We start from the raw sequence: 144179 nt of genomic DNA on the forward strand, positions 1-144179 counted from the left end.
CAAGGTTCTAGTTTAGGCTCCTTCCCCCCCCCTCTCTCTCTCTCTCCTGTTTTCGTTTTTAGTTTTAGGCTTTTCTTAAACACTTTTTCGTTTTTCAATTCCAGTTTTGACTTTTCGTTTTAGCAAGAAAATTTCATTCTTCAATCTATTTCGTTCTCTATTGATTAATGGAAGGCTAAATCTCCAGTGTTGCTTTCTCTTGAGGATCAAGCACAGTTCTCTTTAAGGTTCTATTATTACTGTTAAATTCTGTTTAGTTTTTCCTCTTCACTAATTACTCTGAATTTGTTGCTATTAATTCATGCATGCTTAGTGCTTGATTAATTGTCTCTGCGCTTAATTACGTTTATGCTTAATAGTAGTTTATGATTAATTGGTGTATGTGTTGCTTAATAACATAATGAATGCCTTATGTTAAATTTCGCCTAGTAATTTAATTTAGGGTTGGATTAAGTGGTTGAACTGATAAAGGATAAACTCTCGTAACCTAGGATAAGAGACTTGCTTGTGAGTCAAGGGGAAGCAACGTGTTTTAATTCTGATATTTTCTAATTCGCATCTATTCGTTGTTTAATTTACAAAAGCAACCCCCCCTCAATTCGTTACTATTTTCCTACTATCTGTTATGAACATTTGGTTTATCATTACTCGTTGGGAAACGACCTAGGATCACTTCCTAGTTACTGCATTTTAATGTTTATTTGATTCGGGTACGACCTTGATCAAATTTGGCTCCGTTGCTAGGGAGCAGTGTCCAAAGGTTCATAATAGCTAGTGATTTGTGTTTTATGCTTATTTGTTTTATGCTTTCGTGTGGTGTGTTAATGTTGTTTAGTGTTGCGTTAGTGTCGTTTAGTGTCTTGTTATTTTGTTTGGTGTGGTGTTTTGTTTTAGTTTTTCTGTTTAGTGCTTTCCCTGTTTCAATTTTTGTGTTTTGCTATGAATAGTGCTTTGCGACGGATTTAGTGACCACTTTTGCTGATCTGGAAAACAGGGTTGTAGTGGAAATCCCTTAGTGACAAATTTTAGAGACCACACTTGCTAAATTAATTGGGATTTTTTGTTTTGGTAGCTAGAGTTGTTATTTTTGGCTGAATTTTTTGTAGTCACTTCGTTTGATCCATATTTTGTGGGAAAAATAGCTGGAGCCCTTAGTTTGGTCAGATTTGAAAGTTCCAAAAAAGTAGCAAATTTGATTTTTGTCAAAACTTCAAACGGCCATAACTTTTGCTCCGGGTATCAGAATGACTATTATTATATATGTATTTGGGGTAGAAAAAAAATTTCCCATGCCGTGGCAGCTTTCCAAAGGCTGGCTGAGGTCTCCTTCTTCCAAAAATTGTGATTCTGTCAAAAGTTTTTTATTTTCCAAGTATTATTCTCTTATTTTTCTTAACTTATCATTTTTAGCTTCTATAGTTAGACTTTGAATTTTCGTTTGAAATTTTTTGTGCTATCTGCTCATCATTTTATAAGGTTGCTCAAAAATATTCAAGTCATTTGGATATCACTTAATGGTAGCTGTAGTTCAAACCTACACTGTTACTTGCATAAGAAGGCAACTAGTTGTGCATGCTGAATATAGTGTATGACTAGAGGCAATCCATCTGACTTACAACCCTTTGATCCTAAGATAGATAGGACATTTCATAGATTAGTTAGACATCATTTAGTACCTTTTGAGCATCCCGAGCATTCTGTTATTGGCGATTTTGAGCATTATAGTTTTGAACATTTTGATTTTGAACATTCTGAGAACATGGCACAACCTCCACCCCGTGAGAGGACTCTAAGGGAAATGGCTGCACCTGATTTCACCTACAAAAGCTTGTGCATCCAATAACCTGATGAGGATGTCCCATATGTTCTTAAAACTAGACTGATCCATTTGCTTCCAAAGTTTCATGGCCTTGCAGGTGAAGACCCACACAAGCATCTTAAAGAATTTCATATTTTCTGCTCCACCATGAAACCACCAGATGTCTAGGAGGATCACATATTTCTGAAGACCTTTCCTCATTCTTTAGAGGGAGTGGCAAAGGACTGGCTATATTACCTTGCTCCACGGTCCATCATGAGCTGGGATGACCTCAAGAGAGTATTCTTAGAAAATAATTTCCCTGCTTCCAGGACCACGACCATCAGAAAAGATATTTCAGGCATTAGACAACTCAGGGGAGAGAGCTTATATGAATACTGGGAGAGATTTAAGAAATTATGTGCCAGTTGCCCTCACCACCAGATTTCTGAGCAGCTTCTCCTCCAACATTTTTATGAAGGACTCAGTAACATGGAGAGAAGTATAATAGATGCTGCCCGTGGTTGAGCCCTTGGAGACATGACCCCTGCTGAAGCCAGAAATTTAATTGAGAAGATGGCTTCAAACTCCCAGCAATTTAGTGCCAGAAGTGATGCTATTGTCATTAGAGGAGTGCATCAAGTAGCCACGAATTCATCTTCATCAGCCGAGACTAAGAAGCTTGAAGGTAAACTAGATGCCTTGGTTAACCTGGTAACCCAACTGGCCATGAATAAAAAATCTGCACCTGTCGCCAGACTCTGTGGTTTATGCTCCTCTGCCGACCACCACACAGACCTTTGCCCTTCTGTGCAACAATCTGAAGCAATTGAACAATCTAAAGCTTATGCTACAAACATCTACAACAGACCTCCTCAACCTCAGCAGCAAAATCAGCCACAACAGAACAATTATGACCTCTCCAGCAGTAGGTACAATCCCGGGTGGAGGAATCATCCCAACCTTAGATGGTCGAATCCTTCACAACAGCAGCAACAACAACAACAACCTTATTTTCAGAATGCTGCTGGCCCAAGCAGACCATACGTTCCTCCACCAATCCAACAACAACAGCAACAACCCTAGAAACAACAAACAGTTGAGTCTCCTATGCAACCTTCTCTTGAAGAACTTGTGAGGCAAATGACTATGCAAAACATGCAGTTTCAACAAAAGACCAGAGCCTCCATTTAGAGCTTAACTAATCAGATGGGACAATTGGCTACATAGTTAAATCAACAACAGTCCCAGAATTCTGACAGATTACCTTCTCAATCTGTCCAGAATCCCAAAAATGTGAGTGCCATTACATTGAGGTTGGGAAAGCAGTGTCAAGGACCTCAACCAGTAGCATCTTCCTCATCCGCAAATGAACATGCCCAACCTCACTCTACTCCAGAAAAAGATGATGACAAAAATTTAAAGAGTAAGTTACCTAACAATTTCTATGCAGGTGAATCTTCCATTGGTAATTCTGATTTACAGAAGCAGCATATTCCTCTTCCATTCCCTCCAAGAGCAATTTCCAACAAAAAACTGAAAGAGGCAGAGAAGGAGATATTGGAAACATTTAGAAAAGTAGAGGTAAATATACCTCTGTTGGATGCAATAAAGCAAATTTCAAGATATGCTAAATTCTTGAAGGAGCTGTGCACTCATAAGCGGAAGCTTAAAGGAAGTGAAAGAATTAGTATGGGCAGAAATGTCTCCGTATTGATTGGTAAATCTATTCCCCAAATCCCTGAAAAATGTAAAGATCCAGGTACATTCAGCATACCTTGTATTATAGGGAACAATAAGTTTGACAATGCCATGCTAGATTTAGGAGCTTCTGTTAGTGTTATGCCTCTGTCTATTTTTAATTCTCTATCTCTAGGTCCTTTGTAGTCAACTGATGTGGTAATTCATTCAGCTAATAGAAGTGTTGCCTATCCTGCTGGTTTCATAGAGGATGTCTTAGTTAGAGTTGGTGAACTGATTTTCCCTGTTGATTTTTATATTTTGAATATGGAGGAGGGATTTTCTAAAGGATCAGTTCCCATCATTCTAGGCAGACCTTTTATGAAAACTGCTAGAACTAAGATAGATGTATATGCAGGCACACTATCTATGGAGTTTGGTGATATAACTGTTCATTTTAATATTCTTGATGCTATGAAGCACCCATCTGAAGATTTTTCTGTATTTTGTGTTGAAATAATTGACCATATTGTTGATGAATTCACGACTGATCTTCATTCTAATATGCATGCCTATCACTCTTCATGCATTGAATCTGAATTTGTACTTGATCATAGGTCTGAATTTGATGCTGAGAGTGAATTTGAATTTGATATTGATTACATGTCTGGTGATGTTTTACCTCTTGAGAATGATTTTATAGAGTCAGATAGAACTAATCATGTTTTAGGAAGTACACATACCTCTAACTTTCTTTATGAGGTACAGGCTGAGAAACCATCTCTTTCTACCACTATCCAGCCGCCCACACCAGAATTGAAGCCTCTGCCATCAAATTTAAAATATGCTTACTTGGATGATAGCAAAAGTATTCCTGTAATTATATCTGCCTCCCTTGCTGATGAGCAAGATGAGAAGCTGTTATTTGTTCTTAAGAAGCATAAGAAGGCTATAGGCTGGACCCTGGCGGACATTCCTGGTATTAGCCCATCCACATGTATGCATCGAATAAATTTAGAAGATGGGGCTAAACCAATAAGACAGCCACAGAGAAGACTCAACCCGCTGATTCTTGATGTAGTGAAGAAGGAGGTAACCAAGCTTTTGCAAATTGAAATCATTTATCCTATCTCTAACAACCAATGGGTGAGTCCCATCCAGGTAGTTCCGAAGAAAACTAGCCTCACCGTGATAAAAAATGAGAAGGAAGAGCTGATTCCTACTCGAGTGCAGAACAGTTGGAGAGTCTGCATTGACTATAGGAGGCTGAACCAGGTTACCAAAAAGGACCATTTTCCACTGCCATTCATTGACCAGATGCTTGAACGCCTGGCAGGTAAATCTCACTATTGTTTCCTTGATGGTTTTTCTGGTTATATGCAAATCACTATTGCTCCTGAGGATCAGAAAAAAACCACATTCACCTGCTGCCCCTTCGACACTTTTGCCTATAGGAGGATGCCTTTCGGCCTGTGCAATGCCCCTGGTACCTTCCAGCGGTGCATGATTAGTATTTTTAGTGATTTTTTAGTAAATTACATAGAGGTGTTTATGGATGATTTCACTGTATATGGATCCTCTTTTGATATTTGTTTGGATAGTCTGGAAAAGGTTTTGAATAGATGCACTGAAACTAACCTTGTTCTAAATTTTGAAAAAAATGTCATTTTATGGTTGAGCAAGGTATAGTTTTAGGCCACATTATTTCCAATAAGGGCATTGGAGTAGATCCTGCAAAAATTTCTATTATTTCACAATTGCCTTACCCCTCTTGCGTGCGAGAGGTGCGATCTTTTCTTGGTCATGCAGGATTCTACAGGCGCTTTATAAGATATTTTAGCAAGGTAGCCCTTCCACTATCCAACTAGTTGCAAAAGGAGACACTTGATTGGACAACCCCATTTGAGCTAATGTGTGATGCATCAAATTATGCATTGGGGGTTGTCCTTGCTCAAAAGATCTCCTTACTTCAGCTTACTTCTTTTCCACCATGACTTAGGGAGTTTTTCTTTTCCTATCTCCTCATTTACTTTTATTACATTTGTTCGATTCTATTTGATGGTTTAATTGCTTTTAATCTTTTAATTATGCTACATTAAGGACAATGTGTTGTTTAAGTATGGGGGGGGGGAGTGTTCTTTGGTTTTGGTTTTGCTAGTTTTGTTAATTTTGTTAGTTGTGTTAAATTTGTTAATTTTGTTAGTTTTGTTGGGTTTCTAGTTTAATATTTCAGGTGAATTCTGTTTGCATGTACAACTTTGCATGTTTTTCTTTGAATTATAGGTTATGTTCAAGTAATGGGTAATTGTTCTGAAAATAAAAGTCTCTTGACATTTTGTGATTTGAAATCCTTGTTTTTCCTCTACATGTCATGATAGTTTTGAAAGCTCAATTTGGAAGTGATAAGTTTACCTTTGTGAGAATTTGAGCCATCCATCATCATAATCTTTTGGTGTGTTTTGCCCCATTGATTGCTTGCACAATAGCCTTGGCTTGATTCTTGTTGATGCTTCCTAATTCACATGCATATTTGGAAATGATTTAGGCAATTTTGTTCTTATAAGCTTCTAGCCAAATGGACTTACCTTGAATTAATTCCTTTGATAGCCCATTTGAGCCTATGTTCCCCTTTCTTTGTTTTGAAGCTCATTACAAGCCTTAAGTGAAAAACCATGATAACACCTTACCCTAAAGGAATTTTGGAGCTTTGGAATTGTTTTGGGAATAAGTGTGGGGGGGGGGGGGGTATGCTTCATTGGAAGATATGATTTTTGACCATGCTTAATGTTTTATTTTGGCCATGCTTGATGTATATATATATATTACCTAGTTCTTGCTTTAATCTTCAAATTCGTACTGTTTTAAAAAAATGAAAAACAAAATTTTCAATTGCTGCAAATTCTGCAAATTCGTACTGTTCAAAAAAAAAAAAAGAAGAAGAAAAGAAGTGAAGTTGAATAAATGAGGTCTTGATTTGGGAGCCTTGGTTGATTTTGTTGATATTAGAGGGTTTGGGTTTACTACTTGTGCTTAATTTCCACTTATTCCCCATTGCTCCTCTATTCCTTTGGGATTTAGCTACTTATTCCATATTTTTTTCCCTATCTTGTCCTTGGCCCCATTACAACCTTTAAAGACCTTTTGATCCTCATGTGCATGTGTTTGTCAAGTTGTTTGCCAATTTTAGAATTTTGCCAAGTTTATGTGGTGTTGGTTTTCATGGGTGCTTTGAGGGTAAATAGTAGCCTAGACACTTAAGAGATAGAGTGTATATCTTGTGAGGCTTTATCACTTTTCATTCTTGAGCTGATTAACTATTTTGCCATGATTAGGTTGCTTGGATGATTTTCACAAATGTCTTGACTCTTTGGATCTCTTCATGTTAGATGTTACCCATTCCTTTATGTTTGTCTCTCTTTGATATCCTTGGATTTTGTTCTTTGTTTCATTTTGCCCAGGAGTGCAAAAGGCTAAGTATGGGGGGTTTTGATGGGCCATTATTTTCTCCTATTTCTTAACCCTTTTTGCACCATTTTAATTACTAATTTGTCTTAATTGTCAAATTAATTAGGCAGTTTTATTATTTGGGCCCATTCAGCTAATTTGATGTTTTTAATCTAATTTCAGGAATTAATAAAGCATTGGGCTTGAATCCAGAATTGGGCTTGGACTTGAAGAGGGCAGATTATTTTATTCTACAAAATTTTATCTTATCTAGATATTATTTAGATTTGATCTCATCTAGATATTATTTCATCTAGAGCTTATCTTATCTTATCTTATCTAGATTTGATTTGATTTTATTTATGGGCTTGGATTTAAAACAGATTTGTAAGCTTTGGGGCTAGAAAAAACTATATAACAGCACCAAGGTTCTAGTTTAGGCCTTTTTCTCTTCTCTCTCTTCTCTTCTCTCTCTCCTATTTTCATTTTTAGTTTTAGGCTTTTCTTCTTTAGACACTTTTTCGTTTTGCAATTCCAGTTTTGACATTTCGTTTTAGCAATAAAATTCTGTTGTTCAATCTATAATTTCGTTCTCTATTGATTAATGGAAGGCTAAGTCTCCAGCGTTACTTTCTCTTGAGGATCAAGCACAGTTCTCTTTGAGGTTCTATTATTACTGTTAAATTTTGTTCAGTTTTTCCTTTTCACTAATTACTCTGAGTTTGTTGCTATTAATTCATGCATGCTTAGTGCTTGATTAATTGTCTCTGCACTTAATTACGTTCATGCTTAATGATCGTTTATGATTAATTGGTGTATGTGTTGCTTAATCACATAATGAATGCCTTATGTTAAATTTCGCTTAGTAATTTAATTTAGGGTTGGATTAAGTGAGAGATCAGCTCGCTAAGCGAGTCGTCTGTCGCTTTCCAGGCTCAGCGCGAGATTGGTGCTAAGCTCAAATCCACTTACTCGTGCTAAGCATGAGAATGGCGCTAAGCGCGACGGCGGATTTTGTGAAAGGGTGTTTCCCTCGCTCCTACATATCCTCGGGTGTGAGGAAATCAGACCTACGTAGTTCTTTGAGAACTAAATGTTGGTTAAGTTGTTTTTATCTTTTTTTGCAAGATATATTTTAACCGAACAAAAGTCGTTTAAGGCATTAGACCTTTAAACGATCTTTTGATTTTTGAAAAGGAGAGAAATGTTAAGGCGTTGGACAATTAACGATCTCTTGGGGTGGTCGACAAAAGCGGGGCTTTTGCTCCTACATATCCTTGATTGCGATGAGGAACTCAGACCTACATAGTTCTTCATGATTTTGGAAAAAAGAGAAACGTTAAGGCGTTGGACCTTTAACGATCTCTTGGGATGGTCGACAAAAGCGAGACTTTTGCTCCTACGTATCCTCAATTAGCGATGAGGAACTCAGACTTATGTAGTTCTTCGCGACCGTTTAAGGTGTTGGACCTTAAAATGACTTCAACTGAATTTTGTGGACAAAACTTGGTTTGTGAGTCTATTTTAGCCTTAGTTTCATTGGGTTATTATCCACTCATTTAAAGGAAACTTTCAAAGTAAAATGTCCGATTATTTTTTTGATTATTTTATTATTATTTTTTTCAGAGATATTTTGATTATTTTATTATTTTCTTCAAAGATATTTTGATTATTTTATTATTATTTTGCCCCTTTTTTATTTAACCGAGGTTACAACACGAACAACCAGTTGGATTTTTTTAAACAGTGATTAAACGAGATTACAACACAAATGATCGGTTGAAATTCATTTTATCAATTATTAAACGAGATAACGGCTTAAATAAACGGTTGAAAGCTCGTAAAAGCAGAAGAAAATAATACCGAAGGTAAACGAGATGAAGAATGAAAGCGAACAAAACAAGAATGAATTGAAAGCTTCGGATTAAAAAACTTACCGGTTGAAGACCGAAGAACGAATGAAGAACGATGAAGAATGGTGAAGAACTTCCACAGAATCGCTCATGGAAACGTCTCTGAAGCGTTACAGAAGCACCTCGACTTGGATTTTTTCCTTCTTTCTCTTCTCCTCACTAATTTCAAGTGAAAGCTTAGTGCAAAAATTGTTGGATCCTTAAACTTAGCCCCCTTCCCCTATTTATAGGAGAAAAGGGGAGGTGGTTGCCACCCAGAGGCTTCTTGAGGAAGATTTATGAGCGCATCCCACAATTGATAAGTTCACCCCCGTCTCTAGAGCCTTCCTGAGCACACCCACAATTGATAAGTTCACCCCCCTTCTTGAATGTTCTGGATGAAGTTTCCTAAGCGCACCTCCAATTTGATGAGTACACCCCCCTTCTAGGTTGCTTAGTGATGAAGTTTCCTGAGTGCACCCCCCAATTTGATGAGTGCACCCCTCTCCAGGTTGCTTAGTGATTAAGTTTCCTGAGCATACCCCCCAATTTGATGAGTGCACCCCCCTCCAGAATATGCTAGATGGTCCCAATGCTAGTCACACCCCAAGTTTGATAAGTGCAGCCCCATTTTTTTGTTTTTGGCCGATTTCTTTTTGAAACATCGCGGAACTTTACGGATTACGCGACAATGGGTGTTAAGCGTCTCAAAGTGATCAACCAAGGTCCACACGTCGATAACAATTGTCCCTGGACGAAATTAGGGTATGATAGTTGCCCGTCTTTACTCATCTTTTATATCACAGCTCATGACTATCTATGAACCGCTCTTCAAGCTTTTGCGCAAGGATTAGTCTGTTCATTGGAACGATGACTGTCAAGAGCCATTTGGAAGGATCAAGCAGTGCCTCATGAACCCCTCGGTACTTATGCCACTGGTGGCTGGGAGACCTCTCTTCCTCTACATGACAATTTGGGATGAGTCAATTGGGTGCATGCTGGGGCAACACGATGACTCTGAAAAGAGAGAACGGGCCGTCTATTACTTGAGTAAGAAATTTACGGCCTGTGAGATGAAATACTCCCTTTTGGAAAGAACATGTTGCGCCTTGGTGTGGGCATCCCATTGTTTGAGACAGTACATGCTGAGCCATACCACTTGGCTGGTATCCAAGATGGACCTAGTCAAGTACGTCTTCGAAAATCCCGTGTTGCTATCTGAGTTCGACATAGTCTATGTCACCCAAAAGGCGATAAAGGGAAGTGCCTCGGCAGACTATTTGGCTCAGCAACTCCTCAATGATTACCAGCCCATGCATCCTGAGTTCCCAGATGAGAAAATCATTGCCTTATTCAAGGAAAAGCTAGAAGATGAGGATAAGGACAAGTGGGCTGTATGGTTCGGCGGAGCGTCTAACGCCCTAGGCCACGGGGTTGGAGCAGCCTTGGTCTCTCTTGACAATTAATGCATACCCTTCACGACCAGATTGGGTTTCGACCGCACCAACAATATGACCGAATATGAGGCATGTGCCCTTGGGATCCAAGCAGCCATTGACTTTAACGTCAAGCTGCTCAAGGTCTACGGAGACTCAGCTTTGGTAATTCACCAACTGAGAGGGGAATGGGAGACTAGGTATCATAAGTTGATACCCTACCAGGCTTACATCATGAAATTGGCAGAATTCTTCGATGATGTCTCCTTCCACCATGTTCCCCGAGAGGAAAACCAAATGGCCAATGCACTTGCCACTTTGGCATCCATGTTCCAGCTAACTCTGCACAAAGACTTGCCATACCTTGAGTTCAGGTGTCGTGGCAAGCCCATGCATTGTTTTCTGATAGAAGAGGAGCAAGATGGTAAACTGTGGTATTTTGATCTCAAGCGATATATCAAAAATAAGGAATACCCACCAGAGGCATCCGACAATGACAAGAGAACGTTAAGAAAATTGGTAGCTGGTTTCTTTTTGAGTGGGAACATGCTGTACAAAAGAAACCATGACATGGTTTTACTCCGACTCGTGGATGCTAAGGAGGCTAAGCGAATGATAGTGGAAGTCCACGAAGGTTCCTTCGGAACACATGCCAACGGGCACGCCATGGCTAGGAAGATCCTGAGGGCGGGCTATTATTGGCTCACCATGGAGAACGATTGTTGCCTCCACGTGAGAAAGTGTCATAAGTGTCAAACGTTCACGGACAACGTCAACGCTCCTCCCATACCTTTGAATGTCATGGTGGCGCCATGGCCCTTCTCCATATGGGGAATAGATGTCATCGGGGCCATCGAGCCTAGAGCTTTAAACGACCATCACTTCATCTTGGTGGCGATCGAATACTTTACCAAATGGGTCGAAGCTGCCTCATACTCCAGCGTCATGAGGAACATGGTCATCAGATTCATCAAAAAGGAGATAATCTGTCGGTATAGATTGCCAAGGAAGATTATCACGGACAACGCCACCAATCTGAATAACAAAATGATGAAGGAAATGTGCGAGGACTTTAAAATCCAACACCACAATTCCACACCTTACAGACAGAAGATGAATGGGGCAGTGGAGGCAACCAACAAAAACATCAAGAAGATTATTCAAAAGATGACTATGACATATAAGGATTGGCATGAATGCTCCCCTTCGCGCTACATGGCTATGAGACTGTTAGTCGTCTTATACGACTAATTTTTGTATAGAAAACATTTTCTAAAACTTGTATAGTTCCCCAATTTATAGTTATTTTGTAGGAATTTGTATATAAATCTTGTTTTGCTTGAATAAGTTGTCTTTAAAGTACATCCCATGTGATTTAATGATAAAATTTGCTTAATTTCAGGTCTAAATGAGGCTAAGTCTTGAAGTGCAAAAAGAGTAGTTGTGCTTAGCAGACCATTTGGGCTCAACGTGCATCTGACGCTAAGCACAACTTCAGTGCGCTTAGCGTGACAAAGGAATCTGGCAAAGCTCAAGAGTCAAGGCCTCGCGCTAAACGCGTTGTCAGCTCGCTAAGCACGACGGTTATCCTTAGCCAAGCTCAGTGCATACTGGCGCTTAGCCCAAATCCACTTACTCGCGCTAAGCGCGACAGTGGTGTTAAGCACTGCATCAAGAATTTAGAGCCTATTTAAAGCCTGTTTTGCTCATAATTAGGGTGAACAACTGATGATTTGCATAGCACAGAGTACAAAATTGACACCACAAGTGTAGTACCTGGCTTAGAGGCAGTAAAGAGGAGCAGCTTTGTAGAGAAGCCTAGGCTTCTTCAATTAGAGAGAGATTAGTGAGCTGCAGAGTGATTGTGAGGTGCTGAGAAGAAGAGGAGGGATCCCCCTTCTTGTGTAAGGAACAATTATTTTGTACTCTCAATCTCAGTTGTGTTAGGATTTTTCTGTATGGCTGGCTAAGCACCCTTGTTGGTTATTTCTAAGGAATAGTTGATGTAATTAGCCTTAATATCTAATTAATTGTGTTTTATGTGTTCAATGCTTCTTTCAATGCTTAATTTCTGCATGCTCTTGGTCTGATCACCCATTTGTGTGTACAGTTAGGTGACTTTAGCATTGGGAAATGTACTGTTGCCTTAGAACTTGATAGAAGTAGGACTGAATAACCACATTACCAGGGATGGATTGTTGGGGTTTTGGTTTTCTGAATATGCTATTACGATAATGTTGTTTAAGTTAAGCCTAGTCTTACAAGAGGGATTTGCGGACGAAGCTTAGGTTAAATTGGTCTAAATTTACGAGGGATCGAGGTTTAGTATTTTAGGCTACAACATAGAACACAAAAGCATGATTGATTAGAGAAATATCTTCATATGCATCAACTTGTTTGTTAGAAAGACCCAACACTTTTACCTACTGTTGTCAACTTTAATTGCAATTTTACTATTTTTAACATAGACTTTAGTTAAATTCTACTTTTAACCATCAACCACACTGTTTGTTTCAACAATGCCTTATTTCTGAATATAACTCTGCCTAATACTAGTTCCATGAGTTCGATACTCGGATTAATCCGTTTTAATTTTAAATACTTGACGATCTGATGTGCTTCCCGGTATTTCATTTCCCTTGACTATTTGATTTAAAAATTGGAGAAAAAGGAACCATATGGGAAAAAGAACAAAGTATTTAGGGCACCATTGTCGGCGATCGAGATTCATTAGAAGAGTTTAGTTCAATTTTGTGGCATTGCTTTATATTTTTCTCTTTGATTCATTGATTCTTTTTGTTCATATTTCAGTTATTGCACATTTTATTGTTCTTTTGAACTGGATAATTGTTGTTTTGTTTCTTTTATGCAAAGAAGATCTACTGCAGGTGATTTGATCTCCATTGATTTGGAGTTTAATGCCACTTGTAGGAGGCGTAACGTTGAGAGAATAAGAAATTTTTTGCAGGACTTATAAGCAGCGACAACTCCAGAAGAAGAACCTCGATCTTCCGAGGCATCTTCTAGTTTTCCTATTGCAGGGCATTCTTATACTAAAATTGTTGAAGAATCGATCATGGCTGAAGAGCGAAGAAGAGTAACCCTGGAGGATTATTCAAGTTCGACTGTGCCACAATTCTTTACCAGTATCACATAGCCAGAGGTTCAAGCCCAATCAATTACTTATCCTCCCTCTTTGATATAGCTGATTCAAAACAATCTTTTTCATGGTCTCCCAAATGAAGACCCGTATGCTCACCTGGCCGCTTACATAGAGATATGCAATACCATTAGGCTGGCAGGTGTGCCTGTAGATGCAATCAGGTTGACTTTGTTTTCATTCTCTTTGGCTAGAGAAGTGTTAGTCGTCTTATACGACTAACTTTTGTATAGAAAACATTTTCCAATACTTGTATAGTTCCCAAATTTATGGTTATTTTGTAGCGATTTTGTAAATAAATCTTGTTTTATGGTTAAAGCTGTCTCTAGAATATGTCTATTGAATTTAATGATGAAATATGTGCTCTTTTAGGTGAAAAAGAGGCTAAGTCATGAAGTTCCAAAAGTGACAGTTGAGCATAGCTCATCAGTGGGCTAAGCGCGCATCCACCGCTAAGCACAGCTTCAGCGCACTTTGCGCGACAGAAGAATCTGGCTGAGCATCAATATCAAGGCCGCGCGAGATCAATGTGCTAAGCACAACAATTGTCTTCAGCCAGGCTCAACGCTAAGATCGAGGGTGGCACTAAGCGCAACGTCACGAATTTAAAGCCTATTTAAAACCTGTTTGGTGCAGAATTTGATATGAACCTTCATTGCACAAGGGCTGACTTAGGATTGTCTAGGATTAAACCTTGATGGAAAATTCAAAAATTGATTAAGAAAAGGATGGGAAATTGGCAAGATTCAAGGGTTGGGCAGTGGCTAATTTCCTGGGTCTTAATAAGGTGGATCTTGGCATAAAATGGCTGAATGAGATGGTAAAAACGTAGGTTAAGTGGTGGCTGAACAGAAATATAGAAATGGTTATAACTCAAGCTACAAAGCTCCTAATGAGGTGATTCCAAAACGAGTTGAAAGGTCTCGTTTTGAATTTCAATTTAGGCTCAAGAATAACTTAATTTGAATGAGTAAAACGAGAGTTATGGTCACGAGATAATTTTGGGCAGAATTAGATTTTCTGGAAATTGTGGATTGAAAGAACAAGGTTGAAGATGAAATGGTGGAAGGAAATAATCACTCTTTCCAGTAAGGGCAACACACAAAGGATGTGAAAGACCTTTGATATAGCGAGGGTGTTCTTGAATCACTCAAAAACTTAGGAGAATCACTCTCACTAAGATAAAAGAGATAAACTCTAATTTTTCTGAATAAAACTCAATATGTGTTTATTGATAAAATGGTTCAGCTTATAAAGAAGCTTTACCATTAGATTTTACATATGCTTCATTAAAGGAAATTACAATCCACTTAACTTTAGTAATGAGCCATTAACCTAGGGAATTTAAAGAACTTAAGTGGCTGAGGGTAACTGAAATTGTGGCAACCAAAAGTCACCCTAAGGCTCATGCCTAAGCTGCCAATTGGGCCCTTATTACAACTTGAACTAAACCAAACTAAAGCCCTTTTAGTTGAGTAACCCAAAATATATTTTTGGTCAGCCAACTTTACATGGATTGGGCCATTATTTAGACAAACTAAACACTCTAAAATTGAGATGAAGTGGCGCCATTTAGTCCTCCTCCATTTGGGCCATGATACAACTCACAACCTTAGACTTTTCTCCTTGAAACTTGGGCTTGTATTCAAATAGTATGGACAACACTTGTTGAAGATCTTCCTTTGCTTTCCTTGCTCTAGCCCTTGTCGTAGGTCCTCCAAGTCCTTCAAGTGGATCCTTGCCCTTGCTCTTGGTCATGTCCTCATTATTCTCTCCCTCTTCAGAAGGATTTGTCCTCAAATTGGATTCTCCATCTGCATCAAAAAGAGATAAGTCAAATGCAATGAAGGTGGAACTAACATCATACTCACCGGGTAGCTCAACTTTGTAAGCATTGTCATTGATTCTTTCAAGCACTTGAAATGGTCCATCTCCCCTTGGTTGAAGGTTTGATTTCCTTTGTTCCGGAAACCTTTCTTTTCTCATGTGCACCCAAACCCAATCTCCGACTTCGAAGACAACCTTCTTTCTCCCTTTGTTGGCTTGTTTAGCATAGCTTTTATTTTTCCTCTCAATTTGATCTTTGACTTTCTCATGAAGCTTCTTCACATAGTCCGCCTTTGCTTGACCTTCTTTATGCTTAAAAACAGAAACATTAGGCATAGGCAAAAGATCAAGAGGAGTTAGTGGGTTAAAACCATAAACAACTTCAAAAGGAGAACAATTAGTAGTGCTATGAACAACTCTATTATAAGCAAACTCAACATGGGGTAAACAAGCCTCCCAAGTTTTTAAGTTCTTCCTCAAAACTTTCATAAGCAAAGTTCCCAATGTCCTAATAACAGCTTCCATTTTCCCATCGGTTTGTGGGTGACAAGTGGTTGAAAATAACAATTTAGTGCCTAACTTGCCCCACAAAGTCCTCCAAAAATGGCTTAGGAACTTAGAGTCCCTATCACTAACAATGCTCCTTGGCAAACCATGGAGTCTCACAATCTCCTTGAAAAACAAATCAGTCACATGGGAAGCATCATCAAATTTTTTACATGGAATAAAATGAGCCATTTTAGAAAACCTATCAACAACCACAAAAATGGAGTCTCTACCACTGCTTGTTTTTGGCAGCCCCAAAACAAAATCCATGGATAAATCAATCCAAGGATACTCCGAAATTGGCAATGGAGTATACAATCCATGAGGCTTTACCTTTGACTTTTCCTTTTTACATACAATGCAATGTTCACAAAATTTCTGCACATCCTTTTTCATATGAGGCCAATAAAAATGTTCTTGTAATGTTTCTAGAGTCTTTTGGACCCCAAAATGCCCCATTAAACCTCCTTCATGTGCTTCACAAACAAGAAAATTTCTTGTAGAACATTGAGGTACACACAATTTGTTTTCTTTGAAAAGAAAGCCTTCATGTCTAAAGAAACCATTTTCTGAAATTTTTTCACAATTTTTAAAAATTTCACCAAAAGTTTCATCACTTTCATACATTCTTTCCAAACATTCAAGACCAATCAATTTTGTTTCAAGCATAGAAAGTAGTGCACGACGCCGAGAAAGAGCATCGGCTACAATATTACCTTTTCCCTTTTTATGTTTGATAACATAAGGGAATTGCTCTAGGAATTCCACCCACTTGGCATGCCTTTGGTTAAGCTTACCTTGTCCCTTGATATATTTGAGGGACTCATGGTCACTATGAATGACAAATTCCTTGGGATAAAGGTAGTGTTGCCATGTTTCAAAGCCCGCACTAAGGCATACAACTCCTTATCATAAGTTGAATAGTTAAGGGTAGGACCACTTAACTTTTCACTAAAATAAGCAATTGGATGGCCTTCTTGCAACAACACAACCCCAATCCCAACATTTGAAGCATCACACTCAATTTCAAAAGATTTTTGAAAGTTTGGCAACGCAAGTATAGGGGCATTAGTTAGCTTTTGCTTAAGAACATTGAAAGCTTCTTCTTGTTTCTCTCCCCATTTGAAACCAACATTTTTCTTGAGCACTTCATTGAGAGGTGTTGCCAATGTGCTAAAATCTTTCACAAATCGCCTATAAAAACTTGCTAAGCCATGAAAACTCCTCACCTCGGTCACGGACTTAAGTGTAGGCCATCCTTGAATAGCCCTAACCTTCTCCTCATCAACTTGCACTCCTTTTGAACTTACAACAAATCCAAGAAACACAACATGGTTAGTACAAAAGATGCATTTTTCAAGATTGGCATACAATTGTTCTTCTCTTAGCACACACAAGACAGATTTTAAATGATCAATATGCAAATGAAGTGAAGTGCTATAGATAAGAATATCATCAAAGTACACCACAACGAGCTTTCCTATGAACTCTCTCAAGATATGGTTCATTAATCTCATGAAAGTGCTAGGAGCGTTAGTTAGGCCAAAAGGCATAACCAACCGTTCATACAAACCATATTTTGTTTTAAAAGCGGTTTTCCATTCATCCCCTTCTCTAATCCTAATTGGATTGTATCCACTTTTAATATCGATTTTAGAGAAGTAACATGCACCATGCAATTCATCAAGCAAATCGTCAAGCCTAGGTATAGGATGCTTATATTTAATGGTGATGTTATTAAGGGCTCTACAATCGGAACACATGCGCCACGTCCTATCCTTTTTAGGGACCAAAATCACTGGGACAGCGCAAGGACTCATACTATCTCTTACCCAACCTTTGCTAATGAGTTCATCCACTTGTCTTTGAATCTCTTTGGTTTCTTGTGGATCACTTCTATAAGCTGGCCTATTGGGCAAAGAAGCTCCCAGAATGAGATCAATTTGATGCTTAATTCCCCTCAAAGGTGGTAGTCCACTTGGCACACTTGATGGAAACATGTCTTGAAAATCTTGCAAAAGGGATTTAACACTAGAAGGCACTTCAAAATCATCAAAAGTGTTAGTGGTCAAAATCTGATTTTTGCAAAGCAAGATGTATAGTGACTATTTAGCACGAAACAACCTCTTGACCTCACTTTTTGTGGCTAAATAGCTCTCCCTCACTTCAAGTGTTTCACTCTTCTTTTGTTCACTCTTTTTCCTCTCAAGTGTTTCCCTTTTTTTTCACTCTCAAGTGTTTTGCTCACTTTTTCTTTTTCTCTCTTCTCTTGCAGAAGTTTTTCTCTCATTTTCTTTTGATCCTCACACACTTCTTGTGGACTCAACGGTTTGAGAACAATCTTTTTGTCTTGGTGCATGAAAGAGATCTCGTTGGTGTAACCGTCATGATTGGCTCTTTTATCAAATTGCCATGGTCTCCCCAAAAGTATGTGGCTGGCCTCCATAGGAACAACATCACAAAGTACCTTATCATTGTATTTCCCAATGGAAATGTCCACTTCAACTTGCTGCCTCACTTGCACCTCCCCATCCTTGCTAAGCCATTGAAGTTTGTATGGCCTAGAATGTGGTTTAGTAGCTAAATTTAGCTTTGACACTAATCTAGCACTAGCCACATTGGTGCAACTACCTCCTTCAATGATCACCATGCACACCTTGCCATTGATTAAACATCTAGTGTGAAAGATGTTTTCTCTTTGGCTCTCCTCCACATGCTTCAATTGACCACCAAGTAACTGCCTAATCATCAACAAATCTCCCTCCGGAGTCTCCTCTTCCTCTTCAACATCGGATTCACTTATATATTCTCCATCTCTAAGAACCATGGACCTTTTGTTAGGGCACTCATAAGCATAGTGTCCTAGGCCTTGGCACTTGAAACACTTCACATCTCTACTCCTTTTAGAGGGTTCCTCTTGGGACTTTGAACGAGTTTTTAATGGGGTAGGTGTGGAACTACTAGAAGTAGCAGCCCCATCTTTCTTGCCTTTGTCTTTCCAACTAGAAGAACCAAAGTTGGTAGAACTCCTCTTAGCCACTCCTTTCCTTTTTAATTGTTGCTCTACTTGGATTGCTTTGCGAAGCAAATCATCCATTTCAACAAACTCCTGCAACTCAACAGTATCATGAATATCATTAGTCATACCATTAAGAAATCGAGCCATAGTTACCTCCTCATCTTCTTCAATCTTTGCTTGAATCATGAGCACATCCATTTCCTTGAAATACTCTTCAACCCCTTTGTTGCCTTGGGTTAGTTTTTGGAGCTTGAATTTCAAGTCCCTTGAGTAACTAGTGGGCACATACCACCTCCTCATGATCTTTTTCATCTTCGTCCATGTATCAACCATTGGCTCTTCATTTCTTGCTCTCTCCTTTTGTAGCCTTTTCCACCACACAAGAGCATAGTCGGAAAACTTCGTGGCGGCAAGCTTCACCTTTTGGTCCTCTTCATAGTTGTTGCATGAGAAAACATGCTCTATTTTCATCTCCCACTCCAAGTAGGCCTCCAGATCATTCTTTCCTTTAATGGGAGGAATGTTGAGTTTAATACCATCAATTCAGTTTTGTCTAGGAACACCATCATTCCCTCTTCTCCTTGTTTCTTCTTCATTATGATCTCTATTCTCCATTTGATCCAACCTCTCATGGAGCGCATCATCTCATTGTTTCATTAACCTCTCCAAATGTTACATCAAAGCTTGCATTTGGAATTGCGAAAGCCCCACTCCATCATTAGGATTAGTACCTGCCATCTCAAACAAACAAATCAAATGTAACAAGACAATTATAGTTGCTGTTTGAATACCTCACCCACTCAAGTGTATCACACAATTATGGCTTTTCTCTAATGAAAACACTCTTGCCTTATACCACTCTAATTACCCTTGAGTTCTTAGGCAATTCAAGAGATTATGGCCACAACAAAGAACAATTCACCAATATGTGTAAGGTAAGGCTAGAGAGACAAGGAAAATGTTAACCAAGAAAAGGCTAACAATGTTTTTAGGCACAATGGAAGGAAATAAAATTCAGAATTTAGGAATTCAAGTAACAATCCTTCATAAAACCAATATATTACCTTAAAGAGATTTTTTTTAAAGTTCTTCAAGCATGAACCATTCAGCCCAATTTTTTTTTATTTTTTTTTGCTTATACAAATTTCTGTTATTTTTATATAACAAAGAGATCAAAAGGCTTAACTTTTGCAATGGTTCAGCCTAAAAGAAAAAAAGAACATGAACAAGAAGGTAATATAAATGGCAAAGAAAAAATAAAGAAGAATGTTACCCAATATTTCCAGCAAAGGAAGTGATGATCCTAGAACTCGACTCTGATACCAAATGATATGAACCTTCATTTAAGGGTTGACTTAGGATCGTCTAGGATTAAACCTTGATGGAAAATTCAGAAATTCATTAAGAAAAGGATGGGAAATTGGAAAGATTCAAGGGTTGGGCAGTGGCTAATTTCCTGGGTCTTAATAAGGTGGATCTTGGCATAAAATGGATGAATGAGATGGTAAAAACGTAGGTTAAGTGGTGGCTGAACATAAATATAGAAATGGTTATAACTCAAGCTACAGGGCTTCGAATGAGGTGATTCCAAAACGAGGTGAAAGGTCTCATTTTGAATTTCAATTTAGGCTTAAGAATCACTTAATTTGAATGAGTAAAATGAGAGTTATGGTCACGAGATAATTCGGGGCAGAATTGGATTTTTTGGAAATTGTGGTTTGAAAGAACAAGGTTGAAGATGAAATGGTGGAAGGAAAGAATCACTCTTTCCAACGAGGGCAACACATAAAGGATGTGAAAAACCTTTGATATAGTCAGGGTGTACTTGAATCACTCAAGAACTTAGGAGAATCACTCTCACTAAGATAAAAGAGATAAACTCTAATTTTTCTGAATAAAACTCAATTTGTGTTTATTGATAAAATGGTTCAGCTTATAAAGAAGCTTTACCATCAGATTTTACATATGCTTCATTAAAGGAAAATACAATCAACTTAAATTTAGTAATGAGCCATTAACCTAGGGAATTAGAAGAACTTAAATGGCTGAGGGCAACTGAAATTGTGGCAACCAAAAGTCACCCTAAGGCTCATGCCTAACCTGCCAATTGGGCCCTTAGTATAACTTGAACTAAACCAAACTAAAGCCCTTTTAGTTGAATAACCCAAAACATATTTTTGGTCAGCCAACTTTACATGGATTGCGCCATTATTTAGACAAACTAAACACTCTAAAATTAAGATGGAGTGGCGCCATTTAGTCCTCCTCCATTTGGGCCATGATACAACTCACAACCTTGGACTTTTCTCCTTGAAACTTGGGCTTGTATTCAAATAGTATGGACAACACTTTTCGAAGAGATTCCTTTGCTTTCCTTGCTCTAGCCCTTGTCATAAGTCCTCCAAGTCCTTCAAGTGGATCCTTGCCCTTGTTCTTGGTCATGTCTTCATCAGAATTAGGGTACAAGGCCTTGAGTGCAGAATTCTAGAGCACACCACAGCGCCTATTTCGGGAAAAGAGCTCTGGAGGCAGCAAAAGGAGTAGCTTTTGCAGAGATACCTAGGTTTTGTAATCTCATTAATGTTAGGGTTTCTTCTGTAATGGCTGGCTAAACACCCTTGTAGGGGATTTCTAAAGAATAGCTGATGTAATTACTTTAATATCTAATTGATTGTGTTTCTTGTGTTCAATGCTTCTTTCAGTGCTTAAATTTTGTATGCTCTTGGTCTGATCAACCATTTGTGTGACTAGTTAGGTGATTTTAGCATTGGGAAATGTTTTGTTGCCTTAGAACTTGAGTGAAGCAGAATTGAAACTCAGTCTTACAAGAGAAATCTGCGGATTAAGTTCTGGTTTTAAATATGCTATTACAATAATGTTGTTTGGTCTAAGTCTAGTCCAACAAGAGGGATTTGAGGATAAAGCTTAGGCTAAATTAGTCTAAACTTCCATAAGCTATTTAAGCTAAGTCTAGTCCAACAAGAGGGATCTAAGGATGAAGCTAAGTTTAAGTTAGTCTAAACCTAGGAGGGCTGTCTAAATTGAGCCTAGCCCTACAAGAGGGATCTGAGGATCAAGATTGGCTTGATTTAGTCTAGCTAGGGATCAAGGTTTAGTAATTTAGGCTACAACATAGACCACAAAAGCATGATTGATTAGAGAAATATCTTTATATACATCAGCTAGTCTATTAGAAAGACCCAACATCTTTACCTACTGCGGTCAATTTTACTTAGTTGCATTTTTATTGTTTTTAGCCTAGACTTAGTTTAATTCTGTTCCAAATCATGAATTATCAATATTTCTTTCAACAATGCCTTATTTCTGAATTTAACCCTGTCTAGGACTAGTTCCCTAAGTTCGATACTTGAATTCATCCATTTTTATTTTAAATACTTGACGATCCAGTGCGCTTTCCGACAAACCGGATTTCCCTTGAACATTTTTGTATAAAGAAAAAGTGGACCAAAAAGTAACTGTAGGGGAAATCCAACAAAGTATTTATGGCACCATTTCCGGGGAACTAGATTTAAGAAGAGTTTAGTTCAGTTTTCCGACATTACTTTATATTTTTCTCTTTGATTCATTGATTCTTTTTGTTCATATTTTAGTTACCGTATATTCAATGTTCTTTTGAACTGGATAATAGTTGCTCTGTTTTCTTGTATGCAAAGAAGATCTACAGAAGGTTATTTGATTCCCATCGATTTGGAGATGAATGCCACCTGTAGAAGGCGTAATTCAGAGAGAATCAAATTATTTTTTGCAAGATTTAGAAGTAGCAGCAACTCCATAAGAATAACCTTGATCTTCTGAGGCATCTTCTAGTTTTCCTATTGCAGGGCATTCTCATATAGAATCTGTTGAAGATACAATCATGGTTGAAGAGCCAAGAAGAGTAACCCTGGAGGATTATTCAAGTTCTACTGTGCCACAATTTTTCACTAGTATTGCACAACCAGAAGTTCAATCTCAATCTGTTGAAGATACAATCATGGCTTCCACTTCGAACTCGCGTCTCTGCAGATCTTCACACAGCAAAATCTCTCAGAACTCTCTGGAACTTGGACCTTTCTCTCTCTAGAACCTTCATGCATGCAGAGCTTCTCAAGAAAGGTGCCAAACTCCCTTCACAAAATCTGATTTCAGGCTTAAATAGGTGGCCATGTCCGTGCTCGTGCGCTTAGCGCACGTATGGGTCGCTTAGCACGCATAAGTAGATTTTAGTTTAGCATGCTTGTTTCGCTTAGCGGATGAGCTGAAGCGGTGCGCTTGATGACCTGGAACAGTGCACTTAGTGAACTTGACAACTCATCTTCTTCTGGATTCTTCCTCGCGCTTAACCACTGAAGGTTGCACTTAGTGAATTCTCTCTAAGCCAACAGCTTGGCTTAGCGAAAGAGTGAAAACAACACTTTGCCAAAGTTGCCTATTTAACCTGAAATTGAGAGAAATTGATTATTAAACACACAAAACAAAAGTATAAATTATCTATTACCTATATTTAAGAAAAAGTACTTATTGTATAACAAAACAACCATAAATTGGGAAAGTTTGATACAATATACACAGGTTTTATACACAAAAGTTAGTCGTATTCATTGACTTACAACTCCCCCAAATTTAAAGTTTTGCTTGTCCTCAAGCAAAAGTGAACAACTCACTTGTCCTCAAGTGGTAAAACATGTAGTGATTATGTACAGGGGAATATGCATCAAAATTTATTGATTGTATGATGAGAAAGATGAAGCAATGTGTACCTATCCCTTGTTTTCACAGAATATGCAGCTAAACAAATAGGAGAACAAAATGTGAACAATACAATTAGATGAGGTTAATCATAAGACAAATATCAAGGAAAGTAGCTCAAACCACAGTCTCACGGCTACTGTTTCACTCAAGCACAAGTGTTTAAGCTATTCGTTGATAACAACTAACATGAGGTCCAATCTTTGCATTTCATCTCATTCCATCAAGTCAGAAATGTATAAACAGAATCAGAAGGACTTTCTCAGGCTTGTAGTGAGGTTGTGGCTACAAAAATTCATTGGTTTTTCTAGGATTCAAAGGTTTAGATTCTAAGACAGCATAAGTCCTAGATTATCCAAATGATCTTGTGTCATACAAGTAGCTTTCTCACTATCTTTTTTTTAAGTTGCTTTTGACCTTATTGTAACAACACAACTTATTTTCTCTTTTTTTTTTTAACATACAACTTATTTGTTGTGTGTGTTGATGCTTAACCTTTTTCTTTTCATTCGAATTGACTTCCCTCCCCCAAATTTAGAGTAAATTTTCCTTGAACCATATGCTCTCCTAGAATCTAAACAAGGTATTAGGAGATAATCATTTAAAGTTCAGGGTTCAATTCATGACAAATCAATAAGCTTTATACAAGGGAGCAAAAGATACAAGTATCATTCAGGGTAAGCTATTTGGTCAAAAGAGCTTGTGTCTATACAATTCATGGCCTTCATCATGTTCTGAGTTATACAAATCATTCTAGAATTTAGAGATTTATGCAAAGATCATTATTCACAGTTAGTCGTTAACTCACAGAGCAAGGTCACACTTTCACCGGTTTTTGGTTCAAGCTTTTCTTTCACAATCAGTCTGTCTAGTGACATACCATTCTATTATAAGTTCACACTCTTGTTCTTTCTTTGTTCAACATGCACATTTGCTCAAATTCATGAAAGGAAACACACATCTCATCTTAAGCATGCATTCAATTTAAAACAAGATATACAACCATTTTCATAAAATAAACAACAAGTTTCACTGCCATACCATCAAGAGTTAAGTTAAACTGTTCACGATGCTTCAAGATGAGCAACTATACTACTCATGCACAAAACTAACAAAAAGTAACTAATGTACTAACATCAAAGTTATAATAATAATTTAAAAACACAAAAAGAAGCATAAAATCTCTAGAAATATCCACATTCTTGTCAAGATGGACCACAACTTCCTCACTAGTCCATCCAGTTAGAAAAGTCTGAACCATCCTCTAGGTAGTAGGCTGGTGAGTCAAGAGGAGCTGCAACTTCGTTATCTGAGTCATCGGGAATGAGTATCAAAGGTGGTACCGGTGGAGCTGGTGGAGGTGGTAGAATCTCAACCTCCGGGGAAGCCGGTGGGTCTACTACTGGTGGTTGCGACTCAGCTGGTGCAGGCTCTGTCCTTGTTGGTATGGGACTGGGGGCACAACCTCGGGAGATCCTCCTAACGGCAACTGAGCTTCAGGCCAGGCCACTTTATCTAAAAATTGCTCCATGGATACTATTGGTCTGTTATGAGCTAACTGCTGCTGGTTGTAGACAATAATCAGTTGCCCCCGGAATAGGCTCTGCAACATAGGAACTATAGGTTGTGCTTGTAGGCTATCTGGTTCCATGGTTACTATTGGAGGAGGTGGGTTGGATGATGAAGGGATGCCTTCAGCTCTTGCTCTCTTTCTTAAGGCCATCTGTAAGAAAGGAATGTGAACATTGGAAAGAAAATTAATTTAGAAGAAAGATAAAGGTCACTTAGCGAAACAGAATTCGCTTAGCGGTCCTTATAAAACAATATAGACTGCTTAGCGAAACAGGGTTCTCGTAGCGAGTCTTCACAGAAAACACTATACCTGCTTGGCGCCTATAGTTCCCGCTAAGCCTAAAACTTTCCGCAATGATGTGTGCTTAGCTCTCCCTGAGCCACGCTTAGCAGTATTGCACAATAAAATTTTCACAAATTCTACTAAGTTATGGGAGCTTAGCGAAATGGGTCGCTCAGCTCAGTCACTATCGTAAAGAACTTCACTTGGCGCAAGGATACTGGCTCAGCGCGCGGCTATCATGACAAAAAAAATTCTAAATTACTTGGGCTTGGCGAATCATCCTCGCTTAGCCACAAGTACTTATCCAGAGGATGAGTATTCTTCCTTTACAGATCCAATCGCTTAGCACGACAAATATGCTCAGCAAATTCTATCGGAAATGCATGTATGTAATGAGTATAGATGAACTTGCTGAGCACTGAAGGCTCGCTGAGCGAGTTCATTGCAAATTTCCAGAAGAATAACAGAAAATGCAGTTCATATTCTTCTAAAATTGAAACCTCTAACAGGTAGATTATGCATGCAAAGTTTCCAACATACCTATCAACAGACACCGTATAAAGACATATAAACTTAAGCTACTCCTACACATACTACAATCCTATAATTCCTAAAGCTAGTTTTAAAAGTTGTCTATCCTAAGGTTGAGCAAAATAACAAAGATAAGGGTCATGAGGAACTTACTTGAATCGCTGATACAGTTGACCTAATGTAGATGCTGGATTAGATGAGAGAGGGAGAAAGAGATGATATGGTTTATGCAAAATTCTCCAGCTGTCCCTACACTCAGCACTTGTCATTGTGCTGAAGTTACACTTAACCAATGCTTTTTTTGAAGCTCCCGCTTAGTGAACGCTTCGCTAAGTGGGAGAGTCGTTTAGGTTTTTTTTTCTAGCACATATACTTAGCTTAGCAAGTTAAATCTACCACTTAGCGAGATCTGTAGATCAAAAAACCTGCAACTCTCGCTAAACCGAGATCTGAGCTCGCTTAGCAGAATTCATGTATTTTATGTGCAATGAAGCTAGTGCTGAGCGATTAAGAGATCCGCTTAATGCACAAGCTGCCACAAGCAATTAAGCTTAGCGGATATGAATGGAGCTAAGCTAAATCAAATCCAGTTTAAACCACAAGAATATCCGCTTAGCCAGCAGATTACGCGCTCAGCCCCATAGCCCTCAATTCTGATCGCAATGAATCACGCTTAACGACATTGGGTCTCGCTTAGCCAAGATGAAGCCATAGCTCAGTGATCAGTCTTTCGCTTAGCGGAATTCAAATCGAATTGATTTTTGCTTAACCAAACCTTGGCTAGCTTAGCAGAAATAATCAACCTCAGGTGCCAGGGTAGTGTGCTAAGCACTTGAACTCGTGGCTTAGCGCATGTGTGATTATGCGCTTAGCGAGAAGCAAGCACTTAGCAAAAGAACTAATTTTCAAAAAGATTTTTCTAAGTTATAAATTAATCCTTTCCCAAGAAATTAAAACCCTTAATTTCACATACAAAGAGAGGTTGATATGCTCCATGTAAAGATTATTAAGCAAGTTCCTAATGATCAAATGCATGTAAAAATAAACACAACAAAGATTAAAATTGGGTTGCCTCCCAGGAAGCGCTTCTTTAACGTCATTAGCTTGATGCTTTTACCTCACTTGGCAATCAAATGAACAGTGTCCTGTGTCCTGCTAAATTCTTTTCCATGATACAGTTTTAGCCTTTGGCCATTGACAACCCATGTCCTTTTAGGATCTTGACATTGTGGGTCATACAACTCTATTGCATCGTAAGATCGAACTTCTTAATAACAAAGGGTCTAGACCATTTAGATTTCAGCTTACCGGGAAATAATTTGAATCTTGAATTAAACAGTAGTACTTCTTGTCCCGGTTTGAATTCTCTCTTCAACAACTTCTTATCGTGATACGTCTTCACCTTTTCTTTGTAAAGTCGCAAAGATTCATAAGCTGCTAATCGTATTTCTTCTAGTTCTAGCAACTGGATCTTTCTATGCTCTCTGGATGCCTTCTCATCAAAGTTCGGAAATTTTAGAGCCCAATATGCCTTATGTTCCATTTCAACTGGTAAATGACATGATTTTCCATATACCAATTGAAACGGAGACAGCCCAATTGGATTTTTGTATGCAGTTCTATAGGCCCACGATGCATCTTCCAATTTGGATGACCAGTCTTTTCTAGTTGATGCCACTATTTTTTCTAGTATTTTCTTTAATTCTCGGTTAGAGACTTCGACTTGCCCATTAGTTTGTGGACGGTAAGGGGACGCCACTCTATGATTCACATGGTATTGTCCCAATACCTTTTGGAGTTGAGTATTACAGAAGTGCGAACCACCATCACTGATTAGTATTCAAGGTACTCCAAATCGAGAAAAAATGTTTTTCTTGATAAATTCCACCACAGTTTTAGCATCATTCCTTGCAGTGGCCATAGCTTCCACCCATTTAGATACGTAATCAACAGCCACTAGAATATACTCATTCCTTGCTAATGAAGGAAAAGGGCCCACGAAATCAATACCCCAGCAATCAAAAACTTCAACTTCCATAATGTTTTGCAGAGGCATCTCATTTCTTTGAGAAATTCCCCCTATTCTCTGACATTGGTCACATTTTAAGACATGATGATGGGCATCTTTGAAAATTCTTGGCCAAAAAAATCCTGATTGTAAGACCTTGGCTACTGTTTTGCTTCCGCCATAGTGCCCACCACACGGTGAATTGTGACAGTGCCACAATATGCCTTTGGCTTCCTCACTCATCACACATCTCCTAAGAAGGTTATCTGTGCCCATTTTGAACAAGTGGGGGTCATCCTAAACATAATGTCGCACATCAAAGAAGAACCTTTTTCTCTGTTGCCAATTGAGGTCTTTAGGAATGACCCCGGCTGCCTTAAAATTAGCCATGTCAGCAAACTGAGGTCTCCCTTCAATCAAAAACAAGGATTCGTCTGGGAACTTATCTCTTATTTCAGCTTCCTTTGAGGTGACATCCTCATTCACCAATTCGGATAGGTGATCAGCTACCACATTTTCAAATCCTTTTTTGTCCTTGATGACCAAATCAAATTCTTGAAGCAAAAGTATCCATCTGATCAATCGTGGCTTTGAATCAGCTTTGCGCAACAAATATTTGATTGCAGCATGATCAGTGTAGATCACTATCCTTGATCCTACCAGATAAGATCGGAATTTCTCAAGTGCGAACAAAATTTCCAGTTATTCCTTCTCAGTGGTGGCATAGTTAATATGCGCATCACTCAATACTTTGCTAGCATAGTTGATGGTATGAAATACTCTGCATTTCCTCTTCCCGAGCACAGCACCTACTGCATAGTCACTTGCATCACACATTAATTCAAATTCTTGTCCCCAGTCTGGTGATATGATCACAGGAGCAGAAACAAATTTAGCTTTGAGGGTGTTAAAGGCTTCTAAACATTTGTCATCAAACACAAACACAGCCTCCTTGTTCAACAGGTTGTTGAGAGGTTTCGTAATTTTGGAGAAGTCTTTAATGAATCGTCGATAAAATCATGCATGACCCAAAAAAATGTGGATGCCTTTCACATTGACCGAAGGTGGAAGTTTATCAATAACATCTAGTTTTTCTTTGTCCACCTCGATTCCTTTTTTTGAAATATTTTGTCCCAACACGATGCCTTCTTGAACCATAAAATGACATTTCTCCTAGTTAAGTACCAGATTGGATTCTTCACACCGCTATAACACCTTGTCTAGATTTGCTAAACAATTCTCAAAAGATGCACCAAAGACTGAAAAATCATCCATAAAGACTTCAATGCATTTCTCTACCATGTCAGCAAAGATAGCCATCATACATCTTTGGAACGTAGCAGGAGCATTACATAACCCGGATGGCATGCGGCGATAAGCAAAAACACCAAAGGGACATGTGAAAGCTTTCTTTTCTTGGTCTTAGGGGTCTACAACAATTTGATTATAACCTGAATATCCATCCAAAAAACAATAGAAAGATTGGCCTGCAAGTTTTTCGAGCACTTGATCCATGAAGGGAAGCGGGTAGTGATCTTTTCTTGTGGCTTCATTAAGCTTTCTATAGTCGATGCACATACGCCATCCTGTGATTGTTCTAGTAGGAATTAGTTCATTTTGATAATTCATTACTACTATATTTCCTCCCTTTTTTGGAACAATTTGAACAGGACTAACCCATGAGCTATCTGAAATTGGATAAATGAGACCAGCCTCTAGTAATTTGAGCACCTCTTTTCTTACCTATTCCTTCATTATAGGATTCAACCTTCTCAGAGGCTGTCGCACCAGTTTAAAATTGGTTTCTAGATTGATTTTATGCATACAATATGATGGGCTAATTCCCTTCAGATCTGAAATGTGCCAACCAATAGCCACGTTATGACGTTTTAGAATCTGCACCAGTTGATCCTCTTCTTCCTTCTTTAAAGAGTTACTAATTATGACCGGTTTAGTCTCATCATCTTCCAAGAATATATACTTTAGATGTGTTGGAAGGGTTTTTAATTCTGCTTTGGGCTTTTCTGGTGGTCTCATTTTCTCCAATTTTTTGAAAACCACATGATCAACACAATTATCTTTTGGATCATCACACTCTTCATTATCGACTAAGCTGTCTATCTCATCACCCAATTCTTTTTCCAAAGGAAAATGTTGTATCATGGTTGAAGTTGTTAATACCATTTCCTATTCCATCTCTTCCTCCTCAGAACAAGCATCACCCATATCTGAATGTTTCATGGCCTCAAGGAGGTCAAAAGAGACTTTTTGATCCTCTACAGTGACTTCCAATCTACCTTTCTCTGTTCCTCTAACATAGCCAGCAGCGGCCGAGCAGGAGTATTCTGGAGTATTGGAGACTTCAGACGTTTCCTCTTCAGTGATCATCTGATGATGGATGGAGGTAACTTGAAAAATACTTTCTTGATACGTTTCAATCTCTACACGCTTTTCCTCTTGTCTGGCCATAGTGTTAGCCATGTCATCCACCAACTTACTAATCTGAGTTGCAGTTCTTCTAAAAGCTTGTTGCATTGACTCTACTGTATCTTTAAATTGCATTAGCAGGTCATCCAGATTAATAACTCCTTCTGCTTTATCATCATAATCTGGTTGCCAGCATGACTCCCAATGATAGCCTGCAAAAGACTGGTTCCTTTGAAATTGAGTTCCCTGCTGTTGCATTCCATAACAAGATCCTTTAGAGCTGGCTTGGTATGTCATAAAGTCTGCCAAAATACTCTCAAGATCAGGGACTTTTTCCTCTTCAAGGTATTCATACATGACTGGTTCCTGTCTCCAGTCATGGTTATTTATAGAATAAAAATAACAATTGTCTTTTTGCTGCTCTCCTCTAGCTAAATCACAGTTCATTAATGGGATTGAGATAATAATCTTCATGATATAGCAGTGAAGGAGTTGCCTTAGTGAGGAGTACTAAATCACTTGTACGAGAGTCTATACACGTAGAATACTAACAGGAAGCAGTTATCCAATTCAATAAGAGAAGATAAATATAAATTGAGGAACAAATATTCACAGAAACAATCAAAGAATAACAAATAAAGAATAGACACCTAAAAACGAGCTAACTTCCTAAATAAAAAGAAGTTCCCCGGCAACGATGCCAAAAACTTGCTCGCGGCCGGCAAGTGTACTGGATCGCACAAGTAGTATAAAACGGTAAGAACCGAGTATCAAACTCTCGGGGAACTTGTGTTATCTGGCAAGCTATTTTGATAAATAGGTGTCTAGTATTAAAATATGACTGTGGTTATGAACAGGTATTTAAACTATCTAGGCAAAAAGAAAGAAAATCACACAAGAGAAATACTGTGTAAAACAAATAGAGAATGCGTTGGTCTTCCTCATAGATTCCTAATGCTAAAAATGATGTTCTCTATCTAACAATGCTCATGCGTTCCTATGTTTTCTCCTGGACTGCTAGACCCCAATTCTTCATGACAGCCTAGCCTTGTCCTAATCAAGCCTCGTCTGCAGATTCCTCTTGTAAGACTACACTCAACCAAGACCGCATTAAGACACACATACATAACTAAGTTCTTGTACCCCGATTCCTCGTGATAGCACAACAACTTAGTCCCGTACTATCAAGGACTTTAGAATCATACCAGTTTCCACTGTTGAATGACCCTAACAAAGCATGCATCTATGTGATCAAGGTAAAAGCACACTGGAATTAAAAGCAGATAGCACAGAGAACACACAAAACATCATTACATAGATAGAAATATATTTACATCAGGTACCTACAGGGAAGATCCAACAGAGTATTTAACTTTCCATAGTCTGGAAACCTCCTTTACAACAAAGAGAAGAACAAGATGAAAGACTGCAAAAACACAAGTGGTGTGGATGTCTCCTTCACCTCTAATCACTCACAAACTCATCTCAAGCTCTCAGAACAACTTCTACTTCGAACGTGCATCTCTGTAGATCTTCACACAGCAAAATCTCTCAGAACTCTCTGGAACTTGGACCTTTCTCTCTCTAGAACCTTCATGCATGCAGAGCTTCTCAAGAAAGGTGCCAAACTCCCTTAACAAAATCTGATTTCAAGCTTAAATAGGTGGCCTTGTTCGTGCTCGTGCGCTTAGCGCACGTATGGGTCGCTTAGCGCGCATAAGTAGATTTTAGCTTAACGTGCTTGTTTCGCTTAGCGGATGAGCTGAAGTGGTGCGCTTGATGACCTGGAGCGGTGCGCATAGCGAACTTGACAGCTCTTCTTCTTCTGGATTCTTCCTCGCGCTTAGCCACTGAAGGTTGGGCTTAGCGAATTCTCACTAAGCCAACAACTTGGCTTAGCGAAAGAGTGAAAAACAACACTTTGCCAAAGTTGTCTATTTAACCTAAAATTGAGAGAAATTGATTATTAAACACACAAAACAAAAGTATAAATTATCTATTACCTATATTAACAAAAAGCACTTATATTATTACAAAACAACCATAAATTGGGAAAGTTTGATACAATATACACAGGTTTTATACACAAAAGTTAGTTGTATTCATCGACTAACACTACTCTCTGTAAGTTCAAGCTTGATGGTACGCTAAGCCTCACATCTCAAGCTAAGCACATATTGCAGAAAATTTTTTGTGTTGCAGAAAGTGTTAAGCGCAGCCTGCCGCGCTAAGCCCTAGATGCTTTTGGGATTTTACAACTTCAAGTTGGGCTTAGCGCGAGGTTAGGCTAAGCGTTTGGGTTTTAAACTCAAACGCCACGTTGGCACGCTAAGTGTATCTGTGCGCTAAGCGCACCATACAAATTTCAGTTTTTAAAATCAAAGGAAAAGGCACTTTGGGTATTACCTTTGCACCCAAACCTCTGCACCTTCTTACCCTTAAGCAATTGTGTACTTTCTGCTTCGTGTGTACTGTTTCTCTGCATCTTCATTGCTTCATTTCATGAAAATCCAAGTAAGTTAGCACATTCCTATTTTTATTTTTCATTCTTCAAACCTTAGGATAGATGACTTCTTGTTTTCTTAGTTATATGTTGTTAGGTTAAGGTTATTAATTTTTGGGTTAGTCAATGTAGGATTTTAGGTAACTTAGAAGCTCATTGGGGGCAATATGGTTGAAAATGGTGAAGACCCCTGTGGTTCTGTTTGGAAATCGCAATGAAAGTGCTAAGCACATCTGTACACTTAGCATGTTCATCGCAACCGTTAAAATTTTGGATTTCCAGATGAACGCGCAAAGCGGACCATGTCGCGCTAAGCACGTTCATCCCTACTGATGAACGTAAGTGATGAGCCCGCTAAGTGTGTTTGTGCACTAAGTAGGACAAGTGTTCAGACATGAAGATTTTGAGAATTTTTGTTCAGTGCTAAGCCTAACCTGTACGGCTAAGCACCACTTTGCTTCTGTAAGTTTTCCTTTGAATAAGGCTAAGCATGTCTGTGCACTAAGCCTGTGTGTTATTCGGTTGAGGCTAAGCTAAGCGCGCCATGCTGCGCTAAGCTCCAACTGTCTTCGGTTTTGAAAATTGTAGACTTAGGCTAAGCTCAGCTATGCACTAAGCCTATTCTGTAGAAAAAAATATTTTATGTGTCTTCGAGCTAAGCGCCAGCCTGTTGTGCTTAGCGCCTGAGTAAAATTTCATAAGGCGCGCTAAGCTCAGTCTGCTGCGCTAAGCGCCCAGTCAAAATTTCAGTTTTATTTTTTTATTTTTGTGAAAATAACCTGTACTAATCTTTTGTGTTTTGTCTTATATTTTGCAGATGGCATCTAAGAAGAGGAAAGCACTTTCTACACCTACCCAGGCCAGATTTGATAGATCCAGATTCACATCCCTAGAGGCTTAAGAGAGATACACTGACATTGTGGTGCCTCGAAAGCTACTACCAGAGAGGAATGTGGTAGTTTATTACACAGAGTTTGACAAGTTCAAGGAGGAACTCGAGAGAAGACACTGGGACGAGAAGTTGACTGATTTTTCTGACAGTAGCATAGACATTGCTATTGTAAAGGAGTTTTACGCCAACCTCTATGACCCTGAGGATAAATCACCTAAGCAGGTGAGGGTGAGAGGTCACTTAGTGAAGTTTGATGAGGATACTTTAAACACATTTCTGAAGACCCCAGTAATTTTGGAGGAGGGGGAGAATTTATGTACTTATTCCAGATTTGCACTCCTGAGGCCTGATCCTCAGGAGTTGGTTGCTAAGCTTTGTATCCCAGGGAGGGGATTCGAGCTTAATGTTGATAGGCAGCCTTTGAAGATACTGAGGAAGAACATGACCACTCTAGCTCAGACATGAAGCGTTCTTTCCTTTTCTAACCTCATTCCTACCTCCCACACATCTGATGTCACCTTGGACAAAGCCAAATTGATTTATGGTATCATTATGAAGATGGATATGAACTTGGGGTACCTCATCTCTCACCAGATCTCTTTGATTGCACAACATGATACATCTAGACTTGGATTCCCTGCCTTGATCACAACTCTATGCAAGGCCAGAGGAGTCTAGTCAGATTCTAGATCCCTGGAGAACTTGAGCTCTGCCATTAACTTGGCATATATTAAGAAGAACTATTGGAATCTTGATGATCCAATAGTAACATTTAGAGAGCCAAGGAAGGCCAGGGGTAAGAGATTAGAGGTCCCCACTACTTCAGCACCACCAGAGACACCAGCTCCAATACCTCCCACTCAGACTCTAGTTATTCCTCCTACATCCATTCAGATAGCACTTCCAGCTCCTTTATCTGTAGGACCATCAGACTTTATATTTACACCTGAGATGCTTCATTCCATGCTCTAGAGCATACACAGGGGGCAGTCCATCATCATGCAGAGCCTGCAGGGCTTGGGCTTACCATCCATTATGAGCATGGATGAGTTTGATGTGTAGGTGGCCTGGCTAGGAGCCCAGCCTTCTCCTTCTGGAGGGGGTGGGGCCTCCGCAACCCAAGAGCCTATTCTGGAGGAGCCAGCAGCAACAGCAGTAGAGGGGGAGCTCACCCCTCCTGAGCCTTTTTATTTTGACGCAGGTGTACACATGGCTCAAGAGGAGGGGACTTCCATAGATCAGATACCTGAGCCATCTCCTGCACCTGTTCCTGAGGAGACCCAGCCATCTACACCAGTCATGAAGCCAGAGCAGCCTATCTAGGATTCATCAACAGCTCCAACACTGGATCTTAATGAAGATCAGCCACAGGATAAGCAGGATGTTTAAATTGTGTTTAGTTTAATTTATGCAAAGCATGAACATTTTAGTTTATCAGTATTTAGTTTGCTTTTTAGTTTTCTTTACGTTTCAGTTATTTAAATTTCAGCACTTTGAGTTGTTTGCTTGTACCAAAAAGCGTGTTTGAACAGTGAAAGTAATGCATTAACCGTATCCCAGTGAGAGTGTGATCCTTAAATTTTGAGAGAAACAACTATCATTTAGTACTGATTTTTGCATGAATCTCTGAAGTATGTACTAAATGCATGAAATTGAGGATGATGAAGGCCATGTTTGATTGTGATAGCCTCTTAGCCAAAAAGTTGACCATGTGCTTGAATGAATTATCCCTTATACCAAGTTTGAGCTGAATGAATTATTGACTGATTGAACCCTGAGCCTATACAGTGTTATCTCTTGCTACCTTGACTTAGGTTGTAGGAGAGCATCATCTACAGGAAGCGTGGTTCAAAGCAAATTTGTCCCAAATCTGGGGGAGCAATTATCAAGGTAAATTTGTTCCAAATTTGGGGGAGGCACTGGGTAAGAATTGAAATGGTCAAAGTAAATAGCATACACACATTATTTCAGTATATACACATAATGTCTCTGTATATATTATGTTAAAAAACTGTAAATAGAAATGAAATTAATAAGTGTGTATGCTGCAAAATAATGAAATGAAGATGAGTTCCTAAATAAAAGGCAAGTATGGGGTGTGAATGAATGAGAAAATGAAGGTTTATCTATGGATGAATGCTCTCCTAGAACCTAAGCTTTTGAATCCTAGAAAAACCATGATTTGTTTGAAGCCTAACCCCATTACAAGCCTAGAAAGTCCTTCGGATTCATTTTATGTGTTCATTGTTGTATGATATGAGATGAAATGCAAAGGCTGGGACTTGTGTTAGTTGTTTATGATGGAATGGGCCTAAACACTTGAGCTTGAGTGAAACAATGACTGTGAGGTTGTGGTTGATGATCCTTCCTTGATTTCTGCCATCCTTACTGGCTTATTTCAATTGTGACTCTAATGTGTATGTTCCTATCTTTGAAAAGCTGCATGTTTGTGAAAATCAATTGATTGAAGCAATCCATGATATTCGGTTCATATGGTTGAATTTCTCTGTGAAGCAAACACCATCTTTGAGTGATGACTATAGCTTGTCACTTAAGGACAAGTGAACTGTTCTTTCTTTGCTTGAGGACAAGAAAAACTGTAAATTTGGGGAAGTTTGTTAGTCGTCTTACACGACTAAATTTTGTAGAGAAAACATTTTCCAAAACTTGTATAGTTCCCCAATTTATGGTTATTTTGTAGTGATTTTGTAAATAAATATTGTTTTATGGTTAAAGTTGTCTCTAGAATATGTCCATTGAATTTAATGATGAAATATGTGCAATTTCAGGTGAAAAAAAGGCTAAGTCATGAAGTGCCAAAAGTGACAGTTGAGCTTAGCTCATCAGTGCGCTAAGCGTGCATTCACTGCTAAGCGCAGCTTCAGCGCACTTAGCGCGACAGAAGAATCTGGCAGATCATTAATATCAAGGTCGAGCGCTAAGCGCAAGATCAGTGCGCTAAGCGCAGCTGCTGTCTTCAGCCAGGCTCAGCGCACGACTGGAGCTAAGCTCAAATCCACTTACTCGTGCAAAGCGCAAGGATGGCGCTAAGTGCAACGTCTTGAATGCAGAGCCTATCTAAAGCCTGTTTTGTGCAAAATTAAGGTACAAGTCCCTGAGTACAGAATTCCAGAGCACACCACAGTGCCTATTTCGAGAAAAGAGCTCTAGAGGCAACAAGAGGAGCAGTTTTTGCAGAGATACCTAGGTTTTGTAATCTCATTATTGTTAGGGTTTCTTCTGTAATGGCTGGCTAAACACCCTTGTTGGGGATTTCTAAAGAACAGCTGATGTAATTACCTTAATATCTAATTGATTGTGTTTCTTGTGTTCAATGCTTCTTTCAGTGCTTAAATTTTGTATGCTCTTGGTCTTATCAACCATTTGTGTGCCTAGTTAGGTGATTTTAACGTTGGGAAATGTATTGTTGCCTTAGAACTTGAAAAGAGGAAAAAATAAAAAAAGTTGAAAATGAAAAACAAAAGAGAAGGTTGTTGAGACTTAAAAGAAGAAGGGAAAGAGTGAGGCTAACTTAGAAAAGAAGAAAGAGGTTACTCCTATTGAATGCAAGGAGGTACCTTATCCCTTGGTACCCTCCCGGAAAGATAAAGAGCGACATTTGGCCACATTTCTTGATATCTTCAAGAAACTTGAAATTACTTTGCCATTTGGAGAAGCACTTCAGCAAATGCCCCTCTATGCCAAATTTTTGAAGGATATGTTAACCAAGAAGAATCGGTACATCCATAGTGACAGAATTGTTGTGGAAGGTAATTGTAGTGCTGTGATTCAATGCATTCTTTCACCCAAGCACAAAGATCCCGGAGTTGTGGACATGGGAAAGAAAATATTGAAAATGGGCATAAAAGATCAGAAGATCAGCTTTGATTTGTTCCAGGAGGACAAAGATCCACCTAGCCAAAATGTCTGTCTTAAAGTGCATGTGATGGAGGAAAAGAGACCTGAGAAGAAGGTCCTTGAAGTAGAAACTTTGTTGGATCCTGGATAACAGGACGATGCGTCAAGCTAGTGACGTTAAAAGAGCTCTTACTAGGAGGAAACCCAGCTTTTCTTTCCCTTTTCTATTTTTCATTCTTATCTCTTGCATGTAGTTAGGATTTGCTTGTGATTGTGATTAATTTCAGCATGTTTAGTAATGAACAAGGGGTTTTGAGCTAGTGTGAAGAGATAGACAGAAAAAGACTTAAATTTTTTTTGCAATTGTCTATCCGCTAAGCGCTCAATCTTCATGCACTAATCCCAAGCTTTCTTGCGCTAAGCCCGAGCTTGCTCGCGCTAAGCGCATAGACCCCTGATTGGTTGGCTAAATAGTTCAACTAAGCATACATGACTGCGCTAAGCCCCACATCTTCACTGTAATTGAACTTTAACTAGTGGGCTTAGCGTGGATGATGCGCTAAGCGCCACTTCTTCTCTGGAAAAAAATTATTGTAGCAGCGCTAAGCCCTAGATCCATTCTGTAACTTGAGTTTTTAAGCTGGGCTTAGCGGACCAGGAAGTGCTAAGCGCCAATCTCTTACAGGTTTTGAATTCTTGGAAGTGCGCTTAGCACGCCTATTTCGCTAAGCCTGAACTACTCTCTGTAAGTTAAAGCTTGATGGTACACTAAGCCTCACATCTCAGGCTAAGCGCATATTGTAGAAAATTTTGTGTTGTAGAAAGCGCTAAGCATAGCCTGCTGCGCTAAGCCCCAGATGCTTTTGGGATTTTACAACTTCAAGTTGGGCTTAGCACGAGGTTAGGCTAAGTGCTAGGATTTTAAACTCAAATGTCACGTTGGCACGCTAGGCACAACTATGTGCTAAGCGCGCCATACGAATTTCAGTTTTTAAAAATCAAAGGCAAAGGCACTTTGGGTACTACCTTTGCACCTAAACCTCTGAACCTTCTTACCCTTGAGCAATAGTGTACTTTCTACTTCAAGTGTACTGTTTCTCTGCATCTTCATTGCTTCATTTCAAGAAAATCCAAGTAAGTTAGCACATTTCTATTTTTATTTGTCATTCTTCCAACCTTAGGATAGATGACTTCTTGGTTTCTTAGTTATATGTTGTTAGGTTAAGGTTATTAGTTTTCGGGTTAGTCAATGTAGGATTTTAGGTAACTTAGAAGCCCATTAGGGGCAATGTGGCTAAAAGGGGTGAAGACCCCTGTGGTTCTGTTTGGAAATCGCAATGAATGCGCTAAGTACGCCTGTACGCTTAGCCTATTGATCGCAACTGTTAAAATTTTGGATTTTCATATGAACGCACTAAGCGGACCATGTCACGCTAAGGACGTTCAACCCTGCTGATGAACGTAAGTGATGAGCCCACTAAGCGTGTCTGTGCGCTAAGCGGGACAATTGTTCAGACATTAAGATTTTGAGAATTTTTGTTCAGCGCTAAGCCTGACCTGTACGGCTAAGCACCACTTTGCTTCTGTAAGTTTTCCTTTGAATAAGGCTAAGCGCGTCTGTGTGCTAAGCCATTGTTGTATGTTGATAGAAAATGATAGATCATCAGGATTCCAACAGTTTTTCCTGATATAGGCCAAGTTGATGACCAGGCTCAGGCCCTTGAAAACCAAGCTGTCAGAACCAACCCCTCTGGCCTTACACAGGGCGGTGATCAGAGCAGGGAACCCAAGTCTAGAAGAGTTAGACTGGGCTATAGATGTGATATGGCCAGAGATAAGGGCTCCCACATTCATGTCCATCTGAGAGACTAGGCCAAAGATCAGCCTAGCTCTATCTACTGTCAGGTCTGAGGTGTGTGAAGTAGGAGCCCAGTTGGAATATGAGAGAACAGTCCACACCTGAGCAAGAGTCGTCAAATCTTTCCTGAGAATCTTCCGAGGATGGCCCTCAGAATTCAAAACAAACCTTCGGCCTGTTATACATAAGGCAGCCTCAATCTCTCTATAATCTATGGGCAACCTGCAGTATCTGGAATATGCTAATAAAGTCTTGCCCTCAACTAATATCACAGGCATCTCGAAGAATATGTTGAGGCTGTCTGCATCAATCCTTACAGGTGGCCTCTGACCCTGACTTGCTTTGGTGAAGGGCCTTCAGAGTTGTAAAGGTTGGCATAAAACTCCTTCACCAAAGCTAAGTCTATGTTGCTGTCAACTAAATTGGTGAGGCATTTATGGAAGTTACGCCTCTCCAATTCAGCCTTAAACTCGTCCAGCTCAGTGTGGTATATTTCCACCTTCCTCTCAAGAAGATGTGTCTTCCTAAAATGTTATCCATGTATCAATTCCAGGCCTTAAAGGAGTGAAATCTCCTTGTATCATACTGTGTTGTGGACCTTGTACCAATACTCTTTCTTTTCCTAGAAGCCATCTACAGATAAAGGTATCAAACAGTTAATCAGGACACAATTTATTAAAAATCAAAATTGAAAAATACATTGGTTGCTTAGCGAGACATGGCTCGCTTAGCGGGTCTTCACAAAAAAAACACTCCGGCTTAGCGACCTAGGGAGCCGCTGAGCGGAAGTTGCAGAAATTCAGCTTCTGCAAAATTGGCTTAGCTGGAAAGAGCCCGTTAGGCCTAAACTCAGCCGCAAGGTTATGGGAGCTTAGCGAACAGGGTCGCGCAGCTCAGAAAATGCGGCAACGAATTGGGCTTGGCCTATGGAAGCTCGGCTTAGCACGCGGCTATCAACAAAAATTTTGACTAAGTTACCTGGGCTTAGCAAATCAGCCTCACTTAGCCACAGGTACTTCATCAGGAGGATGAATATTCATCCTCAAAAGATAAACTCGCTTAGCGCGATAGGCGCGCTCAGCGAGTTCTTCCGGAAAACGCATATATTCAATGAATATTGATGAACTCACTGAGTGCAACAAGCGCACTGAGCAAATTCATCGTGTTTTCGAGAAAAAATGCAGAAAATGCAGTGTGTTTTCTTCCTTTTTTCAGGCCTCTAACAGGTATATCAAACATGCACAACCCTCAGTACAATTTACATAATGCAAAACATGTGTAAAGTCCTAAAATTTTAACTACTTCTAAAACAGTAAAACCCTAAAAATCTAAAGCTTAATATAAGGTTCTCTATCCTAAAGTTCAATGAAATAACAAAGAAAAGAGCAAGGAACTTACTTGTGATGTTAAAGCTTAGTGATCTGGAGTAGATACAACACAGATGCAAGAAGGAGAAGTTTTAGGAGAGAGAGAGCAGGTGATGCAATCCTATCTCGCAAGGGCATTGGGTAGAAGACTCCAAGTAGATTGGGCTAGAGATCCAAGGGATGGCCCTAGGGTTCTCTTGAGCCTTAGGGTAGATTTCGAGCCCATGGGCTAAGTATAAGCCCGCTTATCTTTGTAAATATTAGAATAGGTTTTTCCTTCGTTTGGGCCTTGTATTTTGGCCATTCTAGTAGTATAGGGTTTTAGCCTTGTATTTCGGGGCATTTTGAGTAGTCTTTGTAGTAAGGACTTTTTTTTTCTTTCTATTTTCATGTTTTTTGTCATGGGGGTGAGCTTAGTTATTATAGGGGGTGTGTAGCTAAGTTCTAGCTTCTCATCTCAAGGAGGTGAGCTTAGCTATTAGAGAGGTATGTATAGCTAAGCTCTAGCTTCTTTAGGAATCTTCTTAAGGAAGCTTCTCAAGGAGGTGAGCTTAGTTATGAGAGGGGTGTGTGTAGCTAAGCTCTAGCTTCTCAAGGAAGTTTTCTCAAAGAAGCTTCTCAAGGAAGTTTTTCTCAAGAAAGCTTCTCAAGGAAGCTACCTAGTCTATAAATAGAAGCATGTGTAACACTTGTTGTAACTTTGATGAATGAGAGTCTTGTGAGACACACTCAAAGTTCAACTTCTCTCCCTTTTTTCTTCCTTCAATTTCGTGCTCCCCCTCCCTCTTTCTCTCCCTCTTTCTTTTCCTCCATTGAAGCATCCTCTCCAAGCTTCTTATCCAAGGCTCATCTTGGTGGTGAAGCTCCTTCTTCCATGGCTTATTCCTTAATGGATGGCGCCTCCTCTCACCTCCTTTCCTTTGTCTTCCGCTGCATCTCCATCGTGGAAAATCACCATTAAAGGACCCCATTGAAGCTCAAAGATCCAGCCTCCATAGAAGTCCCACAAGCAAGCTTCCATCAAGTGGTAATCAGAGCACAAGAGCTTCAAGTAGGTGCACCTTAAACCTCCATTATTTTTTTTTCTTTACCTTCTCTTCCATTGTTGTTTCTTCATTTTTCTCCATGTATCTCCTCACATGTCTTGTTCTAAATGTTATTAACATGATTCTTTAGAGTTTCCACCGATTAAACTTGCTATAGAAGTTAGATTTGATTTTTTATGGTTCAAATTTCTTGTTCTTGTTCTTGAACCATGAATTGTGTTGAGTTTAGGTTCCTTTGAGTTTTGTCTTGTTATTTTTTGTGGCTGAAACCTAAACCATAAAATTCTTACAAAAATATTAAAGTAGAAGAAAACCTCAAAAATCTAGAGTGACTTGTTCACCTATTGTAGTTTTGTCATAGAAGTCATGTCTAGTCATGAAACTTGTCACATAAGATTTCTTATGTTGTGCTGAATTTTATTTTCTTGTTTCTTTGTCTAACTCATTTGTTCATGAGTGTATGAAATTCTTTTAGCCTATTATTTGATTTGAGTCAAATCTTTCATGTTAATTAGTCCTTAACATGTTCATGCAAAATTCTTAGAGAGTCTTTGATTGTGAACCTTTTCTTGAACTTTTAGGTTTCTTTATGATTGTGTCTATTGTGAATTTGAGTTTTGGTGATTGAATTGCTGGCTGAAATGTTGATCCTAAGTGAATATTGAACTCTGAAAACTGTGGTAAACAATCCTAGTGAGTTCAACATACATAGGAAGGTTGAAAGTAAGCCCAAGGCAATCAATATACCATGCTTAAAGAAACAAATCGCTGGTGCTGGCTGCTTGGACGTACAAACTTGTAAAAATTACTGAGAATTGGTTACTTCGAATTTTGAGTTGAAATTTTTACTGAATTTTCTAGACATCTGGAAAAAAGTTATAAAAAAAGAAACAAGTGATTTGGATAAAAGGAAAAAATACGAAAAATCGCACAAGTTGGCAGGAAAATCAGTATCCAGAAAAAAAAGGTGAAAGGGAAGGGTGCTTGTTGTTTTGGCTCAAAATTTATTCTATAATTGGAAATTTCAATTCAAAATTAGTGTGAAGACAAGTGCCAAAGCTAGAGTTTTGTTGAGTCTTTTTTTCAGTTTTTTTACTCTACTCTAGAGCCATTCTAAGTTTCTCTTTGAGTCCTAGCTTGCTTCTATGTCCTTTTCATTGCTTTAATTGTTGAATAATCCTTGAAAAATTGTCTTGTTAAAACTCCATTGGTTTAACTTTCATTTCATTTTTTTTTGTCTTTGGTTATTGCTTGTCTCTTTGTTTCCTTGTTTGTGGGTTGCCATATAGGGAATTGGAAGGAGGATTGGTGCCATCCCTTGAAGAATTTGAGTCCAGAAGAGGGGCCAACCACCTTAAGAGCTATTGGACTAAGAAGCACTCCAAATTGAGTGAATCACCAAAGAGAGAACAACCACCAAAATTGAGGACCGTTTTGTAATTTTGTAATTTGCAATTTACTTACCTTCATTGCTTTCAAGTTTTGTAACAAAAAGGCCTTTCATTGGAAGTGTGTTGGGAGCCTTAGGTTACCAAACTTTCATTTGTGTGTAATAATTTTAGGCAATTTTTCCTTAGGATAGTGAGTGTTTTGTTGGGAACCTTGAATGTGGTCATCCAAACACTCTTAGGATTCGCCTAGTTTACATTTCTTGCTTACTTTCATAGCTTATTTCCTTTACCTTCCATTGTCAAATCACGTAGATAGCTTTCCTTTTACCAATTAGTTTTTTTACCTTATCTTTCACACCTCTTTTAGTGTTTATTTGGCTAGTTTCAACCATAGTTTCTTTTACCTTTTGTTTTCAAACCTCCAACAAGAAAGAACCACAACTTAGGAACCAACATGAGTCATCATTCATCTAGTGTTAATGGCAAGGGTACCAGTCATAAAGACCCTTTATCTAGAATCTTAGATGAGTTGAGTTCCCTCAAGTCATGGAAAGAAAAACAAGAGAGAAAAGAAAAAGGAAAAAAAAAAGTGGAAGAAATAAGTCAAGATGAAGGAAAGAAAATAAGAGAGGAAGAAAGAAGAAAAATAATGAAAGAAATGAAAAGAGAAAAACATGCCTCCTATAGTAGTCATAACTCTTGCAAAAGCCTAAGTGAAGAACTTCGTGACTATTACGAAGGAAGGCATAGGTCACATCTTAGACCTCACTCCCATAGAAGAGAAAAGGAAAGAAAGCCTCAAGAGGCTAACATTAAACTCTCATACTTCCATGGGAAGGACAATGTAGAGGCTAACTTAGATTGGGAAATAAGGGTAGAGCAACAACTTAAAAAGAAGTCTACTTCAAAATCTTATGGCTCTCACTCTTATCCAAAGAAAGACCAAGGTCAAGGCATCTTAGGGGTGACACCTTCTAAGCCCAAAGATGATAAGGGGAAGACAATAGAAAAGCAAGCCCCTAAGGCTAGTATGCAAGAGAAAACTAGCTCTATAAAGTGCTTTAAATGTCTTGGAAGAGGACACATTACTTCTCAATGCCCCACCACAAAAACCATGATTATGAGAGGCCAAGACATTTATAGTAGCCAAGATGAGGCTACTACTTCACCTTCCTCTAGTGAAAGTGAAAAAGCAAAAGGGGAAGAATCTAGTGAAGAAATCTACCCCCAAGAAGAAGGACAACCATTAGTGGTTAAAGAGAAGTGTAAGGAGGTAAGTGTCTCCTCCAAGAGTTTAGCTAAGAAGGAAACTCATTTTACAATAAAGACAAACATTAAAGAAACTTTCCCTCTTAGACAACCTCCACATTTTCTTTTTTGTAAAAAGGCACTTGCTAGCATTGCCACACCTCTTGGGCTTGAGTTTATTCCTCAAGTAAAGAAGTTGTTGGATGAGGGTTTGGTTCGCAAGAGCTTAAATCCTTGTGCTTTGTTGGTGCCCAAAATAGGTATTATTAGGCACCAAGTCCCTAAAATAGGTGGTATGATGAATGTTTTGAGTGGTGCAACCCTCTTTTGTAAAATCACTCGTACACCTAACATCTTCATGGTGTATGTACATAGGGACCCATTAGGTAGGTTTATTCTTATTTTTAGTTTCAATACAAACTTAGGTACTCCTATGGGACACCTTAGGTTTGTCATACTTTTTGGTAGGAATAATCAATATGAAAATATAGAAAAAGGTATGTTTTATTGCGTTACTTTTCTTAATTTTTCAAATAGTGATCAAGGGGTTCCCATGAATCCTAAGAGAATAAAGGTCATTCCTGAGTGGCCCACTCCACCAAGTACAAGAAAAATTTGGGGCTTCCATGACTTAACAAACTTTTACAAAAGGTTTGTCCCATATTTTTCTATACTTGTAGCACCACTCATTGAGTTGGTGAGAAACCATGTTCCTTCATGGGAAGATGCCCAGGAAATGGGTTTTCAGACCTTACCTTACTTCAACATTCCAAACACCACTAATACATATGCTTTTGTTCTTTTTCCAGGTGTTGAGGGAAGGAGCCCAGAGTATGAAGAACCTCGGGATTTGAGGTCAAATCCTTTTCAAGGTGGAGGGAATGATGCAATCCTATCTCGCAAGGGCATTGGGTAGAAGACTCCAAGTAGATTGGGCTAGAGATCCAAGGGATGGCCCTAGGGTTCTCTTGAGCCTTAGGGTAGATTTCGAGCCCATGGGCTAAGTATAAGCCCGCTTATCTTTGTAAATATTAGAATAGGTTTTTCCTTCGTTTGGGCCTTGTATTTTGGCCATTCTAGTAGTATAGGGTTTTAGCCTTGTATTTCGGGGCATTTTGAGTAGTCTTTGTAGTAAGGACTTTTTTTTTTCTATTTTCATGTTTTTTGTCATGGGGGTGAGCTTAGTTATTATAGGGGGTGTGTAGCTAAGTTCTAGCTTCTCATCTCAAGGAGGTGAGCTTAGCTATTAGAGAGGTATGTATAGCTAAGCTCTAGCTTCTTTAGGAATCTTCTTAAGGAAGCTTCTCAAGGAGGTGAGCTTAGTTATGAGAGGGGTGTGTGTAGCTAAGCTCTAGCTTCTCAAGGAAGTTTTCTCAAAGAAGCTTCTCAAGGAAGTTTTTCTCAAGAAAGCTTCTCAAGGAAGCTACCTAGTCTATAAATAGAAGCATGTGTAACACTTGTTGTAACTTTGATGAATGAGAGTCTTGTGAGACACAACTCAAAGTTCAACTTCTCTCCCTTTTTCTTCCTTCAATTTCGTGCTCCCCCTCCCTCTTTCTCTCCCTCTTTCTTTTCCTCCATTGAAGCATCCTCTCCAAGCTTCTTATCCAAGGCTCATCTTGGTGGTGAAGCTCCTTCTTCCATGGCTTATTCCTTAATGGATGGCGCCTCCTCTCACCTCCTTTCCTTTGTCTTCCGCTGCATCTCCATCGTGGAAAATCACCATTAAAGGACCCCATTGAAGCTCAAAGATCCAGCCTCCATAGAAGTCCCACAAGCAAGCTTCCATCAGCAGGGGAAGCAAAATTCTTGCGAATGGGAGTGTAACTGACGTTACCCCCACTAAGCAAGTTTCGACTCTCTCGCTTAGCGGCATGGTTCGCTAAGCGAGCGAGTGAGACGTTTGGTTTCTCAGCTCTGTCGCTTAGCAGAGCCTTGTGCTTAGCCAAACTTCAAATTAAATTTTTTTTTTCACACAGGGTTTGGCTTAGTGCATGGACATTGCCGCTTAGCGAGATCTGCAGATCAGAAAACCTGCAACTCTCGCTAAGCCGGGCTCTTAGTCAGCTTAGCAAAAATCATGCATCTTAAGTGCAGAGGAGTAGGCGCTAAGCGGACAATGAACTCACTTAGCCCTTATGCTGCTTAGCTACCATGAATGGCGCTTAGCTCAATCAAATTGAGTTTAGTATGCAAGACAATCAGCTTAGCCACCATGATTGGTGCTCAGCTCCATGAACCTCAGTTCTGGCCGTAAGGAATTTAGCTTGGCAACAATGGGTCGCGCTTAGCCAAAGATAAGTTGTCACTTAGCGGCTAGGCTGTCGCTTAGCTGAATTCAGATTGAACTGGATTTTGCTCAGCTCAGCCTTGGCTAGCTTAGCAGAATGAATCAGCCTAAGATGCAAGGGTTGAGCGCTAAGCGCTTGAGACTCGCAGCTTAGCGCATGAACAATTATGCGCTTAGCGTGAGGCCTGCACTTAGCGAAAGGACTGTTTTTTCCAAATAAGTTTCTAAGTCATTTTTCAGTCCTTTTTCCAAGAAATTGAAACCCCTATATCTACATTCAAAGATAGGCTGATAAACTCCAATGTACAGATTATACAGCAAGTTCCAAATGATCAAATGCATGCAAAAACAAAGATAACAGAGATTAAAACTGGGTTGCCTCTAAGGAATCGCTTCTTTAACGAGCTTAACGCTTTTACCTCACTGGGCGATCTTATGTTTTGGTTCTTACCTTCAGAACCTCTTGACCCCCTTCCATTACCTATAAGTAAACATTTTGTTCTGGAGCAGGCTTGTCTTCAACAAACAAATCAAAATCAATTTTCTGATCTTCAAAACCCAGCTCCAGCTTCTTCCTACCCATATCAACTATGCAGCTTGTGGTCAACATGAATAGCCTTCCCAATATTACAGGAATGCAAGTATCTTCACAGATATCCATTACCACAAAATCTGCCGGGAAGATAAAATGTTTCACTCTGACCAACACATCTTCAATTACTCCATATGGCCTGGTAATGGAGCGATCAGCTAGCTGTAAAGTCATTCTAGTGGGCATTATCTCCAACTCTCCCAATCTTCTGCACATAGAGAGTGGCATTAAATTAATACTGGCTCCCAGGTCAATAAGAGTTTTTCCCACAGTGACTTCTCCAATTGAACAAGGAATAGTTACACTCCCAGGATCGTTATGCTTGGGTGGAAGGATCTTTTGAATCACTGCACTGCAATTTCCTTCCACTATGATGTTTTCCTGGTGAATATACTTATGTTTCCTTGTTAACATATCCTTCAAGAAATTGGAGTAGAGTGGCATCTGCTGCAAAGCTTCTCCGAAGCACATGGTTATTTCCAGTTTCCTGAAAATATCTAAAAATCTCGCCAGATAACGATCTTTTTCCTTCTTGGAAGGTACCACAGGATATGGTACTTCCACACCTTCGTCCACAGCTTTTTCACTTCTACTCTTCTATGCATTCTTATTTTTTTCTTCTTTTCCATTTTTTTCATTTTCTATTTCTTTTTCTACTTCTTTTTCTTTTTCTTGGTCCTTCAATTCTTTATTCTGGACCATTATTTGTTTCCCTTTTTCCTGATTGCCTTCACCTCTCACATCATTTTTCTTAACTTTAGTACCTTTCTTTTCAACCGCTTTCTCCTTGTTCACTACACTCTCCTCATCCTCAGCTTCCACAAACCTCTACCTCCTTGTCATCACAGCTTTGCATTCCTCCTTGGTATTCTGTTTTGTATTTGCCACAAAACTGTTGGATGACTTGTCAGCTATCTGCTTGGCCAGTTGTCCCACCTGGACCTCAAGGTTCTTTAGTGCTGACTCAGTGCTTTTATGACTTCACATTGTTACCTGCATAAACTAAGTCAAGGTCTCCTCCAGCTTAGTAGTCCTCTGGAATATGTTAGGACCTTGTTAGATTGGCATGTTTGAAGGTCCACTCTGGTCTTTGTTGAACTGGTTGCCAGGGTGTCTCCTCCATTGTCCTTGTTGATTATAGGGACCCTGCTGGAAGCCTGAACATCCTCCTTGAGTATACCCTTGTCATTGTTGATTTCCCATATAATGAATTTCTTTAGTGTTTTCTTTAATGGGACTACATTGGCCCGTTTCATGAGCCTCACCACAGATGGTACAACCTGTAACCTGCAAAACAAAAGAGTGTGTAGGTTGACCAATAGACAATTTAGTTGGCAGCTTATCGAGTGTTTCTGTTAAAATCTCAAGTTTCTTAGAAAGCAACTTGTTCTGTGCCAATAAAGCGTCATGTGATGATAGTTCTAACAAGCTTTTCTTTGTGGGTTGATGGGTTCTGTCTCGCACAATGGCATGATCACTAGCTGACATATTCTCAATTAATTCAGTTGCTTCTTCCAGGGTCTTCAGCTTTATCTTTCCCCCTGCAGAAGCATCAAGCAGTTTCTTGGTTTGTGGTCTCAGCCCATCTATAAATGGTCTCAGCCCATCTATAAACATATTCATTTGAATTGGCTCAGAAAACCCATAGGTGGGAGTTCTTCTCAATAAGCCTCTGAACCTCTCCAAAGCTTCACTCAAGGATTCATCAGGGAACTGATGAAATGAAGATATTGCAACTTTCCCTTCAACAATTTTAGACTCTGGGAAGCATTTCTTTAGGAACTTTTCAAAAACTTCTTCTCAGGTGTCGCAACCTACCCTTCGGGGGGAGGGAGACACGAGGGCTCACGGATGCGTCTTCCAAGGGAGGAAAATACGTGGAGTCGTCATCCACGTTTATTCAAGGAAAACGTCGGAAAAACCGGAAAGGTGTGGTCTACAAACTTTAATCATGAAAGGTTCGGGAGTTGTTTTTACGCATGGGGAAGGTATTAGTACCCCACGCGTCTGTCCTAAGGGACGACAACCTTTAATCGAGTGTGCAAGACATGACTTCAAAATTATGTATTTTCCCTTTTTTTATGTTTTTATGTATTTTCCCTTTTTATGTTTTTTTTTTTTGCTTTTTGTGGGCCTTTTTGTATTTTTTATCTTTTTGTGGTCGACAATGGTGTTTCCCTCGCTCCTACGTATCCTCAATTGCGATGAGGAAATCAGACCTATGTAGTTCTTTTAGCACTAAACATTGGTTAAGTTGTTTTTATCTTTTTTTCGCAAGATATATTTTAACCAAACAAAAGTCGTTTAAGGCGTTGGACCATTAAACGATCTTTTGATTTTTGGAAAGGAGAGAAACGTTAAGGCGTTGGACCGTTAACGATCTCTTTTTTTTGAAACGAGAGAAACGTTAAGGCATTGGACCATTAACAATCTCTTGGTTTTTGAAAGGAGAGAAATGTTAAGGCGTAGGACCATTAATGATCTCTTGGTTTTTGAAAGGAGAGAAACGTTAAGGCATTGGACCATTAACGATCTCTTGGGCTGGTCGACAAAAGTGGGGCTTTTGCTCCTACGTATCCTCAATTGCGATGAGGAAATCAAACCTACGTAGTTCTTGCAAAAGTGGTAAAGTTACATGTTAAGTTTATGCTTTTGAACGGTCCATGTTCACTGATAAAAGCAAAGAGGACAGTTTAAGGCATTGGACCTTAAAACGATTTTTAGTGATTTTTGCAGACAAAGCTTGATTTGTGAGTTGATTTTAGCCTTGGTTTCACTTTGATTATTAGTAAATTAATTCAAGGAAACTTTCAGAGAAAAAACGTCCGATTGATTTTTCTTGATTATTTTTTTTTTCAAGATATTATGATTATTTTATTATTATTTTGCTTTTTTTGGTTTAACCGAGGTTACAACGTGAACGATCGGTTAGATTTTGTTTTAACAGTGATTAAACGAGATTACAACACAAATGATCGATTGAAATTCATTTTATCATTTATTAGGTGAGAAAACGGCTTACATAAACGGTTAAAAGCTCGTTTAAGCGGAAGAAAAGAAAACTGAAAGTAAGCAAAATTAAAGTGAAAGTACACAAAACAAGTAGGGACCACTAAGGGTGCATAGAATGAATTGAAAGATTCGATTTCGGGAACTTACCAGTTGAAGACTGAAGAACGAAGAAGAACGATGAAGAATTTTCACAGAATCGCTTACGGAAGCGTTGCGAAAGCACCTCGGCTTGGATTTTCTTCACGAAACACATTTTTTCACCCATAACAGCAGAAACGCATAGCCAAGGGGTCATGAACACATTTTGAAACAGTCCCCCCCCTATTTATAGGGAAAAAGGGAGGTGCTTGCCGCCAAGAGGCTTCTTGAGGAAGATTTCTAAGCGCACCCCAATTACTAAGTTCACCCCCCTTTTCGAACTTTACAGAAAAGTTATAGAAGCCTTACGGAAGTGTTTCGGATTTGATTTTCATCTTTTTTTCTCTTCCCTTTCACCAATGTTAAGTGAAATATGCTTACCCAAGGTTTTCGAAAATTTTACGGAAGCATTACGGAAACCCCGAAAACCATTTTTCAACAATGTGGAGGAGCTTGCCGCCCAGTTGCTTCCTCCTTAAGCAACCCAACTTCCAAAATGTTTCGGAAGGGCCTAGATTCCAATTTCTATTTACACCCATATCTTAATAAGTTCACCCCCCCATTTTTGTGTGTTTGGCCGTTTTCTTTCCGAAATCTCACAAAACTTTATGGATTCCACTGCGATGAGTGTTAAGCCTTTCGAATTGATCAACAATGGTCCTTCGATGAAATTAGAGTGTAACATTTTATTTACACACACCCCACTTTGCAAAATATACTCTCGTTTTCGTGTTTTTTGACCGATTTCTTCTCGAAACATCTTGGAACTTTACGGATTTCACAACGATGGCTGTTAAACATTTTAAGGTGGTCAAACGAAGGTCGCATGCCGACAAACAATGGTCCCCGGACGAAATTAGGGTATGATAGTTGCCCCTCTTTACTTATCTTTTATTGGAGATAAAAGGGAAGTAAAGATAAGACACTAATTTCGTTCGAGCTGAATCTTTACCCGACCGGCCACTAGCGCAAATCCAAGCACTAAAACCCATGAAGGCATGAAGATATTGAAATTCCTTTTTATTTTTTTTATTTTTAATTTAAAAAAACGTACAAACAATGGACGTCGAGTCCTACGAAGCACATGGGAAAAGGATATTGAAGTTTTTGAGGTGAAGACATTGTCGTCTTCGAAATGTGTGCGGATTACCGTATAGGGCATCTCCGCATGCTACCTGACTTCTCACAGGTCGGGGTAGCAGAACTATGTGTGTATAGATAACCACTTAGGGTATTTCCGCCCGCCACCTGACTTCACAGGTCAGGATTAACAGAAGTGTGTTTGTACGGATAACCACTTGGGGTATTTCCGACTGCCACCTGACTTCATGGGTCAGGATTAACAGAAGTGCGTTTGTACGGATAACCACTTGGGGTATTTCCGCCTGCCACCTGACTTCACGGGTCGAGATTAACAGAAGTTGGTTTATACGGATAACCACTTGGGTATCTCTGCATGTCATCGGACTCGTCGTCTCTGGATGACAAAAGTGCAGAAGACGACGTTAGTCTCTGCGTGTCAACGGGCTCGCTTGCCCCTGGTTGGTGCGGATGACCATAAGGTATCTCTGCCTATCACCTGACTTCTCGGGTCAGGATTAACAGAAATTGTTTTGTACGGATAACCACTTGGGTATCTCCGCCTGCCACCTGACTTCTCGGGTCAAGATTAACAGAAATTGTTTGTATGGATAACCACTTGGGTATCTCCGCCTGCCACCTGACTTCTCGGGTCAGGATTAACAGAAATCCTTTGTACGGATAACCACTTGGGTATCTCCACCTGCCACCTGACTTCTCGGGTCAGGATTAACAGAAATCATTTGTACGGATAACCACTTGGGTATCTCCGCATGTCATTGGACTCACCGTCTCAAGATGACAAAGGTGCAAAAGACGACTTTAGTCTCTGCGCGCCAACAGACTCGCTTGCTACTGGTTGACAAAAGGTGTGGATGACCATAAGGTATCTCTGCCTGCCACCTGACTTCTCGGGTCAGGATTAACAGAAACCGTTTGTACAGATAACCACTTCGGTATCTCTGCCTGCCACCTAACTTCCCGGGTCAGGATTAACAGAAATCATTTCTATGGATAACCACTTGGATGTCTCCGCCTGCCACCTAACTTCTCGGATCAGGATTAACAGAAATTGTTTGTACAGACAACCACTTGGGTATCTCCGCATGTCGTCGGACTCGCTGTTTCTGGATGACAAAGGTGCTGAAGACGATGTTAGTCTCTGGATGCCAACGGGCGCCCTTGCCCCTGGTTGACAAAGGGTGCAGATGACGACGTTAGTCTCTGCATGCTACCGGACTCTGAGTCTAACGGATAGCAAAAGAGTGTTTATACGGATAACCACTTGATTATCTCCGCTTGCCACCTGACTTCTCGGGTCAAGATTAACAGAAATCATTTTGTACGGATAACCACTTGGGTATCTCCACCTGCCACCTGACTTCTCGGGTCAAGATTAAAAGAAATTGTTTGTACGGATAACCACTTGGGTATCTCCGCATGTGATTGGACTCACCGTCTCTAGATGACCAAGGTGCAGAAGACGACGTTAGTCTCTGCGTGTCAACGGGCTCACTTGCCCCTGGTTGACAAAGGGTGCAGATGACGATGTTAGTCTCTGCATGCTACCAGACTCTGAGTCCGACGGATATCAAAAGAGTGTTTATACGGATAACCACTTGAGTATCTCCGCCTGCCACTGGACTCTTGGGTCAGATGCTGACATCTCTGGAAAGGGTGCAGATGAACACATTGGTCTCTACATGTCAATCGGACTTGGGGTCTCCGAATGATGAGGTGCGGATAATCGTAAGGTTTCTTTGCATGCTAATGGACTCTCGGGTCGCTGGATAGCAAAGGGTGTTTGCGGGTTACCGTCAGGTGTCTCCGCATGCCACCGGACTCTTGGGTCACGGTAACAAAAGGTGGGGTGGTCGACAAAAGCAGGGCTTTTGCTCCTACGTATCCTCAATTTGTGATGAGGAACTCAGACCTACGTAGTTCTTGATAATTGTGAGACTAAAATAGTTTCAGTGTTCTTTCACTAAAATGCGAACATGCTTTAGTAAAGAAACAAAACCTCCAATCGATCAGAGCAACACATAATTTTTGGAGAAAAACAATGTGTCTATTAGGGAATGAGAGTATGCTGATAAAATCTTCTCATAACCACAAATGAGATTTCAGATAATAGTGTTTCATTTCTAAACAACCATTTAGAGGAAACACTGAGTCAACCAAAATAGAAGAAAATCACTCAAAGTATATGAATCTCACACAGGTAAGTGTTTTATCCTAATTCTGAACCATAGATATGTCATGACTTGATTTTGCAAATCATTTCCTTTCAAATCAAAGATTACATGCGTGATCACGGATCAATAGGACTTTTTTCGGGAATGGTGTTTTTTTGGTGGGAAATTTGGCTTTGAGTGTTTTGGTCTTTTCCTTTTTGTTTTTGTTTAGTGCGGGGCGAAAAAGTCACCGACGCACAGGATTTTGGTTGGCAATCAAAGGGAGAGGACCATTTCAAGTCGTGGTTTCCTTTCTTTTCTTATTTGCTTGTGACAATTCTTCAAATATTGTCTGGTCTGAAGACCTTTCTGTATATTTCTTTTGTTTTCTTCCGATCTTCGATCGGGAACTTTTCTTTTTCTTTTGTTTTCTTCCGATCTTTGATCAGGAATTTCTCTTTTTCTTTTTTTTCTTCCGATCTTTAATCGAGAACTTTCTTTGTTCTGGAAGCGTGTTGCAACTCAATAGTGAATGACTTTTTTTTCTTGGGAGACCCCATTGTTCCTTCTTCCGAGGACAGGGATGGAAATTTTCATCCTAGGTCAAGGTTTATGGTGGTTTGAGGTCTTGGGTCAAAAGGCTTACAGAACGGCCAGACATGATGTATGTCAGGGTGTTGGTTTGGCCAGCGGTTCAGGGATAAAGGGGATGTCCCACATTTATTTCCATAACACACATACAACAATGATGATTTGGAAATTTTATGCAAAACTGGTCATGCATGCACCCATGTGGACACTCAAGCAACAAGTTTTTATGGTCATGTGACACTAGGGCTCAGGATTCATTTTTCCTATTTAAGTCAACCCAGTGTTTCCAAAACATGTTCTTTCATCAATTCTTGCATTCATTAGAGTCCATTTTGGGCATTTGGGAAAATTTTCGCAACATTCACCCTTCAGGTGCATACACATTTTTCTTCAAAAACCTTGTGTTCTGAATAGCAAGTTCATTTCCTTTCAAAAGCATGTTGGCTTTTTAGCTAACCAATTTTATTTTTATTTTACCTTTTTTTTTCATGAGGTATTTTGCTACCTAAACATATGTATATTTTTGTGAGGTATTTTTGCTATATACATGTGTATCCAAGGTATCTTGCTACCTAAACATACATACATACATACATACAAACATATATATATATATATATATATATATATATATATATTGTGAGGTATTTTTTATTTTGCTACCTAAATTACATACATGCATATCTAAGGTATTTTCGCTACCTAAACACACATACATATATTTTGTGAGGTATGACTACCTTCCGAGCTTGTGCTCGTTTTATTTAAATTCCTAGGATCATGAGCAACTAGGTGTGTCCTACTATGACTTGAGAAACAAAGGTGATCAAATAACAAGCAGAAATTTAAAAGATACTAGGTTGCCTCCTAGTAACGCTTCTTTAACGTCTTGAGCTAGATGCGTGATGACTTGTCGGTCACGGACCTAGTACTTTTGCTTACCTTTGGCTTTGGACTTGGTCGCCTGCTGGTCGACCAAGGGTCGTAGGCAACGCTCCAACTTTTGTAGATGAGCTGAGGGGCTTTGGAGGTGGCGGCGGTGCGTCTGTTGCCCACTGCCGGCCATCCCCAGGCTACTGTGGTGTCTCGCTCTGTGCCTGCCTGGGGGCGCAGTACTTCTTGAAGAAAACTCGGTTAGTAGAGGGCCTGATGACCTTGCTGGGGGCGACAGGCACTCCGTAGAACTAACAGAGGCCCGTAATCAGAGCTGGAAACCCCAAGACCCTATTGGACTTCTCCAAGTCCACTGGGTGTCTTGAGGGTGCGATCCCTACAAACAATAGATGACATCAGAAATCAGTTGAGCGATGTGCATACTTACCTATGTCACGATGGCATGACCTTGTTGGGGGGGACGGGCACCCTGTAGGACTGACAGAGGCCCATAACCAGAGGGCCCTGCTGGACTTCTCCGGGTCCACTAGGTGTCTTGTGAGCACGATCCCTACAGATAGTGGATGGCATCAAAAATTAGTTAAGCCACGTGCATACTTACCTATGTCATGACGACACAGACCAACTGATACTTTCGCAGGGGGAGATCGGCATTGTGGTCGCTGGGCAGAATGTTGCAAAGTAGCAATGTCATCCATATATTTGTAAGAGTGGTCATGTTGGTGCGCATGTGCGGGTGAAATCTTGCCTCGGTATGCATAGTAGCTGCGCGATAGCCTCCTCCTCTGGTTGTGCTCGCACAGTTGGCCCTCCTCCAGGGTCAGGGGGTGGCCCAGGAACTAATAAAAGCAAACAACTAGCCCCTCACCGGGAGCGCAAGCCTCGATTAAGCATTAAGGGCGAAGGAGCTTGAGTTCTCTAAAGGCGCAGATGTGGAGCCCTCTGAAAGCGAGGACGTGCAGCCCTCTGAAGGCGAGGACGTGTAGTCCTCTGAAGGCGAGGGCATGCAGCCCTCTAAAGGCGAGGGCATGCAGCCCTCTAAAGGCGAGGACATGCAGCCATCTGAAGGCGAGGATGTGCAATCCTTTCAAGGTGAGGATTTGTAGTCCTCTGAAGGTAAGGATGTGCAGTCCTTTCAAGGTGAGGATTTGTAGTCCTCTGAAGGTGAGGACGCGTAATCCTCAGAAGGCGAGGACGTGTAGCCCTTTGCAGGCGAGGGCGTGTAGCCCTTTGAAGGCGAGGACGTGTAGTCCTCTGAAGGCGAGGGCGTGTAGCCCTCAGAAGGCGAGCATATGTAGTCCTCTGAAGGCAAGGGCGTGTAGCCCTCTGAAGGCGAGGATGTGTAGTCCTCTAAAGGTGAGGACGTGTAGTCCTCTGAAGGTAAGGATGTGCAGTCCTTTCAAGGTGAGGATTTGTAGTCCTCTGAAGGTGAGGACGCGTAATCCTCAGAAGGCGAGGACGTGTAGCCCTTTGCAGGCGAGGGCGTGTATCCCTCTGAAGGCGAGCACATGTAGTCCTCTGAAGGCAAGGGCGTGTAGCCCTCTAAAGGCGAGGATGTGTAGTCCTCTAAAGGTGAGGACGTGTAGTCCTCTGAAGGCGAGGGCGTGCAGCCATCTGAAGGCGAGGACGTGTAGTGCTCTGAAGGCGAGGGCGTGTAGCCCTCTGAAGGCGAGGACGTGTAGTCCTCTGAAGGTGAGGGCGTGTAGCCCTCTAAAGGCAAGGACGTGTAGTCCTCTGAAGGTGAGGGCGTGTAGTCCTCTGAAGGTGAGGGCGTGTAGCCCTCTGAAGGCAAGGACGTGTAGTCCTCTGAAGGTGAGGGCATGTAGCCCTCTGAAGGCGAGGGTGTGTAGCCCTCTGAAGGTGAGGACGTGTAGTCCTTAAGGGTCCACCCTTATGAGAAAGCAAGAGATTGACTCATTGAGAGGGCCGGTCATTCCGAATTCAAAAAGATTGGACAATAGATGTAGGAAATCTATGTAGTTAACATGATTTTTAGGGATCTAGATGCATGCAACCTTTGTCTTGAAATGCGGTAAATGCGGACTTCGTATGCAACAATGCAATGTAATGGAAAGTTGTACAATATTCATGACATTCTTTCCCTATTTTGTGATTTTCATTTTGATTTGATTTTTTTCGGAAAACACAGATTGACTGTCCTTTTGAAAGAGGTGATAATTCATGCAACCTCATCCTATCTTTTGCAAATCTCTCCAGGAACTCCCTCAGAGTGTATGTTCGGTTTGATTTAAACACTTGACCATTTCGGAGTGATGGCAATGGAGTCATTTGACATTTAATCAATCCATTGAAAACCCAGGGTTTGTCCCCCTCTTTTCATTTAAAAACATCGACGGGTGAGAACTTTTGTTCTTCCCCTTGGTTCGCTCGAGGCTTATACACAGTGCCCCTCAATACCCCATGTAGGGTTTTGAGGTATCAACCTTGTCTTTTGTCATGACCTTGTAGCAAGGAAGAAACTGTGCAGGTTCAAAAATGAATTTTCAAGGACAAGAAACATTTGAAGGATTTTTTTTTCAATTGACAGATTAAGTCAAATGATTCCTATTTTTGATAACTCACATTCTCTCTCAAAAAAGACAAACTTTCAGGAATGATAAAATGAGGTCACATAAATGTCTGTACTTTATTTGAGACACAACCAATCAAATGTTTTTTTTCTTTTATTTTGAAACTTATTGTTTTGAACTTTACTCGTCATTTTATGGTACCCCCACCAACGTGCAGGACGAGTAGTCTTTGATTGAACGGTCATGGAAGTCAAAAAACTTAGGAGCACAAGTCGCTTGAGCAAACAAACCAATGGCTTGCACCCACATTCCAGTGGAAGTAAAGATGTAATTACGAGAGGATGAGGGACAAAGATGTCAAATTTATCCATTTTATTTAGCATTGTAACTGTGGTTTACAATAATGACATAAACTTGAAAATCATGATGAGTCATTAGAGACATCTAACAGCTTTCAAAATTGCCCCATGTGTGGTGTTGCTTGTCAATGTTAGGATTCACAAGCAATTCTCCTCAAATTTCAGCCAGCCTGCATTAATTAGACTTTGCACCTTACACTTCAAGGTCATACAGTGCTCAATGGAATGTCTTGGAACTCCTCCATGATATGCATATGTTGCGTTCGAGTCGTATCCTCAGAAAAATGGAGGTTGAGGAACCTTGGCTGGGGTTATAGCAACCATTGAATTATCGAGTATATATGGGAGCAAGTTAGCATATAACACCGGAATTTAGGGTGAATCCTACAAGCTTTTTGCTGCAAAATTCCTTTTTGGTTGGTGTTTTGGTTTGTGCTAAAGGTGGTGTTCGTCATTGGAAGTGCGGTAGACAGACTTTGTGGTTGATTTAGGGATGGCCTTTGTGGATGATTGGGTGAGAGGGACTGCTATTGGCTGAGTAATGACATTGTTGGGCTGATGGGAAATTTGACCGTGTAGGAATGGCAGTCATAGCAAGGGTTTCTCCCCCATTCTCATCCTCTTCATTTGCCCCAAGTTTCTCGCTCATCAAAGTAGGATGATCAAATTTGCCTCTTTTCAGACCCGCTTCGATCCTTTTGCCAGCGAAGACCAAATCCGCAAAGCTTGAAGGTGCGTACCCCACCATTTTTTCATAGTAAAACATTGGTAATGTGTCTACTATTATTGTGATAATCTATTTCTCCGTCATTGAAGGTGCCACTTGAGCTGCCAGGTCTCTCCACCTTTGGGCGTATTCTTTGAAAGATTCATGTCCCTTTTTGCACATGTTCTATAGTTGCATCCTATCCGGAGCCATATCAGAATTTTACTGATACTACCTAACGAAGGCAACCATTAGGTCCTTCCAAGAATGGACTCGGGAAGGTTCCAAGTTAATGTACCAGGTAACAACTACCCCAGTAAGACTTTCTTGGAAGAAATGTATAAGCAGTTCCTCATCTTTTGCATATGCCCCCATCTTCCGACAATACATCTTTAGATGGTTCTTAGGGCAAGTAGTCCCCTTGTACTTGTCAAAGTCCGGCACCTTGAACTTGGGAGGGGTGATGATATTGGGTACTAGAAACAACTCTTCTAGGTTAACAAAGGCATAATCTTCGCCTCCTTCAACGGCCCTAAGCCTTTCCTCTAGATGATCCAACTTTCCCATTTCTGCCATAGCATGAGGGTTTTTAACCATTGTGGAATGTGAGGGGTGTGGTTGTGGGTGATACTGAGGGCCCTCCAAAGTGTTTTGCAGGGGTATACCACCAACTGCTTACCCTTCAGTGGCATATCCGAGGCAAGGCTCAAAGTCCACTAGATTGTGGTGGGGCATTTCATGTGTCTCCCCCATGGGTTGAGAGACATGTGCATGATCAGTTTGAGGTTGTCGGCTTTCAATGAGTATGGGAGCAGAATTATTGACATCCTCACTAGGAGTGTATGCCACATTGGGTGGTGTATAGTTGGAAGGAAAGCCATATGGTGGGAAGGCATGCTTGTTTTGAATTTGCACATAATAGGGGCCACTCATACTTCCCAAATCTTTGCCTACCATAGCTGAGGTTAGATGATTCATTTGGTCGAGGCCAGATGGGGCATCAGGTTCACCTTAGCAACAGCGCTGGTAGCGTCAATTGCAACCGCATTGGCTTCCATTATCTTCTTCATGCTCATCATGGCCTCCATCATTGTAGCCATTTGCTCTTTCATGGCCTCCATGTCGGTCTTCATCTGCTTTTGCACCTCCTCTACTTCACCCATTACTCTAGCTCTAGCACGGGTTCGGTAAGGGCGCCGTAAAGCGTGTTCTTTCCTTTTGATAACAATGATTAAGTTCATTTTTTTCAAGGAAAGAATGCCATGAGCAATGCAACCAATAAAGAGCATGGATGTATGCGAATGATGCACAGTTGAAGTATTGCGAATTTTTACGCAGGACATAGGGTTGAATCAATTTAGATTTTCAACATGGTCCATGACATCTTTGTCAAGGTGAAACTGGAAGTAACAAGGACATCAACAATCCTAAATGTGTTTGGCAATAAATAAAGTAGCGATGTAACTCGATTCATCTTTTGCCCCAATTTTTTGCAAGGTGGTTACTTCCATACTTCAACTTGACTTGATGAACCTTTTCATAAAAGCATGAGCTTGGTTCAACCCTATAATCCAAGGAATGGCAATTCTGATCGCCAATACTTCGACAACATTTCATAGAGATGAAAGACTCGGGAATACGTATGCTGTGCATGGAAAATGTAATTATGAAATTGAGATGCCCAAAGAAACATCTTTTCTTAGTTAGCCATGCATTAGGTACCATGTTCAATCATTTTTGTTTTTTAAGAGAAACAGGTTTATGATCCCAACATGGTTAGCTCATGGTACCTAACACATGCAACTAAGAATGCAGTGTAAACTTTCATGCTTCCTTTTTTTTGTTTTTTTTTTTTGCAGAGGAAAATGCAAGGATCATGCATCAGTAAACATGAAAACAAATGGTATGCAAAAAACATGTTAGATGCAGATGCATGGTGATGAAATGACTTATGCAAAATGCAATGCATGAAATGATAAGTGATAAATGCAGGAACAATATGTCCATTACGATGCCATGAAGAGATGCTTATGCGGTGCATGATATGAATGCATTTACGAACACGAGAGCCCAGAAAATCATCTCTTCTTACTTGCGCATTCGGGGGCACAATGCCCCATGTGTGCAGTTAAGAAGGTGATATGGACCTTTCGACTTCCTGTGACAAAAGACGAGACCAACATACAACACGTGTGTGACGACATGATGTAGACGCGCAAAAGCACAACACGGGGATGTACACAGCATGGCAATATCCGAAAATAATCATACAGCAAAGGCGTACATGACATTTAGGTTATATGCATGGCAGTGTTTAAAAGAAAACAAAACACGTTGCGTGTTTGCTTCGTGCCCCTAGTTTGGGAACCTAAATAGGAGGAGCTAAAGGCCTTTAGTAACATTTCCCGAGGTGGTCATATCTCTCTTGATGGTTTCTAAAGGTATCATCCCCTTCAAAAAACATATTGTGGCAGTAGGGACTACCGGCAACAATATTTTATCAAAGAGAAAAACTCTAGATGAGGGTTCACTGTTATCAAGCAAGTCGGAGGCCCAGCATGACCACAGATTCACCTCCACTCTTTATGTTACCATGGACCCGGGTGTAGGGCCCCTTTTCAACTCACCGTGTGTACAAATAGTGTTGGTGTTTGTGTGCACCAAATGAATAAATATCTATCTCATGCATACATTTCAAAAACACACAAAAAGCATCAAAGAGTTATATACAAGAATGTAAGAGAAATAAAAGGAAACCGACAAAAGAGGAAGTCATCATATTGCACAAGATTAGAAGGTCTAACTCTCTAAAAATAGTCCACAGTGGAGTCGCCAACTGTCGCAACCTACCCTCGGCGGGAGGGCGACACGAGGGCTCACGGGTGCGTCTTCCAAGGGATAAAAATGCGCGGAGTCGCCACCAACGTTTATTCGAGGAAAACGTCAGAAAAACCGGAAATGTGTGGTCTACGAACTTTAATCGTGAAAGGTTCAGGAGTTGTTTTTACTCATGGGGAAGGTATTAGCACCCCACGCATCCATCCCAAGGGACGGCAACCTTTAATCGAGTGTGCAAGACATGACTTCAAAATTATGTATTTTCCCTTTTTTTATGTTTTTATGTATTTTCCTTTTTTATGTTTTTTTTGCTTTTTGTGTGCCTTTTTGTATTTTTTATCTTTTTGTGTTCAACAAGGGTGTTTCTCTCGCTCCTACGTATCCTCAATTGCGATGAGGAAATCAGACCTACGTAGTTCTTTTAGAACTAAACGTTGGTTAAGTTGTTTTAATCTTTTTTTTGCAAGATATATTTTAACCGAACAAAAGTCGTTTAAGGCGTTGGACCATTAAACGATCTTTTGATTTTTGGAAAGGAGAGAAACATTAAGGCGTTGGACCGTTAACGATCTCTTGTTTTTGAAAGGAAAGAAACGTTAAGGCGTTGGACCATTAACGATCTCTTGATTTTTGAAAGGAGAGAAACGTTAAGGCATTAGACCATTAACGATCTCTTGGATTTTGAAAGGAGAGAAACGTTAAGGCGTTGGACCATTAACGATCTCTTGGGGTGGTCGACAAAAGCGGGGCTTTTGCTCCTACATATCCTCAATTGCGATGAGGAAATCAGACCTACGTAGTTCTTGCAAAAGTGGTAAAGTTACATGTTGATTTTATGCTTTTGAACGGTCCATGTTAACCGATAAAAGCAAAGAGGACCGTTTAAGGCGTTGGACCTTAAAACGGCTTTAAGTGACTTTTGCGGACAAAGCTTGATTTGTGAGTTGATTTTAGCCTTAGTTTCACTTTGGTTATTAGTCAATTCATTCAAGGAAACTTCCAAAGAAAAACGTCCGATTGATTTTTTTTTATTATTTTATTCAAAGATATTTTGATTATTTTATTATTTTTTTTTCAAGATATTTTGATTATTTTATTATTATTTTGCTTTTTTGGTTTAACCGAGGTTATAGCGTGAATGATCAGTTAGATTTTGTTTTAACAGTGATTAAATGAGATTACAACACAAATGATCGGTTGAAATTCATTTTATCATTTATTAGGTGAAAATATGGCTTAAATAAACGGTTAAAAGCTCACTAAAGCGGAATAAAACAAAACTGAAAGTAAGCGAAATTAAAGTTAAAGTACACAAAACAAGTAGGGACCACTAAAGGTGCATAGAATGAATTAAAAGATTCGATTTCGAGAACTTACCGGTTGAAGACTGAAGAACAACGAAGAACGAACGAAGAACGATGAAGAATTTCCATAGAATCGCTTACGAAAGCGTTACGGAAGCACCTCGGCTTTGATTTTCTTCACGAAACACATTTTTTCACCCAAAACAGCCGAAATGCATAGCCAAGGGGTCATGAACATTTTAAAACACCCCCCCCTCCCCTATTTATAGGGGAAAAGGTAGGTGCTTGCTGCCCAGAGGCTTCTTGAGGAAGATTTCTAAGTGCACCCCAATTACTAAGTTCACCCCCCTTTTCATACTTTATATAAAAGTTACGGAAGCCTTATGGAAGTGTTTCGGATTTGATTTTCATCTTTTTTTCTCTTCCCTTTCACCAATGTTAAGTGAAATATGCTTACCCAAGGTTTTCAGAAATTTTACGAAAGCCCCGGAAACCATTTTTCAACAACATGGAGGAGCTTGCCACCTAGTTGCTTCCTCCTTAAGTAACCCAACTTCCAAAATGTTCCAGAAGGGCCTAGATTCAAATTTTTATTTACACCTCTATATTGATAAGTTCACCCCCCCCATTTTTGTGTTTTTGGCAGTTTTCTTTCTGAAATCTCACAAAACTTTACGGATTCCACTGTGATGAGTGTTAAGCCTTCCGAAGCGATTAACAATGGTCCTCGGATGAAATTAGAGTGCAACAGTTTATTTACACACACCCCACTTTTCTAAATACACTCTTGTTTTCGTGTTTTTGACTGGTTTCTTCTCAAAACATCTCGGAACTTTATGGATTCCACAAAGATGGGTGTTAAACATTTTGAGGTGGTCAAACAAAGGTCGCATGCCGATAAACAATGGTCCCCGGATGAAATTAGGGTATGACACCAGGTTTTCAAACTGTTACCCTTGAACGAGTGAAGCCACCTCTTGGCCTCTCCTGCCAATGAAAATGAGAAAAGGCTGAGTCAAATAGCTTCATCTGGTACACCGGAAATCTTAACAATGTTGCATATCTCAATAAATGTTGCCAAGTGTGCATAGGGATCTTCATTAGGTAATCCTTAAAATAAATTCCCCTGTATTAAATGGATTAAGGAATGTAGGTAGTTGATGTTGTGAGCTTGCACTTCAGGACGTGCAATGCTAGTGAAAAATTGTGGTACCGAGCTACTTGAGTAATCCTCAAGGGTGATCCTCTGGTGTTGTTCTTCTGCCATGATAGTGGCTTCAGGCAATTGAGTGGTGAATTCCCTTGATGATGGTGAATCAGGTGATAATGAATCAGAAAAATGAGTCTATTCCTCAAGAATGGATGCAACAGTTTTGTCTTGCAAAAGTTTCCTTCTCCTCTCAGCCCTGTTCCTTCTCAATGTAGCTTTAATTTCTAAGTCCAAAGGAACTAAAGTGCCTGTGGGAGATCTATGCATAAAAAATACTAGTAGAAACAGCGGTTATCCAATTCAATAAGAGAAGACAAATATGAATTGAGAACAAATATACACAAATAATCAAAGAATAACTAATAAAGAATAGGCACCTAAAAATGAACTAACTTCCCAAATAAAAAGAAGTTCCCCGGCAACGGCGCCAAAAACTTGTTCGCTTCCGGCAAGTGCACCGGATTGCACAAGTAGTATAAAACGGCAAGAATCGAGTATCGAACTCTCAGGGAACTTGTGTTACTTGGTAAGCTATTTCAGTGATTAGGTGTCTGGTGTAAAAATCTAAGTGTGAATATGAACAGGTATATAAACTATCTATGCAAAAAGGAAAATCACGCGAGAGAAATGATATGTAAAAACAAGTAGAAAATGCGTTGGCCTTCCTAATAGGTGCTTGATGCTAAAAGGATATTCTCTATCTAACAATGCTCATGTGTTCCTATGGTGTCTCCTAAGATGCTAAACCCTGATTACTCATGATAGTTTAGCCTAATCCTGATCAAGCATCTTCCTCAGATTCCTCTTGTTGGACTAAACTCAACCAGGACCACATTAAGACAAACATACAACAACTAAATTATCACACCCCGATCCCTCATGATAGTACGACAACTTAGCCATGTCCTATCAAGGTCATCAGAATCAAACCAGTTTCCACTGTTGAATGACCCTAACAAAGCATGCATCTACATGATCAAGGTAAAGGCATACTAGAATGAAAAGCTGATAGCACAGAGAATACACAAAACATCATTAAATAGATAGAAAGATATTTACATCAAGTACCTACAAGGAAGATCCAATAGAGGATTTTAGCTTTCCATAACCAGGAAGCCTCCTTTACAACAAAGAGAAGAACAAGATGAAAGATTGCAAAAATACAAGTGGTGAGGATGTCTCCTCCACCTCTAGGATCTCACAATCACTCACAAACTCATCTCAAGCTCTCAGAACGGCTTCCGCTTCAAGCTCTGGTCTCTCCAGATCTTCACACAGCAAAATCTCTCAAAACTCTTTGGAACTTGGACCTTTCTCTCTCTAGAATCACTAGACATGCAAAGCTTCAGCTCTCAGCCCAAACTCCCTTCACAAAATCTGATTTCAGACTTAAATAGGTGGCCTTGTTCGTGCTTATGCGCTTAGCGCAATTCTAAACCGCTTAGCGCACATTAGTGAATTTCGGCTTAGCGCGTGCTTTTCTCGCTCAGCGGATGGACTGAAGCGGTGCGCTCAGCGAACCTGTACAGCTCATCTTCTTCCAGATTCTTCCTCGAGCTTAGCCAATGAGGGTTGCGCTTAGCGGACGCTCGCTAAGCCAACAGATTGGCTTAGCGAGAAGGTGAAAAACAACACTCTTCAAAGTCGCCTAATTAACCAGAAATTGAGAGAAAATGATTATTAAACACACAAAATGGAAGTACTAAGTATTTATTACCTATACTTAACAGAAAGTACTTATAACACTGCAAAATAACCATAAACTGGGGAAGTTTTATACAATTTACACAGGTTTTATACACAAAAGTTAGTCGTATTCATCGACTAATAAGGACCTAATGGTTGCCTTCGTTAGGCAATATCAGTACAATTCTTATATGGTTCTGGATAGGATGCAACTACAGAACATGGGTATAAAGGGGCATGAATTCTTCAAAGAATACGCCCAAAGGTGGAGGGATCTGGCAGCCCAAGTGGCACCCCCAATGGCGGAAAGGGAGATGATAACAGTGATAGTAGACACATTACCAGTATTCTACTATGAAAAGATGGTGGGCTACACACCTTCAAGATTTGTTGATTTTGTTTTCACCGGGGAAAGGATCGAAGTGGGTCTAAAAAGAGGAAAATTTGATCATCCTGCTTTCAGGAATGAGAAAATTGGGGCAAATGAAGAGGGTGGGAATGAGGGAGAAACCCATGTTGTGACTGCCATTCCTATACGACCAAGTTTCCCACCAACCCAACAATGTCATTACTCAGCCAATAACAACCCTTCTCCTTCTCCACCACCCAATTATCCACAAAGGTCATCCCCAGATCATCCACAAGGCCTACCTGCTTACCACACACCTAATGCAAAACATCACCTTTAGCACAAACCAAAACACCAACCAAGGAAGGAATTTTGCAGCAAAAAAAAAGCCTGTAGAATTCACCCCAATTCCGGTGTCCTATGCTAACTTGCTCCCATATCGACTCCATAATTCAATGGTAGTCATAACCCCAGCTAAGGTTCCTCAACCTCCGTTTTTTTTAGGATACGACTCGAATGCAACGTGTGCTTATCATGGAGGAGTCCCGAGGCATTCCATTGAGCATTGCAGGGCCCTGAAGCATAAGGTGCAAGGTCTAATTGATGCGGGCTGGCTGAAATTTGAGGAGAATCACTTGTGAATCCTGACATTGACAAGCTATGCCACACATGGGGCAATTTGAAAGTTTTTGTTAGATGTCTCTAATGACTCATTAGGATTTTCAAGTTTATGTCATTATTGTAAACCACAGTTACATTGCTAATAATATGGATAAATTTGACATCCTTGTCTCTCTCATCCTCTCATAATTACATCGTTGCTTATTCAACTTCCACCAGAATGTGAGTGTAAGCTGTTGGTTTGTTTGCTCAAGTGACCTGCGCTACTTAGTATGGACTTCTAAGACCATTCAATCAGAAATTACTCGTGCTACACATTTGGTGAGGGTGCCGTAAACAACGAGTAAAGCAGAAAAGTTAAAAAAGAAAAAGAAAAAAAGCATTTGATTGACTGTGTTTTCAAGTAAAAATATAGACATTCATGTGACCTCATCCCTGAAAGTTTGTCTTTTTGAGAGAAGTGAGTTATCAAGAATAGGAGTCATTTGACTTAATCCGTCAAACCAAAAAAATCCTTCAAATTTTTCTCAAGAATCAACCGCTTCTTTCATTCATCCTTGCTGCAAGGTTATGAAAACAAGACAATGATGGATAGCTCAGAACCCTACACTGGGGAAATGAAAGGCACCATGCATAAACCTCAAGTGAACCTAGGGGCAGATCAGAAATTCTCACCCAATAGGTTCCTTGCTACAAGGTCATGACAAAAGACACCGATTGATACCTCAAAGCCCTACACTGGGGCAGTGAGGGGCACCGTGCATGAGCCTCAACCAACCTAGGGGCAGATCAAAAGTTCTCACCCGTCGATGTTTTTAAATGAAAAAGAGGGAGACAAACCCTGGGATTTCAATGAATTGATTAAACGGCTCCATTGCCGCCACTCCAAAATTTTCAAGTGACTAAATCAAACAGAACATACGCTCTGAGGGAGTTCCCGAAGAAATTTGCAAAGATAGGATGAGGTTGTAGGAATTATCACCTCTTTCAAAAGGACAGTTAATCTGTGTCTTCCAAAAAATCAAATCAAAATCAAAATCATAAAATAGGGAAATAATGTCATGAACATTGTACAACTTTCCATTACATTGCATTGTTGCATACGAAGTCTGCATTTACCGCATTTCAAGACAAAAGTTGCATGCATTTGCATCCCTAAATATCATGTTAAGTGCATAGATTTCCTACATCTAATGTCCAATCTTTTGGATTTGGGATGATCGGCCCTCTTGATGAGTTAATCTCTTGCTTTCTTATAAGGGTGGACCCTTGGGTACTAGTACCTATTGCCTTTAAAGGGCTACACGCCCTCGCCTTCAGAGGACTACATGTCCTCGACTTCAGAGGGCTGCACGTCCTCGCCTTTAAAGGACTGCACGTCCTCACCTTTAAAGGGCATGCACATCCTCGCCTACAGAGGACAACACGTCCTCGCCTTCAGAGGGCTTCACGTCCTCACCTTTGGAGGGCTACAGGTCCTCGCCTTTAGAGGGCTACAGGTCCTCGATTTTAGAGGGCTACACGTCCTCGACTTCAGAGGACTGCACGTCCTCGCCTTCAGAGGACTGCACGTCCTCGCCTTCAGAGGGCTACACACCCTCGCCTTCAGAGGGTTGCATGCCCTCAACTTCAGAGGACTACACATCCTCGACTTTAGAGGGCTGCACGTCCTCGCCTTCAAAGGGATACACGCCCTCGGCTTCAACAGACTGCACGTCCTTGCCTTCAGAGGATTGCACGTCCTCGCCTTCAGAGGGCTTTACATCCTCACTTTTAGAGGGCTACACGTCCTCACCTTCAGAGGACTACATGTCCTTACCTTGATAGGGCTCTAGGTCCTCGCCCTCAGAGGGCTACACGTCCTCGCTTTTAGAGGGCTCCACATCTGTTCCTTTAGATAACTTAAGGTCCTCTGCCCTTAATGTTTAATCGAGACTTGTGCTCCCGGGTGAGAGGCCGGTAGTTTCCTTTTATCAGTTCCTAGGACACCCTCCTAATCTCGAAGGAGGGCCAACTGTGCGAGCACAACTAGAGGAGGAGGCAGGTCTCCAGCTTCAATGAGAAGGCTATTGTAGAAGCAAAGCTTCATGATGACAAAAAGCTCAAAGGTCAATCAAAGAATGAGTTCAAGATGTTCAAGAAAGAATGAATTCAAGATGTTCAAGATAGAATCAAGAACACTTCAAGATTCAAGGATCAAGCTTCCAAGAATCAAGATCAAGATTCAAGACTCCAGATTCAAGAATCAACAGAAGACTTAATCAAGATAAGTATGAAAAGGTTTTTTCAAAAACTGAGTAGCACATGGATTTTTCTCAAAACATGTTTACCAAAGAGTTTTTACTCTCTGGTAATCGATTACCAGATTATTGTAATCGATTACCAGTAGCAAAATGAATTTGAAAAAATTTTCAAATGAATTTACAACGTTCCAATTGATTTCAAAAAAGCTGTAATTGATTGCAATGTTTTGGTAATCGATTACCAATGCCTTTGAATGTTGAAATTTAAATTCAAATGTGAAGAGTCACATCCTTTCACATAAAAGCTTTGTGTAATCGATTACACTGATTTGGTAATCGATTACCAGTGATTGTTTCTGAATAAATCAAAAGATGTAACTCTTCAAATGGTTTTTGACATTTTCAAATTGGTTTTATGTTTTTCTAAAAGTCATAACTCTTCTAAATGGTCCTCTTGACCAGACATGAAGAGTCTATAAAAGCAAGGCTTTTGTTTTGCATATCAATCAATCAATCTATACATCTATCTTTTCCAATTCATTCTTTACACAAGAAATTTTTCCACATTGATTTCTGAATCTCTTTGAACTTCTTCTTCTTCTTTGTGCCAAAATTTTTCCAAAGTTTTCTGGTTTTCTAAACCTTGAAAACTTGTGCTATTCATTCTTTTCATCTCTTCTCCCTTTGCCAAAAAAAAATTCGCCAAGGACTAACCATCTGAATTCTTTTTGTGTCTCTCTTCTCCCTTTTCCAAAAGAACAAAGGACTAACCGCCTGAATTCTTTTGTGTCTCCCTTCTCCCTTGTCAAAGAATTCAAAATGACACAGTCTGATAATTCTTTTGATTCTTCCCTTTCCCTTATACAAAAGTTTTCAAAGGACTAACCGCCTGAGAATTCTTTTGTATCCCCATTCACAAAGTATCAAAGGTTTAACCACCTGAGATCTTTGTCTTAACACATTGGAGGGTACATCCTTTGTGGTACAAGTAGAGGGTACATCTACCTGGGTTGTTGACTGAGAACAAGAGAGGGTACATCTCTTGTGGATCAGTTCTAGTGGAGGGTACATCCACTAGGTTCAAAGAGAACAAGGGAGGGTACATCCCTTGTGGATCTTTGCTTGTAAAAGGATTTTTATAAGGTTGAAAGAAATCTCAAGGACCGCAGGTCGCTTAGGGACTGGATGTAGGCACGGGTTGTTGTCGAACCAGTATAAAAACTCTTGTGTGTTTGTCTCCTTCTTCCCTACTCTTTTACTTTCCGCTGTGCATTTTAATTTCCGCTTTTACTTTTGGTTAAGTTTCTCTTCTACTCCTTATTCTCTTAACAACATAGTAAAAGTCTTAGAAGAGTAAATTTTTAATTAGTAAAGGTTTAGGAATAATTAATTCAACCCCCCCTTCTTAATTATTCTGAGGCCACTTGATCCAACAGCTATCACACAGCTACTATGCATATCGAGGCAAGATTTCACATAGACCGCTATAGGGAGACGAGTGCGGATCATGCGCACCACCATAACTTTGATCTCCCTTTGCCGAAGTGTCAGCTGGTTTATGCCATCATGACATAGGTAAGTATGCATGTGGCTCAAGACACTCAGTGGACCCAGAGAAGCCCAATACGGTCCTGGGGTTTCCAGCTCTGATTATGAGCCTCTGTCAGTTCTACAGAGTGCTCGTCACCCTTAGCAAGGTCATCAGGCCCCCTGTTAACAGGACTTTCATCGAGAAGTACTGCGCCCCTAGGCAGGTGCAGGGCGAGGCACCACAGCAGCCTAGGGACATTCAACAGCGGGCAACAAACGCGCTGCCACCACTTCCAGAGTCCACCTTAGCTCATCTACAAAGGCTGAAGCGTTGCCTACGACCCATGGCCGACTAGCGGGCGACCAAGTCCAAAGCCAATGGTAAGAAAAAGTACTAGGCCCGTGACTGACAAGTCATCACGCGTCCAGCTCAAGACGTTAAAGAAGCGCCACTAGGAGGTAGCCTAGTACCTTTTAAATTTCTGCTTGTTATTTGATCACCTTTGTTTCTCAAGTCATAGTTGGAAACACCTAGTTGCTCATAATCCTAGGAATTTAAATAAACAAGCACAAATTGGGAAGGTAGCAAAAATACCTCACAAAAAATATATATATATATGTTTAGGTAGCAAAAATACTTTGAATATGTATGTATATGTTTAGGTAGCAAAATGCCTCACAAAAATATATATGTGTTTAGGTAGTAGAATACCTCATGGGAAAAAAAAACAAAAACAAAAAAAATAAAATAAAAATAAAAAAAAAAAAAAAAAAAAAAAAAAAAAAAAAAAAAAAAAAAAAAAAAAAAAAAAAAAAAAAAAAAAAAAAAAAAAAAAAAAAAAAAAAAAAAAAAAAAAAAATCAAAAACAAAAAAAATAAAATAAAAATAAAATTGGTTAGCTAAAAGGCCAACGTGCTTTTGAAAGGAAATGAACTGGCCATTCAGGACACAAGGTTTTTGAAAAAAAATGTGTATGCACCTGAAGGGTGAATGCTGTGAAGAAAGTTCCGGATCAAAGATCGGAAGAAAACAAAAGAAGATATACAGCAAGGTCTTTGGACCAGACAATATCTGAACAATACAGAATTATCACAAGAAAATAAGAAAAGAAAGGAAATCACGGCTTGAAGTGGTCCACTCCCTTTGATTACCAACAAAAATCTTGTGCGCCAGCGACTTTTCGCCCCGCACTAAACAAAAACAGAAAAGGAAAAGGCCAAAACACTTAGAGCCAAATTTCCCAACAAAAAAACTATTCCCAAAAAGTCCTATTGATCCATGATCACTCATGTAATCTTTGATTTGATAGGAAATGATTTGCAAAATCAAGTCATGACATATCTATGGTTTAGAATTAGAATAAAACACTTGCCTGTGTGAGATTGATACACTTTTAGTGGGTTTTTTTTTTCTATTTCAATTGGACCCAGTGTTTCCTCTAAATGGTCATTTAGAAACGAAATGCTAACATTCAAAATCTCATTTGTAGTTATGAGAAAATTTTATCAACATACTTTCCTTCTCCAATAGACTCATTGTTTTTCTTCAAAAAAAAATTATATGTTGCCTTGATCGGTTGGAGGTTTGCTTCTTTGCTAAAGCATATTTGCATTTTAGTGAAAGAACACCGAGACTATTTTAGTCTCACAAATTCAAGAACTACGTAGGTGATGTGCCATCATTTTCTTCTATTTTCTAAACCCTTTTTGCACCATTTTAATTACTGATTGGTCTTAATTGTCAATTAATCAGACAGTTTTATTATTTGGGCTCATTTAGCTAATTTGATGTTTTTAATCTAATTTCAGGAATTAATGAAACATTGGGCTTAATCCGGATTTTGGTTATGGACTTGAAGAGGGCAAATAAAGCAGCGCTTACCTTAGTTAATTTCTAATTAGGAAATTTCGCAATTTTATTTTATGTTGTTTAGTCTTTATTTCGTTTTGGGCCAGAGTATTGTAATAGGGCCCAGTGACTTTGAGTGAGTCTTATTAAATAGCAGCCTTGGGATTCGTGCAAGGCTATTCTGTTATGCTATTTTATTATTCAGAGCTTTCGTTTTAGGTTTTCACGTTCTTCTGTTCTAAGGCTACTGTTTTCGTTCTTAATGCAATTTTCCGTTTTCTGCTTCTAATTACAATTTCGTTCTTGCTTCTTCTTCTACTTTCATTTACATTTCTGTTTCATTTACATTTCTGTTCATTTACGTTTCTGCTTCATGTTTCATTTGCGTTTTCTGTTTGAATCTATGGAAGGCTAGTTTTTTTGGTGTTGTTTCCTTTTGAGGACGAAGCCCAACTCTCTTTGAGGTTTCGTTTGTAATGTGGTTTCCTGGCAGTTTTCCCTTCACCAGTTATCCCAAATTTGTGAACATTAATCAGTGCACGCTTCGTGTTCGATTAATTGCCTCTGAGCCTAACTTGCGTTCATGCTTAATGGACGAAGGGGTAATTGGTGTATGTGGTGCCTAATCACGTACTGACAACCCTAAGTTGATTTTTGCTTAGTAAATTGAAATAGGGTTGGATTAAGTGGTTGACTGTTAGGGACGAATTCTCCATAACCCAGGATAAGAGAATGGCTTCTGAATCAGAGGAAACAACCCGTTTTTAATATTAGTAGTCTCATATTCCAGTTTACTTGTTCTACTCTTTAATCACGAAACAAACAAACCCCCCCCCAATCATTTCTGTTACTGCGCAAGTATATTATGAACATTTGGTTTGTCATTGCTCGTTGGGAAACGACCTAGGATCACTTCCTAGTTACTGCATTTTCATGTTTATTTGATTCGGGTACAACCTCGATCAAATTTGGCGCTGTTGCCGGGGAGCAGTGTCCAAAGGTTCATAATAGCTAGCTAGTGTTGTGTGTTTAATCCTTTCGTGTTTTATGTTTAATTGTTAGTATTGTGTTAGTATGTGTGTTAGTGTTGTTTAGTGTCCTGGTATTTTGTTTAGTGTGTGTTCTGTTTCAGTTTTCCCATTAAGCATTTCCCCTGTTTTAGTCTTGGGTGTTTTGCTGTGAATAGTGTTTTGCGACGGACTTAGCGACCACTTTTGCTTGCGGCAAAACAGAGTAGTAGTAGAAATCAAGTAGAGACGGATTTTAGCGACCACCCATGCTGAATTATTTGAGATTTTTTGTTTTAGTAGCTAGGGTTGTTATTTTTGGCTGAATTTTTTTGTGGTAACTTCTTTTAACCTATATTTTGTGGGAAAAACAGCTAGAGCCTTTAGTTTGGTCAGATTTGAAAGTTCCAAAAAAGTAGCAAATTTTGTGTTTGTCGAAACTTCAAACGGCCATAACTTTTGCTCCGGTTATCAGAATCGCAATTATTATATATGTATTTGGGGTAGAAAAAAATTTCCTACGTCATGGCAGCTGTCCTTAGGCCGGCTGAGGTCTCCATCGTCCAAAAATAGTGATTCTGTCAAAAGTTTTTTATTTTTCAAGTTTTATTCACTTATTTTTCTTAACCTACCATTTTTAGCTTCCATAGTTAGACTTTGAATTTTTGTCTGAAATTTTTTGTGCTATCTTCTCATCATTTTATAAGGTTGCTCACAAAATTTCAAGTCATTTGGATATCATTTGAGGGTAGCTGTAGTTCAAACCTACACCTTTATTTACATGACAAGGCAATTAGTTGTGCATGCTGAATGTAGTGTATGACTAGAGGCAATCCATCTGACTTACAACCCTTTGACCCTGAGATAGATAGGACATTTCATAGATTAGTTAGGCATCATTTTATACCTTTTGATCATCCTGAGCATTCCATTACTGGTGAATCTGTGCATTCTGTTATTGGTGATTTTGAACATCCTGATTTGGAGCATTATAATTTTGAGCATTCTGATTCTGAGCATTCTGATTTTGCACATTCTGAGAACATGGCACAACCTCCACCCCGTGAGAGGACTCTAAGGGAAATGGCTGCACCTGATTTCACCTACGAAAGCTTGTGCATCCAATTCCCTGATGAGGATGTCCCATATGTTCTTAAAACTGGACTGATTCATTTGCTTCCAAAGTTTCATGGCCTTGCAGGTGAAGACCCGCACAAACATTTGAAGGAATTTCATATTGTCTGCTCCACCATGAAACCCCAGATGTCCAAGAGGATCACATATTTCTGAAGGCTTTTCCTCATTCATTAGAGGGAGTGGCAAAGGACTGGTTGTATTACCTTGCTCCAAGGTCCATCACGAGCTGGGATGACCTTAAGAGAGTATTCTTAGAAAAACTTTTCCCTGCTTCCAGGACCACAGCCATCAGGAAAGATATCTCAGGTATTAGACAACTCAGTGGAGAGAGCCTGTATGAGTAATGTGAGCGATTTAAAAAACTATGTGCTAGTTGCCCTCACCATCAGATTTCGGAGTAGCTTCTTCTCCAATATTTTTATGAAGGACTCAGTAACATGGAGAGAAGTATGATAGATGCTGCCAGTGGTGGAGCCCTTGGAGACATGACTCCTACTGAAGCCAAAAATTTAATTGAGAAGTTGGCTTCCAACTCCTAGCAGTTTAGCGCCATAAATGATGCCATAGTCATTAGAGGAGTGCATGAGGTAGCTACAAACTTAGCTGCATCATCTGAGACTAAGAAGCTTGAAGGCAAACTGGATGCATTGGTTAACTTGGTAACCCAACTGGCCTTGAATCAAAAATCTGTACCTGTCGCAAGGGTTTGTGGTTTGTGCTCCTCTGCTGACCACCATACAGACCTTTGCCCTTCCATGCGGCAACCTGGTGCAATTGAGCAGCCTGAAGCTTATGCTGCAAATATTTACAATAGACCTCCTCAACCTCAGCAGCAAAATCAACCACAGCAGAACAATTATGACCTCTCCAGCAACAGATACAACCCTGGATGGAGGAATCACCCTAATCTCAGATGGTCCAGCCCTCAGCAACAACAACAGCAGCCTGCTCCTTCCTTCCAAAATGCTACTGGCCCAAGCAGACCATACATTCCTCCACCAATCCAACAACAGCAACAACCCCAGAAACAGCCAACAGTTGAGGCCCCTACACAACCTTCCCTCGAAGAACTTGTGAGGCAAATGACTATGCAAAACATGCAGTTTCAACAAGAGACCAGAGCTTCCATTCAGAGCTTGACTAATCAGATAGGACAATTAGCTACACAATTGAATCAACAACAGTCCCAGAATTCTGACAAGCTACCTTCCCAAGCTGTCCAAAATCCCAAAAATGTCAGTGCCATTTCATTGCGGTCGGGAAAGCAGTGTCAAGGACCTCAACCCGTAGCACTTTCCTCATCTTCAAATGAACCTGCCAAACTTCACTCTACTCCAGAAAAAGGTGATGACAAAAATTTACCTAACAATTTCTGTGCAGGTGAATTTTCTTCCACAGGTAATTCTGATTTGTAGAAGCAGCACATTCCCCCTCTTCCATTCCCTCCAAGAGCAGTTTCCAACAAAAAAATGGAAAAGGCAGAGAAAGAGATCTTGGAAATGTTTAGAAAAGTAGAGGTAAACATACCTCTGTTGGATGCAATAAAGCAAATTCCAAGATATGCTAAATTCTTGAAGGAGTTGGGCACTAATAAGCGGAAGCTTAAAGGAAGTGAACGGATTAGCATGGGCAGAAATGTCTCCGCATTGATTGGTAAATTTGTTCCTCAAATTCCTGAAAAATGTAAAGATCCAGGTACATTCAGCATACCTTGTATTATAGGGAATAATAAGTTTGACAATGCCATGCTAGATTTAGGAGCTTCTGTTAGTGTTATGCCTCTGTCTATTTTTAATTCTCTATCTCTAGGTCCCTTGCTGTCAACTGATGTGGTAATTCATTTAGCTAATAGAAGTGTTGCCTACCCTGTTGGTTTCATAGAAGATGTCTTAGTTAGAGTTGGTGAACTGATTTTCCCTGTTGATTTTTATATTTAGAATATGGAAGATGGATTTTCTCAAGGATCAGTTCCCATCATTCTAGGCAGACCCTTTATGAAAACTGCTAGAACTAAGATAGATGTTTATGCAGGCACACTATTCGTGGAGTTTGGTGATATAACTGTTCATTTTAATATTATGGATGCTATGAAATACCCATCTGAAGATCTTTCTGTATTTCGTGCTGAAATAATTGACCATGTTATTGATGAATACATGACTGATCTTTATTCTAATCTGCATGCCTCTCACTCTTCATGCATTGAGTCTGAAATTGTACTTGATCATATGCCTGAATTTGATGCTAAGAGTGAATCTGAGAGTGATATTGATTGCATGTCTAGTGGTGGTGTTTTACCTCTCGAGATTGATTTTATAGAGTTAGATAGGACTAACCATGTTTCAGGAAGTACACATACCTTTGACTTTCTTTATGAGGTAAAGGCTGAGAAACCATCTCCTTCTACCACTGTCCAGCCGACCACACCAAAATTGAAGCCTCTGCCATCAAATTTAAAATACGCTTACTTGGATGATAGCAAGAGTTTTCCAGTGATTATATCTACCTCCCTTGCTAATGAGCAAGAGGAGAAGTTGTTGTCAGTTCTCAAGAAGCATAAGAAGGCTATAGGCTGGACCCTGGCGGACATTCCTGGTATTAGCCCATCCACATGTATGCATCGAATAAATTTAGAGGATGGAGCTAAACCAGTAAGACAGCCACAGAGAAGACTCAACCCGGTGATTCTTGATGTAGTGAAGAAGGAGATAACCAAGCTTTTGCAAGCTGAAATCATTTATCCTATCTCCGACAGCCAATGGGTGAGTCCCGTCCAGGTAGTCCCGAAGAAGACCGGCCTCACTGTGATCAAAAATGAGAAGGAGGAGCTGATTCCTACTCGGGTGCAGAACAGTTGGAGAGTCTGCATTGACTATAGGAGACTGAACCAGGTTACCAAAAAGGACCATTTTCCCCTGCCATTCATTGACCAGATGCTTGAACGCCTGGCAAGTAAATCCCACTACTGTTTCCTTGATGGTTTTTCTGGTTATATGCAAATTACTATTGCTCCTGAGGATCAGGAAAAGACCACATTCACCTGCCCCTTCGGCACTTTTGCCTATAGGAGGATGCCTTTCGGCCTGTGCAATGCCCCTGGTACCTTCCAGTGGTGCATGATTAGTATTTTTAGTGATTTTTTAGAAAATTGCATAGAGGTGTTTATGGATGATTTCACTGTATATGGATCCTCTTTTAATGGTTGTTTGAATAGTTTGGAAAAAGTTTTGAATAGATGCATTGAAACTAACCTTGTTCTAAATTTTGAAAAATGTCATTTTATGGTTGAGCAAGGTATAGTTTTAGGCCACATTATTTCCAATAAGGGTATTGAAGTAGATCTTGCAAAAATTTATGTTATTTTACAATTGCCTTACCCCTCTTGTGTGCGAGAGGTGCGATCTTTTCTTGGTCATGCAGGATTCAACAGGCGCTTTATAAGGGATTTTAGCAAAGTAGCCCTTCCACTGTCCAACTTGTTGCAAAAGAAGGTGGAGTTTGACTTTAATGACAGATGCAAAGAGGCTTTTGATTGCCTCAAAAGAGCGCTGACTACCACCCCCATCATCCAGGCACCCGATTGGACAGCCCCTTTTGAGCTTATGTGTGATGCATCAAATTATGCATTGGGGGCTGTCCTTGCTCAGAAAATTGATAAATTGACCAGGGTGATATATTATGCTTCTAGGACTTTAGATGCTGCCCAAGCGAATTATACTACTACTAAGAAAGAACTTCTAGCCATAGTTTTTGCTCTTGAAAAATTTCGATCTTATTTGCTTGGTACCCGCATTATTGTTTACACTGACCATGCAGCTCTAAAGTACTTGTTGAAGAAGGCTGATTCTAAGCCTAGGTTGATCCGATGGATGCTCTGGCTCCAAGAGTTTGACTTGGAGATCCGTGATAAGAGCGGAGCACAAAATCTAGTTGCTGATCATTTGAGTCGGATCGAACGTGTATCAGATGCGGATTCACCCATTCGGGATTATTTCCCAGATGATCATTTGTATATACTGTATAGTATTTCTGACTCTCTTTCTACTCCCTGGTTTGCTAACATTGTCAATTATTTAGTTGCCTCTGTTTTTCCTCCCTTAGCATCTAAGGCCCAAAGAGATAAAATTAAAAGTAATGCTAAGCATTTTATTTGGGATGACCCCTACTTGTGGAAATTGTGCAGTGATCAGGTAATTAGACGATGCATTCCAGATCATGAGACTGACTCAGTCCTACAGTTTTGTCATTCTTCCGCACCGGGAAGTCATCTGGGTGTTCAAAGGACAGCTCGCAAAGTGCTTGATTGTGGTTTTTATTGGCCCACCATCTTTAAAGATGCGTGGAAGATCTGCAGCACTTGTGAGCAGTGTCAGAGAGCAGGAAATGCACTTACATGGCGACAACAAATGCCTCAGCATCCTATGCTATTTTGTGAGGTGTTTGATGTCTGGGGTATAGATTTCATGGGCCATTTTCCTGTCTCTTTTGGTTATGTTTACATTCTCCTTGCAGTTGACTATGTTTCAAAATGGGTGGAAGCCAAGCCCACTGGAACTAATGATGCTAAAGTTATTGCAGACTTTGTCAAGTCTAATCTGTTTTGTAGGTTTGGAGTACCTAAAGCAATTGTTAGTGATCAAGGAACCCATTTTTGCAACAGGACAATGCATGCCCTGCTTAAAAAGTACGGGGTGGTACACAGGGTATCCACACCATACCACCCCCAGACCAATGGACAGGCAGAAATTTCTAACCGGGAAATCAAGAGAATTTTAGAGAAGATTGTGCAGCCAAGCAGGAAAGATTGGAGTACCAGGCTTGATGATGCTCTCTGGGCACATCGGACTGCCTACAAAGCACCCATAGGAATGTCTCCTTATCGGGTTGTCTTTGGAAAGGCATGTCATCTTCCAGTGGAAATTGAGCACAAAGCTTACTGGGCAGTGAAGACTTGCAACTTCTCTATGGATCAAGCTGGTGAGGAAAGAAAGTTGCAACTGAGTAAGTTAGATGAAATCCGCCTAGAAGCCTACGAGAATGCCAAGTTCTACAAAGAAAAGACCAAGAAGTTCCATGATAGCATGATAGTTAAGAAGGACTTCATGGTTGGGCAAAAAGTGTTATTGTATAATTCTAGGCTTGGACTCATGAGTGGTAAGTTGAGGTCTAAGTGGATTGGTCCTTTTGTTACTAATGTTTTTCCTTATGGTACAGTTGAGATCAAAAGCGACTCCACAAACAAGAGCTTCAAGGTCAACGGACATCGACTTAAGTCATTCCTCATGAACCCTTCTTTAGTGGACGTAGTGGTGGAAGAGACTTCCTTACTCCACCCTACTCTTCCTCCACCATGACTTAGGGAGTTTTTCTTTTCCTATCTCCTTCTTTGCTTTTATTACACTTGTCCGATTCTATTTGATGATTTAATTGTTTTTAATCTTTTAATTGTGCTACATTGAGGACAATGTGTTGTTTAAGTATGGGGGGAGTGTTCTTTGGTTTTGCTAGTTTTGTTGGTTTTGTTAATTTGTTAGTTGTGTTAATTTGTTAATGTTGTTAGTTTCATTGGATTTTTAGTTTAATATTTTGGGTCAATTTTGTGTGCATGTACAACTTTGCATGTTTTTCTTTGAATTATAGGATATGTTCAAGAAATGGGTAATTGTTTTGAAAATAAAAGTTCTTGACATTTTGTGACTTGAAATCCTTGATTCTCCTCTACATGTCATGATAGTTTTGAAAACTCAATTTGAAAGTGATGAGTTTACCTTTGTGAGAATTTGAGCCATCCATCATCATAATCATTTGGTGTGTTTTGCCCCATTGATTGCTTGCACAATAGCCTTGGCTTGATTCTTGTTGATGCTTCCTAATTCACAAGCATATTTGGAAATGATTGAGGCAATTTTGTTCTTATAAGCTTCTAGCCAAATGGACTTACCTTGAATTAATTCCTTTGATAGCCTTTTTGAGCCTTGTTTCCCTTTACTTGTTTTGAAGCTCACTACAAGCCTTAAATGAAAAAACCATGATATCACCATATCCTTAAGGAATTTTGGAGCTTTGGAATTGTTTTGGGAATAAGTGTGGGGCGTTTTTGTTGGCTATGCTTCATGATGTATTTTGGGCCATACTTGATGTACATTGTATATTGGTTAAATGTTGGACATGCTAAATGAAATGTTGTTTCTCAAAGGCTATAGAGCAAAAAAAATATTCGAAAAAAGAAAAAAAAAAAGCAATAAAGTTGAGTGAATAAGATCTTAAATGGCACAAGAATGATGAAACTCTTGGTTCTACTCTTTATGTTTAAATTTTATCTTTACTTCTTTTTATTTTCTTATTTTTTCTTAATATGCACTTTGATGTGCCATCATTTTCTTCTATTTTCAAAACCCTTTTTGCACCATTTTAATTATTGATTGGTCTGAATTGTCAAATAATTAGGCAGTTTTATTATTTGGGCTCATTTAGCTAATTTGATGTTTTTAATCTAATTTCAGGAATTAATGAAACATTGGGCTTAATCCGGATTTTGGTCGTGGACTTGAAGAGGGCAAATAAAGCAGCGCTTACCTTAGTTAATTTCTAATTAGGAAATTTCGCAATTTTATTTTATGTTGTTCAGTGTTTATTTCGTTTTGGGCCAGAGTATTGTAATAGGGCCCAGTGACTTTGAGTGACTCTTTTTAAATAGCTGCCTTGGGATTCATGCAGGGCATTCTATTCTGTTATGCTATTCATTATTCAGAGCTTTGTTTTAGGGTTTTCGTTTTTCTGTTTTGACGTTTCTGAGTTCGTAATGCAATTTTACGTTTTCTGCTTCTAATTACAATTTCGTTCTTGCTTCTTCTTCTACTCTCATTTACGTTTCTGTTCCATTTTACATTTCTGTTCGTTTACGTTTCTGTTCATTTACGTTTCCGTTCATTTACATTTCCGTTCATTTACGTTTCTGCTTCATGTTTCAATTGTGTTTTCTGTTTGAATCCATGGAAGGCTAGATTTTCTGGTGTTGTTTCCTTTTGAGGACGAAGCCCAACTCTCTTTGAGGTTTCTCTTGTAATGTGGTTTCCTGGCAGTTCTCCCTTCACCAGTATCCCAAATTCGTGAATATTAATCAGTGCACGCTTCGTGTTCGATTAATTGCCTCTGAGCCTAACTTGCGTTCATGCTTAATGGACGAAGGGCTAACTGGTGTATGTGGTGCCTAATCACGTATTGAAAACCCTAAGTTGATTTTCGCTTAGTAAATTGAATTAGGGTTGGATTAAGTGGTTGACTGTTAGGGATGAATTCTCCAACCCAGGATAAGAGGATGGCTTCTGAATCAGAGGAAACAACCCGTTTTTAATATTAGTAGTTTCGTATTTCAGTTTACTTGTTCTGCTCTTTAATCACAAAACAAACAAACCCCCCCCCCCAATCGTTACTATTACTGCAAGTATATTATGAACATTTGGCTTGTCACTGCTCGTTGGGAAACGACCTAGGATCACTTCCTAGTTACTGCATTTTCATGTTTATTTGATTCGGGTACGGCCTCGATCACACTTATTCCCCATTGCTCCTCTATTCCTTTGGAATTTAGCCACTTATTCCATATTTTTCCATACCTTGTCCTTGGCCCCATTACAACCTTAAAAGACCTTTTGATCCTCATGTGCTTGTGTTTATGGGTTGATTGTCAATTTTAGAATCTTGCCAAGTTTATGTGGTGTTTGCTTTCATGGGTGCTTTGAGGGTAAATAGTAGCCTAGACACTTGAGAGATAGAGTGTATATCTTGTGAGGCTTTATCACTTTTCATTCTTGAGCTGATTAACTATTTTGCCATGATTGGGTTGCTTGGATGATTTTCATGAATGTCTTGACTTTTTGGATCTCCTTATGTTAGATGTTACCCATTCCTTTCATTCCTTGATGTTCATTGAGAAATATGTGAATGTTTTTGTTTGTCTCTCTTTGATATCCTTGGATTTTGTTCTTTGTTTCATTTTGCCCAGGAGTGCAAAAGGCTAAGTATGGGGGGTTTTGATGTGCCATCATTTTCTTTTATTTTCTAAACCCTTTTTGCACCATTTTAATTACTGATTGGTCTTAATTGTCAATTAATCAGACAGTTTTATTATTTGGGCTCATTTAGCTAATTTGATGTTTTTAATCTAATTTCAGGAATTAATGAAACATTGGGCTTAATCCGGATTTTGGTTATAGACTTGAAGAGGGCAAATAAAGCAACGCTTACCTTAGTTAATTTCTAATTAGGAAATTTCGCAATTTTATTTTATGTTGTTCAGTGTTTATTTCGTTTTGGGCCAGAGTATTGTAATAGGGCCCAGTGACTTTGAGTAACTCTTTTTAAATAGCAGCCTTGGGATTCGTACAAGGCTATTCTGTTATGTTATTTTATTATTCAGAGCTTTTGTTTTAGGTTTTCACGTTCTTCTGTTCTAAGGCTACTATTTTCGTTCTTAATGCAATTTTTCGTTTTCTGCTTCTAATTACAATTTCGTTCTTGCTTCTTCTTCTACTTTCATTTACATTTCTGTTTCATTTACATTTCTGTTCATTTACGTTTCTGTTCATTTACGTTTCTGCTTCATGTTTCATTTGTGTTTTCTGTTTGAATCTATGGAAGGCTAGTTTTTCTGGTGTTGTTTCCTTTTGAGGACAAAGCCCAACTCTCTTTGAGGTTTCGTTTGTAATGTGGTTTCCTGGCAGTTTTCCCTTCACCAGTTATCCCAAATTCGTGAACATTAATCAGTGCACGCTTCGTGTTCGATTAATTGCCTCTGAGCCTAACTTGCGTTCATGCTTAATGGACGAAGGGGTAGCTGGTGTATGTGGTGCCTAATCACGTATTGACAACCCTAAGTTGATTTTCGCTTAGTAAATTGAAATAGGGTTGGATTAAGTGGTTGACTGTTAGGGACGAATTCTCCATAACCCAGGATAAGAGAATGGCTTCTGAATCAGAGGAAACAACCCGTTTTTAATATTAGTAGTCTCATATTCCAGTTTACTTGTTCCACTCTTTAATCACGAAACAAACAAACCCCCTCCCCCAATCGTTTCTGTTACTGCGCAAGTATATTATGAACATTTGGTTTGTCATTGCTCGTTGGGAAACTGTCATACCCTAACTTCGTCCGGGGATTATTACTTGATGACATGCAACCTTTGGTTAGCCTCTTTGAGATACTTGGCGTTCTTTGTTGCACAATAAATGAAGTCCCGAGACGTCTCAGAAATCAAAAGGAAGCAGGCTTGCGCGATCTTTGAAATTCCGTAATGTGGCAGAAATCGAAAAGAGGTGTCTTTGCGCAATCCGTGGGTTTCCGTAACTTCTTTGAAAGCTAAAAAAGAATAAATACATAATCCGTAAGGATTCGTAACCTTGCGGAAGGAAAGTAAGTATCATTACGAAATTCGTAAAGTTTCGTAACGTTACGGAAAAAGAATTACAAAAAAAATAGAAGGGGGTGCATTTAGTAAAAATGGGGGTGCAAATAGCAACCAGGCCCACTTGGGCCCTCCAGAAGATTCCTCCAGAAGGCTGTTGCTTCTGGAGGAAGCAACCTTGCTCGCCTGGGCGAGCTGGGCGGCAAGCTTCTCCCCTATTTTGCTATAAATAGGGGGAGAAGTGAAGAAGAAAAGGGTTCAACTTCTTAGGCACTTCTCTCTCTCGAAATTGCTGAGGAAAATTAGTTCCGTGAAGAAAATTCAAGCTGAGGCGCTTCCGTAACGTTTCCGTGAGTAATTACGCGAAGATTATCGACCGTTCTTCAAGATTCATCGTTCGTTCTTCGTTTTCTTCAGTCTTCAACGGGTAAGTACCTCAAACCGAGCTTTTCAATTCATTCTATGTATCCGTGGTGGTCCACATTTTGTTTCATGTATTTTTATTCTCGTTTTCATTCGCTTTTTATACCCCCTTTTGACGTGCTTAAGCCATTTATTTAAGTCATTTCCTCGCTTGATCTAAAAATAAAATAAATTTCCACTGATCGTTTGAATTGTATCATCCGTTAATTTCGGTTAAAATGAATTCCGACCGTTCGGTCGTGCCGTAACCACGTCGGAAATCAAAAAAGAGGTAAAATAATAATATAATAATCGGAAAAATACCTTTTAGTAAAATAAAGTGAAAAATCAATCGGACGTTTTCTCTTTGGGATTTCTCATTCTTAATTGAATTGACTAATAACTAAAGTGAAACTAAGGCTAAAATCAACTCGCCTAGTCAAGCTCGTCCACAAATATAGGGTTTTGAAAGTTTATCATTTCAGTTTCTTACCAAGTAAAATGGATCATTTTTAAGGTCCAACGCCTTAAAATGATCACCCTTCAAGTAAAAAGAATCGCTTGATTCACGCATAAGAAAGAACTACGTAGGTCTGATTTCCTCTCCAAAGGAGGGTACGTAGGAGCAAAAGCCCCGCTTTTGTCGACCTCAAAAAATAAAAAGAACTAAAAGTTAAGATAACACAATTTCCACAATTCTGAAAAATAGGCTGTTGTCCTTCGAGACAAACGTAAGAGGTGCTAATACCTTCCTCAAGCGTAAATACAACTCCCGAACTTAGAATTTTCATTTTGACCGGTTTCCTTCAGTTTTTCCGACGTTTCCCACAAATAAACGTTGGTGGCGACTCCGCGCATCTTTCCTCCTTTGGAAAGCGCACCCGAGAGCCTCGCCCTCGCTCACCCGAGAGCCTCGCCCTCGCTCGCCCGCAAAGGGCACGTTGCGACAGTTGGCGACTCCACTAGGGACCTATTTTTGTGAGTTAGGCCTATTTTAAGGAATTGTGGATTTATGAAACCTTGTGTGAGCTTTTGTTGAACTGTGTAAAATGTAAATAATTGTTGTCTATTTCGCATTCTTTACACTGCATTCTAAGCACCCACGGGTTTGAGTAAAAAAGGGGCCCTATACCCGGGTTCATGGGAATTTAAGGAGTGGAGGTGAATCTATCATCATGCTAGGTCTCCGACTTGCTTGATAATAGTGAAACCTCGTCTAGAGCTTTCTCTCTTTATAATGTGTTGTCGCTGGTATTCCATACCGCCACAATATTATTATCTTGAGTGATGATACCTCTAGAAAATAGCCGTGTGAGTTATGAATTGTTGGGGAGTAGTTATTAGAGACCCCTAGATATTGTCCTATAGGTTCCCAAATAGGGGCAAAGAGCAAACACGCTCCGTGCCATTCGTTCTCATGCATTTTTGGTAAATAGCACTAGTTTATAGTTTTGCTAGTGATGTTTGGTTTCTTTAGAGTAATACGTAACCTTTTTAATACTACGTTGAGGCGCCATCATGCCCAAAACGTAGCATTAAAGTTGGATCTCTGCAGTCTCGTATGTGTGAATTACCCCTTTGTGTTGTTTTTGAAATTCTGATACTGGGGACAGATGTCGTACAGGATGTCACGACATCGCGCTTCAGAACATGCAGATTGTATATGACCGTATGAACAGATTAAACAAGTAAATAACACAAGAGAATTGTTAACCCAGTTCGGTGCAACGTCACCTACATCTGGGGGCTACCAAGCCAGGGAGGAAATACACTAAAATAGTATTAGTTCGAAGATCTAACAGCCACTGTATACAACCTTCTCACCTAACCACTACCCGTGCAACTTCTACCTAAGAGCCACTCTTAGATAAGAGAACCCCTCTCACTCCCTCTCAATCACTCACCCGTGTTTACAAACAAATCAAAGACACACCAGAGATTGCTCTCTGAACAATAGAGATCAACTCTACACACTCAGGTCCAACACTTGATGTTAGGGTAACATCAAGGTGGCTCACAAAACACTCAAGTCCCAAAACTCACAAAATAACTCTTCAATCTCGGACTTGGTACAGAACCCGTGCAACCTTCATGTTTATATAGCAGTGTGCGTATCTGGGCTGCAACAACTTGCGCTGGATGAGATCTATCATTCTCCTGAAAAATCTGCACTTAAAGATCTAAAAGATAAAGTTTGATCTTTTAGTTTTTATCTTTAATCTTTAATCCCTGAACGAACTATTCAAGTTTGTAATTCGAACTTTAATTATCTTTTAATTCGTTCCTAAAGATAGATCGCCTAATCTGTTGCTGACTGCACATTAATCTGTTAAAGGTATAACAGATTTATGTGTCCAGTATTTTCGGGCAAGATGTCCTGGACATTGTATCCGACATCGTGGATCCTGCAGCTTCAATTCTTCATTTGACATTTTATCTTGCCTTGTGCATTGTGCAGCCCGATCTGATTCCTTGACATAATGTTAGACATCATGTGCAGCAACTCCAGCTTTCCTTCATTGTCTAAGTGCTTATGTTTTAACAAAATTTTAGCCAATCTTTTAAAACTCAGTAAAGCTAAGCACTAACAATCTCCCCCTTTGGCAAATTTTGTCTAAAACATACTTAGACACTTCCTGAGCAGGTACGAGCAGTCATGCAAGTGGGATCAGCAACTTTCATTATCAGAGTAATCAAGCACAGCAGTCTCTGTAGTGGTGACAGCAAAGTTCTGCAAGTTGCAAATCTACAAGTCTTTTCCAGGATGTCAAGACATCTCACGTGACATCAGCTTTCTGCTCCCCCTGTCTCCATGCTCTTACTGCAGCATCTTCTATCAGCTACTAGTTTCAGTAGCTTACATCAATCATCATCAGCAGCAGCAGTATAAATACTACTCCCCCTCAAAATCATAAATCATGCATAATATCCTACATGCATAATCTACTGCATAATCTACATGCATAATATCCTATCCTACTACTCCCCCTTTTTAGACAGAATTTGACAAAAGTAGAATGCATGAAATTAAGGTGCAAATATTACAGACCAATAGCAATCCATTGTTCAAAGGGACATGCCCCAATAGCTAGTAACAGTAAAAAAATAAAGGTCTGATGGTCATGGGGTGGCATCAGAATCATCATCATCTGATTCTGTATCCTCTGCTGCATCTTCTTCTTCCTCAGCTGCTTCTTCTTCTTCCTCAGCTGCTTCTTCTTCTTCCTCTGCTTCTTCTTCTTCCTCAGCTGCTTCTCCATCATCAATGCCACTGTCTGAGAGCCTTTTGATCAGGCGTTCCAGCTCCATTTTCTTCTCTGTGGTGGCTTTGATGGTTGCCTCCAGCACTTTGCATGTGTCCTTGAGTTCAGCAATCAAATCATCCTTGGACACAGCACCTGAAGCAGCAGCTTTCCCTGATGTCAAGACAATGTCTGGGACATGTGTCCCCTCAAACAGTTTGTAATGCAGGGATAGAGGAGATTCTCTCTTCTTCACAGAGTCAATGTTGTTTAAAATATTGGGATGTTGACTCAACATAATGCCACACAATACAGTTGGGAAGGCAATGGGTAATTTGACAGCAAAAGATTCTGAATGCTTAATAGTTTGATCAAAAATATAGTTTCCAAAATTAAATTTGGACTTGGTTCCAACAGCATACAGAAATTTACCCAAACCTGTGGCAACAGTGGAAGTATGATTGGTGGGTACCCAGTTTGCAGTCCCAATCCTATGCAGGATTGCATACTTCACACTTAGCTTCCCTGCAGAAAGCTTCCCTTTCTTTGGCCAATGCTGGACTTGCTTGGCAGTGATTTTCTTGGCAATTTGATGTTCAGAAACAGCAATATCCACCACTCCTTCAGTTGGTCTGCCCAGATACTTGTTGATTACAGCAGGGGAGAATCTAATACATTTTCCTCTGACAAACACTTTCTGATACTCATCACTCTTTCTGTTTGTTATGTCAGAGGGAATGTTGACAATGAATTCCCTGACTAGACATTCATAACAATCTCCCAACTTGGTGACAGTTTTCAGCAGTCCAGCAGCCTTGATGAGGTCCATGATCTCCTTGCAATCCAAGGCATCTCTTCCCAGTTCTCTTTCTAAAGCAAGTCTGCGTTGATATACAAATTTCCACCTTTCAACATTGCCAATGGAGTGGAATGAAATGTTGTCCAATGGAGCATCAGGGACATTTCCAGGCACCTTTTTCCCTGATTTCTTGGCTCTCTTGATGTCGGGAACATCTAGTTCGACATCATCATCAGAATCAGATGAGGAAATTTCTTTCCTCTTCTTGGACGGGATTGCAACTTTGCTCCATCTGGATGTGGTAGGAGTGATTGGTGTGCTCTTCTTCTGTGCAATAGTTTTGATACGTCCAGACCTAGTAATGGGGGTTTTTCCCTTTCTGCTTTGTAATCTTTCTGCAATGCCAGGTGCCAACTTTTTGGTAATGGGTTCCTCATCAGATTCTACTTCTTCTAGGTCAATGAGGTCACCTGGAGCAGGTTCTGGTGCCCTTGGTGCATGGGTCTCCTCTGTGGCTTGATCCTCTTCCTCTGTTGATTCCTCTTCACTGGGTGAAGGGAGGACTTCAGCATTTGGGGTGGAAGATGTTGGAACATCTTTATCAGCATCAGGCACAGAAGCATTTTTCAAAATGCTATTCACAAGACTGCGGATCTTCTTATCCATCTCAGTGTCTACTTCCCTAGGGCTTGTTGCAAAGCTAGGGTTTTCAGAAATCTTCACTCCCTGTTGTCTTTTAGGGACCAGTTTCTCAGGAACAGGGCCTGGACCAGGAATCATTTGTATGGGTTGGATATTGAATTCGGGTTGTTCCTGGTTTGATGGAGTTTTGGAGGATGATGGAGATGATGGTACAGAGGGTGAAACAGGGGATGAGGTTTCTTTTGGTGAGGTAGCCATGGAGAAGCTGAGCTTTTGGAGTGGTTTCGTGAATATCTGAGAAGTGTTGGGGAATGAAAACGAGATTGCCACGAAAATGTAAGTTTGAATGAAGAAGGTAGGGGGACGGAGTTTGAATTTGTTTTGGCTCAGTAGTGAACGTGCTATTAATGTTGAGTGAGATGTTTGAGCACGTTCAGATAGAAGTAGCTGCTATAATTCCTCTAGCAGACAAATGCCCAGCTTGCCCCTCAGTTTTTCAAACTGATTTGCATCCAATGCCTTTGTGAAAATATCTGCTACTTGTTCCTCTGTGGCAACATGCTCTAGTGTGATAACTTTATCATCAACAAGATCTCTAATATAGTGATGTCTAATGTCAATGTGCTTGGTTCTGCTGTGTTGAACAGGATTTTTAGAGATATTAATAGCACTCAAATTGTCACAGTACAATGTCATGACATCTTGTTCGACATTGTACTCCTTCAGCATCTGCTTCATCCAAACTAGTTGTGAACAGCTGCTTCCTGCTGCAATATACTCTGCTTCTGCAGTAGATAGGGACACACAGTTCTGCTTCTTGCTGAACCATGAAATAAGATTGTTTCCCAAATAGAAACATCCACCAGAAGTGCTTTTTCTGTCATCTGCACTTCCAGCCCAATCAGCATCACAATATCCAACCAGCATTGAATCTGAACAATGACAGTACATAATCCCATAGTCATTGGTGCCATTTACATATTTCAGAATTCTCTTTACTTGATTCAAGTGACTTATCTTGGGATTGGCTTGATATCTTGCACAAACACCTACTGCAAAGGTGATGTCAGGTCTGCTTGCTGTTAAATATAGTAAACTTCCAATCATGCTTCTGTACAGACTTTGATCAACACTGGTGCCAGCTTCATCCTTTGACAGCTTCAAGTGAGTAGGTGCAGGTGTTCTTTTATGGCTGGCATTTTCCATCCCAAACTTCTTGACAATGTTCTTTGCGAACTTGCTTTGTGAGAGGAATATGGAGTCTTCCATCTGCTTCACTTGGAGTCCCAGAAAATAAGTCAGCTCTCCAACAAGACTCATCTCAAATTCAGATTGCATCTGTTGGACAAAATGTCGAAGCATCTCATTCGACATCCCTCCAAACACAATGTCATCAACATATATCTGTGCTATCATCAAGTTTTCAGCATCTTGTTTGACAAAGAGAGTCTTGTCAATTCCTCCCTTCCTATACCCTTGCTGAGTAAGGAACTCTGTTAGCCTTTCATACCAAGCTCTTGGAGCTTGCTTCAATCCATAGAGAGCCTTCTTGAGCCTGTATACATGATCTGGATGAGTTGGATCTACAAATCCCTTTGGCTGCTCCACATAGACTTCTTCATTCAAGTATCCATTCAGAAACGCGCTCTTCACATCCATCTGGTACAGCTTGAATTTGAGGATGCAAGCTACACCAAGTAACAATCTGATGGACTCAAGTCTAGCAACAGGAGCGAAGGTTTCATCAAAGTCTACACCTTCAATCTGAGTGTAGCCTTGAGCAACAAGTCTGGCCTTGTTTCTGGTTATAACACCTTCTTCATTGGTTTTGTTCTTGAAGATCCAATTGGTGCCAATCACATTAGTTCCCTCGGGTCTAGGAACTAGCTCCCAAACTTCATTCCTTTTGAATTGCCCCAATTCTTCTTGCATAGCATTGATCCAGAACTCATCAGTCAGTGCCTCTTTCACATTCTTTGGCTCAGTTTTGGAGACAAAGCATGAATTGGAGACAATCTCAATCTCCCTTGATCTTGTAGTGACTCCTCTGTTTGGATCTCCTATAATCAGCTCCTTGGGGTGCATCTTCTGGATTCTAATGGAAGGACTCTTCTCAGGTTGATTGATGTTTGGTTCATCTGTAGCAGAATCAGAGTTTTCTGCATTTTCTGCACTTTTAGCTGTATCTGCTACATTGTCTCCCGATGTTCTGACATCGTCTTCGACATCCTTCTTTCTTGCTGGAGTTAGATCATCAACAACCACATTGATGGATTCCATCACAGTTCTGGTTCTGGAATTGAATACTCTATATGCTCTGCTGTTTGTAGAGTATCCCAAGAATATTCCTGCATCACTCTTGGGATCCATCTTTCTCCTTTGCTCTCTATCTGCCAAAATGTAACATGGACTTCCAAAGATGTGGAAGTGCTTGACAGTTGGCTTCCTCCCTTTCCAGATTTCATACAGTGTGGTTGGAGTCCCTCTTCTAAGTGTGACTCTGTTGTGGATATAGCATGCTGTGTTCATGGCTTCAGCCCAGAAATTATAGGGAAGTTCTTTGGCATGAAGCATGACCCTAGCAGCTTCTTGCAAAGTCCTGTTTTTCCTTTCAACTATGCCATTTTGTTGTGGTGTGATGGCTGCAGAGAACTCATGAGTGATGCCTTCAGATGTGCAGAATTCACTAAACTTGCTGTTTTCAAACTCTCTGCCATGGTCACTCCTAATTCTCTTGATGACACAGTCTTTTTCTCTTTGAAGTCTTAGACTCAACTCTTTGAATACTTCAAAGGTGTCTGTTTTCTCTCTGATAAAGTTGACCCAGGTAAATCTGGAGAAATCATCCACAACAACATAGGCATACCTCTTTCCTCCAAGGCTTTCAACTTGCATAGGCCCCATCAAGTCCATGTGAAGTAGTTCCAGCACCCTGGAAGTGGTCTGATGTTGAAGCTTCTGGTGGGACATCTTGACTTGCTTTCCAATCTGACATTCACCACAGATTCTGCCTTCTTCTATTTTCAGATTGGGAATGCCTCTAACAGCACCTTTGTCAATGATTTTCTTCATGCCTCTTAAGTGCAGATGTCCAAATCTTTGATGCCATATTTTGACTTCATCTTCTTTGGAGGATAGACATGTGGAGGAGTAACTGGTTTCTTGAGGTGTCCATAGGTAACAGTTGTCCTTTGATCTGCTGCCCTTCATTAGAACTTCACTCTTCTCATTTGTCACCAAGCATTCTGACTTTGTGAAGTTTACATTGAATCCTTCATCACACAACTGACTGATGCTGATCAAGTTTGCAGTCAGTCCCTTCACCAGCAGTACTTTGTTCAGACTAGGAAGTCCATCATGGACTAGCTTTCCCATTCCAGTGATCTTTCCTTTAGAGCCATCTCCAAATGTCACATAGCTAGTGGAGCAGGGTTCAATGTTCACCAGGAATTCTTTAACTCCTGTCATGTGTCTGGAACAGCCGCTATCTAGGTACCAATCTTCCTTAGCTGATGCTCTAAGTGAAGTATGAACAACAAGACTAACAATCTTGTGTTTTGGAACCCACATCATCTTCCTTCCGCTGCTGCTACTTTGAGTTCCATGATGTGGATGGCCATGTAGATGATAGCAAAAGGGCTTTATGTGACCATACTTGCCACAGTAGTGACACCTCCACTTCTTTCTTTTGCTCTTTTTCTGCTGCGTTCCTTGATGTCGAGACCGATGTTGTGACATCGTGGCTCCAGTGCTGTTTTTGGCAGGAACAAATTCTGTCATGGTTGTTCCGCCAGCAGATTTATGATTAAATCCAAGTCCTCTCTGGTTTCCAACATTCTTCCCAAGCTGTAGCACCTCATCAAGCATATCTGAGCCTTTATTCAGCATCTTTATTGATTTTGTCATGTTTTCCAGTTTAGAGTTCAGAAAACCAATTTCTCCTTTAAGTTCAGAGATCTCCTCTTCATGTGCCTCCTTCTCAGCCTCCAGATTTGCAATGACCTTCTTTAGTTGTGCTTCTTGCTGAAGAATCTTCTCACTTTTGATGCATAGTTCTCTATAGGATATAGCAAGCTCATCAAAAGTGATTTCAATATCAATATCACTTGCGTCTTCATCAGATTCAAATCTACCAGTGAGTGCATTCACATCTCTGTCAGAATCACTTTCTTGTTCACTCTCTGTATCATCAGACCGACATACAGAAAGTCCTTTCCTCTGCTTCTTGAGATGGGTGGGACATTCAGCTTTGATGTGTCCATAGCCTTCACACCCATGGCATTGAATTCCTTTGCTGTGACTGGGCTTTTCATCTGACTTCTTCTGGTATTCACTACCTTTCCTGATGTCGAAAGGGATGTTCCGGACATGTGGTTTCTGCCTCCTGTCCATTCTGTTCAGCACTTTGTTGAACTGTTTTCCAAGGAGCACAACTGCGTTAGTCAGACCTTCATCAGTATCCAGGTCATACTCATCTTCTTCTCCTTCATCATTGGACACGAACGCTAGGCTCTTGCTCTTCTTTTCAGTCCTATCCGAGAGTCCTAGCTCAAAGGTTTGAAGGGAACCAATGAGTTCATCTACTCTCATGTTGCAAATGTCTTGGGCCTCCTCTATTGCAGTGACTTTCATGTCAAATCTCTTAGGCAAAGATCTGAGGATCTTTCTCACCAGCTTTTCATCTGTCATCCTTTCTCCCAAGGCAATGCAAGCATTGGCAATTTCAAGAATGTTCATGTGGAAGTCATGAATGCATTCTTCCTCCTTCATCTTCAGATTTTCGAATTTTGTAGCCAATAGTTGCAATCTGGACATCTTCACTTTGGAGGTTCCTTCATGAGTGGTTTTCAGAATCTCCCATGCATCCTTGGCAACTGTGCATGTGTTGATCAATCTGAAGATATTCTTGTCAACTCCATTGAATAGGGCATTCAAGGCTTTGGAGTTTCCAAGTGCCAATTCGTCTTCTTCTTTTGTCCAGTCTTCTTCTGGCTTTAATTCATCAGTGAGCTTTCCTTCTGTGTTCAGCATCTTGGGATGTTCCCAGCCTTTGATGACAGCTTTCCAGGTTCTGCTATCCAGTGATTTGAGGAAGGCCACCATCCTTGCTTTCCAGTATTCATAGTTGGTTCCATCCAGAATTGGTGGTCTGTTCACTGGTCCTCCTTCTCTCTCCATGTTCATCAGAATTTATCTCCCTAGATCTCACTCAGTGATTTAGAGTGCCCGCTCTGATACCAATTGAAATTCTGATACTGGGGACAGATGTCGTACAGGATGTCACGACATCGCGCTTCAGAACATGCAGATTGTATATGATCGTATGAACAGATTAAACAAGTAAATAACACAAGAGAATTGTTAACCCAGTTCGGTGCAACGTCACCTACATCTGGGGGCTACCAAGCCAGGGAGGAAATACACTAAAATAGTATTATTTCGAAGATCTAACAGCCACTGTATACAACCTTCTCACCTAACCACTACCCGTGCAACTTCTACCTAAGAGCCACTCTTAGATAAGAGAACCCCTCTCACTCCCTCTCAATCACTCACCCGTGTTTACAAACAAATCAAAGACACACCAGAGATTGCTCTCTGAACAATAGAGATCAACTCTACACACTCAGGTCCAACACTTGATGTTAGGGTAACATCAAGGTGGCTCACAAAACACTCAAGTCCCAAAACTCACAAAATAACTCTTCAATCTCGGACTTGGTACAGAACCCGTGCAACCTTCATGTTTATATAGCAGTGTGCGTATCTGGGCTGCAACAACTTGCGCTGGATGAGATCTATCATTCTCCTGAAAAATCTGCACTTAAAGATCTAAAAGATAAAGTTTGATCTTTTAGTTTTTATCTTTAATCTTTAATCCCTGAACGAACTATTCAAGTTTGTAATTCGAACTTTAATTATCTTTTAATTCGTTCCTAAAGATAGATCGCCTAATCTGTTGCTGACTGCACATTAATCTGTTAAAGGTATAACAGATTTATGTGTCCAGTATTTTCGGGCAAGATGTCCTGGACATTGTATCCGACATCGTGGATCCTGCAGCTTCAATTCTTCATTTGACATTTTATCTTGCCTTGTGCATTGTGCAGCCCGATCTGATTCCTTGACATAATGTTAGACATCATGTGCAGCAACTCCAGCTTTCCTTCATTGTCTAAGTGCTTATGTTTTAACAAAATTTTAGCCAATCTTTTAAAACTCAGTAAAGCTAAGCACTAACAGTTTTCTTTCCGTTTCATGCATGCGCATCTGCATCATACCGTCACACATGCGTTGTATGTGGGTCTCGTCTTTTGTCATGGGAAGCCGGAAGATCCATATCGTCTTCTTAACTGCACACATAGGGCACTGTGCCCCCCAAATGTGCAATAAGGAGAGATAATTTTCCGGGCTCTCGTGTCCGTAAATGCATTCATATCATGCACCGCATAAACATCTCTTCAGCATCATAATGAACATATCGTTCCTGCATTTTTCCGTTATCACATTCCCATTTTGCATGAGTCATTGCATCATCATGCATATGCGTTCAACATACTTTGTGTTCTACATGTTTGCTCATACATGATCCTTGTATTTTCCTCTACAAAACAAAAACAAAAAAGGGGAAGCATGAAAATTCATGATGCATTCTTAGTTGCATGTGTTAGGTACCATGAGCCAACCATGTTGGGATCATAAACCCATTTCTAAAATTAAAAAAAAAAACACAAACAACAAAACAAAATGATTGAGCATGGTACCTAATGCGTGGTTAATTAAGAAAGGATGTTTCTTCGGGCATCTCAATCTCATAATTACATTTTCCATGCATAGCATGCATATTCCCGAGTCTTTCATCCCTATGAATTGTTGATGAAGTATTGGCGATCAAAATTACCATTCCCTGGGTTATGGGGTTGAACCATGCTCGTGCTTTTACGAAAAGGTTCATCGAGTCAAGTTGAAGTATGGAAGTGACCATCTTAAAAAAATTGGGGCAAAAGATGGATCGTGTTGCATCGCTGTTTCGTCTACTGCCAAACACATTTAGGGTTGTCGATGTCCCTGTTACTTCCAGTTTCACCTTGACGAAGATGTCATGGACCATGTTGAAAATCTAAATTGATTCAACCCCATATCCTGCGTAAAAATTCGCAATACTTCAACTAGGCATCATTCGCATACATCCATGTTGTTCATTGGTTGCGTTGCTCATTGCATTCTTTCCTTGAAAAAAAAAGAAGAAGAACTTAATCATTGTTATAAAAAAGAAAAAGAACGCGCTTTACGGCGCCCTCACCGAACCTATGATAGAGCTAGAGTAATGGGTAAGGTAGAGGAGGTACAAGAGAAGATGAAGGCCGACATGGAGGCCATGAAAGAGCAAATGGCCATGATGATGGAGGCCATGATGATCATGAAGAAGATAATGGAAGCCAGTGCAGTTGCAGTTACCGCTACCAGCACTGTTGCTAAGGTGAATCCGATGCCCCAATCTAGCCTCAACCAAATGAATCATCAAACCTCAGCTATGGTAGGCAAAGATTGGGGAAGTATGGGCAGCCCCCATGATGTGCAAATTCAAAACGAGCACGCCTTCCCGCCATGTGGCTTGCCTCTCAACTATACGCCACCCAATGTGGCGTACGCTCCCAATAAGAATGTCAATAACTCCACTCCTATACCCATTGAGAGCCAGCAACCCCAAGCTGATCATGCACATGTCTCTTAAACCGTGGGGGAGACATATGAAATTCCCCATCACAATCTAGCCGACTTCGAGCCTTGGCTCGGATATGCCACTGAAGGGCAAGCAGTTGGTGGTATACCCCTTGAAAACACTTCGGAAGGCCCTCAGTATCACCCCCAGCTACACCTCTTGCATTCCACAACAAGTAAAAACCCTCGTGCTATGGCAGAAATGGAAAAGTTGGATCATTTAGAGGAAAGGCTTAGGGCCATTGAAGGAGGTGAAGATTATGCCTTTGCTAACCTAAAAGAGTTGTTCCTAGAACCCAATATCATCACCCCTCCCAAGTTCAAGGTGCCGGACTTTGACAATTACAAGGGGACTACTTGCCCCAAGAACCATCTAAAGATGTATTGTCGGAAGATGGGGGCATACGCAAAAGATGAGGAATTGTTGATACATTCCTTCCAAGAAAGTCTTACTGGGGTAGTTGTTACCTGGTACACTAACTTGGAACCTTCCCGAGTCCATTCCTGGGAGGACCTAATGGTTGCCTTCGTTAGGCAGGGTCGGTATAATGGCTTCGGATAGGATGCAACTACAAAATATGTGCAAAAAAGGGGGCACGGATCTTTCAAAGAATACGCCCAAAGGTGGAGAACCTGGCAGCTCAAGTGGCACCTCAATGACGAAAAAAATGATGACAATGATAGTAGACACATTACCAGTATTCTACTATGGAAAATGGTGGGCTACGCACCTTCAAAGCTTTGTGGATTTGGTCTTTGCCAATGAAAGGATCAATGTGGGTCTGAAAAAAGGCAAATTTAGTCATCCTGCTTGGACGAATGAGAAAACTAGGGCAAATGAAGAGGGTGAGGATGAAGGAGAAGCCCGTGCTGTGACTGCCATTCCAATACAGCCAAGTTTCCCACCAAACCAACAATGTCATTACTCAGCCAATAACAAACATTCTCCTTACCCACCACCCAGTTATCCAAAAAGGCCATCCCTAAAATCAACCACAAAGCCTACCTACTGCACTTCCAATGACAAACGCCACCTTTAGCGTAAACCAAAACACCAACCAAGAAATGAATTTTGCAGCGAGAAAGCCTGTAGAATTCACCCCAATTCCAGTGTCTTATGCTGACTTGCTCCCATGTCTACTTGATAATTCAATGGTAGCCATAACCCCAACCAAGGTTCATCAACCTCCATTTTTCCGAGAATACGACTCGAACGCAACGTGTGCTTGTCACGGAGAAGCCCCGGGGCATTCCATTGAGCATTGTAGGGCTCTGAAGCGTAAGGTGCAAGGTCTAATTGATATGGGCTGGCTGAAATTTGAGGAGAATCGCGTGTAAATCCTGACATTGACAAGAGATGCCACACATGGGGCAATTTTGAAAGTTGTTGTTAGATGTCTCTGATGACTCATCAGGATTTTCAACTTTCACCGGAAGTGAGTGCAAGCCATTGGTCAATTTGCTAAAGCGACCTATGCTCCTGAGTTTGGGACTTCCAAGACCGTTGGTGGGGGTGCCGTAAAACAACGAGTAAAATTCAAAACCAATAAGTTTCAAAATAAATAAAAAAGTTCAAAATAAAGGGGGGGCATTTGATTGACTGTGTTTTCAAGACATTCATGTGACACAGGGACAACCCTTCCCTTGTGTTCAAGAATCCCCTACAACAAGAGACCCACGGTCTCTTAATCCCTTTTCAAAAATAAGAAGAAGAGAAGAAGAAATCTCTCTTAAAAGAGGTAGATTGTAAAATGAAGATCAATCAAAATTCCTTATTGAATATGCAAGTGGTTGACCAAGGAATCTTTTTGAGAGGATAAAGACATTTCAGTTTAGAAAAACTCTTAATCTTTTGAGAGGACAAAACTTTTTGGGCAATAAAAGATCTCTTTAAATTCGTGTTTCCAAGTCACACATAAATAGACCTTTGATGGCCATTCATAAACCAGTTGAACAGATGTGACTCTTGGAAATTATATTCTGAAAATCCCCTCTGGTAATCAATTACAAGACTTGTGTAATCGATTACAGGTTTTAAAAATTTGAATTAAAACGTTCAACAAACTGCTGGTAATCAATTACCGTCCATGTGTAATCAATTACACGTTATAAATTTTGAATTCAAATTTCTAGTGACTGTTATAAACATTTTTCAGCTGCTGGTAATCGATTACCAGAGAGCAAATCTTAATTTGAAATGATAGAATTCTTTGGTCAAACCTTTTGTTTGTTTTCAATTTGGAAACTTCTTCCTAAAGATTCTAAGAGATCAAACTTGATCATATATCTTGACTTTCTTGGATTCTTGTCTTGAATAAAACTTAGAAGCACTTGATCCTTTAGCATCATCAAGACATCAAAACATCTTGCTTCTACATAGGAGTCATTTGACTTGAATCCATCAACTGAAAAATCCTTCAACTATTTCTCGTCCTTGGAAAATTCTTTTTGCAAGAATCAACTGCTTCTTTCATTCTTCCTCACTACGAGGTAGTGAAAACAAGACAACAATTTGTACCTCTAAGCCCTACACTGGGGCAATGAAAGGCCCCATGCATAAACCTCAAACGAACCTAGGGGCATATTAGAAATTCTCACCCAATAGGTTCCTTGCTACAAGGTCATGACGAAAGACAATGATTGTACCTCAAAGCCCTACACTGGGGCAATGAAAGGAACCATGCAAAAACCTCAAGCGAACCTAGGGGCAGATTAGAAGTTCTCACCGAATAGGATCCCAGCTACAAGGTCATGACGAAAGATAACAATTGGTACCTCAAAGCCTTACACTGGGGCAATGAGGGGCATCGTGCATGAGCCTCAAGTAAATAAAGGGGCAGATCAAAAGTCCTCACCCGTCGATGTTCTTAAACAAGAAAAAAGAGAGGGGGGGAGACAAACCCTGGAATTTCAATAATTTGATTAAACGTCAAACGGCTCCATTGCCGTTACTCCAAAATGGTCAAGTGACTAAATCAAACAGAACATACACTCTGAGGGAGTTCCCGGAGAGATTTGCAAAAGATAGGATAAGGTTGCATGAATTATCACCTTTTTCAAAAGGACAGTCAATCTGTGTTTTCCAAAATGGTTAAATCAAAATCACAAAATAGGGAAAGAATGTCATGAACATTGTACAACTTTCCATTGCATTGCATTGTTTCATATGAGGTCAGCGTTACCAAATTTCACAACAAAGGTTGCATGCGTCCGCATCCCTAAATATCATGTTAACTGCATAGATTTCCTACATCTCGTGTCCAATCTTGTTGGATGACCGACCCTCTCAATGGGCCAATCTCTTGTTCTCTCATAAAGGTGGACCCTTGGGTACTAGTACCTATCACCTTTAGAGGACTATATGTCCTCGCCTGCAGAGGGCTGCACGCCCTCGCCTTTAGAGGGCTACGCGTCCTCATTTTCAGTGTGCTCCATACCCACACCTTAGAAGAATATAAGGTCCTTTGCCCTTAGATGCTTAACCGAGATTTGCACTCCCGGTTACGGGGGCCACGGTTTCTTTTCAACGGTTCCTGGGCTACCCCCTGATATTGGAAGGCGACCAACTGTGCGAGCACATCCAGAGAGGAAGGCTATCACGCATCAACTATGCATACCGGGGCAAGATTTCACCCGTGCCGCTGCAAAAAGACGAGTGTAGATCATGCGCACCAACATGACCACTTTTACATGGATATGTATGACGTTGCTATTTAGTAACATTCTGCCCGGCGACCACAATGCCAATCTCCCCCTGCAGATGTATCGGTTGGTCTGTGCCGTCATGACATAGGTAAGTATGCACATGGTTCAATTGATTTCTGATGTCATCTATTGTTTTCAGGGATCGCGCCCACAAGACGCCCAGTGGGCCCAAAGAAGTCCAACAGGGCCCTGGGGTTTCCAGCTCTGGTTACGGGCCTCTGTAGTCCTACAGGGTGCTCGTTTCCCCCCTGCAGATGGATCGGTTGGTCTGTGCCGTCATCATGACATAGGTAAGTATGCACATCGCTCAACTGATTTCTAATTTCATCTATTGTTTGCAGGGATCGCGCCTGCAAGACACCCAGTGGACCCGAAGAAGTCCAACAGGGTCTTGGAGTTGTCAAGCTCTAATTATGGGTCTCTGTCAATTCTACGGAGTACCTGTCACCTCCAGCAAGGGCATCAGGCCCCCTACTAATCGAGCTTTCATCAAGAAGTATTGCGTCCCTAGGTAGGCACAGGGCGAAATACCACAGCAGCCTGGGGATGGCCGGCAGCGGGCAACAGACGCACCGCCATCACCTCTAGAGTTCACCTCAGCTCATCCACAAAAAGGTTAGAGCGTTGCTTATGACCCATGGCTGACCAATAGGCGACCAAAGTCCAGAGCCAAAGGTAAGCAAAGTACTAGGTCCGTGACCGACAAGCCATCACGCGTCCAGCTCAAGACGTTAAAGAAGCGCTACTAGGAGGCAACCTAGTACCTTTTAAATCTCTGCTTGTTATTTGATCACTTTTGTTTCTCAAGTAATAGTAGGACACACCTAGTTGCTCATGATCCTAGGAATTTAAATAAAACAAGCACAAGCTCGGAAGGTAGTCATACCTCACAAAAAAAATATATATGTATATATGTATGTTTAGGTAGAAAGATACCTTGGATATGCATGTATGTAGTAAAAAATACTTCACAAAATATATATATGTATGTTTAGGTAGAAAGATACCTTGAATATGCATGTATGTAGCAAAAATACTTCACAAAATATAGATGTGTAGGTAGCAAAATACCTCATGAAAAAAAAACAACGACAGAAAACAGAAAAGTAAAATATTGTCTAGCTGAAAAGCCAACATGATTTTGAAAAGGGATAACTTCCAGCCTTTCTTTGAAAAAATTCACTGATCATAACCAGTTTTTGAAAAAAATGTGTACACATTTGAAGGGTAAATGCTGTGAAAAGTTTTTCGAACACCCAAAATGGACTCGGATGAATGCATGAATTGATAAAAGAACGTATTTTGGAAACGCTGGGTTGGCTTAAATAGGGAAAATGAATCCTGAGCCCTAGTGTCACATGACCATAAAAAACTTGATGCTTGAGTGTCCACATAGGTGCATGCATGACCAGTTTTGCATAAAATTTCCTAATCATCATTGTTGCATGTGTATCATGGAAATAATGTAGGACATCCCCTTTATCCCTGAACCGCTGGCCAAACCCTGACATATATCATGACCAGCCGTTCTACAAGCCTTGAGCCAAAATCCCAACTCACCATAATCCTTACCCTCGGAAGAAAACACAAAGAGAAGGAAAATTCCCAATCCAAGAAAGGGAGAAGACACAAAAAAAGAAGAGAGAATTCCCAATCCAAGAAAGGGAGAAGACACAAAACAGAAAGAAAATTCCAATGAAAGAGTGGGAGAAAGAAAAAAAAAAAAGAAAGGAAAATTCCCAATCAAGGATTGGAAGAAAACAAAAGAAATATGCAGAAAGGTCTTCGGACCAGACAATATCTGAACAATATAGAATTGTCACCAAATAAACAAAAAAGAAAGGAAACCACGACCTAAAGTGGTCCTCTCCCTTTGATTGCTGACAAAATCCTGTGCGCTAGCGACTTTCTCGCCACACACTAAACAAAAACAGAAAAGGAAAAGGCAAAAACACTCAAAGCCAAATTCCCCACCTAAAAACCATTCCCAAAATAAGTCCTATTGATCTATGATCACGCATGTAATATTTGATTTGATGGGAAATGATTTGCAAAATCAAATCATGACATATCTATGGTTCGGAATTAGGATAAAACACTTACATGTGTGAGATTGATACACTTTGAGTGATTTTCTCCTATCTTTGTTGGACCCAGTGTTTCCTCTAAATGGTCGTTTAGAAACGAAATGCTAACATCCAAAATCTCATTTACGGTTATGAGAAAATTTCATCAGCATACTCTCCTTCCCCGATAGACACATTGTTTTTCATCCAAAAGCATATGTTGCTCTGATCAGTTGGAAGTTTTGTCTCTTTACTAAAGTATGTTCGCATTTTGGTGAAAAAAACACTGAGACTGTTTTTAGTCTCACAATTATCAAGAACTACGTAGGTCTGAGTTCCTCATCACAAATTGAGGATACGTAGGAGCAAAAGCCCTGCTTTTGTCGACCACCCCACTTTTTGTTACCGTGACCCAAGAGCCCGGTGGCATGCGGAGCCACATGACTGTAGGATCCCCAAATTCGTATATTCCATCATTTATCATTTGTATGCTATCTTTTGTTTAACTGAGGGACTAACGTTTGTTTCGTTTTGATTGACTTTTGTTTTGTGCATACATGTCGTTTGAACTGTTACGTTAGTATTTACTTCGTTGTTGTCAATAGCGTTTTTTGAAATTCCGGAGTCGTGTGGAGTTTTCCATTTAGGAACGTTGTCCTAAAAATAAAATGAACCAAAAATCCTAATAAAAAGAAAGAAGCGTTGTGAATAAAATTCATGTTCATAAAGAAAAGAAAAAGGTTTTTATTTATACATGTATGTAAAAGGAAAATGTGTATAGAAGGATTCTTATGTGTAAATGATGCGTGGAAAGGAATTCTTGTGTGTGTGAGCAACGAGTGTATATGAAGAAACCTTTGTGTGAACCATAAGTGTGTGTTGGGAAAAATGAAAAAATCTTTGAATGTAAATAGGGTTTGTATATAGACCGTGTGACGTAAAAAGAAGAGTTCTAATGCGTGTACAGAAACAGCTTGTCATGTATAAAAATATAGATGTACAAAGAAAGATTTTCCTCATAAAGGACCACAGGTGTATAGTTTTAGTGAACATATATAAAAATAAAACAAAAAAGTAAAGAGAAAGAAAGACCGCGAAGGTCGACATGTTATAGTTAAGAAGTATAAATCATTCGTAAAGAGCAAACGCATCTTCTGGAAACAATGGACTGATGCTAAGAGTTTATCTTCCGGAATGAACCGAGATAAGAATGGATGAATTCATTGAACTGATGAAAGAACATAATTTGGAAACGTTGGGTCTGTCTGGGTAAAATCCCAACCGTAGTGTCACAATGCCATAAACGGGATGCTTGAGAGCCCACCTGGCTGTAGCCATGACTAATTTTGCATGTTGTTTTCAAATCATCATTGTCACGCGTGCCTTATGGAATAATGTGGAAGTTCGACCCGAAATCGACGCCTTGACACTCAAATTTGTCTCGCCCCAGATATCAAGATTGGGGTTCCCACGATAAAAGATCCCATTGAGACACAACCTTAGCCCTCTTTGAACCTTGGCCTAAAAAGAAAAAGAGAATCCTCATTCATTCCCCCGAAGCAAAGGACAGCGGAATCTCCTCAAGGGAGAGCAAATAGAATGCTAAACTCGATTTCCCAAAGAAAGGGATGGGGGAAGGAAAAGTGAAAAGAAAGAAAAGGAAGAAATGGAAAGAAAGAAAAAGAAAAAGATAAAAATAAAGAAAAGAACAGAAGAAAGGAAAGAAGGATTCCCGATCAAGGATCGAAAAGAAGTGAAAAGGGTAAAGAAGCAATTCTCGATCAATAAAAGAAAGAAGACAGAAATTCTTCAAAGCCAGATTGCCACTCAGAATCATTTTTGACTGGCAATATCCCACCCCACATGAACAAAGAGGAAAAGACCAAAATACCCAGTTTCCTCTCCAAAAAACACTACCCTCGAGAAAATCCTATTGATCTGTGATCGTACGTGTGATCTCTGATTCGATAGGAAATCGTGTGCAAAATGAAGTCATGGTGCAGTTATGGTTTGGGAATAGGATAAAACACTTGCCTTGTGAGTTTTATACACTATGAGTGATTTATTTTTTGCTTAGCCCGATGATTCCCCTGCGTGTTCATTTGAAAGCTAGAAGTTGACATCCTACCCTTCATTCTCGATTACAAGGAAGATTACCCTTGACACAAGTATATTGTTTCTCTCATATGTGATGCTCTCGCGAATGATTTATTTTTCTTTGCAAAAAGCATGTTATCCTTTTAGGTGGAAAAACCCGATGGACCGTTCGGTCCCGCCAACCCCCTTTTCGGAGCTCCATGAATTGTGTTTTCGTTCATGTGTTCTCCACTTTCGAGTTTGGAGTTGTGTTCCATGATTGCCTAAGAGAGGACCCTCAAGGCAATCCTCCATTCTCAACCTTTTCCGGAGCCCCATGAACATTATTGCTTAGGGCTGTTCATGTGTCCTCCACTTTCGAGTTTGGAGCTGTGTTTCATGATTGCCTAAGAGAGGACCCTCAAGGCAATCCTCCATTCTCACCCTTTTTTGGAGCCCCATGAATGTTATTGCTTAGGGTTGTTCATGTGTCCTCCACTTTCGAGTTTGAAGTTGTGTTTCATGATTGCCTAAGAGAGGACCCTCAAGGCAATCCTCCATTCTCTCCCTTTTTCGGAGCCCCATGAATGAATTGCGTTGTCATTCATGTGTCCTCCATTTTCGAGTTTAGAGTTGTGTTCCATGATTGCCTAAGAGAGGACCCTCAAGGCAATCCTCCATTCTCACCCTTTTCTGGAGCCCCATGAATGAATTGCGTTGTCATTCATGTGTCCTCCATTTTCGAGTTTGGAGCTGTGTTTCATGATTGCCTAAGAGAGGACCCTCAAGGCAATCCTCCATTCTCCCCCTTTTTCAGAGCCCATGAATTGCGTTTTCGTTCATGTGTCCTCCACTTTCGAGTTTGGAGCTGTGTTCCATGATTGCCTAAGAGAGGACCCTCAAGGCAATCCTCCATTCTCACCCTTTTTCGGAGCCCATGAATTGCATTTTCGTTCATGTGTCCTCCACTTTCGAGTTTGGAGCTGTGTTTCATGATTGCCTAAGAGAGGACCCTCAAGGCAATCCTCCATTCTCACCCTTTTTCGGAGCCCCATGAATGAATTGCGTTGTCATTCATGTGTCCTCCATTTTCGAGTTTGGAGCTGTGTTCCATGATTGCCTAAGAGAGGACCCTCAAGGCAATCCTCCATTCTCACCCTTTTTCGGAGCCCCATGAATGAATTGCATTGTCATTCATGTGTCCTTCATTTTCGAGTTTCGAGCTGTGTTTCATGATTGCCTAAGTGAGGACCCTCAAGGCAATCCTCCATTCTCACCCTTTTCCGGAGCCACATGAATGTTATTGCTTAGGGCTATTCATGTGTCCTCCACTTTCGAGTTTGGAGCTGTGTTTCATGATTGCCTAAGAGAGGACCCTCAAGGCAATCCTCCATTCTCACCCTTTTCCGGAGCCCCATGAACGTTATTGCTTAGGGTTGTTCATGTGTCCTCCACTTTCGAGTTTGGAGCTGTGTTCCATGATTGCCTAAGAGAGCACCCTCAAGGCAATCCTCCATTCTCACCCTTTTTCGGAGCCCCATGAATGAATTGCGTTGTCATTCATGTGTCCTCCATTTTCGAGTTTGGAGCTGTGTTCCATGATTGCCTAAGAGAGGACCCTCAAGGCAATCCTTCATTCTCACCCTTTTTCGGAGCCCCATGAATGAATTGCGTTGTCATTCATGTGTCCTCCATTTTCGAGTTTGGAGCTGTGTTTCATAATTGCCTAAGTGAGGACCCTCAAGGCAATCCTCCATTCTCACCCTTTTCCGGAGCCACATGAATGTTATTGCTTAGGGCTGTTCATGTGTCCTCCACTTTCGAGTTTGGAGCTGTGTTTCATGATTGCCTAAGTGCGGACCCTCAAGGCAATCCTCCATACTCCACCTTTGTTCGGAGCACCATGAATGTCATTGCCTAGCGCTGTTCATGTGTTCTCCATTATCAAGTGCGAAGCCTCTGGTGACTGGGAAACACGTTATTCTGTTGTTTTCCAGATCGGTTCCTTCGCCAAGTATGTGTATATGTGTATTATATTCGTTGTTCTGGTTGTTGTTTGTATTTTGTTTTGTGCAGAAGAAAAAAAGAAGGAGTAGAGACAAGAGTCATCATCACGGAAAGGGCAGGACGGACGAAATCAGTGTCCTATCTTTGCTTTCCTCTTATCTCCGATGAGAGGTAAGTAAAGAGGGGCAACTGTCATACCCTAATTTCGTTCGGGGATTATTACTTGATGACATGCAACCTTTGGTTAGCCGCTTTGAGATACTTGGCGTTCTTTGTTGCACAATAAATGAAGTCCCGAGACGTCTCAGAAATCAAAAGGAAGCAGGCTTGCGCGATCCGTGAAATTCTGTAATGTGGCGGAAATCGAAAAGAGGTGTCTTTGTGCAATCCGTGGGTTTCCGTAACTTCTTCGAAAGCTAAAAAAGAGTAAATACATAATCCGTAAGGATTCGTAACCTTGCGGAAGGAAAGTAAGTATCATTACGAAATTCGTAAAGTTTCGTAACGTTACGGAAAAAGAATTACCAAAAAAAATAGAAGGGGGTGCATTTAGTAAAAATGGGGGTGCAAATAGAAACCAGGAAGCAACCTTGCTCACCTGGGCGAGCTAGGCGGCAAGCTTCTCCCCTATTTTGCTATAAATAGGGGGAGAAGTGAAGAAGAAAAGGGTTCAGCTTCTTAGGCACTTCTCTCTCTCTCGAAATTGCTGAGGAAAATTAGTTCCGTGAAAAAAATTCAAGCCGAGGCGCTTTTGTAACGTTTCTGTAACGTTTCCGTGAGTAATTACGCGAAGATTCTCGACCGTTCTTCAAGATTCATCGTTCGTTCTTCGTTTTCTTCAGTCTTCAACGGGTAAGTACCTCAAACCGAGCTTTTCAATTCATTCTATGTACCCGTGGTGGTCCACATTTTGTTTCATGTATTTTTATTCTCGTTTTCATTCGCTTTTTATACCCCATTTTGACGTGCTTAAGCCATTTATTTAAGTCATTTCCTCGCATGATCTAAAATTAAAATAAATTTCCACCGATCGTTTGAATTGTATCATCCGTTAATTTCGGTTAAAATGAATTTCGACCGTTTGGTCGTGCCGTAACCTCGTTGGAAATCAAAAAAGAGGTAAAATAATAATATAATAATCGGAAAAATACCTTTTAGTAAAATAAAGTGAAAAATCAATCGGACGTTTTCTCTTTGGGATTTCTCATTCTTAATTGAATTGACTAATAACTAAAGTGAAACTAAGGCTAAAATCAACTCGCCTAGTCAAGCTCGTCCACAAAAATAGGGTTTTGAAAGTTTATCATTTCAGTTTCTTACCAAGTAAAATGGATCATTTTTAAGGTCCAACGCCTTAAAATGATCACCCTTCAAGTAAAAAGAATCGCTTGATTCACGCATAAGAAAGAATTACGTAGGTTTGATTTCCTCTTCAAAGGAGGGTACGTAGGAGCAAAAGCCCCGCTTTTGTCGACCTCAAAAAATAAAAAGAACTAAAAGTTAAGATGACACAATTTCCACAATTCTGAAAAATAGGCTGTTGTCCTTCGAGACACACGTAAGAGGTGCTAATACCTTCCTCAAGCGTAAATACAACTCCCGAACTTAGAATTTTCATTTTGACCGGTTTCCTTTGGTTTTTCCGACGTTTCCCACAAATAAACGTTGGTGGCGACTCCGCGCATCTTTCCTCCTTTGGAAAGCGCACCCGAGAGCCTCGCCCTCGCTCGCCCGCGAAGGGCACGTTGCGACAGAAACGACCTAAGATCACTTCCTAGTTACTGCATTTTTATGTTTATTTGATTCGGGTACGACCTCGATCAGTAGGTCTGAGTTCCTCATCACAATTTGAGGATACGTATGAGCAAAAGTCCAGCTTTTGTCGACCACCCCCACCTTTTGCTATCGTGACCCGTGAGTCCGGTGGCATGCAGAGACACCCGATGGTTATCCGCGCACATCTTTTGCTATCATGACCTGAGAAGTTCGGTAGCATGCGGAGACACCTCACAATTATCCGCACCTCATCATTCAAACACCCCAAGTCCAATTGACAAGCAGAGACCATTGTGGTCATCTGCACCCTTTCTAGAGATGTTAGCATCTTCCGATCTAGACTATTTTAGTCTCACAGACAACATCTATTGATCCTGACCCACGGGTTAGGTGGCAGGCAAGCATACCCAGCGGTTGTCTGTACAAAGACAACATCTCCTAACCCATGCGTCAAGTTGCAAGCGGAAATACCCCAAGTGGTTATCCGTACAAAGACAACATCTGCTAATCCTGACCCATGAATCAGGTGGCAGGTGGAAATACCCCAAGTGGTTATCCATACAAAGATAACATCTACTAATCCTGACCCATTCGTTAGGTGGCAGGCGGAAATACCCCAAGTGGTTATTCGTACAAACACAACATCTGTTAATCCTTATCCATACGTCAGGAGGCAAGCAGAAATACCCCAAGTGGTTATTCGTACAAAGACAACATCTGCTAATCCTAACTCATGCGTCAGGTGTCAAGCAGAAATACTCCAAGTGGTTATCCATACAAAGACAACACCTGCTCATCCTGACCCATGCGTCAGGTGGCAGGCGGAAATTCCCAAGTGGTTATCCATACAAAGACAAAATCTGTTAATCCTGACCCATGTGTCAGGTGGCAGACGGAAATACCTCAAGTGGTTATACGTACAAAGACAACATCTGCTAATCCTGACCCATGCGTCAGGTGGCAGGTGGAAATACGCCAAGTGGTTATCCGTACAAAGACAACATTTGTTCATCCTGACCCATGCGTCAGGTGGCAGGCGGAAATACCCCAAGTGGTTATCCGTATAAAGACAACATCTACTGATCCTGACCCATGCGTCAGGTGGCAAGCATAAATACCCCAAGTGGTTATCCGTACAAAGACAACATCTGCTAATCCTGACCCATGCGTCAGGTGGCAGGCGGAAATATCCCAAGTGGTTATCCGTTCAAAAAAAAAAACATCTATTGATCTCGACCCATGCGTCAGGTGGTAGGTGGACATACCAAGCGGTTGTCCGCACAAAAACAACATCTGTTGATCCCGACCCATGCGTCAGGTGGTAGGCAGACATACCTAGTGGGTTGTTCACAACATCTGTTGATCTCGGCTCAGGCGTCAGGTGGCAAGCGAACATACCCAGTGGTTGTTCGTACAAAAACAACATCTGTTGATCCTGACCCATGTGTCAGGTGGCAGGCGGACATACCCAGCAGTTGTCCATATAAACACAACATCTGCTTATCCTGACCCATGAGCCATGTGGCAGGCGGACATACCCAGCAGATGTTCGTACAAACACACAATTCTGCTACCCCGACCTGTGAGAAGTCAGGTAGCATGCGGAGACACCCATGGGTTATCCGCAACACACATTTCGAAGACAAAAATGTCTTCAGTCAATGCATGCCTTCAAAAGGCGACAATGACCCTCATGCACATTTTGGAGACAAAAATGTCTTTAGTCATTGCATGCCTTCAAAAGGCGACAATGACCCTCATCCACATTTCGAAGACGACAATGTCTTCAGTCATTGCATGCCTTCAAAAAGTGATGATGTCCTCATCTGCATTTTCAGGACGACAATGTCTTCACCTAATATATATATATATATATATATATATATATATATATATATATATATATATATATATATATATATATATATATATATATATATATATATATATATGTGTGTGTGTGTGTGTGTGTGTGTGTGTGTGTGTGTGTGTGTGTGTGTGTGTATAAGAAAAAATAAAAAAATATAATAATAATAATAAATAATAATAATAATGGAAAAGAGAAGAACAAAACGAGAAAAGGAGGAATCTTAGTGTCTTCGTGCTTCCACAAGTTTTACTACTTGGACTTTCGCTAGCGTCCGGTCGGATGATTCAGCTCTAACGAAATTAGTGTTTTATCTTTACTTTCCATTTATCTCCAATAAAAGATAAGTAAAGAGGGGCAACTATCATACCCTAATTTTGTCCTAGGACTATTGTTTGTTGGTATGTAGACCACGTTTGACTACTTCAAAAGCTTAACGCCCATCACCATGAAATTCGTAAAGTTCTGTGACGTTTCAGAAAGAAACCGGCCAAAAGCATGAAAACAGGGGTGTATTTAGCAAAGTGAGGGTGTAAATAGACTATAATTTCATCCGGGGACCATTGTTGATCACTCCAGAATAGTTAAAACTCATCGCCATGGAACCTGTAAAGTTTCAAGAGGTTTCGGAAAGAAATTGGCAGAATAACACAAAAGGCGGGGTGTAAATAGATTGTAATTTCGTCTGGGGACCATTGTTGATCACTCCGGAAGACTTAACACACATCAACATGCAACCTGTAAAGTTTCGAGAGGTTTCGGAAAGAAATCAGCAGAAAAACACAAAGAGGGTGCATTTAGTAAAACTAGGGGGTGTAAATAGAAATTTTCAAATCTGGGCCCGAAAGTTGGGTTGCTTAAGGTGGAAGCAACCTAGCTTGCTGGGGCGAGCTGCGCGGCAGCTACCTCCCCCGTTTTGTTGAAAAATGGCCTCTGGGCTTCCGTAAAATTTCTGAAAGCCCTTGGTAATTATATTTCACTTAATATTGGTGAAAGGGAAGATAAAATAGTGAAAATCAAGTCAAAAAGGCTTCCATAAGGCTTCCATAACTTTTCCATAAAGTACGAAAAGAGAGGTGAACTTATTAATTTGGGGGGTGCATCAGGAAACTTCCTTAGGAAGCCTAGGCTCGCCCTGGCGAGCTGGGTGGCAACCTCCTCCCTATTTTGGCTATTAATAGGGGAAGGAGGCTGTGTAAATTGATTCCGGACCCCTAGGTGTGGAAGCAATGTCTTCCAAGGTTATTTTGATGATGCCAAAGAATCAAGAGTCAAGCAAATTCCAAAGATTCAAGAATGAAGTTTTCAAGAATCAAGATTCAAGATTCAAGAATCAAGAGAAGAATCAATCAAGATAAGTATTAAAAAAGTTTTTCAAAACATTGAGTAGCACATGAAGTTTTTACAAAATCTTTTACCAAAGAGTTTAACTCTCTGATAATCGATTACCAGTAGCTAGCATTGTTTTTCAAACTGTTTTACAAAGCTGTAATCGATTACCATAAACATGTAATTGATTACCAGTGTTTTAAAACGTTAAGATTTTCAAAATTCAAAATGAAGAGTCATATTTGTTGATGTGTAATCGATTACACCTTAATGGTAATCGATTACCAGTGACTATTTTTGAAAAATTCATTTCCAAAAGTCACAATTCTTCAAGTGACTTATTTTTGAAGATTCTTTCAAAAGTCTTAACATTTTAAGTAATTAGTTTTAAAGGAATTGCCAAGAGTTACAAGTTTTGACTTGAGTCATCAAGAAATTATAAATATGTGACCTTGGCATGAAACATATTCATTCATCTCAATCATCTCTTTCAATCAATCTTTCAATATTTTCTTTCATCTCTTTCAACAAATTTTTTCTGATTCATCTTCTCTTCATCTTTCTAAAAGTTTTTGTTCAAAACTTTCTCTTTCAAGAAAAGTTCTTTGTTCAAAAACTTGTGCTATTCATCTTTTTCATTCTCTTCTACCTTTGCCAAAAGGAATTCGCCAAGGACTAACCGCCTGAATTCTTTTTGTGTCTCTCTTCTCCCTTTTCCAAAAGAACAAAGGACTAACCGCCTAAATTCTTTTGTGTCTCCCTTCTCCCTTTTCAAAGAATTCAAAACAACACAATCTGAGAATTCATTTGATTCTTCCCTTTCCCTTAAACAAAAGATTTCATAGGACTAACCGCCTGAGATATCTTTTGTTTCCCCTTCACAAAGTTTCAAAGGACTAACCGCCTGAGAACTTTGTCTTAACACATTGGAGGGTACATCGTTTGTGGTACAAGTAAAGGGTACATCTGCTTGGGTTGTTATAACTCAGAACAAGAGAGGGTACATCTCTTGTGGATCAATTCAAGTGGAGGGTACATCCACTTGATTGTTCAAAGAGAACAAGGGAGCGTACATCCCTTGTGGATCTTTGCTTGTAAAGGTTTTTACAAGGTTGAAAAGAAATCTCAAGGACCGCAGGTCGCTTGGGGACTGGATGTAGGCACGGGTTGTTGTCGAACCAGTATAAAACTCTTGTGTTTGTCTTCTTTTTCCCTACACTTTTAAATTCCGCTGTGCACTTTAATTATCGCTTTTACTTTTGGTTAAGTTTCTATTTCTGTTCTTTACTTTCTTAACATTATAGTAAAAGCCTAATTGATTTTAGTAACATTAAGAAGGATAGATTTTTAATTATTAATGGTTCATTAATAATTAATTCAACCCCCCCCCCTTCTTAATTATTCCGAGACCACTTGATCCAACACTAGGCTATGCATTTCAGCAGTTTTTGGTGAAAAAATGTGTTTTCATGAAGAAAATCCAAGTCGAGGTGCCTTCGTAACGCTTCCGAGACGTTTTTGTGAGCAATTTCATGAATATTTTCCGTCGTTCTTCATCCATTCTTTTCTTCCGGTTTAACGGGCTTTTAACCGTTTATTTAAGTCGTTTTCTCACCTAATAAGTGATAAAATGAATTTCAACCAACCATTTGCATTGTAATCTCATTTAATCACTGTTAAAGCAAAATCTAACCGATCGTTCACACTGTAACCTCGAACATTTTTCTTTGAAAGTTTCTTTGAATGAATTGACTAATAACCAAGGTGAAACTAAGGCTAAAATCAACTCACAAATCAAGCCTTTGTCCGCAAAAGTCACTTAAAACCGTTTTAAAGTCCAATGCCTTAAAACAGTCCTCTTTGCTTTTATCAGTTAACATGGACCGTTCAAAAGCATAAAATCAACACATAACTTTACTGCTTTTGCAAGAACTACGTAGGTCTGAGTTCCTCATCACAAATCAAGGATACCTAGGAACAAAAACCCCGCTTTTGTCGACCATCCCTTTTCAAAAAAGCAAGAGATCATTAATGGTTGAATGCCTTAACGTTTGTCTTCATTCACAACCAAGAGATCGTTAATGGTCCAATGCTTTAACGTTTCTCTCCTTTCAAAAGAATCAAATGATCGTTTAATGGTCCAACGCCTTAAATGACTTTTGTTCGGTTAAAATTGATTTTGCAGAAAAAGATAAAAACAACTTAACCAACGTTTAGTTCTTACTCAAAGAACTACATAGGTCTGATTTCCTCATCGCACTTGAGGATACGTAGGAGCGAAGAAAACACCATTGTCGACCACAAAAAGACAAAAAATACAAAAGGCCCATAAAAAGCTAAAAACATAAAAAAGGGAAAATACATAAAAACATAAAAAAAGGAAAACACGTAGTTATGAAGTCATATTTGCACACTTGATTGAAGGTTGTTGTTTCTTGTGACGGACGCGTGGGGTGCTAATACCTTCCCCATTCATAAAAACAACTCTTGAACCTTTCACGATTAAAGTTCATAGACCACACATTTTTGGTTTTTCTGATGTTTTCCTCGAATAAGCGTTGGTGGCAACTCCATGTGCCTTTTTCCCTTGGAAGACACACCCGTGAGCCCCGCGTCGCCCTCCCACCGAAGGGTAGGTTGCGACATGTTGTAATGGATATTGAAGAGGATTCTTATATTCCTTTTATACTTGGACGCCCATTCATGTCTACCGCAAGTTGCATGGTAGACATGGGAAAGAAGATGCAACAAATGGGCATAGAAGATCAAAAAATCAGCTTTGATTTATTCCACGAGGATAAAGATCCGCCTGACCAAAACTTTTGTTTGAAGGTTCATGTGATGGATGAAAAGAGACCTGAGAAAAGGGTTCTGGAAGTAGGAACCTTGTTAGACCCTGGATAACAGGAAGATGCGTCAAGCTAATGACATTAAAAGAGCGCTTGCTAGGAGGCAACCTAGTCATTTTTAATTCTATTTTTCTTGCATGTAGCTTAGGATAATTGCTTATCATTGTATGTGACTTAAGCTTGTTTAGTATTGAGAAAAAGGGTTTTCAACTTGTGTTAAGAGATGGACAGAAAAAGAGTTAGAAAATTTTTACAGTTGTCCATCTGCTAAGCGCAACCCCTACGCTAAGCGCAATGTCTTCATGCGCTAAGCCTAATCTTACTCGCGCTAAGCGCTTTGACCCTTCATTAGTTGGCTAAATAGTTCAACTAAGCACACATCGTTGCGCTAAGCCCCACTTCATCTCTAGAATTGAACTTCAAGCAGTGGGCTTAGCGGAGATGATGCGCTAAGCGCCACTTCTTCACTAGAAACATTTATTATAGTTGCACTAAGCGCACAATCCTAACCTAAGCCCCAAATCCTCTCTGGAAGTGAACTTCATGAGTTAGGCTTAGCGGGTAGGATACGCTAAGCGCCAATCCCTTACTGTCTTTGAAGTGTTTTTTGAAGTGCGCTTAGCGCGCTTGTTGCGCTAAGCCTGAACTACTCTCTGTAAGTTGAAGCTTGGATTGGCGCTAAACCTAACATCTCAGACTAAACGAAAATTGTAGGACCAATCAGAGCTGCAGACAGCGCTAAGCGCGTGTCTTCGCACTAAGCTTGGATATGTCTCTGGAATTTGAAACTTGAATTGGGCTTAGCACGAGAGGTGGCACTAAGCGCATGGGCCTTAAACCCAAACGTCACGTTGTCGCGCTAAGCGGAGGATCTGAGCGCTAAGCGCGTGTCGCAACCTACCCTTCGGCGGGAGGGCGCGTGAGGCTCACAGGTGCGTCTTCCATGGGAGGAAAATGCACAGAGTCGCCACCAACGTTTATTCAAGGAAAACGTCGGAAAAACCAGAAAAGGTGTGGTCTACGAACTTTAATCGTGAAAGGTTCGGGAGTTGTTTTTATGCACGGCGAAGGTATTAGCACCTCACGTGTCCGTCACAAGGGACAACAGCCTTTAATCAAGTGTGCAAATATGACTTCAAAATTATGTATTTTCCCTTTTTTATGTCTTTTTGTGTTTTTATGCTTTTTATGTTTTTAATTTTGGTGTGGTCGACAAGGGTGTTTCCCTCGCTCCTATGTATCCTTAATTGCGATGAGGAAATCAGACCTACGTAGTTATTTCAGAACTAAACATTGGTTAAGTTGTTTTGATCTTTTTCCACAAGATCAATTTTAATCGAACAAAAGTCGTTTAAGGTGTTGGAACATTAAACGATCTTTTGATTTTTGGAAAGGAGAGAAACGTTAAGGCATTGGACCATTAACGATCTCTTGGTTTTGAAAGGAGAGAAACGTTAAGGCGTTGGACCATTAACAATCTCTTGGGGTGGTCGACAAAAGCAGGGCTTTTGCTCCTACGTATCCTCAATTGCGATGAGGAAATCTGATGCAAGCTCCATTGGAGCTTGTAGGCCTAGGATCTTCTTCATCAATGGATTCCTTTGCTTCTTGGAAGATAAATGGCAGCGGAATGGAGAAGGAAGAGAGAGAGGAGACGCCACTTCAAGGAGAAGATGAGTCTAGAAGAAGCTCACCACCATATGAGGTCATGGATAAGAGCTTAGAGGAAGAAGGAGATGAATGAAGGGAGAGGGAGATAAGAGCACGAAATTTTGTGCTCAAAAAGAGCTCTGAAATCTGAAGTTAATATTCAAATGATCAAAGTTGAAAAAAATGCACACACATGACCTCTATTTATAGCCTAAGTGTCACACAAAATTGGAGGGAAATTCAAATTTCACTTGAATTTGAAATTGAATTTGTGGAGCCAAACTTTGGAGCCAAAATTTCACTAATTATGATTAGTGAATTTTAGTTATGGTTCAGCCCACTAATCTAAGATCAATTCCAAGATTCTCCACTAAGTGTGCTTAGGTGTCATGAGGCATGAAAAGCATGAAGGACATGCACAAAGTGTGACTATATGATGTGGCAATGAGGTGTAGTAAGCAAATGCTCACCTCCCCCTCTAAAATTTAATTGGATTGGGCTTCTACCAATTCAATTAAATTTATTTCCAACCACACACATCAAATATCCACTTAGTGCATGTGAAATTACAAAACTACCCCTAATACAAAAACTAGTCTAGGTGCCCAAAAATACAAGGGCTAAAAAATCCTATATTTCTAGGGTACCCTACCTACAATATGGAGCCCTAAATACAAGGACCAAATATAATGACATCCTAGTCTAATATGTACAAAGATAATTGGACCCAACCTTGGCCCATGGGCTCAGAAATCTACCCTAAGGTTCATGAGAACCCTAGGGCCTTCTTCAGTAGCTCTAGCCCAATCTTCTTGGATCCCCTTGCTCATGGTTCTAGTGATTGGTCCCTTCCTAGGGAGGATTGCATCATCCCCTTCCCCTTGAAGAGGATTTGACCTCAAATCTGTTAGTTCCTCCTCCTCAATATCAGCTCCACCTGCAAAAGGAGTTAAATCAGAAATGTTAAAAGTGGTGCTGACTCCATACTCTTCTGGGAGGTCCAACCTATAGGCATTGTTATTGATCCTCTCCAAAACCTGAAAAGGTCCATCCCCTCTAGGGCTAAGCTTGGATTTCCTTTTAGTAGGGAATCTATCCTTCCTAAGATGGAGCCAAACCCAGTCACCCTCATTAAGAACTAGCTCTTTTCTTCCTCTATTGCCTTTAGTTGAATACACCTTTGTTTGGTTCTCTATTTGGTTCTTAACCCTCTCATGCAACTTCTTTACAAATTCTGACCTAGATTCCCCTTCTTTATGTATAAAAGAAGTGTCCAGTGGGAGGGGAATGAGGTCTAACGGTGTTAGGGGATTGAACCCATAGACAACCTCAAAAGGGGACTGCTTGGTGGTTCTATGAACCCCCCTGTTGTAGGCAAATTCTACATGAGGAAGATACTCATCCCAAGACTTATGGTTGCCTTTCAAAAGAGCCCTTAAAAGGGTGGATAAAGACCTATTCACTACCTTTGTTTGCCCATCAGTTTGTGGATGACAAGTGGTAGAGAAAAGAAGTTTAGTTCCTAGCTTAGCCCATAAGGTTTTCCAGAAGTGGCTAAGGAACTTAGCATCTCTATCTGACACAATGGTCCTAGGCAAACCATGGAGTCTCACAACTTCCTTGAAAAAGAGTTTTGAGATGTGGGAAGCATCATCCACCTTGTGGCATGGTATAAAGTGTGCCATCTTGCTAAACCTATCCACCACCACAAAGATAGAGTCTACACCTCTTTGGGTTCTAGGAAGCCCAAGGACAAAGTCTGTACTAATGTCTACCCAAGGTGCAGATGGGATGGGTAAGGGTGTGTATAGCCCATGAGGCATCACCCTAGACTTGGCTTGTAAACAAGCCACACACCTAGTGCAATGCTTATGGACATCTTTCTTCATATAGGGCCAATAAAACTTTTCTTTGAGTAAGACAAGGGTCTTGTCTATCCCAAAGTGGCCCATGAGCCCACCCTCATGGCTCTCTTTCACAAGTAATTTCCTAATGGATCCTTGGGGTATGCAAAGCTTTCCCTCTTTGAACAAATACCCCTCAGCCAAATAGAATCCATCTTGGGCCTTTTTCCCACAACTCTCATAAATGGGAGAGAAATGTTCATCTAAAGCATACAAGTCCCTAATATTATCAAATCCTAAAATTTGAGCTCCTAAGGAGCAAAACAATGTGTGTCTCCTAGAGAGGGCATCAGCTACCACATTTGTTTTTCCCTTTTTGTATTTGATAACATATGGAAATTGCTCACTCTACCCATTTTGCATGCCTCTTGTTTAACTTGCTTTGCCCTCTAATGTACTTAAGTGATTGATGATCACTATGAATGACAAATTCCTTGGAAACAAGGTAATGTTCCCAAGTTTGGAGGGCTCTTATTAAGGCATAAAGCTTTTAATCATAGGTGGGGTAGTTGAGGGTGGCACTATGAAGTTTTTCACTAAAATAAGCAATAGGGTGCCCACCTTGTAACAATACAGCTCCAACTCCCACTCCAGAGGCATCACATTCTAGCTCAAAAGTTTTAGAAAAGTCAGGAAGAGCTAGAACAGGTGCCTTAGTAAGCTTTTCTTTGAGCAAAGCAAAGGCTTGCTCTTGTTTTTCACCCCAGGTAAATGCCACATTCTTCTTCACCAGCTCATTGAAAGGTGATGCAATTGTAGAGAAATTAGGAACGAACCTTCTATAGAAGCTTGCTAACCCATGGAAGCTCCTAATATCTCCCACACTTTTTGGGGTGGGCCATTCTTGGATGGCCTTGATTTTCTCAGAGTCCACTTGGACCCCATTTCTACCAACTACAAAACCTAAGAAAACTATATTATCTACACAAAAGGTACACTTCTCTATATTTGCATAGAGGGTGTTTTTCCTAAGGACTGAAAGAACTTGTCTGAGATGTCCTAAGTGATCATCTAGGCTCCTACTATACACTAAAATATCATCAAAATAAACAACTACAAATCTACCTATGAAATCCCTTAAGACATGATGCATAAGCCTCATAAAGGTGCTTGGTGCATTAGTGAGCCCAAAAGGCATCACTAGCCATTCATACAAACCAAACTTGGTCTTGAAAGCAGTTTTCCACTCATCACCCTTTTTCATCCTGATTTGGTGATAACCACTTTTAAGATCAATTTTTGAAAAGATATTGGCACCATGCAACTCATCAAGCAAATCATCAAGTCTAGGAATGGGGTGCCTATACTTTACAGTGATGTTGTTGATGGCCCTGCAATCTGTACACATTCTCCACGTACCATCCTTTTTGGGCACCAACAACACTGGCACAGCACATGGGCTTAGGCTCTCTTGGACCCAGCCCTTCTCCAACAATTCTTTAACCTGAGACTCTATCTCCTTAATCTCTTGAGGGTTAGTCCTATAGGCTGGCCTATTAGGAAGGCTTGCTCCTGGGACTAAATCTATTTGGTGTTCTATTCCCCTTAAAGGAGGTAGCCCAGGGGGTATCTCTTTGGGAAATATATCACCAAATTCATGTAAGAGTTCTTGGACCTTTGGGGGTAAGGTCTCAAATGTAGGAATTGTGGCAGTGCTAAGGGATGTTTCCCTTGATAGGAGAAGGCAGAAAGATTGTTTAAGAAGGAGTGCTCTTTTAATATCACCTTTTGTTGCAAAATGATTTTCCTTCTTAAAAATCTTCTTGGAGGAATCCTTTCCCTCTTTTTCCTTCCCCCTGGCCTTTGAAGACAAGGCCTTACTATCCTTCTTTTTCTTTTGTTTTTCTAATTTTTCTTCCTCATCCCTCTTATCTTTCATAGTTAGTTGATCTTTGGCCACTTGTGAAGGTGTTTAAGGATGCAACACAAATTTAGTGCCAAGATGGGTGAGGGTAATCTCATTAGTTAGGCCATTATAAATGATCTTCCTATCAAATTGCCACGGCCTTCCTAAAAGAATATGTCCTGCCTCCATGGGAACTATATCACAATTAACTTCATCCTTATATGTCCCAATGGAGAAAGGTACATTCACTTATTGTTAACTATCATTTCCCCTTGATCATTGAGCCATTGAAGTTTATAAGGTTTTGGGTGGGGAATGATAGTGAGGTTCAACTTGGAAACTAGTCTTGTGCTACAACAATTGCAACAAGATCCACTATCCACAATGAGAGAACAATTTTTATCTAAAATTTTGCATCTTGTATGAAAGATGTTCTCTCTTTGGGATTGAGATAGATCACAAGATTGACCTCCAAGGAGCCTTCTAACCATTAAGAGGTCACCTTCTTCATGGGGGTAGACTTCCTCACTAGACTCTTCACCCCTTACTTCATCTTCACTTCCACTAGAGGAAGGGCAAGAAGTAGTCTCCTCTTGACTACTATAAATGTCTTGACCCCTCATGATCATGGTTTTCTTTGTGGGGCATTGAGAGGCAATGTGACCTCTCCCAAGACATTTGAAGCATTTAATGTTGCTAGTCCTTTCTTAGGAACTATTCTTAGGGGTGTATTTCTCTATGGTCTTACCCTTATCTTCCTTGGGTTTTGAAGGTGCAGCCCCTAAATTCCATGGGCTTGGTCCTTCCTTGGATAAGAGTGAGAGCCATAAGATTTTGAAGAAGGCTTTCTTTTAAGTTGTTGCTCCACTCTTATACAAAGTTGGACTAGCTCATCTAGGTCCCTATATGGAAGGAGTTCAACCTTGTCCCTACTTCCATATTAAGCCCACTAAGGAACCTAGCTATGCTTGTTCTTTCCTCCTCCCTAAGTCCAGCTCTTAAAAGGAGTAGTTCCATTTGTTGTCTATATTCTTCAACACTCATACTCCCTTGTCTAAGCCTTTGGAGCTTGTCCATAAGCTCCCTTTCATAGTAGGAGGGAATGTGCCTCTTCCTAAGGGCACTCTTAAGATCATTCCAATACTCTACTGGAGGATCCCCATGAATCCTTCGTTCTTTAACAAGGGAAGTCCACCAATAGAGGGCATACCCTTGAAAGCTAAGGGTAGCCAATGGAACTTTTCTCTCTTCGCTAATATGATGGCAAGCAAAGAGTTGTTCAACCTTCATTTCCCAATCTAAGTAGGCCTCAACATTATCTTTTCCGTGGAAATATGGGAGGCTAATGTTAACCTCTTGAGGCCTTCTATCCTTTTCTCTTCTTTGGGAGTGATGTTTAGTATGTGAACTATGACGCCCTCTATAATAGTCGCTAAGTTCTTCACTTAAACTCTTGCAAGAGTCATGACTACTATAGGAGGCATGTTTTTCTCTTTTCATTTCTTTCATTATTTTTCTTCTTTCTTCCTCTCTTATTTTCTCTCTTTCATCTTCACTTATTTCTTCCACTCTTTTTTTACCTTTTTCTTTTTCTCTTGTTTTTCTTTCCACAACTTAAGGGATCTCACTCATATAATATCTTATACAAGGGTCCTTAGGAGTAGAACCCTCACCATTAACACTAGATGAAGAATGAAGACTCATGTTGGTTCCTAAGTTATGGTTCTTTCTTGTTGGGGGTTTGAAAACAAAAGGTAAAAGAAACTATGGTTGAAACTAGCCAAAATAAACACTAAAGAGGTGTGAAAGATAAGGTAAAAACTAATTGGTAAAAGGCAAGCTATCTAGGCGGTTTGACAATGGAGGGTAAAAGAAATAAGCTATGAAAGTAAGCAAAAAATTAAAGTGCAAGAAATGCAAACTAGGCGGATCCTAAGAGTGTTTGGATGACCTCATTTAAGGTTCCCAACAAAACACTCACTATCCTAAGGGAAAATTGCCTAAAATTATTACACACAAATGGAAGTAGGGTGACCTAGCGGAGGCTCCCAACTTACTTCCAATGAAAGGCCTTTTTGTTACAAAATTTGAAAGCAAAGCAAATTGCCAATTACAAAATTACAAAGAAAAAAAAGTCCTCAATTGTGGTGGCTATTCTCTCTTTAGTGTTTCACTCAATTTGGAGTGCTTCTTAGTCCAATAGCTCTTAGGTGGTTGGCCCTTTCTTCTTGACTCAAATTCTTCAAGATATGGCACCAATCCTCCTTTCCAATTCCTATATGGCAACTCACAACCAAGGAAACAAAGAGACAAGCAATAACCAAAGACAAAAAAAAATGAAATGAAAGCTAAACCAATAGAGTTTTAACAAGACAAATTTTCAAGGATTATTCAACAATTAAAGCAATGAAAAGCACAAAAAAGCAAGCTAGGACTCAAAGAGAAACCTAGAATGGCTCTAGAGTAGAGTAGAAAAACTAAAAAAAAAAAGACTCAAGAAACCTATAATTTTGGCACTTGTTTTCACAATAATTTTCAATTTAAATTTCAGAACTAGGATTGGTATAAAATAGGCACCAATTATAGAAAAATTTTGAGCCAAAACAACAAGCACACTTTCCTTTCACTTTTTTTTCCTGGACACTGATTTGTCTTCCAACTTGTGCGATTTTTCTTATTTTTTCCTTTAATCCAAATCGCTTGGTTCTTTTTTTATAATTTTGTTCCAGATGTCTAGAAAATTCAGTAAAACTTTCAGCTCAAAAAAACGTAGTGACCAATTCCCAGTAATTTATACAAGTTCGTATGTTCAAGCTGCCAGAACCAACGATTTCAACCTAGAAATCAAGAGTAGTGTTTATGTTGCTTAAGGCTTGGATAGTTACAATTTGTGTTTGCTTATGCTCAATTATATTGAATAACACAATTCAAGAGAAGCTTAAGACTTATTTTGATTCACAAATCCAGCCACAACTCAGCACCACAACTCAACTTCATCATAGGCATCATGTAGGAAACTTAGAAAACAAAAAAAAAGAGTTCAACAACAAGACTACTTCTAGGAATTGATTTAGAACATGTTATGAACTAAATAACATGCATGAATTAGACTCAAAATTCAAAAGATAGGCTAAGAATGACAAGAATACATGAACAAATGTATCTGGAATTCAATCAACAAAATAAAAATTCAACCAAACTTAGAACATAATGTGACAATTACTATGACTAAACATGACTCTAAGACAACATGGATTAAGTGATTTACACTTAGATTTTTGTGTTTTTTTTTTTCTAATCAATATTTTGGAAGAAAATTTAGATCTAAGGTTTAGCACAAGAATATTATGAATGAAAAATGATAGAACCTAAAATCAACACAAAAACATGATTCAAGAGTATATCTACAAAATTTTAACCATAGAAATGCAAGAACAAGTGTAGATCTAAGATTTAATCGGTTTATTTTTTTTTTGAATCTACTCTAAACAGCACCAAACCACAAGACAATGGAGGATATACATGGAGAATAAGATGAAGAACAAGGAATTAAGAGAATTCACCGAACAAAAAGATAGAGGAAGCAAAAAAAACATCACCTAGATGAAGATGTCTTGATACCACATGATGCAAGCTCCATTGGAGCTTGTAGGCCTAGGATCTTCTTCATCAATGATTCCTTTGCTTCTTGGAAGATAATGGCAGCGGAATGGAGAAGGAAGAGAGAAGGAGACGCCACTTCAAGGAGAAGATGAGTCTAGAAGAAGCTCACCACCATAGGAGGCCATGGATAAGAGCTTGGAGGAAGAAGGAGATGAATGAAGGAGAGGGAGAGAAGGGCACGAAATTTTGTGCTCTAAAAGAGCTCTGAAATCTGAAGTTAATATCAAATGATCAAGTTGAAAAAAATGCACACACATGACCTCTATTTATAGCTAAGTGTCACACAAAATTGGAGGGAAATTCAAATTTCACTTGAATTGAAATTGAATTTGTGGAGCCAAACTTTGGAGCCAAAATTTCACTAATTATGATTAGTGAATTTTAGTTATGGTTCAGCCCACTAATCCAAGATCAATTCCAAGATTCTCCACTAAGTGTGCTTAGGTGTCATGAGGCATGAAAAGCATGAAGGACATGCACAAAGTGTGACTATATGAGCCTAATCTACTCGCGCTAAGCGAGTTGGCTAAAAATAGTTCACTAAGCACACATCGTTGCGCTAAGCCCCCACTTCATCTCTAGAATTGAAACTTCAAGCAGTGGGCTTAGCGGAGATGATGCGCTAAGCGCCACTATCTTCACTAGAACATTTATTATAGTTGCACTAAGCGCGACAATCCTAAACTAAGCCCCAATCCTCTCTGGAAGTGAACTTCATGAGTTAGGCTTAGCGGGTAGGAATACGCTAAGCGCCAATCCTTACTGTTTTTGAAGTGTTTTTGAAGTGCGCTTAGGCGCGCTGTTGCGCTAAGCCTGAACTATCTCTGTAAGTTTGAGCTTGGATTGGCGCTAAACCTAACATCTCAGACTAAACGAAATTGTAGGACCAATCAGAGCTGCAGACAGCGCTAAGCGCGTGTCTTTCGCACTAAGCTGGATATGTCTCTGGAATTTGAAAACTTGAATTGGGCTTAGCACGAGAGGTGGCACTAAGCGCATGGGCCTTAAACCAAACGTCACGTTGTCGGCGCTAAGCGGAGGATCTGAGCGCTAGCGCGTGTCGCAACCTACCCTTCGGCGGGGAGGGCGCGTGAGGCTCACAGGTGCGTCTTCCATGGGAGGAAAAATGCACAGAGTCGCACCACGTTTATTCAAGGAAAACGTCGGAAAACCCAGAAAAGGTGTGGGTCTACGAACTTTAATCGTGAAAGGTTCGGAGTTGTTTTTTATGGCACGGCGAAGGTATTAGCACCTCACGTGTCCGTCACAAGGGACAACAGCCTTTAATCAAGTGTGCAAATATGACTTCAAAATTATGTATTTTCCCTTTTTTATGTCTTTTTGTGTTTTTATGCTTTTTATGTTTTTAATTTTGGTGTGGTCGACAAGGGTGTTTCCCTCGCTCCTATGTATCCTTAATTGCGATGAGGAATCAGACCTACGTAGTTATTTCAGAACCTAAACATTGGTTAAGTTGTTTTGATCTTTTTCCACAAGATCAATTTTAATCGAACAAAAGTCGTTTTAAGGTGTTGGAACATTAAACGATCTTTGATTTTTGGAAAGGAGAGAAACGTTAAGGCATTGGACCATTAACGATCTCTTGGTTTTGAAAGGAGAGAAACGTTAAGGCGTTGGACGCATTAACAATCTCTTGGGGTGGTCGACAAAAAGCAGGGCTTTTGCTCCTACGTATCCTCAATTGCGATGAGGAATCTGATGCAAGCTCCATTGGAGCTTGTAGGCCTAGGATCTTCTTCATCAATGGATTCTTTGCTTCTTGGAAGATAATGGCAGCGGAATGGAGAAGGAAGAAGAGAGAGAGACGCCACTTCAAGGAGAAGATGAGTCTAGAAGAAGCTCACCACCATATGAGGTCATGGATAAGAGCTTAGAGGAAGAAGGAGATGAATGAAGGGAGAGGGAGATAAGAGCACGAAATTTTGTGCTCAAAAAGAGCTCTGAAATCTGAAGTTAATATTCAAATGATCAAAGTTGAAAAAAATGCACACACATGACCTCTATTTATAGCCTAAGTGTACACAAAATTGGAGGGAATTCAATTTCACTTGAATTTGAAATTGAATTTGTGGAGCCAAACTTTGGAGCCAAAATTTCACTAATTATGATTAGTGAATTTTAGTTATGGTTAGCCCACTAATCTAAGATCAATTCCGAAGATTCTCCACTAAGTGTGGCTTAGGTGTCAATAGGCATGAAAAGCTGAAGGACATGCACAAAGTGTGACTATATGATGTGGCAATGGAGGTGTAGTAAGCAAATGCTCACCTCCCCCTCTAAAATTTAATTGGATTGGGCTTCTACCATTCAATTAATTTAATTTCCAACCACACACATCAATATCCACTTAGTGCATGTGAAAATTACAAACTACCCCTAATACAAAAACTAGTCTAGGTGCCCAAAAATACAAGGGCTAAAAAATCCTAATATTTCTAGGGTACCCTACCTACAATATGGAGCTCCTAAATACAAGGACCAAATATAATGAACTCCTAGTCTAATATGTACAAAGATATTGGACCCAACCTTGGCCATGGCTCAGAAATCTACCCTAAGGTTCATGAGAACGCTAGGGCTTCTTTCAGTAGCTCTAGCCCAATCTTCTTGGATCCCCTTGCTCATGGTTCTAGTGATTGGTCCCTTCCTAGGGAGGATTGCATCATCCCCTTCCCCTTGAAGAGGATTTGACCTCAAATCTGTTAGTTCCTCCTCCTCAATATCAGCTCCACCTGCAAAAGGATTAAATCAGAAATGTTAAAAGTGGTGCTGACTCATACCTCTTCTGGGAGGTCCAACCTATAGGCATTGTTATTGATCCTCTCCAAAACCTGAAAAGGTCCACCCTCTAGGGCTAAGCTTGATTTCCTTTTAGTAGGGAATCTATCCTTCCTAAGATGGAGCCAAACCCAGTCACCCTCATTAAGAACTAGCTCTTTTCTTCCTCTATTGCCTTTAGTTGAATACACCTTTGTTTGGTTCTCTATTTGGTTCTTAACCCTCATGCAACTTCTTTACAAATTCTGACCTAGATTCCCCTTCTTTATGTATAAAGAAGTGTCCAGTGGGAGGGAATGAGGTCTAACGGTGTTAGGGGATTGAACCCATAGACAACCTCAAAAGGGGACTGCTTGGTGGTTCTATGAACCCCCTGTTGTAGGCAAATTCTACATGAGGAAGATACTCATCCCAAGACTTATGGTTGCCTTTCAAAAGAGCCCTTAAAAGGGTGGATAAAAGACCTATTCACTACTTTGTTTGCCCATCAGGTTTGTGGATGACAAAGTGTAGAGAAAAGAAGTTTAGTTCCTAGCTTAGCCATAAGGTTTTCCAGAAGTGGCTAAGGAACTTAGCATCTCTATCTGACACAATGGTCCTAGGCAAACCATGGAGTCTCACAACTTCCTTGAAAAAGAGTTTTGAGATGTGGGAAGCATCATCCACCTTGTGGCATGGTATAAAGTGTGCCATCTTGCTAAACCTACCACCACCACAAGATAGAGTCTACACCTCTTTGGGTTCTAGGAAGCCCAAGGACAAAGTCTGTATAATGTCTACCCAAGGTGCAGATGGGATGGGTACGGGTGTGTATAGCCCATGAAGGCATCACCCTAGACTTGGCTTGTAAACAAGCCACACACCTAGTGCAATGCTTATGGACATCTTTCTTCATATAGGGCCAATAAAACTTTTCTTTGAGTAAGACAAGGGTCTTGTCTATCCCAAAGTGGCCCATGAGCCACCCTCATGGCTCTCTTCACAAGTAATTTCCTAATGGATCCTTGGGTATGCAAAGCTTTCCCTCTTTGAACAAATACCCCTCAGCCAAATAGAATCCATCTTGGGCCTTTTTCCCACAACTCTCATAAATTGGGAGAGAAATGTTCATCTAAAGCATACAAGTCCCTAATATTATCAACTAAAATTTGAGCTCCTAAGGAGAAAACAATGTGTGTCTCCTAGAGAGGGCATCAGCTACCACATTTGTTTTTCCCTTTTTGTATTTGATAACATATGGAAATTGCTCACTCTACCCATTTTTGCATGCCTCTTGTTTAACTTGCTTTGCCCTCTAATGTACTTAAGTGATTGATGATCACTATGAATGACAAATTCCTTGGAAACAAGGTAATGTTCCCAAGTTTGGAAGGGCTCTTATTAAGGCATAAAGCTTAATCATAGGTGGGGTAGTTGAGGGTGGCACTATGAAGTTTTTCACTAAAATAAGCAATAGGGTGCCCACCTTGTAACAATACAGCTCCAACTCCCACTCCAGAGGCATCACATTCTAGCTCAAAAGTTTAGAAAAGTCAGGAAGAGCTAGAACAGGTGCCTTAGTAAGCTTTTCTTTGAGCAAAGCAAAGGCTTGCTCTTGTTTTTCCACCCCAGGTAAATGCCACATTCTTCTTCACCAGCTCATTGAAAGGTGATGCAATTGTAGAGAAATTAGGAACGAACTTCTATAGAAGCTTGCTAACCATGGAAGCTCCTAATATCTCCACACTTTTTGGGGTGGGCCATTCTTGGATGGCTTGATTTTTCTCAGAGTCCACTTGGACCCCATTTCTACCACTACAAAACCTAAGAAAACTATATTATCTACACAAAAGGTACACTTCTCTATATTTTGCATAGAGGGTGTTTTTCCTAAGGACTGAAAGAACTTGTCTGAGATGTCCTAAGTGATCATCTAGGCTCCTACTATACACTAAAATATCATCAAAATAAACAACTACAAATCTACCTATGAAATCCCTTAAGACATGATGCATAAGCCTCATAAAGGTGCTTGGTGCATTAGTGAAGCCCAAAAGGCATCACTAGCCATTCATACAAACCAAACTTGTCTTGAAAGCAGTTTTCCACTCATCACCCTTTTTCATCCTGATTTGGTGATAACCACTTTTAAGATCAATTTTTGAAAAGATATTGGCACCATGCAACTCATCAAGCAAATCATCAAGTCTAGGAATGGGGTGCCTATACTTTACAGTGATGTTGTTGATGGCCCTGCAATCTGTACACATTCTCCACGTACCATCCTTTTTGGCACCAACAACACTGGCAACAGTCACATGGGCTTAGGCTCTCTTGGACCACAGCCCTTCTCCAACAATTCTTTAACCTGAGACTCTATCTCCTAATCTCTTGAGGTTAGTCCTATAGGCTGGCCTATTAGGAAGGCTTGCTCCTGGGACTAAATCTATTTGGTGTTCTATTCCCCTTAAAGGAGGTAGCCCAGGGGGTATCTCTTTGGGAAATATATCACCAAATTCATGTAAGAGTTCTTGGACCTTTGGGGGTAAGGTCTCAAATGTAGGAATTGTGGCAGTGCTAAGGGATGTTTCCTTGATAGGAGAAGGCAGAAAGATTGTTTAAGAAGGAGTGCTCTTTTAATATCACCTTTTGTTGCAAAATGATTTTCCTTCTTAAAATCTTCTTGGAGGAATCCTTTCCCTTTTTCCTTCCCCTGGCCTTTGAAGACAAGGCCTTACTATCCTTCTTTTTCTTTTGTTTTTCTAATTTTTCTTCCTCAATCCCTCTTATCTTTCATAGTTAGTTGATCTTTGGCCACTTGTGAAGGTGTTTAAGGATGCAACACAAATTTAGTGCCAAGATGGGTGAGGGTAATCTCATTAGTTAGGCCATTATAAATGATCTTCCTATCAAATTGCACGGCCTCCTAAAAGAATATGTCCTGCCTCCATGGGAACTATATCACAATTAACTTCATCCTTATATGTCCCAATGGAGAAAGGTACATTCACTTATTTGTTTAACTATCATTTCCCCTTGATCATTGAGCCATTGAAAGTTTTATAAGGTTGGGTGGGGAATGATAGTGAGGTTCAACTTGGAAACTAGTCTTGTGCTACAACAATTGCAACAAGATCCACTATCCACAATGAGAGAACAATTTTTATCTAAAATTTTGCATCTTGTATGAAGAGTTCTCTCTTTGGGATTGAGATAGATCACAAGATTGCCTCCAAGGAGCCTTCTAACCATTAAGAGGTCACCTTCTTCATGGGGGTAGACTTTCCTCACTAGACTCTTCACCCCTTACTTCATCTTCACTTCCACTAGAGGAAGGGCAAGAAGTAGTCCTCCTCTTGACTACTATAAATGTCTTGACCCCTCATGATCATGGTTTTTCTTTGTGGGGCATTGAGAGGCAATGTGACCTCTCCAAGACATTTGAAGCATTTAATGTTGCTAGTCCTTTCTTAGGAACTATTCTTAGGGGTGTATTTCTCTATGGTCTTACCCTTATCTTCCTTGGGTTTTGAAGGTGCAGCCCTAAAATTCCATGGGGCTTGGTCCTTCCTTGGATAAGAGTGAGAGCCATAAGATTTGAAGAAGGCTTTCTTTTAAGTTGTTGCTCCACTCTTATACAAAGTTGGACTAGCTCATCTAGGTCCCTATATGGAAGGAGTTCAACTTGTCCCTTACTTCCATATTGAGCCCACTAAGGAACCTAGCTATGCTTGTTCTTTCTCCTCCTAAGTCCAGCTCTAAAAGGAGTAGTTCCATTTGTTGTCTATATTCTTCAACACTCATACTCCCTTGTCTAAGCCTTTGGAGCTGTCATAAGCTCCTTTCATAGTAGGAGGGAATGGCCTCTTCCTAAGGGCACTCTAAGATCATTCAATACTCTACTGGAGGATCCCCATGAATCCTTCGTTCTTTAACAAGGGAAGTCCACCAATAGAGGGCATACCCTTGAAAGCTAAGGGTAGCCAATGGAACTTTTCTCTCTTCGCTAAATATGATGGCAAGCAAAGAGTTGTTCAACCTTCATTTCCCAATCTAAGTAGGCCTCAACATTATCTTTTCCGTGGAAATATGGGAGGCTAATGTTAACCTCTTGAGGCCTCTTATCCTTTTCTCTCTTTGGGAGTGATGTTTAGTATGTGAACTATGACGCCCTCTATAAATAGTCGCTAGTTCTTCACTTAAACTCTTGCAAGAGTCATGACTACTATAGGAGGCATGTTTTTCTCTTTTCATTTCTTTCATTATTTTTCTTCTTTCTCCTCTCTTATTTTCTCTCTTTCATCTTCACTTATTTCTTCCACTCTTTTTTTACCTTTTCTTTTCTCTCTTGTTTTTCTTTCCACAACTTAAGGGATCTCAACTCATATAATATCTTATACAAGGAGTCCTTAGAATTCGCCAAGGACTAACCGCCTGAATTCTTTTTGTGTCTCTCTTCTCCCTTTTCCAAAAGAACAAAGGACTAACCGCCTAAATTCTTTTGTGTCTCCCTTCTCCCTTTTCAAAGAATTCAAAACAACACAATCTGAGAATTCATTTGATTCTTCCCCTTTCCCTTAAACAAAAGATTTCATAGGACTAACCGCCTGAGATATCTTTTGTTTCCCCTTCACAAAGTTTCAAAAGGACTAACCGCCTGAGAACTTTGTCTTAACACATTGGAGGGTACATCGTTTGTGGTACAAGTAAAGGGTACATCTGCTTGGGTTGTTATAACTCAGAACAAGAGAGGGTACATCTCTTGTGGATCAATTCAAGTGGAGGGTACATCCACTTGATTGTTCAAAGAGAACAAGGGAGCGTACATCCCTTGTGGATCTTTGCTTGTAAAGGTTTTTACAAGGTTGAAAAGAAATCTCAAGGACCGCAGGTCGCTTGGGGACTGGATGTAGGCACGGGTTGTTGTCGAACCAGTATAAAACTCTTGTGTTTGTCTTCTTTTTTCCCTACACTTTTAAATTCCGCTGTGCACTTTAATTATCGCTTTTACTTTTGGTTAAGTTTCTATTTCTGTTCTTTACTTTCTTAACATTATAGTAAAAGCCTAATTGATTTTAGTAACATTAAGAAGGATAGATTTTTAATTATTAATGGTTCATTAATAATTAATTCAACCCCCCCCCCTTCTTAATTATTCCGAGACCACTTGATCCAACACTAGGCTATGCATTTCAGCAGTTTTTGGTGAAAAAATGTGTTTTCATGAAGAAAATCCAAGTCGAGGTGCCTTCGTAACGCTTCCGAGACGTTTTTGTGAGCAATTTCATGAATATTTTCCGTCGTTCTTCATCCATTCTTTTCTTCCCGGTTAACGGGCTTTTAACCGTTTATTTAAGTCGTTTTCTCACCTAATAAGTGATAAAATGAATTTCAACCAACCATTTGCATTGTAATCTCATTTAATCACTGTTAAAGCAAAATCTAACCGATCGTTCACACTGTAACCTCGAACATTTTTCTTTGAAAGTTTCTTTGAATGAATTGACTAATAACCAAGGTGAAACTAAGGCTAAAATCAACTCACAAATCAAGCCTTTGTCCGCAAAAGTCACTTAAAACCGTTTTAAAGTCCAATGCTTAAAACAGTCCTCTTTGCTTTTATCAGTTAACATGGACCGTTCAAAAGCATAAAATCAACACATAACTTTACTGCTTTTGCAAGAACTACGTAGGTCTGAGTTCCTCATCACAAATCAAGGATACCTAGGAACAAAAACCCCGCTTTTGTCGACCATCCCTTTTCAAAAAAGCAAGAGATCATTAATGGTTGAATGCCTTAACGTTTGTCTTCATTCACAACCAAGAGATCGTTAATGGTCCAATGCTTTAACGTTTCTCTCCTTTCAAAAGAATCAAATGATCGTTTAATGGTCCAACGCCTTAAATGACTTTTGTTCGGTTAAAATTGATTTTGCAGAAAAAGATAAAAACAACTTAACCAACGTTTAGTTCTTACTCAAAGAACTACATAGGTCTGATTTCCTCATCGCACTTGAGGATACGTAGGAGCGAAGAAAACACCATTGTCGACCACAAAAAGACAAAAATACAAAAGGCCCATAAAAAGCTAAAAACATAAAAAAGGGAAAATACATAAAAACATAAAAAAAGGAAAACACGTAGTTATGAAGTCATATTTGCACACTTGATTGAAGGTTGTTGTTTCTTGTGACGGACGCGTGGGGTGCTAATACCTTCCCCATTCATAAAAACAACTCTTGAACCTTTCACGATTAAAGTTCATAGACCACACATTTTTGGTTTTTCTGATGTTTTCCTCGAATAAGCGTTGGTGGCAACTCCATGTGCCTTTTTCCCTTGGAAGACACACCCGTGAGCCCCGCGTCGCCCTCCCACCGAAGGGTAGGTTGCGACATGTTGTAATGGATATTGAAGAGGATTCTTATATTCCTTTTATACTTGGACGCCCATTCATGTCTACCGCAAGTTGCATGGTAGACATGGGAAAGAAGATGCAACAAATGGGCATAGAAGATCAAAAAATCAGCTTTGATTTATTCCACGAGGATAAAGATCCGCCTGACCAAAACTTTTGTTTGAAGGTTCATGTGATGGATGAAAAGAGACCTGAGAAAAGGGTTCTGGAAGTAGGAACCTTGTTAGACCCTGGATAACAGGAAGATGCGTCAAGCTAATGACATTAAAAGAGCGCTTGCTAGGAGGCAACCTAGTCATTTTTAATTCTATTTTTCTTGCATGTAGCTTAGGATAATTGCTTATCATTGTATGTGACTTAAGCTTGTTTAGTATTGAGAAAAAGGGTTTTCAACTTGTGTTAAGAGATGGACAGAAAAAGAGTTAGAAAATTTTTACAGTTGTCCATCTGCTAAGCGCAACCCCTACGCTAAGCGCAATGTCTTCATGCGCTAAGCCTAATCTTACTCGCGCTAAGCGCTTTGACCCTTCATTAGTTGGCTAAATAGTTCAACTAAGCACACATCGTTGCGCTAAGCCCCACTTCATCTCTAGAATTGAACTTCAAGCAGTGGGCTTAGCGGAGATGATGCGCTAAGCGCCACTTCTTCACTAGAAACATTTATTATAGTTGCACTAAGCGCACAATCCTAACCTAAGCCCCAAATCCTCTCTGGAAGTGAACTTCATGAGTTAGGCTTAGCGGGTAGGATACGCTAAGCGCCAATCCCTTACTGTCTTTGAAGTGTTTTTTGAAGTGCGCTTAGCGCGCTTGTTGCGCTAAGCCTGAACTACTCTCTGTAAGTTGAAGCTTGGATTGGCGCTAAACCTAACATCTCAGACTAAACGAAAATTGTAGGACCAATCAGAGCTGCAGACAGCGCTAAGCGCGTGTCTTCGCACTAAGCTTGGATATGTCTCTGGAATTTGAAACTTGAATTGGGCTTAGCACGAGAGGTGGCACTAAGCGCATGGGCCTTAAACCCAAACGTCACGTTGTCGCGCTAAGCGGAGGATCTGAGCGCTAAGCGCGTGTCGCAACCTACCCTTCGGCGGGAGGGCGCGTGAGGCTCACAGGTGCGTCTTCCATGGGAGGAAAATGCACAGAGTCGCCACCAACGTTTATTCAAGGAAAACGTCGGAAAAACCAGAAAAGGTGTGGTCTACGAACTTTAATCGTGAAAGGTTCGGGAGTTGTTTTTATGCACGGCGAAGGTATTAGCACCTCACGTGTCCGTCACAAGGGACAACAGCCTTTAATCAAGTGTGCAAATATGACTTCAAAATTATGTATTTTCCCTTTTTTATGTCTTTTTGTGTTTTTATGCTTTTTATGTTTTTAATTTTGGTGTGGTCGACAAGGGTGTTTCCCTCGCTCCTATGTATCCTTAATTGCGATGAGGAAATCAGACCTACGTAGTTATTTCAGAACTAAACATTGGTTAAGTTGTTTTGATCTTTTTCCACAAGATCAATTTTAATCGAACAAAAGTCGTTTAAGGTGTTGGAACATTAAACGATCTTTGATTTTTGGAAAGGAGAGAAACGTTAAGGCATTGGACCATTAACGATCTCTTGGTTTTGAAAGGAGAGAAACGTTAAGGCGTTGGACCATTAACAATCTCTTGGGGTGGTCGACAAAAGCAGGGCTTTTGCTCCTACGTATCCTCAATTGCGATGAGGAAATCTGATGCAAGCTCCATTGGAGCTTGTAGGCCTAGGATCTTCTTCATCAATGGATTCCTTTGCTTCTTGGAAGATAAATGGCAGCGGAATGGAGAAGGAAGAGAGAGAGGAGACGCCACTTCAAGGAGAAGATGAGTCTAGAAGAAGCTCACCACCATATGAGGTCATGGATAAGAGCTTAGAGGAAGAAGGAGATGAATGAAGGGAGAGGGAGATAAGAGCACGAAATTTTGTGCTCAAAAAGAGCTCTGAAATCTGAAGTTAATATTCAAATGATCAAAGTTGAAAAAAATGCACACACATGACCTCTATTTATAGCCTAAGTGTCACACAAAATTGGAGGGAAATTCAAATTTCACTTGAATTTGAAATTGAATTTGTGGAGCCAAACTTTGGAGCCAAAATTTCACTAATTATGATTAGTGAATTTTAGTTATGGTTCAGCCCACTAATCTAAGATCAATTCCAAGATTCTCCACTAAGTGTGCTTAGGTGTCATGAGGCATGAAAAGCATGAAGGACATGCACAAAGTGTGACTATATGATGTGGCAATGAGGTGTAGTAAGCAAATGCTCACCTCCCCCTCTAAAATTTAATTGGATTGGGCTTCTACCAATTCAATTAAATTTATTTCCAACCACACACATCAAATATCCACTTAGTGCATGTGAAATTACAAAACTACCCCTAATACAAAAACTAGTCTAGGTGCCCAAAAATACAAGGGCTAAAAAATCCTATATTTCTAGGGTACCCTACCTACAATATGGAGCCCTAAATACAAGGACCAAATATAATGACATCCTAGTCTAATATGTACAAAGATAATTGGACCCAACCTTGGCCCATGGGCTCAGAAATCTACCCTAAGGTTCATGAGAACCCTAGGGCCTTCTTCAGTAGCTCTAGCCCAATCTTCTTGGATCCCCTTGCTCATGGTTCTAGTGATTGGTCCCTTCCTAGGGAGGATTGCATCATCCCCTTCCCCTTGAAGAGGATTTGACCTCAAATCTGTTAGTTCCTCCTCCTCAATATCAGCTCCACCTGCAAAAGGAGTTAAATCAGAAATGTTAAAAGTGGTGCTGACTCCATACTCTTCTGGGAGGTCCAACCTATAGGCATTGTTATTGATCCTCTCCAAAACCTGAAAAGGTCCATCCCCTCTAGGGCTAAGCTTGGATTTCCTTTTAGTAGGGAATCTATCCTTCCTAAGATGGAGCCAAACCCAGTCACCCTCATTAAGAACTAGCTCTTTTCTTCCTCTATTGCCTTTAGTTGAATACACCTTTGTTTGGTTCTCTATTTGGTTCTTAACCCTCTCATGCAACTTCTTTACAAATTCTGACCTAGATTCCCCTTCTTTATGTATAAAAGAAGTGTCCAGTGGGAGGGGAATGAGGTCTAACGGTGTTAGGGGATTGAACCCATAGACAACCTCAAAAGGGGACTGCTTGGTGGTTCTATGAACCCCCCTGTTGTAGGCAAATTCTACATGAGGAAGATACTCATCCCAAGACTTATGGTTGCCTTTCAAAAGAGCCCTTAAAAGGGTGGATAAAGACCTATTCACTACCTTTGTTTGCCCATCAGTTTGTGGATGACAAGTGGTAGAGAAAAGAAGTTTAGTTCCTAGCTTAGCCCATAAGGTTTTCCAGAAGTGGCTAAGGAACTTAGCATCTCTATCTGACACAATGGTCCTAGGCAAACCATGGAGTCTCACAACTTCCTTGAAAAAGAGTTTTGAGATGTGGGAAGCATCATCCACCTTGTGGCATGGTATAAAGTGTGCCATCTTGCTAAACCTATCCACCACCACAAAGATAGAGTCTACACCTCTTTGGGTTCTAGGAAGCCCAAGGACAAAGTCTGTACTAATGTCTACCCAAGGTGCAGATGGGATGGGTAAGGGTGTGTATAGCCCATGAGGCATCACCCTAGACTTGGCTTGTAAACAAGCCACACACCTAGTGCAATGCTTATGGACATCTTTCTTCATATAGGGCCAATAAAACTTTTCTTTGAGTAAGACAAGGGTCTTGTCTATCCCAAAGTGGCCCATGAGCCCACCCTCATGGCTCTCTTTCACAAGTAATTTCCTAATGGATCCTTGGGGTATGCAAAGCTTTCCCTCTTTGAACAAATACCCCTCAGCCAAATAGAATCCATCTTGGGCCTTTTTCCCACAACTCTCATAAATGGGAGAGAAATGTTCATCTAAAGCATACAAGTCCCTAATATTATCAAATCCTAAAATTTGAGCTCCTAAGGAGCAAAACAATGTGTGTCTCCTAGAGAGGGCATCAGCTACCACATTTGTTTTTCCCTTTTTGTATTTGATAACATATGGAAATTGCTCACTCTACCCATTTTGCATGCCTCTTGTTTAACTTGCTTTGCCCTCTAATGTACTTAAGTGATTGATGATCACTATGAATGACAAATTCCTTGGAAACAAGGTAATGTTCCCAAGTTTGGAGGGCTCTTATTAAGGCATAAAGCTTTTAATCATAGGTGGGGTAGTTGAGGGTGGCACTATGAAGTTTTTCACTAAAATAAGCAATAGGGTGCCCACCTTGTAACAATACAGCTCCAACTCCCACTCCAGAGGCATCACATTCTAGCTCAAAAGTTTTAGAAAAGTCAGGAAGAGCTAGAACAGGTGCCTTAGTAAGCTTTTCTTTGAGCAAAGCAAAGGCTTGCTCTTGTTTTTCACCCCAGGTAAATGCCACATTCTTCTTCACCAGCTCATTGAAAGGTGATGCAATTGTAGAGAAATTAGGAACGAACCTTCTATAGAAGCTTGCTAACCCATGGAAGCTCCTAATATCTCCCACACTTTTTGGGGTGGGCCATTCTTGGATGGCCTTGATTTTCTCAGAGTCCACTTGGACCCCATTTCTACCAACTACAAAACCTAAGAAAACTATATTATCTACACAAAAGGTACACTTCTCTATATTTGCATAGAGGGTGTTTTTCCTAAGGACTGAAAGAACTTGTCTGAGATGTCCTAAGTGATCATCTAGGCTCCTACTATACACTAAAATATCATCAAAATAAACAACTACAAATCTACCTATGAAATCCCTTAAGACATGATGCATAAGCCTCATAAAGGTGCTTGGTGCATTAGTGAGCCCAAAAGGCATCACTAGCCATTCATACAAACCAAACTTGGTCTTGAAAGCAGTTTTCCACTCATCACCCTTTTTCATCCTGATTTGGTGATAACCACTTTTAAGATCAATTTTTGAAAAGATATTGGCACCATGCAACTCATCAAGCAAATCATCAAGTCTAGGAATGGGGTGCCTATACTTTACAGTGATGTTGTTGATGGCCCTGCAATCTGTACACATTCTCCACGTACCATCCTTTTTGGGCACCAACAACACTGGCACAGCACATGGGCTTAGGCTCTCTTGGACCCAGCCCTTCTCCAACAATTCTTTAACCTGAGACTCTATCTCCTTAATCTCTTGAGGGTTAGTCCTATAGGCTGGCCTATTAGGAAGGCTTGCTCCTGGGACTAAATCTATTTGGTGTTCTATTCCCCTTAAAGGAGGTAGCCCAGGGGGTATCTCTTTGGGAAATATATCACCAAATTCATGTAAGAGTTCTTGGACCTTTGGGGGTAAGGTCTCAAATGTAGGAATTGTGGCAGTGCTAAGGGATGTTTCCCTTGATAGGAGAAGGCAGAAAGATTGTTTAAGAAGGAGTGCTCTTTTAATATCACCTTTTGTTGCAAAATGATTTTCCTTCTTAAAAATCTTCTTGGAGGAATCCTTTCCCTCTTTTTCCTTCCCCCTGGCCTTTGAAGACAAGGCCTTACTATCCTTCTTTTTCTTTTGTTTTTCTAATTTTTCTTCCTCATCCCTCTTATCTTTCATAGTTAGTTGATCTTTGGCCACTTGTGAAGGTGTTTAAGGATGCAACACAAATTTAGTGCCAAGATGGGTGAGGGTAATCTCATTAGTTAGGCCATTATAAATGATCTTCCTATCAAATTGCCACGGCCTTCCTAAAAGAATATGTCCTGCCTCCATGGGAACTATATCACAATTAACTTCATCCTTATATGTCCCAATGGAGAAAGGTACATTCACTTATTTGTTAACTATCATTTCCCCTTGATCATTGAGCCATTGAAGTTTATAAGGTTTTGGGTGGGGAATGATAGTGAGGTTCAACTTGGAAACTAGTCTTGTGCTACAACAATTGCAACAAGATCCACTATCCACAATGAGAGAACAATTTTTATCTAAAATTTTGCATCTTGTATGAAAGATGTTCTCTCTTTGGGATTGAGATAGATCACAAGATTGACCTCCAAGGAGCCTTCTAACCATTAAGAGGTCACCTTCTTCATGGGGGTAGACTTCCTCACTAGACTCTTCACCCCTTACTTCATCTTCACTTCCACTAGAGGAAGGGCAAGAAGTAGTCTCCTCTTGACTACTATAAATGTCTTGACCCCTCATGATCATGGTTTTCTTTGTGGGGCATTGAGAGGCAATGTGACCTCTCCCAAGACATTTGAAGCATTTAATGTTGCTAGTCCTTTCTTAGGAACTATTCTTAGGGGTGTATTTCTCTATGGTCTTACCCTTATCTTCCTTGGGTTTTGAAGGTGCAGCCCCTAAAATTCCATGGGCTTGGTCCTTCCTTGGATAAGAGTGAGAGCCATAAGATTTTGAAGAAGGCTTTCTTTTAAGTTGTTGCTCCACTCTTATACAAAGTTGGACTAGCTCATCTAGGTCCCTATATGGAAGGAGTTCAACCTTGTCCCTTACTTCCATATTGAGCCCACTAAGGAACCTAGCTATGCTTGTTCTTTCCTCCTCCCTAAGTCCAGCTCTTAAAAGGAGTAGTTCCATTTGTTGTCTATATTCTTCAACACTCATACTCCCTTGTCTAAGCCTTTGGAGCTTGTCCATAAGCTCCCTTTCATAGTAGGAGGGAATGTGCCTCTTCCTAAGGGCACTCTTAAGATCATTCCAATACTCTACTGGAGGATCCCCATGAATCCTTCGTTCTTTAACAAGGGAAGTCCACCAATAGAGGGCATACCCTTGAAAGCTAAGGGTAGCCAATGGAACTTTTCTCTCTTCGCTAATATGATGGCAAGCAAAGAGTTGTTCAACCTTCATTTCCCAATCTAAGTAGGCCTCAACATTATCTTTTCCGTGGAAATATGGGAGGCTAATGTTAACCTCTTGAGGCCTCTTATCCTTTTCTCTTCTTTGGGAGTGATGTTTAGTATGTGAACTATGACGCCCTCTATAATAGTCGCTAAGTTCTTCACTTAAACTCTTGCAAGAGTCATGACTACTATAGGAGGCATGTTTTTCTCTTTTCATTTCTTTCATTATTTTTCTTCTTTCTTCCTCTCTTATTTTCTCTCTTTCATCTTCACTTATTTCTTCCACTCTTTTTTTACCTTTTTCTTTTCTCTCTTGTTTTTCTTTCCACAACTTAAGGGATCTCAACTCATATAATATCTTATACAAGGAGTCCTTAGGAGTAGAACCCTCACCATTAACACTAGATGAAGAATGAAGACTCATGTTGGTTCCTAAGTTATGGTTCTTTCTTGTTGGGGGTTTGAAAACAAAAGGTAAAAGAAACTATGGTTGAAACTAGCCAAAATAAACACTAAAAGAGGTGTGAAAGATAAGGTAAAAACTAATTGGTAAAAGGCAAGCTATCTAGGTGGTTTGACAATGGAGGGTAAAAGAAATAAGCTATGAAAGTAAGCAAAAAATTAAAGTGCAAGAAATGCAAACTAGGCGGATCCTAAGAGTGTTTGGATGACCTCATTTAAGGTTCCCAACAAAACACTCACTATCCTAAGGGAAAATTGCCTAAAATTATTACACACAAATGGAAGTAGGGTGACCTAGCGGAGGCTCCCAACTTACTTCCAATGAAAGGCCTTTTTGTTACAAAATTTGAAAGCAAAGCAAATTGCCAATTACAAAATTACAAAGAAAAAAAAAGTCCTCAATTGTGGTGGCTATTCTCTCTTTAGTGTTTCACTCAATTTGGAGTGCTTCTTAGTCCAATAGCTCTTAAGGTGGTTGGCCCATTTCTTCTTGACTCAAATTCTTCAAGATATGGCACCAATCCTCCTTTCCAATTCCCTATATGGCAACTCACAACCAAGGAAACAAAGAGACAAGCAATAACCAAAGACAAAAAAAAATGAAATGAAAGCTAAACCAATAGAGTTTTAACAAGACAAATTTTCAAGTATTATTAAACAATTAAAGCAATGAAAAGCACAAAAAGCAAGCTAGGACTCAAAGAGAAACCTAGAATGGCTCTAGAGTAGAGTAGACAAACCAAAAAAAAAAAGACTCAAGAAACCTATAGTTTTGGCACTTGTTTTCACAATAATTTTCAATTTAAATTTCAGAACTAGGATTGGTATAAAATAGGCACCAATTATAGAATAAATTTTGAGCCAAAACAACAAGCACACTTTCCTTTCACTTTTTTTTTCCTGGACACTGATTTGTCTTCCAACTTGTGCGATTTTTCTTATTTTTTCCTTTAATCCAAATAGCTTGGTTCTTTTTTTATAATTTTGTTCCAGATGTCTAGAAAATTCAGTAAAACTTTCAGCTCAAAAAACGTAGTGACCAATTCCCAGTAATTTATACAAGTTCGTATGTTCAAGCTGCCAGAACCAGCGATTTCAACCTAGAAATCAAGAGTAGTGTTTATGTTGCTTAAGGCTTGGATAGTTACAATTTGTGTTTGCTTATGCTCAATTATATTGAATAACACAATTCAAGAGAGCTTAAGACTTATTTTGATTCACAAATCCAGCCACAACTCAGCACCACAACTCAACTTCATCATAGGCATCATGTAGGAAACTTAGAAAACAAAAAAAAAAGAGTTCAACAACAAGACTACTTCTAGGAATTGATTTAGAACATGTTATGAACTAAATAACATGCATGAATTAGACTCAAAATTCAAAAGATAGGCTAAGAATGACAAGAATACATGAACAAATGTATCTGGAATTCAATCAACAAAATAAAAATTCAACACAAACTTAGAACATAATGTGACAATTACTATGACTAAACATGACTCTAAGACAACATGGATTAAGTGATTTACACTTAGATTTTTGTGTTTTTTTTTTCTAATCAATATTTTGGAAGAAAATTTAGATCTAAGGTTCAGCACAAGAATATTATGAATGAAAAATGATAGAACCTAAAATCAACACAAAAACATGATTCAAGAGTAGATCTACAAAATTTGAACCATAGAAATGCAAGAACAAGTGTAGATCTAAGATTTAATTGGTTTATTTTTTTTGAATCTACTCTAAACAGCACCAAACCACAAGACAATGGAGGATATACATGGAGAATAAGATGAAGAACAAGGAATTGAAGAGAATTCACCGAACAAAAAGATAGAGGAAGCAAAAAAACATCACCAAGATGAAGATGTCTGACACCACATGATGCAAGCTCCATTAGAGCTTGTAGGCCTAGGATCTTCTTCATCAATGGATTCCTTTGCTTCTTGGAAGATAAATGGCAGCGGAATGGAGAAGGAAGAGAGAGAGGAGACGCCACTTCAAGGACAAGATGAGTCTAGAAGAAGCTCACCACCATAGGAGGTCATGGATAAGAGCTTGGAGGAAGAAGGAGATGAATGAAGGGAGAGGGAGAGAAGAGCGCGAAATTTTGTGCTCAAAAAGAGCTCTGAAATCTGAAGTTAATAATCAAATGATCAAAGTTGAAAAAAAATGCACACACATGACCTCTATTTATAGCCTAAGTGTCACACAAAATTGGAGGGAAATTCAAATTTCACTTGAATTTGAAATTGAATTTGTGGAGCCAAACCTTGGAGCCAAAATTTCACTAATTATGATTAGTGAATTTTAGTTATGGTTCATCCCACTAATCCAAGATCAATTCCAAGATTCTCCACTAAGTGTGCTTAGGTGTCATGAGGCATGAAAAGCAAGAAGGACATGCACAAAGTGTGACTATATGATGTGGCAATGAGGTGTAGTAAGCAAATACTCACCTCCCCCTCTAAAATTTAATTGGATTGGGCTTCTACCAATTCAATTAAATTTATTTCCAACCACACACATCAAATATCCACTTAGTGCATGTGAAATTACAAAACTACCCCTAATACAAAAACTAGTCTAGGTGCCCAAAAATACAAGGGCTGAAAAATCCTATATTTCTAGGGTACCCTACCTACAATATGGAGCCCTAAATACAAGGACCAAATATAATGACATCCTATTCTAATATGTACAAAGATAATTGGACCCAACCTTGGCCCATGGGCTCAGAAATCTACCCTAAGGTTCATGAGAACTCTAGGGCCTTCTTCAGTAGCTCTAGCTCAATCTTCTTGGAGCCTCTTGCTCATGGTTCTAGTGATTGGTCCCTTCCTAGGGAGGATTGCATCAAAATCAGACCTACGTAGTTCTTGCACAAGCGGTAAAGTTATCGGTTGATTTTATGCTTTTGAACTGTCCATGTTAACCGATAAAAGCAAAGAGGACCGTTTAAGGCATTGGACCTTAAAACGGTTCTAAGTGACTTTTGCGGACAAAACTTGATTTGTGAGTTGATTTTAGCCTTAGTTTCACTTTGGTTATTAGTCAATTCATTCAAGGAAACTTTCAAAGAAAAAACGTTCGATTGATTTTTCTTGATTATTTTATTATTATTATTATATTTTTACCTTTTTTTGGTTTAACCGTGATTACAACGTGAATGATCGGTTAGATTTTGTTTTAACATTAATTAAACGAGATTACAACACAAATGATCAGTTGAAATTCATTTTATCATTTATTAGGTGAGAAAACGGCTTAAATAAACGGTAAAAATCTCGTTAAAGCAGAAGAAAAGAAAACTAAAAGTAAGCGAAATTAAAGTGCAAGTATACAAAACAAGTAGGGACCAATAAGGGTGCATAGAATGAATTGAAAGATTCGATTTTGGGAACTTACCGGTTGAAGACTGAAGAACGATGAAGAACGAACGAAGAACGGTGAAGAACGATGAAGAATTTCCACAGAATCGCTTACAGAAGCGTTACAGAAGCATTACGGAAGCACTTCGACTCAATTTTTCTTCACGAAAACATGTTTTTTGCCCAAAATAGCCGAAATGCATAGCTTAGGGGTCATGAACATTTTCAAAAAGCCCACCCCCTCCCCTATTTATAGGGAAAAAGGGAGGTGCTTACTGCCCAGAGGCTTCTTGAGGAAGATTTCTAAGCGCACCCCAATTACTAAGTTCACCCCCCTTTTCGTACTTTATGGAAAAGTTACGGAAGCCTTACGGAAGTGTTTCGGATTTGATTTTCATCTTTTTTTTCTCGTCCCTTTCACCAATGTTAAGTGAAATATGATTACCCAAGCTTTTTGGAAATTTTACGGAAGCGTTACGGAAGCCATAGAAGCCTCGGAAACCATTTTTCAACAACGTGGAGGAGCTTGCCGCCCAGTTGCTTCCTCCTTAAGCAACCCAACTTCCAAAATGTTTTGGAATGGCCTAGATTCAAATTGCTATTTACACCCCTATCTTGATAAGTTTACCCCCCATTTTTGTGTTTTTGGCCGTT

At 40.0% G+C, this 144179-nt stretch overlaps 1 protein-coding gene, 2 non-coding genes and 1 pseudogene across 3 annotated transcripts; 1 reads left to right on the top strand and 3 right to left on the bottom strand.

Moving 5' to 3' along the window:
* Nucleotides 1-2137: 2137 nt before the first annotated feature.
* Nucleotides 2138-2244, bottom strand: LOC114417569. Its single transcript, XR_003667830.1, has one exon. It is a non-coding gene; the product is annotated as a small nucleolar RNA R71 (small nucleolar RNA).
* A 32081-nt stretch (nucleotides 2245-34325) lies between these two features.
* On the top strand, nucleotides 34326-35090 carry LOC114416102 (predicted GPI-anchored protein 58). Its single transcript, XM_028380983.1, has 3 exons — nucleotides 34326-34342; nucleotides 34544-34685; nucleotides 34830-35090. Exons 1-3 carry the CDS (start codon nucleotides 34326-34328, stop codon nucleotides 35088-35090), a joined length of 420 nt encoding a protein of 139 aa, XP_028236784.1.
* Nucleotides 35091-39143: 4053 nt separating this feature from the next.
* LOC114416103 lies at nucleotides 39144-119737 on the bottom strand (annotated as a pseudogene).
* On the bottom strand, nucleotides 74961-75067 carry LOC114417586. Its single transcript, XR_003667846.1, has one exon. It is a non-coding gene; the product is annotated as a small nucleolar RNA R71 (small nucleolar RNA).
* Nucleotides 119738-144179: the final 24442 nt, after the last annotated feature.

The sequence above is a fragment of the Glycine soja genome, chromosome 6, assembly GCF_004193775.1.
Source record: "Glycine soja cultivar W05 chromosome 6, ASM419377v2, whole genome shotgun sequence".
Lineage (NCBI taxonomy): Eukaryota > Viridiplantae > Streptophyta > Magnoliopsida > Fabales > Fabaceae > Glycine > Glycine soja.

Bases quoted from the DNA above. Each gene is read 5' to 3' on its own strand.
- LOC114416102 (XM_028380983.1), top strand. The intron at 34,686-34,829 runs GTAGGACCATCA...TTTGATGTGTAG, and splicing joins CACTTCCAGCTCCTTTATCT to GTGGCCTGGCTAGGAGCCCA.